This window comes from Rhinoderma darwinii, chromosome 3 (assembly GCF_050947455.1).
Source record: "Rhinoderma darwinii isolate aRhiDar2 chromosome 3, aRhiDar2.hap1, whole genome shotgun sequence".
Taxonomy (NCBI): Eukaryota; Metazoa; Chordata; class Amphibia; order Anura; family Rhinodermatidae; genus Rhinoderma; species Rhinoderma darwinii.
This window is the reverse complement of record NC_134689.1, coordinates 123,278,634-123,422,812: the sequence shown is the minus strand read 5'-3', so window position 1 is coordinate 123,422,812 and position 144,179 is coordinate 123,278,634. Positions and strand designations below refer to the sequence as shown.

Genomic DNA, 144,179 nt, shown 5'->3' with positions numbered 1-144,179 from the left:
AGAGCCAGCGGGTGGGTATAATTATGTCCCGGCTCCAGGAAGGGCCCCAAGAATGGGCCTTCTCCCTGGGCCCTGACGCCCCTGAACTTTCCTCCGTTGACCGTTTCTTTTCTACTCTCTGACTCATTTATGACGAGACTGACAGGATTGCCTTTGCCGAGAGTCAGCTGGTGACCTTACGTCAGGGTAAGAGACCTGTGGAGGAGTATTGCTCTGACTTTAGGAAGTGGTGCGTAGTTTCTCGGTGGAATGACCCTGCCTTAAGGTGCCAGTTTAGGTTGGGTCTGTCGAACGCCCTGAAAGACCTGCTAGTTAGCTATCCCTGTTCTGACTCCTTAGACCAGGTTATGGCTTTAGCGGTACTACTTGACCGACGTCTCAGGGAACGACAACTTGAACGGTTTTGTGTTTTCCCCTCTGACTCCCCCATGATGCCTCCCGAGGTCCCGTTGCTTCGCTCCGAGATACCTATGCAACTTGGGGCCTCCGTGTTCCCCCGTCAACGTAGAGAGTTCCGCAGGAAGAATGGTCTCTGCTTCTATTGTGGGGATGACAAACATCAAGTGAACACCTGTCCTAGGCGTAAGTATAAGCAGCCGGAAAACTTCCGCGCCTAAGTGATCATCGGGGAGGTCACTTGGGCACACAGGTATTTCCTGTAAATATGAAACGTAATAAAATCTTGCTTCCCTTTCAGGTCTCTTTTGGTGGTAGGTCTGCTACCGGCAGTGCCTTCGTGGATTCAGGGTCTTCTGCTAATATCATGTCTGTGGAATTTGCTATGTCTCTAGCTATGCCTTTGATTGATTTGCTTAAACCTGTCCCGGTAGTGGGCATCGACTCCACTCCCCTTGCTAATGGTTATTTTACTCAGCATACCCCTGTTTTTGAACTCCTTGTTGGCTCCATGCATTTGGAGCAGTGCTCTGTACTGTTAATGCAGGGATTATCGTCCGATTTGGTTTTAGGCCTTCCCTGATTGCAGTTGCATAATCCCACGTTTGACTGGAATACTGGGGAGCTTACCAAATGGGGTAATGAATGCTTGACGTCATGCTTTTCTGTTAATTCTATTTCTCCCCCTGAGGAGGTGAACACGCTACCTGAGTTTGTTCAGGACTTCGCCGATGTTTTCTCTAAGGAGGCCTCCGAAGTGTTACCTCCTCATAGAGAATACGATTGCGCTATCGATTTGGTACCAGGAGCTAAGCTCCCTAAGGTAGGATATTTAACCTTTCTTGTCCCGAACGTGAAGCCATGAGAGAGTATATCCAGGAATGCCTGGCCAAGGGTTACATTCGCCCCTCTACTTCTCCGGTAGGTGCTGGCTTCTTCTTCGTAGGGAAGAAGGATGGTGGTCTTAGGCCATGCATTGACTACCGTAACTTGAATAAGGTCACTGTAAGGAACCAGTATCCCCTTCCTTTGATTCCTGATCTCTTTAATCAAGTCCAGGGGGCCCAATGGTTCTCTAAGTTTGATCTACGGGGGGGGCGTATAACCTTATCCGCATCAAAGAGGGGGATGAGTGGAAGACTGCGTTTAACACGCCCGAAGGTCATTTCGAATACCTCGTCATGCCCTTTGGGTTGTGTAATGCCCCCGCGGTCTTCCAGAATTTCATAAATTAGATTTTAAGAGATTACCTGGGGGTATTTCTTGTAGTGTACCTTGATGACATACTTGTGTTTTCCAAGGATTGGTCCTCCCACATTGAGCATGTCAGGAAGGTGCTCCAGGTCCTTTGGGAAAACAAACTGTTTGCTAAGACCGAAAAATGTGTGTTTGGGGTGCAATGAATGCATGAATTCCGCATGGAACCCGCCAAGGTCCAGGCTGTGGCGGAATGGGTCCAACCTGCCTCCCTGAAGGCGTTACAGTGTTTCTTGGGGTCCGCTAATTATTACAGGAGATAAATTGCTAACTTCTCGGTCATCGCTAAGCCTCTTACGGACCTCACTCGCAAAGGTGCTGATCTCCTCCACTGGCCTCCTGAGGCTGTCCAGGCTTTTGAGGTCCTTAAGAAGTGCTTTATCTCGGCCCCGGTGCTGGTCCAGCCCAACCAAATGGAGCCATTTATCGTGGAGGTTGACGCATCCGAGGTGGGAGTGGGGTTGTCTTGTCCCAGGGTACCAGGTCCCTCACCCATCTCCGTCCCTGTGCCTACTTCTCCAGGAAGTTTTCGCCCACTGAGAGTAACTATGATATTGGCAACCGCGAACTCTTAGCCATTAATGGGCATTTGAAGAGTGGCGCCACTTCCTGGAGGGGGCTAGGCACCAGGTAACGGTCCTTACCGACCACAAGAATCTGGTTTTCCTAGAATCTGCCCGGAGGCTAAACCCGAGACAAGCTCGATGGGCGCTATTTTTTACCAGATTCAACATTTTGGTTACCTATAGGGCTGGGTCTAAAAATATTAAGGCTGATGCACTGTCGCGTAACTTCATGGCCAGCCCTCCTTCGGAGGAAGATCCTGCTTGTATTTTGCCTCCTGGTATAGTCGTTTCTTCTATTGATTCTGATTTAGTCTCTGATATTGCGGCTGATCAAGGGTCAGCTCCTGGGAACCTTCCTGAGAACAAGCTGTTTGTTCCCCTGCAACTCCAGCTAAGGGTACTTAGGGAAAATCATGACTCCGCACTATCTGGTCATCCAGGCATCCTGGGTACCAAACACCTGATTTCCAGAAAATATTGGTGGCCTGGGTTGCCTAAAGACGTTAAGGCCTACGTCGCCGCTTGTGAGGTTTGTGCCAGGTCCAAGACTCTCAGGTCCCGACCAGCGGGCTTACTATGTTCTTTGCCCATTCCCCAGAGACCTTGGACCCATATCTCCATGGATTTTATCACCGATTTGCCTCCATCTCAAGGCAAGTCGGTGGTGTGGGTGGTAGTAGACCGCTTCAGTAAGATGTGCCACTTTGTGCCCCTCAAGAAACTACCCAATTCTAAGACATTAGCTACCTTGTTTGTCAAACACATCCTGCATCTCCATGGGGTCCCTGTCAATATTGTTTCGGACAGAGGGGTACAATTTGTTTCATTGTTTTAGAGAGCCTTCTGTAAAAAGTTGGAGATTGATCTGTCCTTCTCCTCTGCCTTCCATCCTGAAACTAATGGCCAAAGTGAGAGGACTAATCAGTCTCTAGAACAATATTCAAGGTGTTTTATCTCTGACTGTCAATATGATTGGGTCTCATTCATTCCTCTCGCCGAATTTTCCCTTAATAACCAGGTCAGTAACTCGTCAGGGGTCTCCCCCTTTTTCTGTAATTTTGGGTTTAATCCACGGTTCTCCTCCGTTTCACCTGGTAGTTCCAACAATCACGAGGTAGAGGTCGTTCATCGGGAACTGTGCACAGTCTGGGCCCAGGTTCAGAAGAACCTAGAGGCGTCCCAGAGTATACAAAAAAGTCAGGCTGATAGAAGACGTTCTGCTAACCCCTTGTTTATGGTCGGGGATCTGGTGTGGTTATCATCTAAGAACTTGCGCCTTAAGGTCCCGTCCAAGAAGTTTGCTCCCCGGTTTATAGGGCCGTATAAGGTCATCGAAGTCCTCAATCCTGTCTCCTTCCGACTGGAGTTGCCCCCATCTTTTCGTATACACGACGTGTTTCATGCCTCCCTCCTTAAACGCTGCTCCCCGTCCTGGGCTCCCTCGAGGAAACCTCCTGTTCCCGTTCTCACCCCTGAGGGGGTGGAATTCGAGGTGGCCAAGATTGTGGACAGCAAGATGGTCCAAGGCTCCCTCCAGTACCTGGTCCATTGGAGAGGATACGGGCCTGAGGAGAGGACTTGGGTACCCGCCCGGGATGTTCACGCTGGGGTATTGGTCAGGAAGTTCCACCTTCGTTTCCCCAATAAACCAGGTCCACTTAGAAAGGGTCCGGTGGCCCCTCATAAAAGGGGGGGGGTACTGTAAAGGATCTGCCAGGCACTTCTGTGTATACGCCCATGGGTAATCAGTCTGCACCTGGTTCTATGTCTCTGAGACTGACTCCATCTTCCACCACTCAGGATGGCAGGCTTAGGAGTGGGAGAGCCTATCGCAGCCTGGCCGGACAGAGCTAGTTCCGCCCTCTGTCTATTTATACCTGCCTTTCCTGTTCCTCCTTTGCTTGTGATTCTTCTCGTGTTGTTTCCTGGCCTTGCTGCAACTCCTAGCTTTTGACCTTGCTTCATACTGACCCCGGCTTTCTGACTATTCTCCTGCTCTGCGTTTGGTACCTCGTACATTCCTGGTTTGACTTGGCTCGTTCACCTCTCTTGTTGCTCACGGTGTTGCCGTGGGCAACTTTCCCGATTCCCTTTGCTTGTGTCCCCTTGTCCGTTTGTCTGTCGTGCACCTACTGAGCGTAGGGACCGTCGCCCAGTTGTACCCCGTCGCCTAGGGCGGGTCGTTGCAAGTAGGCAGGGACTGAGTAGTGGGTAGATTAGGGCTCACTGTCTGTTTCCCTACCCCCCTGTCATTACACTTGAATCATTAATCATGAATCTTGAATCATTAATCATGAATCTTGAATCATTAATCAAGAATCTTGAATCCTGAATCTTTAATGATAAATCTTGAATCCTGAATCATTAGTCATGAATCTTGAATCATTAATCATGTATCAAGTATCATGAATCATTAATCATGAATCTTGAATCCTTAATCATGAATCTTGAATCATTAATCATGTATCAAGTATCATGAATCTTTAATCTTGTATCTTGAATCATTAATCATTAATCAAGAATCTTGAATCATTAATCAAGAATCTTGAATCATTAATTATAAATCTTGAATCAGTAATCATTAATCTTGAATCACTAATCAAGAATCTTGAATCATTAATCAACGATCTTGAATCATGAATCATGAATCATTAATCATGAATCTTGAATCATTAATCTTGAATCTTGAATCATTAATCTTGAATCATTAATCATGAATCTTGAATCATTAATCTAGAATCATTAATCATGAATCTTGAATGATTAATCATAAATCTTGAATCATTAATCATGTATCAAGTATCATGAATCATTTATCATGAATCTTGAATCATTAATCATGAATCTTAAATCTTGAATCATTAATCAAGAATCTTGAATCCTGAATCATTAATGATAAATCTTGAATCCTGAATCATTAGTCATGAATCTTGAATCATTAATCATGTATCAAGTATCATGAATCATTAATAATGAATCTTGAATCCTTAATCATGAATCTTGAATCATTAATCATGTATCAAGTATCATGAATCTTTAATCTTGTATCTTGAATCATTAATCATTAATCAAGAATCTTGAATCATTAATTATAAATCTTGAATCAGTAATCATTAATCTTGAATCACTAATCAAGAATCTTGAATCATTAATCAACGATCTTGAATCATGAATCATGAATCATTAATCATGAATCTTGAATCATGAATCATTAATCTTGAATCATTAATCTTGAATCTTGAATCATTAATCATGAATCTTGAATCATTAATCTTGAATCATTAATCATGAATCTTGAATGATTAATCATAAATCTTGAATCATTAATCATGTATCATGAATCATTTATCATGAATCTTGAATCATTAATCATGAATCTTAAATCTTGAATCATTAATCAAGAATCTTGAATCCTGCATCATTAATGATAAATCTTGAATCCTGAATCATTAGTCATGAATCTTGAATCATTAATCATGTATCAAGTATCATGAATCTTTAATCTTGTATCTTGAATCTTAAATCTTGAATCATTAATCAAGAATCATGAATCAAGAATCATTAATCATGTATCAAGTATCATGAATCTTTAATCTTGTATCTTGAATCTTAAATCTTGAATCATTAATCAAGAATCTTGAATCATTAATTATAAATCTTGAATCATTAATCATTAATCTTGAATCACTAATCAAGAATCAAGAATCTTGAATCATTAATCAACTATCTTGAATCATTAATCATGAATCATGAATCATGAATCATGAATCTTGAATCATGAATCATTAATCATGAATCTTTAATGATTCAAGATTCAAGATTAATGATTCAAGATTCAAGATTAATGATTCATCATGAATCTTGAATGATTAATCATAAATCTTGAATCATTAATCATGTATCAAGTATCATGAATCATTTATCATGAATCTTGAATCATTAATCATGTATCAAGTATCATGAATCATGTACCATTAATCATGAATCATGTACCATTAATCATGAATCATGAATCATTAATCATGTGTCATGAATCATGAATCATTATTCATGAATCATTATTCATAAATCATGAATAATTAATCATGAACCTTTAATCATGAATCTTAAATCATTAATCATGTATCGTGAATCTGTAATCATGTATCATGAATCACTAATCATGTATCATGAATCTTAAATCAATAATCATGTATCGTGAATCATTAATCATGAATCTTAAATCATTAATCATTTACCCCTTCCCAACATTTGTCCTATGGATACGTCATGGAAAGCTGGTGGTTCCTGCATTTTGCCGTATCCATACGGAAGCTGAGTCGGTGCCACCATCGCCGGATGTCAGCGGTATCTTACAGCTGAGATCCGGCTGTAATTACGGGGACCGAAATTAGCTTTGATCCCCGCCATTAACACCTCAAATACAGCGCTCAAACGTGATCGCTGCATTTAAGCTGTATGCAACTCATCGGAACCCCAGCAATGAAATTTCTGGGGCTCCGGTGACTGCAATGGCAACCGGAGGACTAAAACTGGCCTCCCGGTCTGCCTAGCATGGAAGCATTCCAGGACCCGCCCGGCAAGATGGCGCCGGCACAGGAGCTGAGCCGGCATCATCAGTGGATGATGTAAGCTGTATGTTACAGCTGACATCCACCTGTAATGGCAGGAACCGGAGCTAGCTCCGATCGATGGATCTTAGAGGTTTCTAGCAGATTGCCAGCCCTGCCATGCAATCAGGGCTGTCGATGCTGCTATGGCAAGAGGAGCCCTAACAATGGCCTCCTGCTCTGCCATTACGGAAGGGGATTAGGCCCTGCCGGGAGGCGAAGCCTAATCGGCTTGCTGTCAGTGAATGACTGACAGATCTAATACATTGCACTATATAGGTAGTGCAATGTATTAGAAAAATAAAATCTGACAGTTGGACCTTCAAGTCCCCTAGTGGGACTTGAAAAAAAGTATTAAAAGAGTGCAAAAAAAAAAAGTTTTAAAACATATAATAAAAGTTTCAAGTAATAAAATAAAACACAATCACCCTGTTCCCTTATCAAGTCCTTTATTATTAAAAAAAATAAAATAAACCATACATATTTGGTATCGCCGCATCCGTAACCGCCTGAACTATAAAAATATTATGTTATTTATTCCACGTGGTGAACGGCATAAAAAAACAACTTCAGAAACTCTATATTTTTCAAGAAAAAATGATCAAAAAGTCGGACGTATCCAAAAATGGTACCTATAAAAACTATAGCTCGTCTCGCAAAAAACAAGCCCTCATACAGCTCCGTCGACGAAAAATTAAAACGTTATGGTTCTCACAACTTGTCGACAGAAAAAATACATTATTTTTACAAAAGTAATTTTTATCGTGCCAAAAGTTGTAAAACATAAAAAAGTGCTATAAATTAGGTATCGCCAGAATCGTACTGACCCGCAGAATAAAGTTAACATGTAATTTATAATGCATGGTGAACGCTGTATAAAAAAAATATAAAAAACTATGCCAGAATTGCAGTTCTTTGGTCCCTTGTCCGTATTATTCCAGGACAACACTTCCCAGCAAAATTTCCCAAACTATAAAGGTGCGGAGTGTGGACCAAAAGGGGGATAAGGAAGGACATTTATCAGTGCGACACCGGCCTGTGCAGAAAGGATTGAGCACAGTATAACACACATCTATCAATTATTTTATTGTTTTTTTTTAACCCAATTATTATACCACCTGACTCTGCCCGGCTTACATGTGCCCCCACATTATAAACTGAAACACCAGCAATACTCAAACAAATCTACTACCAAGCAAATCCACGCTCCAAAAGCCAAATGGTGCTCCCTCCACTCTGAACCTTACAGCGTGCTCAAACAGCAGTTTACTTCCCCATATATGGCATCGCCATTCCTGGGAGAACCTTTTTGGGGTAGCACAAGCTGGGCACGACATATTTGCCACCGAAATAGCATATCTAGGGAAAAAATGTTACTTTGCACCAACCGCAGCGCAATCATTGATGGAAAAGACGTGTGAGGTGAAGATGCTCACTACACCTCTTAATAAATGCCTTGATGGGTGCAGTTTCTAAAATGGGGTCACTTCACAGGGGTTTCTTTTATTATTTCACATCAGAGCTCTGCAATTGTGAACCAATACTTTGTAAATCGCCAAATTATGGCACGCCTTCCCTTCTGAGCCCTACTGTGTGCCCAAAAAGCACTTTATTACCACATATGGGGTAGTGTTATACTTGGGAGAAATTGCTTTACAAATTTTGCAGTACTTTTTCTCCTTCAGTCCTTGTGAAAATCAAAAAAAATTAGCTAAACCTACATTTTCTTTGAAAATATGTTGATTTTTATTTTTACGGCCCAATTCCAATAATTTATGCAAAAAACCTGTGCGGCCAACATGCTCACTATTCCTCTAGATAGTTACCTCAATGAGTGTAGTTTTCAAAATGAGGTCACTTGTGGGGGGTTTCCACTGTTTTGTCCCCTCAGGGGCTTTGCAAATGAGACATGGCCTCCGCAAACCATTCCTGCTAAATTTGAGAACCAAAAGCCAAATAGCACTCTTTCCCTTCTGAGCCCTGCCGTATGTCCAAAAAGCCGTTTATGACCACATGTGAGGTATTATTTTATTTGGGAGAAATTGCTTTAAAAATTTTGTGCTGCTTTTTTTCCTTTAGTTCTTGTGGAAATGAAAACAAATTAGCTAAACCTACATTTTCTTTGAAAAAAAATCAGATTTTAATTGTTACGGCCTACTTCCAATAATTTCTGCAAAGAACCTGTGGGGTCAAAATGCTAATTTCCTTGAGGTGTGTAGTTTCCCAAATGAGGTTACTTTTGGGAGATTTCCACTTTTTCGCACCGCAAGAGCCCTTCAAACCTGACATGGTGCCTAAAATATATTCTAATAAAAAGAAGGCCACAAAATCCTCTAAGTGCTCTTTTGTTTCTGAGACCGGTGCTTCAGTCTATTACCACACTAGAGCCACATGTGGGATATTTCCTAAATCTGCAGAAACTGGGCAATAAATGTTGAGTTGCAGTTCTCTGGTAAAACCTTCTGTGTTACAAAAAAAAAAATGGATTAAATATGAATTTCTACAAAAAGAAATTAAATTTGTAAATGTCACCTCTACTTTGCTTTAATTCCTGTGAAACATCTAAAGGGTTAAGAAACTTTCTAAATGCTGTTTTTAATACTTTGAGGGGTGAAGTTTTTAAAATAGGGTGACTTATTGGGGGTTTATAATATATAAGGCCCTCAAAGTCACTTCACAACTGAACTGGCCCCTGTAAAAATAGCCTTTTGAAGTTTTCATAAAAATGTGAGAAATTGCTGCTAAAGTTCTAAGCCTTGTAACGTCCTAGAAAAATAATAGGTAGGTACATAAAGTAGACATATGGGGATGTTAATTAGCAGTGGTATAACTGCCTGTCTTACAAGCAGATACATTAAAAATAAGAAAAATGCAAATTTTTGCAATTTTTACTAAATTTTGGTGTTTTTCACAATTAAATACTGAATGTATCGAGCAAATTTTGCCAGTAACATAAAGTCCAATGTGTCACGAGAAAACAATCTCAGAATCGCTTGGATAGGTAAAAGTATTCCGAAGTTATTACCACATAAATTGAAACATGTCAGATTTGAAAAATGAGGCTCTGTCAGGAAGGTCAAAAGTGGCCAAAGAAGGAAGGGGTTAATCATGTATCATGAATCAATAATCATAAATCATGAATCATTAATCAGGAATCCCAGATTATCAGTTATCAGTTGTCCCAGATTATCTTTCAAATCTTCAGTGAGATAACAAGATGTATATTGGAAACCTGCCATCAGTTCGTCTATTTCGTTTCTAGAAAATTGTTTGAAAAAAAACTTGTTTTTTTGGTATTTGTGCCTTTCTGTCTCAATTCTATCTGAGTATAAGTATGTTTTCAGTTTCTTATTTTAATTTGGAAATAGGGAGAGAGGAAAAGAATTGTGGTTCCTATTAAAAATTGAAAATAATAAATTTTATTTTTGTATTTATATTAAAATATTTTAATGTTTCTATAATTCTCAATGTAGGTCAATAATTCAGTAGTGCAGAAGACCCCTTGTCCTGCATTTGAAGAAAAGAAATTGTCTTTTTATGCTACTATCATATATCTTTCCAAACACTCTTTGACAGGAGCACAAGCAAAGGTTTTGAAGAGAGGTCTAAATTTTTGCTTGACAACCAAACTCAATAAATTTTCTATTATTAAAGATCTACATCTTTTTGGACGCAAACTCACTTACAAAAAGATTTTTTCCAAACAGGATTATAATACCCAGCTAGCCAATCAAACAACGACAACTCCAGCAGATAGATTATTGGAGCAGGAAATGGAGACTATCAGGGATTTGGAAGAGCTCCTACTGGAAAATCTTAACCAAGAAGATACCCATAGTCAAACTCTTGCAACCAAAAAACATCTTAAACCTAAATCTACTGTGATGCCACCAATGGATACATGCTCAGCTGTAAAGGTCTTTGTAGATCTAGTTAGTAGGGACATATTATCACTTCCGGCCCATAAAAAGAATGACAACATTTCGCAGGAAGAACAAAAAGCAATTAAAGAACTTAAATTATGGGATGATGTAGTCTACAAACGATCCGATAAGGGCGGTAATATTGTTATTTGGCCCAAAGATAAATACATACATGAAGCTAAGCGTCAACTTTTAGATAGAGAATGTTATAAACCAATATGGGGTGACCCCACATCTCAATTTGTAGAAGAATATAAAACTATGATAGAAGAAGGCTATGGCCTAGGAGCCATATCCCTTAAAGGCATGGTGTTGCCCGAAAAACATGTTTGTTTTTTTTTTATTAAACATTTAGTGTGTGGGTGATTAAACATTGTTCAAATTTTTTTTATTTTTTTCACGAGTCAGGAAATATTATAAATTATTTCTAATTTATAATACTACCCATTTTTAGTCACTAGATGGAGCTATTTCCCAAAATTGCAGCATTGCAACATTGGGTTAAAAGCTCTCGCTCTAGTGAGCTCTCAGCATCCCCCCCTCCTTTATCCTGGCTAGTGCCGGGATAAACGAGGGGTTTGAACGGTGTAACCTCCTACACTGTGTGTCGCCATTTTTTGAGCTAACACACAGCGTAGTAGGTTTACATACAGTAGTAAACACACACAAACACGAACATACATTGAAATCTCTTACCTGCTCCTGCCGCCGCGGCTCCCTCCGGCCCGTCCGCTCCGTTTGCTGCCGCTGGTCCAAGTGCACAAATCCGGAAGCCGCGACCGGAAGTAGTAATATTACTGTCCGGCCGCGACTTCCGGTCCACAGGAAAATGGCGCCGGACGGCGCCAATTTCGAATTGGACTGTGTGCATGCGCAGTTCCCACACAGACGCCGTACACGGAAGTCAATGGGACGGGAGCCGTTCGCAGTCCCTATGGGACTGTGGCTGCCGTATTCCATGTCTGTATGTGTCGTTAATCGACACAGACAGAAATGGAACAAAAAATGGCAGCCCCCATAGGGAAGAAAAAGTGTAAAAATAAGAAAAAGTAAAACACAAACACACAAATGAATATAAACGTTTTTAATAAAGCACTAACATCTTTAACATATAAAAAAATAATTTGTGATGACACTGTTCCTTTAATGAGAAAAAATACTTATCTGTCAAAGATCCCAGGGTATCTACTCTATATTTGCTTCCTAAAATACACAAAAACAAGGAGAATCCTCCAGGAAGACCTATAGTCTCTGGTGTGGGAAATCTTACCGAAAAATGCAGCATTTGGTTGGATCATGAACTTAGAGATATAGTCTACCAGCTGCCATCCTACACTAGAGACACAATGCAAATTCTGAAAGAGATAGAAGGGATTAATTTAAACCCTGATGAGATACTAGTGACTTGTGATGTGGGTTATAACCCTATACGGAAAAATTTTGTTCTCCGGGCCCTTAAATTCATTCTTACTCGGAATTATTTTTTATTCGATGGTCGGTTCTACTTACAAACTCGCGGAACGGCGATGGGGGCAGCAGTTGCTCCTACTTTTGCCAACATATATTTGGGTTGGTAGGAGGAAATGATTGTCTTCGATGACAGAATGCGATACTTTACAAATCATGTCAGTCTATGGCGGCGTTTTATAGACAATATTTTGGTAGTCTGGAGCGACACTGTCTCCAACCTCCAAGAATTCATACAACACCTTAATGATAATGACTTAAATCTCAAATTGACCTTGGATTTTAGTTACAGCTCAATACCATTCCTGGACATTAAAATATACAAAGATGAAAATGGAGAGTTAAATACTGATCTATACAGGAAAGAAACGGCTACTAACAGTCTTCTAGATGCTGATAGTGCACACTCTCCTAGCACTATCAGGGGAATCCCCAAAGGAGAATTTTTGCGTCTAAGACGCAATTGCTCAACTTTTGAGATTTTCAAAAGAAGAGCGGCAGAATTAAAACTAAGATTACAAACTAGAAATTACTCCAATAGAAGCATAAAAGAAGGCTATAATGTAGCATTACGAACAAACAGAACTGACCTCCTAACTCCAAAGAAAAAAGATCTTGAATTTCCACGCCAACCAAGATTCATTACTGATTATCACCGCCTTAGTAATGGCCGCCGGCTGATTGACAACCTCCATTACTAAGGCGGGGCTTAATGTTAGCCGGAGCAGAGGCCAACACTAACCCCCATTATTACCCCGGTACCCACCGCCACCAGGAGTACTGGGAAGAGCCGGGTACGAACCAGTACCCGACCATCTGTAGTGACGGGTAGGCACCGGGGTGGCCGCAGGCTGGTAGTATTAGGCTGGGGAAGGCCAAAAACAGTGGCCCTTCCCACCCTTGTAATGCTGCCTGCTGCTGCTGTGTTGTATCTGGCTGGTTATGAAAATTGGGGGGGACCCGACATCGTTCTTTCCAATTATTTTTTTATTTTTTAAATGACGTGGGGTCCCCCCCATTTTTCATAACCAGCCAGATACAATAAAGCAGCAGCAGCCTAGCATCACCAGGGTAGTAGGGGCCACTGTATCTGGCCTTTCCCCTCCTGATACCAGCCTGCGGCCACCCCAGTGGCCGACCATCACTACAAATGGTCAAGTACTGGATCGTACCCGGCTCTTCCCAGCACCCCTGGTGGCGGTGGGTACCGGGGTAATAATGGGGGTTAGTGTTAGCCTCTGCATCGGCTAACACTAAGCCCCGCCTTAGCAATGGATGCTGTCAATCAGCCGGCGGCCATTACTAAGGCGGTGATAATAAAGTTTAAAAAAAAACACAAAGACATAGAAAAAATATTTTATTGAAATAAAAAAAAAACCCTCACAGCCCTCATTAACCATTTTATTGATAATAAAAAAAAGCTGTCATCGAAGTAGTCCTGGAATCCGCCGTAGTCCAACGACCGAACCTGTAAGAAAACACACAAAAAATGATTAGTAACACGTGTTAGGGTATGTGCACACACACTAATTACGTCCGTAATTGACGGACGTATTTCGGCCGCAAGTACCGGACCGAACACAGTGCAAGGAGCCGGGCTCCTAGCGTCGCACTTATGTACGATGCTAGCAGGACAACTGTCCCGTACTGAAAACATGATTACACTACGGGACAGTTGTCCTGCAGCGAGGCAGGGACTCCTAGCGTCGTACATAAGTATGATGCTAGGAGCCCGGCTCCCTGCACTGTGTTCGGTCCGGGACTTGCGGCCGAAATACGTCCGTCAATTACAGACGTAATTAGTGTCTGTGCACATACCCTAAGGCTTAGATACAGGGCCCATGTGTGATACTGTCTGTGGGACCCTGTATCTAAGCCTACCACAACGTAGGCTTAGATACAGGGTCCAGCAGACAGTAATCTTATACAGTATAAGATTACTGTGTGCTGGGGCCCTGTATCTAAACCTAGTGTGGTAGGCTTAGATACAGGGCCCAGCAGACAGGATCACACATGGGCCATGTATCTAAGCCTACCATGTGATTGGCTTAGATACAGGGCCCAGCAGACAGGATCACACAATCTGTGATCCTGTCTCATGGGCCCCCTAAGCCTGCTACATCGTAGGCTTAGGGGTTGTGCAGTCCCTAAACATTGATGGCCTATCCACAGGATAGGCCATCAATAGCTGATGTGTCGCCCGGGACCCGCAAATCAGCTGTTTTGAAGGGGACGCAGCACTCGTACGAGAGCTGCTTCCCCTTCATTTCACTACTTGCTCACACTGTGAATCGCCGACACCGATTCACAGTGTGACTGGAATGAAGGGGAGCAGCTCTCGTACGAGTGCTGCGGCCCCTTCAAAACAGCTGATTGGCGGGTCCCGGGAGTCGGACCCCGCCAGTCAGGGCTAAGCTTACCTTGCTCTTCGGCCGCGGCGGGAGTTCTGTCGTCTCGATGCTGTGCGCGGCGGCATAGCGCTGTGACGTCATGCGCTGCGCACAGCGCCTGACCTCAGGACCTCCGCTGCGATCCGGAACCAGGAAGGTAAGTAAAGTATGTTACTATAGTAACAGGGGCCCGCGGCCCGAGTTACTATAGTAACTTTTTATTGATGTGGTGCGGGGGGCCGTGGGCCCCCCTGGCTTCGGGGCCCGGTCGCAATTGCGACCGCTGCGACCCCTATAGCTACGCCAGTGACTATGATATATACAAGCGGCCTGGTCACAACACGTCAATACACACAAGCGGCCTGATTATAAAATTTCAATCGGCTGCTGCTCGCTGCCTTTGACAGAAGGCAGACAGCAAGTAACCTACAATTAAAGTTAATACCAGCAAATCATCTTGCTACTGATCCCAATGAGGATCGGAGATACTAGCAGTATTTGACACACAAACTACCCAGCTCAAAACCGCATAGCACCAATGTGAATAGCCTCCTACATAATTAAGGAGGGGACCAGTTCAGAGCACACTACAACGATAGTATACTCTACAGTGCTCACCTTTTACAAGTTACCGCACTGGCACTACATAAGGTAGCCAGCGTAACATAACAAAATTTGGACTGCAAAATATTATATAAGAGACATTAAATAAATAATATATAATAAATACAAACCATATCTCAGCTAAGACTGTTTAAATTATCCTGAGAATATGATCTAACAACAGCAGTACAAAGTACAAGAAAATAGATAAAGTGTCTGTCTGATTTCAGTCCAAAATGAATAGACACAATGTATAACCAATACTTGTCTATTTACAAACAGAAAACATTGAAATATCAGTGCATACAAAACTGATACAATGTTTAATGATTGACAGCTAACACTGAATCACACAGTACATATAATATATCTATGTCATTAGATCTATACTCACCTTAGCAAGTCCAACTTTAATGATATATGATAGTAGCATAAAAAGACAATTTCTTTTCTTCAAATGCAGGACAAGGGGTCTTCTGCACTACTGAATTATTGACCTACATTGAGAATTATAGAAACATTAAAATATTTTAATATAAATACAAAAATACAATTTATTATTTTCAATTTTTAATAGGAACCACAATTCTTTTCCTCTCTCCCTATTTCCAAATTAAAATAAATAACAATAATTGGTGGTGTACACCTTGTGGTTCCCCATAACTCACTTTGTATATATAAATAAGTGAGGGTATCAGCAAAATCTTTATTTTGTTTTCAGTTTCTGCACCAACTGTTCTAATTAAGGTGTTTCTGGTTCCAGGCAGTTCTGTAACATACATCTTTTGGCCACCATCAACACTATATGTATCAGTGGAGGCAAAGGTGTAGAGTTATCATCGCCCGCCTCCGTGGACCCTAGGGAGTGAAACAAAAGGAGCATGGGAGTAATTTGTATCTGCCCATCCCATAGACTTCCAGCGTAATCTAGAGCTAACTGCCAGAATCGTTGTGTATTGGGGCATGACCACATACCATGATATAGATCTGTGAGAGGTTGGGCGCATTTTGAGCATGCTTCAAGTCTATCCGGAAAACTAGCAGTCGATGGGATGTTAAATGCATAAATAGCAGCATGCATTAATTTGAGGTGAGACTCTCTCCATTTTTCATTTATGATCTGTTTTCGGACAGTGCTCCTACCCTCTAGAATATTAGTAGTAATATCAGGGATTTTTAGAAGACTCCTCCAATATGCAAATAGTTGTTTTGAATCAACTCTTACATACTGATCTTTTAGCAATTTATAAAGAGTAGAAAGTGACTGCATACCTGGGTTTTTTCCTACATTGATGTAAACAAAGATAATATACTTTGCAATAGATTTTATTGAAGAAAAATTACACTTTCTCCACTATACTGTTCAGAAACTCTGCACTAATAAAAAAATCATGAATCCTTTGAGTTTTTAATCTCACTAAGGGATAATGTTATACAGAGCACAGCTACAAAAAGACTAAGGCCTCATGCACAAGACTGTAGGCATGTGCACGGCCATGATTTTTGGGTCGGCCGTCCGTGGAGTGTCACCCGCGAGCCACCCACAAATCGCGGGGACGTGCACATGGCCACGTTCATTATTTTCTATGAGCCTGGACGGCAGAACGCGGCCGTAATAAGACATGTCCATTCTTTCTGCAGTCCAGGCTCCTGGGCCATGCACGGACCGTGGAAACCACGGTCGTGTGCATGGGCCCATAGAAATTAATGGGGCCGTAATTCTCCGGTGGATTTTCGGAGGAATTGCGGCCGCAAAAGCACGTTCGTGTGCATGGGGCCTAAAGCCTAATGCACACATCAGTATTCTGGTCAGTATTTTGCTTCAGTATTTGGAAGCCAAAACCAGTAGTGGAACATAAACAGAGAAAACCTATAATAGAAAGATTTGCACCTCTTTCTTGTTTTGGACCCACTCCTGGTTTTGGACCCACTCCTGGTTTAGGCTTCCAAATACTGAAGCAAAATACTGACCAGAATACGGACATGTGCATGAGGCTTAAGGAGAATATATGAAGACTAGTGTGTCCTGTGCCTGTTTTAAAGAGATTGTCCGGTCATAAGAAATTGATGGCCTATCCTCAGGAAAGGCCATAGATATCTAAACGGTGGGGATCCGACTCCCAGCACCCCCACCGATAGAGCTCCGGTTCCCCTTATTACTGTCAAAGCTCGCATTGGTTCACAGTATTACAGCCTTCTTACGTTAACTTAAATCGGAGAAGGCTGTATTACGGTGAACCGCCGCTACAAGTGTGGTCGGCAATTCACAGTACCAGCAGATAAGCAATGAAGGGGAAGCAGCGCTCGTATAAGAGATGTGGCCCCTTCAAAACAGCTGATTGGCGAAGATGCCGCTAGACGGACCCCCACCTGATATTGATGGCTTATCCTGAGGATAAGCCATCAATTTTTTAAGACTGGACAACCCCCTTAACTGGTTCCCGACCACCAGCTGTACATAAACGGCCGGCGGTCAAAGTCCTGAAAACCCACGCCATAGTGTACTTAGGGCGCAGGTTTTAGCTGGCTCTCCGAGCAAATCGGGAAGCTGAATGTCAGGTGCCCAGCAGTCAGTAACTGCCAGGGACCCTGAAGAGAAGACAAAAGCAGCTTACACTGCTTCTATCTTCTCAGATCGCTTCTACACTGCGCTCAATGAGAGCTGTGCATAGAATAAAGGCGGCGGCAGCTATTGGTCCCGGTGATCATGTGACTGGTCACATGATCACCGAGATGCCGTTCGTTTGAGACGGCTGCTGGGTCTAACCAGACCCAGCACAGCCCTAATAGTGACAATAGTCACTATATGAGGGCTGATTTCCCAGTTGAGGATATGTGCATACACACTAATTACGTCCGTAAATGACGGACGTATTTCGGCCGCAAGTAGTGGACCGAACACAGTGCAGGGAGCCGGGCTCCTAGCATCATACTTATGTACGACGCTAGAAGTCCCTGCCTTGCTGCAGGACAACTGTCCCGTAGTATAATCATGTTTACAGTACGGGACAGTTGTCCTGCAGCGAGGCAGGGACTCCTAGCATCGTACATAAGTATGATGCTAGGAGCCCGGCTCCTTGCACTGTGTTCGGTCCTGGACTTGCGGCCGAAATACGTCCGTCAATTACGGACGTAATTAGTGTGTGTGCACATACCCTAAAGGGCAGTCCCAGTTACAGTAGAAAAACATGGTGTAAAAGAAAAAATAAATAAAATCTAGTCCCCCCCCAAAGGTCTTTTTTGACCTTTTATGGTCTTGTCCCTCAATAATAAAAAAAAATAGTAAAATAAAATGCAAATAAACTAAATAATAAATACACATAAAATACCCCACCAAAAAAACCCAAAAAACAATTTGTCACTCCAATCATTTTCAAAATGCTAGCCTTGACACAATTAACCTAAAATAATATATCAAAATTTACAAAGACAATGACAATCACAAATAAAAGGTCTATTTTAGTGTAAAACTATAGTATTACCATAAAAAATTGTATGAAATTAAAAAAAGCATATTTTTTTTTACTATTATCTTCAAACGATAAGCCTGAAAATTCTAAAATAGCAAATAGGATGCCTTATAAAAATTAAAAAAATAAATCTGAAATAATTATCACTTGTAGATTTATGGAGACAGGATCATCCCCTAGACAGGGAGTACTCTTTTTACTCTACAGTACGCGATAGTTACTCTAGGATAGATTATATTTTAACATCCTCCAATTTATGCACTAGACCACCCTCTTACGTCCATTGTGCATGGTCGGATCATAATATTCACTCACTACACATATGTATCGGCAACTCCACACGGGTACCTTCATGGAGACTAAATGACTCTCTAGTATCTCACCCAGAAGTGGTCACGACCCTAACAAACTCCCTACAAGAATATTTCCCCATACTCAACCGGATTCATCTCCCGTTAGCGCATAAAGCTGTATTGCGAGGATTATTTGAACAATCAATTTTTATTGAAATTTCAAAGTATTTTTGAATACATTATTTAAAGAAAATATTGGGAGTTACTCCAGGGTTGCCAGGATTTCACAATTCTCCCATGTAAACCAACAGAATGTAGAAGCATAGTTTCATTATGGTAATTACTATTGACTCTTCTCAAAATTTCAGAAATGTGTGGAGAGCTGGGAGATTTCCAAAATTTGGCAATGGAAAATTCTAGTAGATAATAGAATATGATAAATAATTAATCTAAACGTCGTAGGAATATTCTCCAGGCCTATGTCTAGGACGGCCAGTTCTGGACTAGCGGGTATAGGAATACCAGAAATTTTGGATATAAACGGAAACACTTCTGAACTACTGTAGGACAAGACCCCCACATATGTAGGGCAGACCCAAAATGGCCACAACCCCTCCAACAAACATTAGATGCTCCATAAAAAAGGTGTGAGAATCTTGACGGAGTAAAATACTATCTAAGGTGGATTTTACGGGTAAGTTCCAAATGATTAATACATTTAGTATGCTGAAATACCCATTTAGACGCCTTAGACAACTGATCCAAAGAGAAGGAAACTCCCAGCTCCTGTTCCCACTTTACCATATGAGAGGTTTTATCAGTATTACCTTTAGATAACAGAAAAACATAAATACAAGAAAGACCTTTAAGAAAACCAGTCCAACAAAATAAAAATTTATGAAAAGCAGATAGTGAGTCCGGCTTTCTAGGGAAGGACAAAGATTGTAATAAATGCCTTATTTGAAAGTAGTGAAAAGGGAGAACATGAGAAAATCAAATTTTTCAGCTAACTTTCTAAAGGTTTGAATAACCCCTTTATCATAAAAAGCTGAGATAGATTCTATTCCTGCTCGTTGCCAGGGAGCTACAGGTATGTGAGGAGAGAGGAGAGATATAGTTTGTAAAGGGATATGTTCCAGGGGTATGTGTACCCAGTTAAGTTTGCATGCAGACTTTCCATGTTTTCAACGTGTCAACCACAGATTGCAAAGGTAATGTTGGCGTTTGAGCTCTCAGGTACATGGCAGCCAATAGTGACTTCATCTGGAGATTAGGCATCACTTCATTTAATTTTTTTCTAATTGGGACCATATATTAATAGGCTGAGAACTCCATAAAGAATATATTTGATCCATAATGGACGTTATATTGTAAGCCACTACCTCCAGAACTCCTAAGCCCCCCTTCCCTGACTTCCCTGACTTCGCTACTCAAGCTCGTTTGTGGTTCCATATAAAACTGAGAAACAACTTTTGTATCTGTGAGGTGATAGGTGTGGGAATGAGGTAAGGTATTGTTCTACATAGATAAAGGTATCTGAGCAGCAGCAACATTTTAACTAAATTGATCCTGGCAATCCAAGAAAAGTTAAATTTGTCCAATCTATCACATTCTGATTTTAAATAGTTTAAAAGCTCCATATAATTGTTGGATATTACCTGGGAGCGAGTATGAAAGAGTTTTATGCCTAAATAGGGGAGACCTGAGGTGGCCCAAGCCAATCGAGATGTTGCCAGATTAGATTTAAGCAATGGGTCAACATTAATTGATAACGTCAGGGATTTAGAGACATTAAAGAGGCTCTGTCACCAGATTTTGCAGCCCCTATCTGCTATTGCAGCAGATAGGCGCTGCAATGTAGATTACAGTAACGTTTTTATTTTTAAAAAACGAGCATTTTTGGCCAAGTTATGACCATTTTCGTATTTATGCAAATGAGGCTTGCAAAAGTACAACTGGGCGTGTTGAAAAGTAAAAGTACAACTGGGCGTGTATTATGTGCGTACATCGGGGCGTGTTTACTACTATTACTAGCTGGGCGTTGTGTATAGAAGTATCATCCACTTCTCTTCACAACACCCAGCTTCTGGCAGTGCAGCACTGTGACGTCACTCACAGGTCCTGCATCGTGTCGGCACCAGAGGCTACAGATGATTCTGCAGCAGCATCAGCATTTGCAGGTAAGTCGCTACATCGACTTACCTGCAAACGCCGATGCTGCTGCAGAATCATCTGTAGCCTCTGGTGCCGACACGATGCAGGACCTGTGAGTGACGTCACAGTGCTGCACTGCCAGAAGCTGGGCGTTGTGAAGAGAAGTGGATGACACTTCTATACACAACGCCCAGCTAGTAAAAGTAGTAAAAACGCCCCGATGTACGCACATAATACACGCCCAGTTGTACTTTTACTTTTCAACACGCCCAGTTGTACTTTTGCGAGCCTCATTTGCATAAATACGAAAATGGTCATAACTTGGCCAAAAATGCTCGTTTTAAAAAAATAAAAACGTTACTGTAATCTACATTGCAGCGCCTATCTGCTGCAATAGCAGATAGGGGCTGCAAAATCTGGTGACAGAGCCTCTTTAAGGTTGTAAAATGAAATACAATGTGCAGAATCTCATTTATTGATGTCAAAGGCGATGTACAAGACAAGATAACATCATCTGCATACAGGCCAATTTTATGTTCTGATTTTCCTACTTTAATACCTGTCACTCTTTTAGAATTTCAAATAATTTCTGCAAGGCGTTCCATACATAAAACAAATATTAGGGGGGATAAAGGGCAGCCCTGACGAGTACCATTAATAATCTGAAATGGTTTTGAAGTAAATCCAGAGGAAAGGACCTTAGCTGATAGCAATTTAATAGCGATATGGGACGAAAATTAGCAGGTATATCTGGGGTTTTGCCAGATTTAGGCAGAGTGACTATAGTAGCCTGTAGTAACTCCGGAAGAGGCTTTAAGTTAGATGCTATACTCATAAAAGTGTGTTGTAAATGAGGAAGTAAAGTGTCAGTAAAAGTCTTATAATATTCATTAGGCAAGCCTTCAGGTCCTGGGAATTTATTGTGTTTGGACTGAAGGATGATTTTACGAATTTCATCCAGGCAATTAGGGGCATTTAATTGAGACAGTTGGGAGTTTGAAAGAGTGGGAAGAATTATATTATCCAGAAAAGAATCAACCTTCTGTGGTATCCCAGAGGATGCAGATGTTATGAGAGGACCCGATGGGGGTAGTAGTTCCCCTAATGGCTGGTTTATTAGTGATGTCACAGTAGCTGAAGTGGTGATCCAACCCTGGGGCACCTCTCTTAGGACACGCACCAAGTCAATTGTCAAAAATGGAAAGCAAAATCAGACAGACACAGTCCTCTGCTAACCAAAAGTCTCTTTACTGAGGAGAACTTCCATAAAGTGAAGCAATAATTCACAGCAATGCAGTCTCTCATTACAAGTATAGTGGAGTGTGCATGTGAGGAGGACCCCTTGTTAGCTGACTTGCAGGGATATGCTTGTGAGGGGTGATGCTGACACAGTACTTTCCCCAGATTATACAGTTTATGGTTTTGGGGGAGACACAGTCATTATTATGGCTACAGAAGGGATCTGCATCGGTTGGCTCCCGACGGGTGACTAACTTGAGGGAAATGTAGTTACTCACAGTTACTGGGCCGCGGTATCCGACAGCCGGACGTGGACCTAAGACACGTGGCTTGGAAACCATGGAGCACTGGACTTGACCGGAGGCCTACTTTAAGGTCCAGGATTACGGAAAGGCTCCTCTTGAAACTGCTCCTTTCTGACAGATTCTCTCCTTCTCGGAGGCGGTTGAAATGGATATGTTATCCCCTCTGTATGGACTGGTGAAGGGTCCTAGGAATATCTGTGCTTTGCATGGGCCGTGAGATTCACCATGCAGCTCCTAGGCATGTCAGGTAGATAGCTGTAGATTCTCTGCCATCCGTTGAACCACATGGGTTGCTGGCACCTCACTCTAGACTCCCCAGAACTCGTCTGCTGTCCTCTTCCTGCCCTCTGCTAAGAGGTAGGCTGGGCTAAAGTCTCCACCCACAGAATGCTAGAAGCTTCTGGATGGAAACTTGTTATGTCTCAGGAGTGATTGGAATCCTACACTCACATGCACTTACAGTGGGTCAACCATAGATGGCAGCAAAGCAATTAAGCACATGGCAATATACACAGTGTATTCACACAGGAAATACATGATATACAGAGGCATACTGACACACAGTACTATTACATTGTGACAAACCTACTACCATATGACAACTACTCCTATTATGGAAGTAGGGAGTGTACTGGGACACTACACTTCACTTTGGTAATTACTGCAAGGGAGAGATCATTTTTAAGGTTGTATAATGAGCTGTAATACACAGCAAAAGCTTCCGTGATTTTTTGAGGATCATAGATCTTGGACCCATGTAGAGAACATAATAAGGAAATTTTGTTTTTTGCTATGTGTTGTTTGACACGATTTGCTAAAAATTTTCTCGGTCTATCCCCTTGGACATAAAAATTCCAATTCAATCTTTTTAGAGGTTTTTTTCGTATAGAAAGAGATTATGTAAACTTAGTTTATCTCATTGTTCTCTCAACTCTAGTCTGCAAGCATCAGTGGGATGAGATTTTAGTTGTGATTCTAAGGATTTAATCTTAGTGAGAAGGGAATCGAAAGTTTTAGTTCTCTTTTTTTTGCCCTAGAAGCAGCTTGAATAAGTAAACCTCTGACATAGGCCTTGTGAGCGCACCAGAGGATCTCAGGAGATTAACCCCTTAACGCACCATGACGTAACTGTACGTCAAGGTGAGCAGTAAGTTCGCGCACCTTGACGTACAGTTACGTCAGTGCTTTGACAGTTAACCGCCGCGCGGCGCTACACCGCAGCGGCGGTTAACTGTGCAGGGTGTCAGCCCTGCTCTCCCCGTTGCCGATCAGCGGCCTGTCGCCGCTGATATCGGCAGTTAACCCCTTAATTGCGGCGCTCGATTTTGAACGCCACAATTAAGGTCTTTAGCGCCGATCGGCAGCCCCCATGTGAAATCACGGGGACTGGCGATGGTACCCATGGCAACCGGACGCCAGACAATGGCTTCCGGGTTGCCATGTACAGAAGCCTATGAGGACCACCCCGAGGGTGGTCGTCGTAGGCTTCCTGTCAGTGTGACTGTCACGTCACAATGACAGTTGGAATGTATTACACTACGTGTGTAGTGTAATGTATTCCAGCAGCGATCAGAGCTGCAAGTCTAAGTGTCCTCTAATGGGACAAGTGAAAAAAGTAAAAAAAAGGATAAAAATGTTTTAAAAAAAGTGTAAAAATAAAAGTTATAAGTGACATAAACAAGAACTGCTTTTTTTCCTATAATAAGTCTTTTATTATAGGAAAAAAAATGAATACGTAAAAAAAAAGTACACATATTTGGTATCATCGCGTTCGTAACGACCCCAACTATAAAACTATAATATTCTTTTTCCCGCACGGTAAACACCGCAAAAAAAATAAACGAAAAACAATGCAAGAATCACTATTTTTTGGTCACCACCCCTCCCAAAATATACAATAAAAAGTGATCAAAAAGTCGCATGTATGCCAAAATAGTACCGATAAAAACTACAACCCGTCCCGCAAAAAACAAGCCCTTACACAGCTTTTTTGACTGAAAAATAAAAAAGTTATGGCTCTCAGAATATGGTGACACAAAAAATAAATTATTTTCTAAATAAGTTATTTTATTGCGCAAACGCTGCAAAACATAAAAAAACGTATATACATATGGTATCGCCGTAATCGTACCGACCCGCAGAATAAAGTATAATAGTCATTTATAGCCCAGGGTAAACGCCGTCAAAAATAAAAAAAAATCATTGTCAGAATTGATGGTTTTTGGTCACCTGGCTTGCCGAAAAATTGAATAAAAAGTGATCAACAAAATCTCATGTACCCCAAAATGGTACCAATAAAAACTACAGCTCGTCCCGCAAAAAATATGCCCTCACACCACTCTATTGACAGAAAAATAAAAAAGTAGTGGCTCTCGGAAAGCGGGGAGGAAAAACGAAAAAGCAAAACATGAATCAATTCGTAAAGGGTTAATTACTTTCGAATGAAAAAACTTTTATGACCACATGTGGGGTATAGCCGTACTTGGGAGAAATTGCTTTACAAATGTTGGGGTGCATTTTCTCCTTTATCCTTTGTGAAATTGAAAAAAATCAACATTTTAGTGGAAATAATGTTGATATTAATTTTCACGCCCTAATTCTAATAAATTCTGCAAAAGACGTGTGGGGCCTAAATGCTCACTATACCCCTAGATAGATTCCTTAAGTGGTGTAGTTTCCCAAATGGGGTTACTTTTAGTGGGCTTCCACTGTTTCGGTCTCTCAGGGGCTTTGCAAATTCGACATGACACCCAAAAACTATTCCAGCTAAATTTGAGCTCCAAAAGCCAAATAGCGCTCCTTCCCTTTTAAGCCCCGGTGTGGGTCCAAACAGCAGTTTATTACCACATATGGGGTATTTACGTAATCAGGAGAAATTGTTTTACAAATGTTGCGGTGCTTTTTCTCCTTTATTCCTTGTAAAAAATAAAAATGGCTACCTTTTTTCAGAAAAAAAGTAGATTTTTACCTTTACAGACTAATTCCAATGAATTCAGCAAAACAACTGTGGGGTCAAAATGCTAACTTTACCCCTAGAAAAATGCCCCGAGGGGTGTAGCTTCCAAAATGGGGTCACTATTGGGGGGTTTCCATGGTTTTCATCCCTCCAGTGCATTGCAAACGCGACACGGCACTGAAAACTATTCCAGCAAAATCAGAAATCCAAAATCCAAATGGTGCTCCTTCTCTTCTGAGGCCTGCTGTGGGTCCAAACAGCAGTTTATTACCACATGTGGGGTATTGCTATAATCGGAAGAAATTGCTTTACATATGTTGGGGTGTTTTTTCTACTTTATTCCTTGTAAAAATTTAAAATTTCTACGTTTTTTCACAAAAAAAGTAGATTTTCACCTTCACATACTAATTCAAATAAATTTAGCAAAAAAACTGTGGGTTCAAAATGCTAACTATACCCATAGATAAATTCATTGAGGGGTATAGTTTCCAAAATGGGGTCACTTTTAGGGGGTTTCCACTGTTTTGGCAGCACAAGACCTCCTCAAACCTGACATGGTACCTAAAATATATTCTAAAAAAAGGAGGCCCAAAATCCACTAGGTGCTCCTTTGCTTCTGAGGCCTGTGTTTCAGTCCATTATCACACTAAGGCCACATGTGGGATATTTATAAAAACTGCAGAATCTGGGCAATAAATATTGAGTTGCATTTCTTGGGTAAAACCTTCTGCGGTACATAAAAAATTTATTAGAAATGAATTTTTGAAGAAAAAAATGAAATTTGTAAATTTCACCTCTACTTTGCTTTAATTCCTGTGAAACGCCTAAAGGGCTAAAACACTTTGTGAATGCTGGTTTGAATACTTTGATGGGTGCAGTTTTCAAAATGGGGTGACTTCTGGGGACTTTCTAATATATAAGGCCCTCAAAGCCATTTCAGAACTGAACTGGTCCCTGAAAAAATAGCCTTTTGAAATTTTCTTAAAAATATGAGAAATTGCTGCTAAAGTTCTAAGCCTCGTAACGTCCTAGAAAAATAAAAGAATGTTCAAAAAACGACGCAAACATAAAGTAGACATATGGGAAATATAAACTAGTAAGTATTTTGTGTGGTATTACCATCTGTTTTACAAGTAAATACATTAAAATTTAGAAAAATGCTAATTTTTGCTAATTTTCTCTAAATCTTGGCGTTTCTTACAAATAAATATTGAATTTAACGACGACATTTTTTCAGTATCATAAAGTACAACATGTCACGAGAAAACAATCCCAGAATCGCTTGGATAGGTAAAAGCATTCTGGAGTTATTACCACATAAAGTGACACATGTCAGATTTGCAAAAATGGGGCTGGTCCTGAAGGCCAAAACAGGCTTAGACACTAAGGGGTTAAAGAGGCTCTGTCACCAGATTTTGCAACCCCTATCTGCTATTGCAGCAGATAGGCGCTGCAATGTAGATTACAGTAACGTTTTTATTTTTAAAAAACGAGCATTTTTGGCCAAGTTATGACCATTTTTGTATTTATGCAAATGAGGCTTGCAAAAGTCCAAGTGGGCGTGTTTAAAAGTAAAAGTCCAAGTGGGCGTGTATTATGTACGTACATCGGGGCGTTTTTACTACTTTTACTAGCTGGGCGTTCTGACGAGAAGTATCATCCACTTCTCTTCAGAACGCCCAGCTTCTGGCAGATCACGCTGTGACGTCACTTCCCCAGGTCCTGCATCGTGTCAGACGAGCGAGGACACATCGGCACCAGAGGCTACAGTTGATTCTGCAGCAGCATCAGCGTTTGCAGGTAAGTAGCTACATCGACTTACCTGCAAACGCTGATTCTGCTGCAGAATCAACTGTAGCCACTGGTGCCGATGTGTCCTCGCTCGTCCGACACGATGCAGGACCTGTGAGTGACGTCACAGCGTGATCTCTCGAGAACACGGCTGTGTCTGCACTGCCAGAAGCTGGGCGTTCTGAAGAGAAGTGGATGATACTTCTCCTCAGAAAGCCCAGCTAGTAAAAGTAGTAAAAACGCCCCGATGTACGCACATAATACACGCCCAGTTGTACTTTTACTTTTCAACACGCCCAGTTGTACTTTTGCAAGCCTCATTTGCATAAATACAAAAATGGTCATAACTTGGCCAAAAATGCTCGTTTTTTAAAAATAAAAACGTTACTGTAATCTACATTGCAGCGCCGATCTGCTGCAATAGGAGATAGGGGTTGCAAAATCTGGTGACAGAGCCTCTTTAAACTGTATCCATATTAATCTCAAAGAATTCCTTCAGGGCATTTCTTATGGAGGATTGAAGTGAAGAGGATTTTAAAAGAAAAGAGTTAAGTCTCCAGGGAGAACCCTGTGAAGCATTCAAATTCTCAGAAATTAAGAGTTCAATTGGAGCATGATCTGACCAGGTCAGAAGCCCAATTTTGGTCGATTGGACATTTAACAAAACTGTTCTATCCACAAGGAAGAGATCAATCCTAGAATACATTTTATGAGGGGATGAATAAAACGTGTGGTCTCCCTCGGAGGTATTTTGGTATCTCCAAACATCATGGAGTTCTTCCTCAGAGATTAAAGACTGTAAATCTGGGAGTAATCTATGGGATTTTACAGAACGATCCAATGTAGAATTACATACGACATTAAAATCTCCACGCAAGATCAAACCTCCCTTTCAAAACACTGAGCCTTTAGCCAATACTTTTTTAATAAATGGGATTTGTCTTTTATTCAGGGCATATAAAGAAACTAAGGTATAAACCACATTATTAATTTCACAAACTAGAATTATATACCGACCTTGCGGATCAGAGTAGGAAGTAAAGGATTTAAATGTAACTGTCTCTTTTACTACTATGATGACACCTGCCTTCTTAACCTATTTAGATGCAAAGAAAATATGTGGGAATTTCTTATTGTCAAACAAATGTAAGTTCTTTGAAGATATGTGAGATTCCTGTACACAAAAGACATCACACTGAGACTTAAATGCTTCTTTCCACAGAAGGGATCTCTTAAATGGAGAGTTTAAGCCGTGGGCATTAATTGACAAGATTTTAACACCCATTTAGGTAATACAATGAAAAAATAATAATAAACCTGTCTACACAGAGGTTGAGGCATCGTATGAGAAAAATAAAAAACATTGGCACAGTGATATAAAACCAAAACAAATTGTAAAACATGAGACCGTATAGCATGTCAAGCAATATCTGAATACAAACACAACTTTCCCTCTTTCAGGGAAAAGGAATGAGGAGACAAAAGTCTGTCCGGTTACCTATCCCAAAGGGTTAAGTAAAACAGAAAGGGGGAGTCACAGCCAAAAAGAAAGCAAGAAGCCTTCATATATAACCTGTAGAGGTATTCTTCTGCTTCTTCTGGTCCTGCTGACTTTCAGACCATAGAGGTGTTATAAACTCTGGACGAGCAGCATGGGAATGAGAGGGATTCTGCGGAGGAGAGTGGATTAGTCCCCATGAATGCAGAAGATCCTTCACCGCATCTGGAGACATACAAACATGTTGAGTGCCATTTCTGGAAATAATAAGCTTCACCGGGAAACCCCACTTGTACAGAATGCCTTTGTCTCGTAAAATGTTAGTCATCGGAGCATATTCTTTGCGCCTCAACATAATAGCAGCAGACAAATCAGGATACAGAGAAATATTTTTAAAACGTTCCGGTAATGTAAAGGATCTGCCAGACACAGCTTCTGTGTCGACGCCCGTGGGTAATCAGTCTGCACCTGCTCCTAAGTCTGAGAGAGTGACACGATCTTCTACCAGTCAGGCTGGGAGGCTGAGGAGTGGGAGAGCCTATCACAGCCTGGCCAAACGGAGCTAGCTCCCGCCCTCTGTCTATTTATACCTGCATTTCCTGCTCCTCCTTTGCCTGTGATTCTTTTCTGTTTCCTGGCTCTGCTGCTCCTTCTATGATTATTGACCTTTCTGCATTTTTGACCCTGGCTTTACTGACTACGCTCTTGCTCTGCGATTTGTACCTCATGCACTCCTGGTTTGACTCGGCTCGTTCACTTCTCTTGTTGCTCACGGTGTTGCCTTGGGCAACTGCCCCATTTCCCTTAGCTTCTGTGTACCCTTGTCTGTTTGTCTGTCGTGTACTTATTGAGCGTAGGGACCATCGCCAAGTTGTACGCTGTCGCCTAGGACGGGCCGTTGCAAGTAGGCAGGGACTGAGTGGTGGGAAGATTAGGGCTCACCTGTCTGTCTCCCTACCCCGTCATTACAGGTAAGTCAGGAGAGGATTTCAGCGCTTTAAGAAATTCATCCTTTACCGAAAAAAATGAATGCGAGCAATCGTGTCCCTAGGAAGGTGAGCTGCAATATGACGAGCTTTAGGAATTCGATGAATTCTATCAATCAGAAGGTCCATGGTGGATTTTTCAGGCAGTACCATAGACATCAAATCAACAAGAAATTAAGAAATTGAGAGAGGAGATGACCGACTCAGGGATTCCTCTAATACTAACGTTATTCCTGCGAAAACGATCTTCCAGGTCTAATACTTTGTTGGAAAGACGTACCACTTCTTCTTCTAAAGTAGCATTCACATCTATGAGTAAATTGTGAGATTTCGCAAATTGCTCCATTTTGTTCTCTATATGATCAGCTCTAATAGCAATAGATTGAATGTCAGAACTTAGCTCTCCCATGGCTTGTCTTAGATCAGCTTGAAGAGAATCTCTAAACGAAATTAAAAGTTTCTTAATCGTAGCTTCCGAAGTAGGTTGTGTGTCAATTTCATCCGCCATGTCGTTATCCATGGAGTCTGCCCTCGAGGAGGGAGGAAGAGAAATGCGTCTGTTCACTTCAGAACATTGAGATGAGGAGTTTGTAAAGAATTCCGTAAGCTTGGCCGGTTTAGCCTTAGTGTTCCTTTTTGCTGTACCACCCATTGTTGATAGTTTCAAATGACACTCGAAACAGCTAAAGTGGGGATCAAAGATCTATTGTAGATGAACTGGTGTAACAATAGTGGTGTAACATAGATCTGACCAGTATATAGAAATATAGCAATATTTAAACTTGTGTAGGCAGAGAAATGTACAAGCATTCACTTCTCCAAAACGGCTGACTGGCGGAAGGAAATGTCAAATGCAATATGTAGAAAATGCAGGTTAGAAGTTATTTGAGTAGAAATAGAATGACCTCCCTTCACACCTTCACAATGTCATGTAAGTCTGTCTTTCGCTACTTCATATAAGGACCTGGGCACCAGATCTGTTTATTCCTACGTGGAGACAGCTGCAGCAGGCTTCTTCCTCCTCAGAGGTAATTGTAACTGGGCTGCAGATAGTGCACTCAAGATGGCCGCCGGAGAGGAAGATGGGACTCAAATGGCAGCAGACATGGCAGGCTCACCTCTCAGACGCGTACAGTGGAGCCAGAGCAGGCCCTCAAGAGGAGCAGAGGTGCCGGTCACAGGACATCTACTCCCGTGGAGATCCAGTCCCACGTGACATACTAGATACGAGGCCTTCGACACAGCCCGACGCTGGATTGCGGCATGCAGGGTAAGTTGTTACGTAGCGGATACAGCCCAGCGGCACTCACCGAAGACCGAACAGCTGACTCTCTCTGTGAAGGGAGGTTAGCAGGACCCGACAAAAGCAGGTAAGTACAGGTATGAGGTTTAGTTTATGCCATTTTAGGCTTCAGTGCTCAGGACCTCAGCAGCTACACGTCCAACACCATATCCATTTAGACCACGCCCCGTCTTGCGAGGATTATTAATGGCACAGGGATCTAGACTAAAAAAAAGAATGGTTACAACCTCTTAATACACTGTTATTGAACCTCGCCCGGCTGGAACGTAAATATATTAATACTCCTACTACCTTATTAAAAACTCAGATAATGGACACTCGCTCTTCTCTCAGGGCATTGGAAGAGTGTAAAGCTGAAAAAGCACTCAGATGGGGCAAAGCAAAACTACATGCATACTCCAACAGAGCTACCTCTATGTTCGCACCAAAACTGAAACTCTCACATTAGAGGCAAACAGATTACAAACTGCATAAGAATCAGGGAACTCTTACTACTAATCCACTTGACATATTAGACACCATGAGTAAATTCTGTAATACTTTACAGGGGCGTAGCTAGGGGGGACAGGCGGGGCAAGTGCCCACGGGCGCAACTTAGAGAGGGGCGCCAGGGCCGCACCGTCCATGACGGCGGCCTGCTGCCTCTCTGAGGTGTCGGTGGCACTACTGAAACCAGCTGCCGCCACCCCCTCCTGCACTATAATTGTACCTGCGTCTATAGGACACAGGTACAATTAGAAGCAATGAATGGCCGGGTACGTTCTGTGCCCAGCCATTCAGCGCCTTTCTAAGAGTGAAGCGGCACGATACTTTGTGCCGCTTGCGTCGTTGAAAGGCGCGGATTGACAGGGAAAGTCATTCTGCCCTGCCAATCAGCACCTTTCATAGACGAAAGCAGTGCAATCACGTCATCGCGCTGCTTGCGTCGTTCATCCCCAGGAGACCTGCGCAGAAGAGAGCAGGTCTGCACTGCCACCGCATGGCGCGGGAATGGGATTAAGGCGAGTTTGTATAGTTTGTTTTTTCATCCTAATAAAAAAAGTGTGTGGCTTTATCTACGGGGGGTCTCTATCTACAGGGGGGGCTATATACTGGGGTGGGCTATATGTGGATCACTATATACAGGGGTGGGCTATATGTGGATCACTATATACAGGGGTGGGCTATATTTACAGGGGGCTCTATCCGTGGAGCACTATAGGGGGAGCTATATGTGGGACATTATATACAGGGGTGGGCTATATGGGGCACTATCTACAGGGGGCTCTATGGCAGGCACTATCTACAAGAGACACAGTGTATGGTGCTATTATAATTAGAGGTGCATTGTATGGCGCTATGATATTTAGGGGCGTAGTGTATGGTATATTGAGAACTTTATCTTTGTTTATACAGTGAAGGAAATAAGTATTTGATCCCTTGCTGATTTTGTAAGCTTGCCCACTGTCAAAGTCATGAACAGTCTAGAATTTTTAGGCTAGGTTAATTTTACCAGTGAGAGATAGATTATATAAAATAAAAAAAACTGAAAATCACATTGTCAAAATTATGTATATTTGCATTGTGCACAGAGAAATAAGTATTTGATCCCCTATCAACCATTAAGAGTTCAGCCTCCTCCAGACCAGTTACACGCTCCAAATCAACTTGGTGCCTGCATTAAAGACAGCTGTCTTAAATGGTCACCTGTATAAAAGACTCCTGTCCACAGACTCAATTAATCAGTCTGACTCTAACCTCTACAACATGGGCAAGACCAAAGAGCTTTCTAAGGATGTCAGGGACAAGATCATAGACCTGCACAAGGCTGGAATGGGCTACAAAACCATAAGTAAGATGCTGGGTGAGAAGGAGACAACTGTTGGTGCAATAGTAAGAAAATGGAAGACATACAAAATTACTGTCAATCGATATCGATCTGGGGCTCCATGCAAAATCCTGAGGAAGGTCAGAGCTCAGCCGAAAACTACATGGGGGGAACTTGTTAATGATCTCAAGGCAGCTGGGACCACAATCACCAAGAAAACCATTGGTAACACATTACGCCGTAATGGATTAAAATCCTGCAGTGCCCGCAAGGTCCCCCTGCTCAAGAAGGCACATGTACAGGCCCGTCTGAAGTTTGCAAATGAACATCTGGATGATTCTGAGAGTGATTGGGAGAAGGTGCTGTGGTCAGATGAGACTAAAATTGAGCTCTTTGGCATTAACTCAACTCGCCGTGTTTGGAGGAAGAGAAATGTTGCCTATGACCCAAAGAACACCATCCCCACTGTCAAGCATGGAGGTGGAAACATTATGTTTTGGGGGTGTTTCTCTGCTAAGGGCACAGGACTACTTCACTGCATCAATGGGAGAATGGATGGAGCCATGTACCGTCAAATCCTGAGTGACAACCTCCTTCCCTCCACCAGGACATTAAAAATGGCTCGTGGCTGGGTCTTCCAGCATGACAATGACCCGAAACATACAGCCAAGGCAACAAAGGAGTGGCTCAAAAAGAAGCACATTAAGGCCATGGAGTGGCCTAGCCGGTCTCCAGACCTTAATCTTATCGAAAACTTATGCAGGGAGCTGAAGATCCGAGTTGCCAAGCGACAGCCTCGAAATCTTAATGATTTACAGATGATCTGCAAAGAGGAGTGGGCCAAAATTCCATCTAACATGTGTGCAAACCTCATCATCAACTACAAAAAATGTCTGACTGCTGTGCTTGCCAACAAGGGTTTTGCCACCAAGTATTAAGTCTTGTTTGCCAAAGGGATCAAATACTTATTTCTCTGTGCACAATGCAAATAAATATATATAATTTTGACTATGTGATTTTCTGTTTTTAAAAAAAAATATAATCTATCTCTCACTGGTAAAATTAACCTAGCCTAAAAATTCTAGACTGTTCATGTCTTTGACAGTGGGCAAACTTACAAAATCAGCAAGGGATCAAATACTTATTTCCTTCACTGTAGATGTAGAAATGTTTGAAAAGTGAGAAGCTGAAGACATCTGAGCGGCAAACTGCAGAAATGGGCTGCGACTAAGAGAAGCCATCATAGAGGTCCAGACCGAATGGAGAAAAAGAACTAGAATCTTAGACATCACCAGTAAGTCACTTAATGTAAATGTTTATTCTGCTTTTAATCAGTACTGTAGTCACTGTATCATCTGAAGAGAGATGATGGGTGGTATGATTATGATATGATTTTCTTTTGTGAAACAGCAACTCCCAGCATATCCTTACCATTGTTCAGGCCATGCTGGGAGCTGGAAACAATAGAGTCCAAACCTATATGGCAGGGGTTGCACTAAATTGAGCTGTATTTGTGCTGGTGTTGTATATATGCACTGAGCTTTGTTCTGGTGCTGTATATATGTAATGATCTTGGTTCTGGAGCTGTATTTATGTACTGAGCTTTGTTCTGGTACTGTATATATGTAATGAGCAGGGTTCTGGTGCTGTATATATGTAATGAGCTGGGTTCTGGTGCTGTATATATGTAATGATCTTGGTTCTGGAGCTGTATTTATGTACTGAGCTTTGTTCTGGTACTGTATATATGTAATGAGCAGGGTTCTGGTGCTGTATATATGTAATGAGCTGGGTTCTGGTGCTGTATATATGTTCATGAGCTTGGTTCTGGTTGGGTGTATAGAACTATATTGCTTGTAAAATGTACAAATGTTTTTATGCTTGAGTTACATAAAAAAAAATGTGGAAAAGAAAAGACACGTCATCGATTGTAGAGAAAACAAACATGGCGAGGGGGAAGGAGATGTCGGGAAAGAGGTTGGGGGGGCGCCAAACGTAATCTTTCCCCCGGGTGCTGGAGACCCTAGCTACGCCTCTGTACTTTATATGGTGGGCCCTACTGTTTAAACACTCACAACCTGCATGGATGGCTTTCAACGCAATCACTTCCGTCTCTGACGGATGAGGCGAGATTAAAGCTTAATTCTCCGATTACAGCAGATGAGATCAGTGAATGCATAAAAACCCCCGCCTCATTCAAGAGCCCTGGCCCTGATGGCTACTCTGCCCTATATAACAAAACATTTTCACTTATATTAACTCCTCACTTAACTGCGTATTCCAATACACTTATGGAAGGTGAAATGCCACCCTCAGAATTCTCTCATGCCAAATATCTCCCTAATCACAAAAACCTAGTAAGGATGAAACCCACTGTACTAACCTACGTCCTATTTTGGTTCCCAATGTAGATTACAAGCTATTTTTGAAAATAATTTCAACTAGACTAGCACCTTATATGACCATTAATTTCCCTTGATCAAACAGGTTTCACACCGACACGACAATCGACAGACAACATTAGACTGGCCCACAATATTATTCTTCATGCTTCTGCTCACAAACACCAATTACTTATATCGAGCCTCGATATTAAGAAGGCATTTGACTGTCGACTGGAATTATTTATATAGCGCACTTCTCCAATTTGGCATCAAGGGTCCATATCTGAACGGCTATTAGAGCGTTATATCATTCTCCTCAAGCCAGAGTAAAATTCTTACGTCAATACTCTCCCTATTTTCCAATACAAAAGTGGACGTGGCAGGGATGCCCGCTATCTCCTCTCTTATTTGCTCTTGCCATGGAGCCTCTTGCACAGAACATTAGTCTAAGGGCAGATTCACACGAACGTTGCGTTTTTGCGCGCGCAAACAACGCAGCGTTTTGCGAGCGCAAAAACCATTTGACAGCTGCGTGTGTCATGCGTGTCTGATGCGCGGCTGCGTGATTTTCGCGCAGCCGGCATCATAGAGATGAGGCTTGTCAACGCCCGTCACTGTCCAAGGTGCTGAAAGAGCTAAATCTTTCAGCACCCTCGACAGTGAATGCCGAACACAACAGCGAAAAACCTGTAAAAAAAAAAGATAAAGTTCCGACTTACCGAGAACTTCCCGGCCGTTGCCTTGGTGACGCGTCCTTGGTGACGCGTCCTTGGTGACGCGCCTCTCTTGACATCTGGCCCCACCTCCCTGGATGACGCAGCAGTCCAAGTGACCGCTGCAGCCTGTGATTGGCTGCAGCCTGTGCTTGGCCTGTGATTGGCTGGAGCTGTCACTTGAACTGAAGTGTCATCCCGGGAGGTCGGACTGCAGGAAGGAGACAGGAGTAATCGGTAAGTTAGAACTTCGGTTTTTTTTACAGGTTAATGTATTTTGGGATCGCAAGTCACTGTCCATGGTGCTGAAACAGTTTAACTCTTTCAGCACCATGGACAGTGACTATCTCCTGACGTCGCGTACCGATAATTTTTTTGCCGGGATCGGCCAAAACGAGTTTGGCCGAACCTGGTGAAGTTCGGTACGCTTGTCCGGCTTCGCTCATCGCAAAGACACTCCGTTTGGATGTTCGGAAACAGAAAAGCACGTGGTGCTTTTCGGTTTTCATTCATCCTTTTCACTGCTGTTGCGCGAATCACGCTCGTCCCACGGAAGTGCTTCCGTGTGGTGCGCGTGATTTTCACGCACCCATTGACTTCAATGGGTGCGTGATGCGCGAAATACGCAGAGTTATTGAACCTGTCGCGCTTTTTGCGCAGCAGACAAACGCTGCGCAAAAAGCACGGACTGTCTGTACTGCCCCATAGACTTGTATTGGTCCATGCGTGCCGCGTGAAAACCACGCGGCCCGCACGGACCGAATACACGCTCGTGTGAATCCCCCCTAAATCAGGACATTAAGGGATACTGTTTAGATACCCATGAGTTAAAATTTAGCACATATGCGGATGATATGCTTTTATTCATTACAACACCACTCATCTCTTTACCAAACCTTATGGATGCTCACACTCGCTTTGGATCATATTCAGGATTGGTAGTAAATCCGCTTAAATCAACTGCTATGCATGTTAATATGTCGCCGGGTCAAGTTGAATTGGTAAAACGTCATTTTGGCTTTCAATGGAAACATTTCAACATGACCTACTTGGGAATTACTCTTACTAGAGACCCACATAATCTATACCTTAGTAACTACCCCAAAAAATTTGCATCTATCAAGAAGCTTCTAGAGGAATGGTATACCACATATCATGGATGGGCAGGCTCATCGCAGTTAGAATGACTATTCTACCCAAGCTACTGTACTTATTTAGGGCTCTCCCCGTAAAAGTTCCTTTACATGCTATCTCGCATATACAACGGATAATAAATAAATTTATATGGGCAAACCATGGACCGAGAGTGGGTAAATCTACTTTGCATCGCTCAACCACTAAAGGCGGACTTAGCCATTCATACCTGAAATTATATTACTATACCTCTCAAATATCACAAATCACTACCTGGAACTGTAATTCCAACGCTGTTAAATGGGTTCTGTTTGAATCTCTTACTACATCTCCTTCCCCACTTTGGAGACTGATGTGGTCCCCAGAATTGAAATCTTACATATCTGGGATTGACAATAAAATTGTTAAACATTCTCTAACACTCTGGCTTATATGCCGTAATAAGTTTCAACTTATATCACATCCATCCTCTATACAACCTCTTTTACTTAACCCTGATATCCCACCTGGATTACATCCAGAGGACTTAGGGTGGTGGACTACATCGGGTCTCAATTCTTTACTTAAAATATGCAAAGACAGTAAACCCCTCCCCTTTGAGACTCTACGATAGGACCTTCAAATCCCACTCAGGGAACATTATAGGTACCTCCAAATACACCACTTTCTTTCTATATCTTCCTTTATACCACATGACTCCAGTATAACTTTTTATGAAGCTACCTGTCGCGGCTCACCTAGGGAAAAGGTGAGTTCAGCCCTGTAATCACAATTTAGAAGGAAAACATACAATAGTCCTACTACATATATGCTAGCTTGGGAAAGAGAACAAGGGACTTTGCCTGATTCGACCTCGTGGCAACAGATATTTGATAGACGGCTACAGTCTCCCTATCAAACAACATTAAGGAAACATCAAATAAAATCTTAATGAGGTGGTACCTCACTCCTGACAGAATAGCCAAATTATTCCCGGGTAGCCCCAATAACCGTTTTAGAAATTGTGGAGAAAGGGGAACTATGGCCCACATATGGTGGTCCTGTCCAGTGGCACAGGCTCACTGGAAAAGAGTGGAACGCCTAATTAACTCTAAATTACATTTACAAATCAAGCTATCTCCTTGGTCGGCATTACTGAATGCGGACATCCCGGATATACCTAGACATAGAATTTGTGAGAATATCTTTCTACGATCTGCAGCAAAATGGACATTATCAATACGCTTAATATCCCTATTTATCCCATTTTTGAGGACACTTAATAAAATTAAAGAGATACATCAGTTTGAGAGAATAGTCAGTATCCTCGAAAATAGACTCCCAAAATGTGATGCCCAATGTACAGGTTGGTCCTCGTAAAGACTGCTTTGAGACACCTGTTTGATTATGTGAAACACCTATTCGTGAAAGAACCTAAATACTTTGATAAAGTTAGCTGCACCAGATTTATGTTGTTTTACTTTCAAGTTTAACTCTTCTTTACTAACTTCTTCCAAATCAGACATGATATTCGACCACTACCTAGAGATAACCCTTAACTAAGTTTTGAAACACAATGGTCTTGGAATAGTGTATGTGTATTGCATTAATGCCATACTTATGTATGTTTTTTACTGTACTGTAAATTATTGAATTTAGGGTACATTTGTTTAAATATCATTCTACCTCAAAATGTTTACTACTGCTATTGTTATCATAGCTCTGTGAGGCTATAAATGCTCCCGACGTGTGGGAATATTCACTGACTTATGTCTTTTATTGACAAATAATGCATTGTCTATGAAAAAAAACGTCACAAATCATGTTGCTAGCCCAACAAATAAAAAAAGTTATAGCTGTTTAACTCATGCGAAAAATGGATAAATAGTGTCTGGTCCTGAAGGCTCAAAATAGCCCGGTCTTGAACCTGTTAGGCTGGGTTCACACGACCTATTTTCAGACGTAAACGAGGCGTATTATGCCTCGTTTTACGTCTGAAAATAGGGCTACAATACGTCGGCAAACATCTGCGCATTCATTTGAATGGGTTTGCCGATGTACTGTGCAGACAACCTGTCATTTACGCGTCGTCGTTTGACAGCTGTGGAGGAGCTGCCCCTTCAACTAAGCCCTTACACCTTTTCTTGCCACTTTCGGAAAGTGGTGAGAACAGTAAAAAGTCGCAAATTTTAGTGAAACTATGGTGGGCGTCAATCTGTGATTGTTTTATGAAAGAAAATTGGAGCAAACCTTTTAATACACCCCCCCATATGTGTGGTAGGGAGTTTACACACTCAATTTACCTGCTGAACATTTAATCTAGCATACCTCCCGACCATACTGGATCCACTGGCACAGTCCGAGATTTTAGGCTCTGGGACGGTAGGTCTGCCGCTTGCCCCGCTAAACCCCCTATCACTGTGCGGTCAGTTATTCCCGGCTGCCTGCTCCACTTGATGAATGTTTAGCAGGTTATACCCAGTCCATGGTTACCTGTGCCACGTCATTAGGGAGACTGCAGTAGAAGGTGTCGGGAAGCTCCGGGATCTGCCAAAGATGTCATAATGGTTGACGTCTCTTCTTCTATGTGCCATGTATGAGGTGTACTGTCCTGCACTGTACACATCAGAGTATGCATGAAGGGTTTCCTGCTTTAAAAAGGGTATTCCAGCCCAAAACATGTATTACCTACCCAATGGATAGGTGATAAATTAAAGACCGATGGGGGTCTGACTGCTGGGACCCTCACCAATCACGACATCCTCCCTTCCCAGCTGCATGACTGCGGCAAGTAAAAGTTTAAATAAAGCTGCCTCCCCATTCAAACTCTATGGAAGTTATAGAAACAGTGGAATGCTGCATTAGCAATTGGTGTTGATCCCAGCAGTTGGACCCCACCAATCGAACATTTATCACCTATCCAGTGCATAGGTGATAAAATGTTTTTTGCTGGAATACCCCTTTAAGAGGAGGGCTCTATGGCGAAATATGGTATATGATAATCGTACGTGTGTTTGTGCAGATTAGGACACAATGTGATTTCACCTCTCCTAGGAGCCTAGGGGGTGCATGATATTATGTATGCTATGTCGTGTTCGCAACAGATTTGAATTTTGGCGACTATTGCAAAATCAGAATTTTATTCCATACCCCAACCTGCTTCAATAGCAAGTAATATTGTAGTTTGCACTGCGATTTTGCACAAGTTCACTCTGAATCATTGAAGGCAATATGTCAACTTGAAGCCTAAGCCTAAGCCAATTTGGACCAGAAGAGCCAGACATGGCAAGTCTTGATCTCAGTTCTAGCTGACCACTTCCAGAATGCTCTGTTAGTAGAGGGGCATTAATAGTAGGAGTGGTAGCTCTGGCATAGCAAACATAATATATTTGTTATTACCTCATGTTATTTAAAGAAACAATGTGTATGATTGGGTGGGCTTTGGCATGGTTAGTGGCTTAACACACACGCCATCAGATGTATACTTCTTTGCATTATTTGACCCCTTCCCGACATTTGGTTACGTCATAGCCGGGTAGGGGGAAGAATGGAACGGGCTCAATCCATGAGCCGGCTCCATACGATGCAGGTGTCGGCTGTGTGTTACAGCAGACACTTCACAGTAACGAGCGCACTCACACTTGAGCACGATCCTGCTAGTTTAACCCGTTAAAAGCCGGGGTCAATAGCGACTGCGACATTTAAATAGTTAGAAACAGGGGGGCGACCCCCTCTAGCAGCTTATCACACCCCTCCGCAGTGCAATCGCGGGGTGGCGATTGTAGCTATGGCAGCCTGGGGGCCTAATGAAGGCAAACATTTAAACACCAGAATCGCTATTTTTTGTCACCTCATCTCACACAAAAAATGGAATAAAAAGTGATCAAAACTTCACATGTACTCCAAAATAATAGCATTAAAAATTACAGCATATCCCACAAAAAATAAGCCCTCATACCAGTTAATCGACAGAAAAATAAAAAAAGCTATAGCTCTCAGAATTTGGCGACACAAAATAAATGTTATTTTTTACACTTCGTTTTTTCCTTGTAAAACATAGAAAAAAAACCCCTATATATATTTGGTATCGCCGTAATCGTATTTACCGACAGAATAAAAAGTTAACATGTTGTTTTTATTGCACAGTGAATTCTGTAAAAACGAAGCGCAAAAAACGGAGGAATCGCTGTTTTTTTAGTTTTCTACTCCACAAATAATTTGTTGCCCGTTTCTTAGTACATTATATGGCACAATAAATGGTGCTACTAAAAACTACAACTCGTCCCGCAAAAATCAAGCCCTCATAGGACTATATAGACGGAAAAATGAAAAAGTTATGGCTTTTGGAAGGGGAGGATGAAAAAACGAAAATTAAAATCTGAATGTTGTTTACGACAGGAAGGGGTTAAGGGCACGGCCAATTTGAGTTTTTTCATTTGTTTTTTCCTCCCCGCCTTCCAAAAGCCATAACTTTTTTATTTCTTCGTCGACATAGCCAAATGGGGGCTTGTTTTTTTGCGGGATAAGTTGTAGTTTTACATAGCACCATTTATTGTACTGCATGTGCTGGGAAGCTGAAAAAAAAAATATTTTTGGGTTGAAGTGGGCAAAAACCAGTAATTACGCCATTTTTTGGCGGGTTTTGTTTTTACGGCGCCCATCAGGTGGTAAAAACGACATAATCACCTTATTCTGCATGTTGATACGATTACGGCGATACCAAATTTATATGTTTTGTCTTATGTCTTACCACTTTTAAAAAAATAAAACAATTTGCTAAAAAAAAATTTTTTGTGTCGCCATATTCTGAGAGCCACAACATCTTTATTTGTCCATCAATTTAGCGGTGTGAGGGCTTACATTTTGCAGGGCGAGCTGTAGTTTTCACCGATACCATTTTGGGGTACATGTGACTTTTTGATCACTTTTTATTTTATTTTTTTTGGAGAGCTAAGGTGACCAAAAAACAGCAATTTGAACGTTTTATATATTTATTTTACGGGCATTCACCGAGCGAGTTAAACAACGCTATATTGTGATAGTTTGGACTTTCACGCACGCGGCTATACAAGTTATGTTAACTTTTATTTTTTTAACATTGCTTTTAATATATATTGTTTTGGAACATTAAAAAATGTAACTGTTTATAACTTTTTATTTTTATTATAAGTCCCCCTTGGGGACTTGAAACAGCGATCGTTGAAACGCTTGCATGCTATACTGCAATACTAATGTATTGCAGTACATCGCTATATTGACAGTCTCTTTTGAAGCCCTGCCTCTGGCAGATGACATAATTAGGGATAAACAAAAATTCTCCATTCAACGTCACCGGCTTAACCCAGCAAGAAGTGCACTAAAAACACTAAAATAGACAAATCATCGAGTCTGGATGGTATACACCCCTGCGTTCTGCAGAAATCAAGTACCGTGATAGACAGACCCTATAGACCTGTATGTTTAACCTCTATTGTGGGTAAAATATTTGAGGGTTTTCTAAGAGATGCTATTTTCAAGTATCTCAATTAAAATAGACTTAACGCAGCATCAGCATGGGTTTATAAGGGATCTGTCCTGTCAAACCAATCTGATTGGCTTCTATGAGGAGGGAAGTTCTATGCTGGACCTGGGTAAGGATGTGGTGTATCTAGACTTTTCAAAGGTGCTTGATAGTGTGCCGCATGAGAGATTGGTATATAATATGAAAATGCTGGGACTAGGGGAAAATATGTGTAATTAGGTTATCAACTGTCTCATTGATAGAAAACAGAGGGTGGTTATTAATGGTACATCCTCAGAGTGGATCACAGATACCAGCAATGTACCACAGGGGTCAGTATTGGGCATTTTCTTTTTAGGTTTATTAAGGACATTGTAGTAGGTTTATAGAGGATAATTTCAGTATTTGCAGAGGATACAAAGCTCTATAAATGAATTAACACAGAGGAGGATAATGCAATTCTACAGAAGGGCTTGGGAAAGCTGGAGGTTTAGACAGAGAAATGGCAAATTAAGTTTAATGTGAATAAATGTAAGGTTATGCACTTGGGCCGAGGAATCTAATTTTACAATTATGCATTAAATGTAAAACAGTGGGTAAAACTAGTACTGTAAAAGATTTGGGGATATAGTTGGATAGTACATTTAGCTTTAGCGACCAGTGCCAGGCAGCTGTTGCCAAGGCAAATAAAAGCATGGGCTGAATCAGGACCCACCTGTAATTGATCACATCTAAGTTATAAACTTAGACGCGATGGCTAACTGGTGGATGATCTGCTGACACTGAACCCGTCAGTCAGTTCCGCAGACCTGACAGATACAGGATTTAGAATAAGATATAGCTGTTTTGTATACAGAGAAGCTGTATCTAAAAAAGTAAAAATAATTTTTACTAAAAACAAATTAGAATGTTACACAAAACACAGATTTTTTATAAAAAGGTCAAAGAAATAACTTTCAAACGGGTACATAGCCTTTAAAGGTGTTTTCCAGTTTCTGACAACTGATGACCTATCCAACGGATAGGTCATCAGTACATAATCTGCGGGGGTCCAACACCCGGGCCCTGCACAGATCAGCTGGTCCGGTGCCTCCATGCACCAGACGTGCAAGCCAGAAGCAGCTGGCTCCGGCCATGTGATGTCCATTCACAATCCCGACACTAACATTTGTGTGTGATTTACAGCACAGCAAGCGTAGTCTCGCGAGATTACGCTGTAAACTGGTCATTACAGCGAGATTACGCTTGCTGTGCTGTAAAATCATACACAAACGTTACCGAAGTGTCAGCATTCTGAATAAACATCGCCTCCTGGCTGGTAGTGATGTCTATTCACTGTCAGGACACTTCAGTAACGTTAACGTGTGAGTAAGTGACTGCACATAGCGATCTAGTAAGATCACTATGTGCGGAGTATGAATGGAGAGAAGTGAATGACGCTGATTGGTCAGCGTCACACACTTCTCTCCACAACACCCACTTGGTCAAAAAGTAAAACACGCCCAGTTGGTCATTAAGAAGGTCATTAGCATGAAGCTAAAATAGGTCATAACTCTGTAAAAAATGATCGTTTATCTAAATAAAAAACACTGCTGTGATCTACATTACAGCGCCGATCACATTATGTAGAAGATAGGCCACTTATGTGGTGACAGAGCCTCTTTAAACAGTTTCACTCCCTCTATACCAGGGTTCTCAAGCACGCGGGCCACGGGCCGCATGCGGCCCCTGGGGTTGTCATCTGCGGCCCGCGGGACACAGAGCTGCTAGTATCGCCTCTGCTCCGAGACTCTGGAATTCCCTGACATCGCTGTCCACATATGAACAGCGATGTCTGGGGCTTCCCCAGAGCCGTGGTCCCAGGCAGAGCGCTAGTACAGGCTCTGCTCCGGGACTCTGTGGAATTCCCTGACATCGCTGTCAACATATGGACAGTGTGTCAGGGTCTTCCCCAGAGCGGAGTCCCGGGCAGAGCGCTAGTATCGGCTCTGCTCCGGGACGCTGCGGAATTCCCTGACATCGCTGCCCATATATGGACAGTGTGTCAGGGTCTTCCCCAGAGCGGAGTCCCAGGCAGAGCGCTAGTACAGGCTCTGCTCCGGTACTCCGTGGAATTCCCTGACATCGCTGCCCATATATGGACAGTGTGTCAGGGTCTTCCCCAGAGCGGAGTACAGGGCAAAGCGCTAGTACAGGCTCAGCTCCGGGACGCTGCGGAATTCCCTGACATCGCTGCCCATATATGGACAGTGTGTCGGGGTCTTTCCCAGAGCGGAGTCCCGGGCAGAGCGCTAGTATCGGCTCTGCTCCGGGACGCTGCGAAATTCCCTGACATCGCTGCCCATATATGGACAGTGTGTCAGGGTCTTCCCCAGAGCGGAGTCCCGGGCAGAGCGCTAGTATCGGCTCTGCTCCGGGACACTGTGGAATTCCTTGACATCGCTGCCCATATATGGACAGTGTGTCAGGGTCTTCCCCAGAGCGGAGTTCCGGGCAGAGCGCTATTATCGGCTCTACTCCGGGACTCTGGGGAAGCCTCTGACATCGCTGTCCATACATCGACAATGATGTCAGGGGCTTCCCCAGAGCAGGAGTCCCAGTCTACAGGGGGCACTGCTGTGGCGGCATCTACAGGGGGCACTTCTGTGGTGGCATCTACAGGGAACACTGCTGTGGCGGCATCTACAAGGGGCACTGCTGTGGCGGCATCTACAGGGGGCACTGCTGTGGCGGCATCTACAGGGGGCACTGCTGTGGCGGCATCTACAGGGGGGCACTGCTGTGGCGGCATCTACAGGGGGCACTGCTGTGGCGGCATCTACAGGGGGGCACTGCTGTGGCGGCATCTACAGGGGGCACTGCTGTGGCGGCATTTACAGGGGGCACCGCTGTGGCGGCATCTACACGGGGCACCGCTGTGGCGGCATCTACACGGGGCACCGCTGTGGCGGCATCTACACGGGGCACCGCTGTGGCGGCATCTACACGGGGCACCGTTGTGGCGGCATCTACACGGGGCACTGCTGTGGCAGCATCTGCACAGGGCACTGCTGTGGCAGCATCTACACAGGGCACTGCTGTGGCAGAATCAGCACAGGGCACTGCTGTGGCAGAATCAGCACAGGGCACTGCTGTGGCAGAATCAGCACAGGGCTCTGCGGCAGCATCCACCGAGGGCACTGTGGCACTATCTAAAAAGGGGCTGCCCAATCTTGACATGGGTGCTCAGCCGCCGGACTGCATTTAACGACACTTAAACTGGAAAGCTGGATTGTTGAAATAAGCACGTGGAGAAAGCGCTCAAATTTTAAACCTAGCGGTATTATTATAGGAATGTAGTCTTGTTATTATTATAGTAATATAGTGTTATAGTAGTTCAAATAACTAATTGATTAACAATTATTTTGTATTGTATCAAATTTGAAAGTAATGCGGCCCGACCACTTCACATTTTTTTCTCTATGCGGCCCACTTACCCGGCCGAGTTTGAGACCCCTGCTCTATACTGTGCAGTGAAAGTCCTGTGGAGCACATCACAAAGCAGCATTCCTCATGTGACTTCCAAAACACATTTTGTTAAGACACTAGGGATCTAATTTGTGTGGGGGCGACCCAACAGCAGATGGCAGGTAGGGAATTGGGAAAGTTGGATTTCAACATGCCCATTCCCTTATTGCCCCGGGAGCCAAGTCCCTGTCAGAGGTATCCGGCAGCTGCTTATTCCCATTGTAAGCAGCATGAACATTCAGTTGAGTCAAACATGCATGTTTATTGGGTAACCGGGAGTAATAACTGTTGGCCAAATTAGTATTTGGCCGACAGTTATTTAATGTGTATGGCTGCCTTAAGAACTGCATGATACAGCAAGATGACCACCAGATGTTAAAGCTATCATGTACTGCATAAACAATGAAAATCTGCATGGAACACATCCTCTTCATTGCTGTATGCCAGCCACCACTAGGGGGGGACTTACACACTTACCAAAGGCCAATTTATTATGGAGTTTAATGGGAGCTGTACAATTTTGTATGCAGTTAGCATCCTCCTAAGGGTTGCTGCCAACAGCCAGCATTTTATTATCAGACTGTAGCTATGTGAATGAAAGCAGGCGATTGTAGCTCAGAAACTCTTCCAACCTCTATATCGATGCATAATGAAATGAATCAGCACTGAATTGTGGACTTGTTTTAAAAACAGACTACGGCTAGATTCACACGAGCGTACGAAACGTCGGACTGCCGTTTTTCACGTCCAAGGTCCAGCCGTGCTGCACTCCTGCGGGATCACGCATCCCTAATAGGACATGTCCCATTTTTTTAATGGACCCTTCACACGGTCCGTTGAAACAACGGCCATGTGAACGGCCCCCATTGAATTACATAGGTCCGTGTGACGGCCGTTGTTTTAACGGCTGTAATTAACGTTCGTGTGAATTAGGCCTTAACCCCTTGGCAACATGCCACATACTATTACCTTGTGGTCGCCAAGTGGAAGTGTGGAGCTCGCTCACTGGCTGAGCGCGCTCCACTCGGCAGGTGACGGCTGTGTTACACAGCTAACACCTCAGTGCAGCGGGCAGAATCAAAGTTCCCTTTGATTCCACCTGTTTAACACCTTAAATGATGCTGTCAATCGTGGCATTTAATTGTTAGAATCAGTGGGGCGCCCCCTGAAACACGCGATCGCGCACCCCCCCCCCCCCCCCCCGCAATCGGACGTTTACAATGGCTGTTATGGCAGCCTGGGGGCCTAATAAAAGCCCTCAGGGTTGCAATCTTTGTACTACTTTAAAGCTCTGTCTCTGGCAGGGCTTGAGAGGACACTGTCCCATTCACTATATACTGCAATACATTAGTATTGCAGTATATCATGCAAGCGATCCAACGATCGCTGATTCAAGTTTTCTAGGTGTACTAATAAAAAAAGTAAAAGGCAGGTAAATAAAGTTTTTTTTTATGATTCAATTAAAAAAAATAAAAAAAGGTAGTAAAAGTTAGTTAAAAACAAAACAAAATAACCTTTTCCCATTTAGTAAAGTTCAAAAAAAGTTAAAACATAACTGACATCGCCGCATCCGTAAAAATCCAAACTATTACAATATACCGTTGTTTAATCCGCTCGGTGATCGCCGTAAAATTTTTTATAAATTATAAAACATGGAAATTGCTGTTTTTTGGTCACCTTAGCGCTCCAAAAAAATGAAATAAAAAGTGATCAAAAAAGTCGCATATACCCCAAAATGGTATCGGTGAAAACGACAGCGCGCCTCGCAAAAGTAAAGCCCTCAAATAAATTGAAAAAAAAATTAAATTTTTTTTATGGCTCTCAGAACATGGCGACACAAAACATCGTATCAACCTATAATCGTATCAACCTGTAGAATAAGGTGAACATGTCGTTTTTACCGCCTGATGGACGACGTAAAAACCAAAACCCCCAAAAAATTGCATAAATCGCTGGTTTTTTTCCCCATTTCACCCCAAAAATATTTATTTTTTTCAGCTTCCCAGTACGTTGTGCAGTACAAACTAAACCTTGACCCGCAAAAAACAAGCCCTCATACAGCTATGTTGACAGAAAAACAAAGAAGTTATGGCTTTTGGAAGGCGGGGAGGATAAAACGAAAAAAAACCAAAAACTAAAATTAGCAGTGTCTCCAAGGGGTTAATGTAGTAAGTAATGATCCTACAAGTTAGTGCTACCTACCTTTAATCTTTATTGTTAATGTGAGCTCTGTAATTTTTTAACAACCTAACTGGAAATTCAATATACTTATTTAGTACAATTATTTTGTAATGTATAACTAATGTCTTGAAATAAAAAAATTTAAATTAAAAATTAAGACAGTTCTCGAAGCGAAGTTAAAGGAGTTATCTGAAGAGATACAATTTATGGTCTATCCTCCGGATAAGCCATTAATATCTGATTGGTGTGCGTTCCAGCTGTTTAAAAGGGGCAGCGGCGCTCATGCTACTTTCACTTTATTAATTTCACTGTTCCATACTGTAAAACTATGACAGTTGTAGCGGAAGTTCATAGTATTACAGCCTTCTGTTATACTGTGAACCACCGCTACAAGTACTTCAGCGTTTTACAGTATGGAGCAGTGAAATGAATGAAGGGGAAGAATCGCTTGCACAAGCACCGTGGTCCCATTCAAACAGCTTATTGACAGTGTTACAGAGTCAGACCGCCACTGATCCGGAGGGTAGGCCATCAATTTTATCTCTCCGGATAAGCCCTTTAGTCCTCAGGCAACTGCCTCTCCTGCCTAGCATTTGAAGAGGCACTTAGTTTAAGCCTGCACAATAATACAACAGAATAGATTTATGTGAACAACTTCTGGTTTATATAATATCTTCCTTTTTAATGTCATAAAATAGACCATCACCTTAACATGACATGTCTAGAATAAAGAGAACGCTCTGCATTCAGGCATATTTTAATTGTAGACTTCTATGTACAGATCAAAGCCAGGATCAGCCTCTGATCTTGTATCAAGTGTTTAAATATTATGTAGGACTGTGCAAGATTAAACTTCTGACATCACCTGGAAAAGGAAAACTGTAGTTAAGCACCGACAATCAATACTAATTTTGGGTATGTGATGAAACAGTTCCGGTGTTTGTTTTTTTTCTAGGATTCAGATATATCTAGGTTTGGTTTCTGCTCGGCCTGCCAAGTTTTGTAGACACCCACTGCAATTTATAGTCTCAGATCTTCATCTCTGTGCAGCTGCTTTTGACAAGTGGGCACTTGCTCTGGAACTCCATGTAACGCACAGTGAAAAAATGAAACATGACAGCTCGTTGTTTTAAAGAGAGCATTACAAATGGATAAATTCTGCAACATGGAAAAAAGTTCAGTGAATCAGGAGAAACGCGTTACATTATGCATTGTGATTCTTGCCCATTCTCGCCTGCTTTTAACTTCCCTGAAACAGATTAAAGATATTTTAAATATGTTCCCTCTTCTAGAATTTTTAAAACAATGCAAAATATCTTCATCCGTGTGACTGTCCTGATAAGGCTCACTTTCCATACATGCGGGTGTCTGGAGGATACTGACCTCAGACACAAACACCAAAATACTACTTAGACTATTACACATAAACTTGGTCTAAGGCCCAGTTCATATGACGTTTGTTATTATACGTTTAGCTTGTATGCCAAGAAGCTTCTGGTGTACACGCTACACATGTCCACAGTGATCCATTAGCCCGATGGAGGCCAATACTGTCCTATATGTTAGTATAACTTTTTTTCTTGTAGAGGTATGGAATAGGCGCAGCCTACACGATATTCCATCAACTTGGATCCTGCAACAATACACGTATAATGCGCAGTATGCGGGTTTTTTTTTTTTTTAAAACTTGGGAGTCTATGGGTGAAGTATGCTACTCTATGGCATACGTCACAGGCCTCTGTTAAACGTAAAAAAAATGAGCTTTTCATGACATACATTAAATGGATTACATAATACCCTATCGGTGACTGATTTCTAACAGTGGCATCCATCACTCACACTATTCACAATTAGGGCATACCGCTCATTCTGAGTAATTGAATCATTAAAAGGGGCTTGCTCAAAATTAGAAAAGTGTGAAGTCATTCATTCGGTGTCAATTTTGACCCTTATTTAAGGTAGGAGGGTAGCAAATGTTGCACATGTTGGTTATAGCGCCTTTCCTTCCGAAATACTGAAGTGGGTCGTTCCAGACATTCTGATGAAAAACTTACTTTGATTAAAAAGTTGATTGGAGAGGGAAAAACATAGAGAAGTGCAAATTATATGTGGCTCAGCTAAAATTATCTCAAATGCCTTGAAGTGGAAATTAAAACCTGAAAGACGTGGAAGGAAGCGGGGAACTACTGTTCAAATGGATTGAAGAATAGCTAAAATGGGAAAGGGTCAGCCAATGATCACCTCCAGAAAGATCAGAGAAAATCTGAAGTTACCAGTGAGTACTGCTACAATCAGAAGGCTATTAAAGGGTTATTCCCCAGTTGTCATTCTTTTTTTTAATACATCCTAAACATAAATAAAAATATAAATATATTGCTCCAAAAAAAACTCCCTTTTTCCTCAACTAGATAATGCAGCTAGTGCTGGTTATATTTTCTAAAAGGGGGCGTGAGCGGCTTGATGTCAATCAAGCCGCTCTGCTCTGTTAGTGCGCGCTTCCGACGTTGTTAGATGCTACCCCCCCCCCCTCCCCTGTGGCTAACTCCATTGGGACTCCTATGAGTGTAGTTTCCAACACAACACTCTAACCAGGAATTCCTGTCCTGGAGGATCCCCCGACTGTAGGGTCCGTGGTGTAAGCTGCACATAAATCAACTGTACGAGACAGCGTCCTGCTCGGTCTCCTGTCGGCAGTACAGCAGCCCGCACTGACACACTGTTACAGGGCTGGCTTCCTTACAGCAGATGAGAGAACAGAAGACCGAGCAGGACGCTGTCTCATACAGCTGATTTATGTGCAGCTTACACCACGGACTGCGGCTAGTCCATGCTGCATAAGTATGTAATACACAATGTTACATACCAGTCCTGATAAGGGCTCAGCTCGGCTGGCCTTTAGTGATGTGCCAAGTACAGGACGGCTCCAGGGCTACTGCGCATGCCTGGGGCCGTCCTATAGACTTGAATAGAACCCCAGAGGTGGTCGGGCAGGGAGCTACTGCGCATGCTCTAGCATGCTCGTTCCCGGCCACCCTCACTGCAATATAAAGATGTAGACCATCGCAGGCGCGGCCCCCGCTAGAGGAAAGCAGTGGTGGCCGGATCCCTAGGCAACGAGCAATAAACAAAGAGGGGCTCTCAGTAAGATGGAGCCAGGATATCTCGCAAAGTACAGCATTAAAAAAGAAAAAATGTATTTACAAAAATTTCTAATTTTAGGTGGTTAATCTTTATAGCTATATTTGTCAAGATGGGAACACCCCTTTAAGCGAAGCCAAGTTACCAGCAAGAACTCTCCGCAAAGTCCCGTTGTTGAAATAAAAGACATGTACTGAAAAAGGTTAAAATTTGCCAGGGAACACATTTACTGGCCGAAAGAGAAATGGCGCAATATTTTGTGGACTAATGAAAGCAAAATTGTTCTTTTTGGGCCCAGTGGCCACAGACAATATGTCAGACGACCCCCGAGCATTGAATTCAAGCCACAGTACCTGTGAAGACAGTAAAACATGGTGGTGCAAAAATCATGATATGGGGATGTTTCTCATACCATGGTGTTGGGCCTATTTATCACATACAAGGGATCATGGATTAGTTTGAATATATCAAAATACTTGGGGAGATCATGTTGCCCTGTGCCGAACAACAAATGCCCTTGAAATGGGTTTCAACACGACAATGAACCAAAACACACCAGTAAGCGAACAACATCTTGGTTACAGACAAACAGGATTGAGGTAATGGAGTGGCCAGCCCAATCCCCTCACCTCAATCCCATAGAGAACTTGTGGGGTGACACAAAAAATGCGGTTTATGAGGAAAAACCCCAAAATGCAGAACTGTGGAATGTCGTCCAATCTTCCTGGACTGGAATACCTGTTCAGAGGTGCCAGAAGTTGGTCGACTCCATGCAACACAGATGTCAATCAGTTCTCAGAAACAATGGTTATGCCACTAAGTATTAGTTCAGTAAAGCGAAATCAAACTTTTTCAGTATATACATTACATTTTTTAATTTAAAGAAGAATGCTGGCACTGGTATTTTATTTTTTTTTAACAGCCTAATATTCCATTTTTCTTTACTTTCTGTAAAGGATTAACACAAACTGGATACATTTTGTTATGGTTTTGATTTGGAATAGAATGTATAGTATTTCCAGTGCATTTTCATTTAGGCAAAGTTATAATTATTTTGCACTTTATTTGCTTTTTTAAACTCACGGCTATTCTTTTGTACACCACTGTACTTTGGGAGCTTTTCCCGGCATATACGCTAAACTTAGGCCCCATTCACATCACGTTTTTGGCCTAACATGGCAGACTCATGCAAAGCTTGATCTAGTTGGGAGGACGTATTTTAATATAGGTGAATGGTCTGGTGAAATGAACATGAAGTGATGAAAAAGGAAAAATAGTAACAGAGAAGCAAGGTAGTTGTGGGGGAAAACAAGTTTCTCTGAAGGTTTTCAAGTTTTGTACAACAGTCTGTATCTAGAGTTTTGTAGTAGGCCATAAATAGTTTGCCATAGGGCAGCCAAGGGGTATTCAACTATCACGCTCTCTATTCAGATTACTCCTTGCATAAAATGCCGTTCCCTCAGACTCATTCACTTCGATAAAGCTGAACTGTAATACTAGGCACAGCTTATGGGCAAGTGTGGTGATGTTTCTTGAAGGAAAAGAAAGAAATTCTAACTCTGGACAACTCCTTTAAAAGTTTTCGTGCAGACAGTGTAGATATAGGGTACTTAAAAGGAGTTGGATTTCTTAGTCTATGAAAACCACATCTGTTAAAACATTACAAATAAAAAAAAATCTATTTAATTTCAGCAGAATTTTTCACATTTTAAATTTGAAAATTATTTTAAAAAAATTATATAATATATAATCTTGTAATCTAAAATTATATATATATATATATATATATATATATATATATATATATATATATTAGATTAGAAGCATAAAATGCCTGACATTTTATCTCCTACAGGTCAAGCTTGTTGTGGTAATGGTCACCAAAACGCACAGTAACAGACATTAATAAAAAAAAGCACCTTGTTCCACTGTTCAGAGAATACATTTAGTTTTAATAGGTTGGTGAGAGGTTTATATATTTTTCAATGATGGGCTAAAATTACACAATAAGAAAGTTATCAGACATGGTCCATTCTGTGTCACTGTCCACGGTGTCAGCCTGTGTAGGGACACACCTTAAAAGAAAATAGTAAAAACCTGTTGTCAAATTATTCATACATTTCCAGTAGGAGTAGCAGAGGAACCGTACAAAGCAGAGTTCTAAGAAAAAGTGCTCCAGAATTGTATTCCCATTAAATAATAAGTATTTATGAACACAGACATGTCAGGAGAGCAGACAGATCCTCTTTAATGTCAAACATAGCCTAATGCCATGCTCTATTATGTTGATAGCCATGAAGAAATTAAATTAGTCACTCAAAATACAAGTCATAGTCATTCCTGACCACTAAAGCCATGTTTCGGGAATCATTCACCACATTAATATTTAGCCAGACCAAGAAGTTTGTTGTTACGGTTTAAAAGCTCCTACAAGTATAGGTTTGTCTTCACAGCTCTAAAATAAAAAAAATAAAAAAATGAACATTTTCATAAACGTGAACAAACAGGTGACCTGAGGCAATACATAAAGTGCTGCAAGAACTCTACACACAGGAAGGTTCCAGAACACAGCCATGGAGTAATATCCTCTAACCTGAATTGTGTCAGATATTTTTTTCAGTCCACAATTTGCACCATGCATGTCTGACTTGTTCAATCTAATTTTTCTCACCAATATTGAATGAGATATTTCATTTAGATATACATCAAAAAGTACATGAGTGGTTTTCGCTTATGTTATATCAAAAACAGAAGATCTGATGGGTGATGCCAACATCTATAGTGACAGACGTTGTAATCATCAAATAAAAGTGGCCCAGAGGATAATCGGATTTCACCAGACCATTTCCACAGAAAGCAATAGACTCGTTCACATGTTGAAGTCACAAATAAACATATGTTCTGTTTCTTTGAACAGCGCTTCCTTAGCTCATAGAGAGTACTGCATACTGTATTTCATGTGGTCTCAAATGATTCCATATCGTCCATCCAAAGCGAGGGGGTACTCGGAGATTGTATAGGAATTGGTCGGAATTCTTGAATCTGTCTCTCCAGAGCCTGATTACGATGATACATTTCTAGGTAGCTTGCCTGGATCTCCTTCTGGTACCGTAGTACTTTATCTTTTTCCTCTTTCCAAATTTTCCTTTCATTCTCAAAATTCAACATCTGTGCTTCATTTTGACGTCGCTCCAGCATTAACTCAGCCTTTAGCCTCTCTAAATCTGAAGCTTCGGAACTGTCCTTTTGCACCCAAACCTTTAAGTCATCCCCACTAGAGATGATATTTCCTTGGCTACTTGTTGGGGGTATTTCTTTCGCAACCTCCATAGTTTGAAGACGAGATTTTAAGATTGTAGACTCCCTCTCTTTCTCTCTAGCTAAAGCTTTTGCTCCCCGAAGTTGCGTCTTCATCAGGGTGACCTCCCCCATCTTTTGTGTAATTTCAGTTTGACAGTCTCTAAGCTGTTGTTTCAGGAGAGAAATCTCACCAGCCTTCTGAGAAATCTACAAAATGAAATGGAACAAATTAATGAGTAACCCAATGTTGTTATAGTATATTTTCCAGAATATCTGTGTATAGTAGAGAGGGCAGAATTATATGTGGGCTTATAAACATTTAGTAAAAGTGCAAGCTTTGTGCAGCAGGCCAAGTGAGATAACATGATCTAAACCAGTGTCCAACCAACCTGTGGCTTTCAATCTCCTGGAATGTTGGCAACTGCACATACCATTAAGCTTTAGTGGCACCGGAGATATCACAATATTAGTGGCAGTTGACTTAGGCTATGAACAGACCATTGTTTCTTGGCTCCTAGATCAGAACGATATAACAGGCTTGGCACCATTGAAGTGGACTTTGCATGAGCAGAATGTCACTGCCGCTTGTAATTTTTTAAACTGAAATGTTCTATTTGGTTGGCTCTTTTGCTATGGTTAGCAATTGGTTGTAAAGAGTTAAAGTGTAACTAAACTATGAAACTTCTGACATGTCATAGTGACATGTCAGAAGTTTTGATCAGTGGGGGTCCGAGCACGGAGACCCCCACCGACCGCTAAAATGAAGCGGGTGAGCGCTGAGCAGCTTGTCTTCTGATCGGCTTTTCTCGGAAAGCCGATGGAACGGTGTACTGATTTAATAGAAAGTACGGGCCCGTACACGGTTACATCGGCTTTCCGAAAAAAGCAGAAATTAAGCGGCTCAGCGCTCACCAGATCGCTTCTGCCGCTTAGTTTTAGCAATCGGTGGTCCCAGTGCTCGGACCCCACCGATCAAAACTTCTAAGATGTCACTATGAAATGTCAGAAGTTTGTTGAAAGTTCAGATACACTTTAACTTTGATTGATTTGATTATACATTTGACAGTCTTACCTTTATTATATTAGAACAGGGCTACACCAAGTCTTTTGGTAGCGCGACTTTCAAATTCTACAGTCTACAAGAGTTAATTCAGTTGCCTCCTCTAGACTGCAGCTGTGGTACCACTGTTAAAGTGTACCAGTATTGTTTTTCTACTTTCCATTCTGGTTTCCAATAGAAAATATATACTCGTATCTCCCCATGTTTTGGCCATTGCACACTTGTGGTCAAGTGGAATTCGTATCGAGCTCTAACAGATGCTGAACACGGATTCTAGGGAGAACAGATGCATTTTGGGAGGCATGCAGTAAGAGTAGACAAATCACAAAAATGTTGAAAAAAACAACACATACATATATATATATATATATACATACATACACACACACACACACACACACACACACACACACACACACACACACACACATCTCAATGAATTAGAATATCATCAAAAAGTTCATTTATTTCAGTAATTCAATTCAAAAAGTGAAGCTCATATTATATAGATTCATTACATAGAGTGATCTATTTCCGGCATTTTTCTATTTTAATGTTGATGATTATGGCTAACAGTTAATGAAAACCCAAAATTTTGTGTTTCAAAAAAATCAGATTATTAAATAAGCCCAATTTAAAAAAATAGTTTTAATACCGAAATGTTGGCCTACTGAAAAGTATGTACAGTATATGCACTCAATACTTGGTCGGGGCTCCTTTTGCATGAATTACTGCATCTATGCAGCGTGGCATGGCGGCGATCAGCCTGTGGCACTGCTGAGATGTTATCAATGCAGCGTGGCATGGAGGCGATCAGCCTGTTGCACTGCTGAGGTGTTATGGAAGCCCAGGTTGCTTTGATAGCGGCCTTCAGCTCATCCATTGTTGGGTCTGGTGTCTCTCATCTTCCTCTTGATCAAGGTCCCAGAGTCTGGAGCGGCATCAATCCAAGTGTCTTGCGGTCCAGTGTGAAGTTTCCACAGTCAGTGATGGTTTGGGGAGCCATGTCATCTGCTGGTGTTGGTCCACTGTGTTATATCAAGTCCAGAGTCAGCGCAGCCGTCTAGCAGGAAAGTTTCCAGCACTACATGATTCCCTCTGCTGGCAAGCTTTATGGAGATGCAGATTTCATTTTCCAGCAGGACTTGGCACCTGCCCACACTGCCAAAAGTACCAATACCTGGTTTAATAACCACAGTATCACTGTGCTTGATCGGCCAGCAAACTCCCTGACCTAAACCCCATAGAGAATCTATAGAGTATTGTCAATAGGAAGATGAGACACCAGACCCAACAATGCAGACGAGCTGAAGGCCGCTATCAAAGCAACCTGGGCTTCCATAACACCTCAGCAGTGCCACAGGCTGATCACCTCCATGCCACGCCGCATTGATGCAGTAATTCATGCAAAAGGAACCCTGACCAAGTATTGAGGGCATATACTGTACATACTTTTCAGTAGGCCAACATTTCGATATTAAAAATGCTGTTTGAAATTGGGCTTATATAATATTGTAATTTTCTGAGAGACTACATTTTGGGTTTTCATGAACTGTTACCATAATCAACATTAAAAGAAAATAATGCTGGAAATAGATCACTCAGTGTGTAATGAATCTATATAATATAGGAGTTTCACTTTTTGAATTGCATTACTGAAATAAATAAACTTTTTGATGATATTCTAATTCATTGAGATGGACTAGTATATATATTCCGTAGGAATTCTTTTTTTACCATGTTCCATCGAATGCTTTATTTTTTAGATACTCTCCCCTAGGAGCAATTATTCTAGGAGAGAATACCGCTGTGATCCAGTGCCGTACGTAGGTACCACACAATGGCACACTGAGAAATCAGCTTGGTTGAATTACCCTATTAATTTTGTTAAAAACTAAAATATCAACTATTGGTCCAGGACAGGGGCAAAAAAAATAAAAATAAAAAAAAATGTATCCGTACACTGTAGAAAAGTTTTTCCATAACATACTTCTACGGGAAAGATTCTAGAGCTGGTTAATTGCAAAATATTGATTATTATATAATCTTGGGGAAGATATTATTGGCCAAGTCAACATCTTGATCCTTAATTAAGAGCGGTAGCCAGGAAACCATTTCCCCCAGCTCAATTTATCATCCACAACAGATCATGTATTACTGGTTCAGTAAGCTACTGTTCTCATTTTATGTGACACCGCTAAGAAAAGAACTACTCATCCACCAATTGAGAAAGCATCTGAGGAGACCAGAGAAATTGCTATGGTAGGATTGTTTACAGCTCTCCCTAAAATGAAAATGTCACTATCTGTTCCCGTTAAAAGTGGTAACATTAAAATGGTTATAATTCTCCTACCTCCCATTTTGAATCTTCCAGCTTAGGACTATGATTTTCAGTCTGAATTGGCTGTTTTTGCCTCAACTGCTCACACTCCGCTCTCATGGAGTTAAGTTCCTCATGAAGACGTTTTTTCTCCTGCTGGGCCTTATAAAGCTGCAGCTGTAAGGCTCGTTGGCTGCGCAGGGCCTGCTGAGAGATCTGCTGCAGCTTAATGATGTACATCTGTTTTAATTCATCAAGTTCTTCCATCCAAAGACGACGCTTGTCTTCAAATACCTGCAGAGACAATAGTTCAATAACATGACAACCTTCAAAAAAAATTGGTTGCAATTGCATTGAACTAAACATAGACATAGAGAAATGAACTAACAAATGAACTATGTCATAACACATTACGCCTCAATAGAAATATGGACAGAACAGGCAGATCAACCGTTACTGATAGAAGCAGCGGTCAACTAGTCCAGTTTCCCTCCAGACGCCAAAATATCCAAGACGAAGAAGAAAGTTTGCCAGCATCCACTTTACTGAAAATCTCTCTTTTCACCTATACTTAGTTAACACCATGTTTCGACCCATACACGAGTCATTCTCAAGTGCATGGATGGTGATATGATCCTGTGGTTAGGGGATCACTTTTAATCTTGAGACAACCTATTAAAGGTCGGACAGTGAATAATAAAAAAAAATATCATTGACAAATGACCATGAAGAATACGGGCTACACAATTCAGAAGATCAACCATTCTGAAACACTCTTCCTCGTGCTGCGAACAGACTCACCTGTGTAAAAGGATCATCTTTGTCACTTGGACTCCTAAGCTGTCTTAATTCCATACCCTTTTCATTTAGCCTTTCTTCCAGCTGACGGGCCACATCTTCTACAGAATGAGAGTATTCATATGGAGGAGGAGGTTCTCCAGAACACTGTAGGCGACTCAAAGTTGCCATACTCTTGCAGGACAGTGGTTTCTTTTCTCCAGATACCATGTCTCTTACTCCCCGGGATGCTCTGTCTAATGATCCCCCAATTTGATTAATATGTCCAGTGGAAGCACTAATTTGACCACGGGCTACACTAAAGCCAGTAAAGCTGTTAACAGAATTTTGTCTTGAATCGGACAAACTCTCATTCTCGTCATTTTCACTCTCATGTTCATTAGTATGATGGCTGTAGTTGGACTTTAGCTGCCCTCGGCGAGGAGGACTGTTCAGACTGCCTAATGTGTTCAGGCTGCCATTGCTTTTGGATAACTTCTGTCCACCCGAGGAACATAAGCTCTGCACTGACATGAAGTTCTTTGCATTCGATGGCTTCAAAGCCGATTGGCCAAAGCGAGACTGTAAAAAAAATAAATGGACTTCAGGTTATTTGTGAATGGTGTATGGATATGTTCAAAGTGAATTTCTCAAGTTCCAAATTTAAGATTTCCTCTCCTCACTCTAGTTTGAAACTATGAATCGAATGCAACATTTGCTTGTCACAAACACCAATCTCATTTAAGAATTTTATATATATATATATATATATATATATATATATATATATATATATATATATATGACGTATCTGTTAAATAGATAACATTAGTCTATGGATGCCACTATTAGGCATCAGTTTAATACACACGTCACCCATAGGATAGAATGGCATCCTAGGATAGAGGCTCTGTCACCAGATTTTGCAACCCCTATCTCCTATTGCAGCAGATAGGCACTGCAATGTAGATAAGAGTAACATTTTTATTTTTAAAAAACGAGCATTTTTGGCCAAGTTCTGACCATTTTTGTATTTATGCAAATGAGGCTTTCTAAAGTCCAACTGGGCATGTATTATGTGTGTTACATCTGGGCGTGTATTATGTGCGTACATCTAGGCGTGTTTACTTCTTTTACTAGCTGGGCGTTCTGACGAGAAGTATCATCCACTTCTCTTCACAACGCCCAGCTTCTGGCAGTACAGACACAGCGTGTTCTCGAGAGATCACGCTGTGACGTCACTCCCTGCCCCAGGTCCTGCATCGTGTCGGACGAGCGAGGACACATCGGCACCAGAGGCTACAGTTGATTCTGCAGCAGCATCGGCGTTTGCAGGTAAGTCAATGTAGCTACTTACCTGCAAACGCTGATGCTGCTGCAGAATCAACTGTAGCCTCTGGTGCGGATGTGGCCGACACGATGCAGGACCTGGGGCAGGAAGTGAGTGACGTCACAGCGTGATCTCTCGAGAATACGCTGTGTCTGTGCACTGCCAGAAGCTGGGTGTTAACGAAGAGAAGTGGATGATGCTGATTCGTCAGCATCATACACTCCCATTCCTAACGCCCAGCTAGTAAAAGTAGTAAACACGCCCCGATGTACGCACATAATACACGCCCAGTTGTACTTTTACTTTTCAACACGCCCAGTTGTACTTTTGCAAGCCTCATTTGCATAAATACAAAAATGGTCATAACTTGGCCAAAAATGCTCGTTTTTAAAAAATAAAAACGTTACTGTTATCTACATTGCAGCGCCGATCTGCTGTAATAGGAGATAGGGGTTGCAAAATCTGGTGACAGAGCCTCTTTAACAAAAACTTCATAAAAATAAGATTGAAAAGCTCATGAGGTATCCGTTTAACGGATGCTTGTGACAGATGTCATACAGTGGAAGAAATCTCCCATAGACTACGATGTTAAAGAAAAAAAAACTGTAAACATACAACATACTTTTTTTTAACTTGATGCCTCTGGATAGAATAGCATAGTCTACTACGCTATTCGTTCACAAAAAGACAGTATATGTGACGTATACCACCCGATGGAGGCTAAAGAGAACACTCTTTTGGCCTCAGTCGGTATAATGGGAATCTATGGGTATGTTTGACGTATGCGCCGGGAGCTTTCCCCGACTCATGCCTCAAACGTACAGGAAAAACGAAGCGTGAACTTACTAAAAAAGTAAAAATTGTCCTGTTGGTATCGAACTTTAAAACAGAGTATGCAGATTATGATTAACTTTTCATCCCATCGAAAGACACAAGCATCTCGCAAAGCTTCAACGGCAGATAACTATAGAATGCACATTATTATTATTATTATTCATTTAAAATTAAAAACCAAAATTATTCTCCATGAAATAAGAGGTATTGACCTTTTCAAAACGTCCCCTTTCTGGAAGAGAGCTTTTGCTAAAATCTGTTCCTCGGCGCTCCTTGTGGTACAAAACTGGATAATCATTCTCTCCACCATCCATGCTGCGTTCTTTGCGGAATAGCAGCCCTGAGGAGAACTTCTTGGCACTTTTACCATCTTTCTTTGTGATGCTCAGATAGCTAAGCAGTTCTCGCTGATTCAGTCCCCTCTTGAAGATATTTCCAGGACTGTGTGAATCTGGGAGGGGCTTTAAGTCCAAGTTAATGTCCTCTGGTAAGAAGTCATGCTTCTCTATCAGGCTGCTCACACTACCCATATTGCACCTGTACGAGACGTCCGAGTTGAAAGATGGGAGATGATGATTCCTAGCGTCACAGGACAAGCTGAACATTTGTGCAGCCGCCATGGAGAATTAACAAACGTCTTGGCAATTCTGTAAAGAAAAATTCACTTGGTTAGCCAAAACTTTACAGCAATGGGGTAATTTCTATATATAGAAGCAATTCTAGCGCTACTGGTTACTTAATATGAATCCTTCATCACTGAGAAGCAAGTTGTGGAATTTGCATTTAAATACTACTTCTATATAAATACTATTCATTTCAAAACTAGAATAGAATTTATAACCCCCTGGTCTATAGACATAGCCCAAAGCTTAGAACACAGTGGAAGGGTGGTATTGCTCCGAATGGGGAACTCTGATTAGTAAAACCCTAATGAGTATTCAGCAGCTTCCCAGTAAGTAGTCAAGCATCCAGGGGGACAATGGAGGATCTGCAAGCTCTGGTGAAGATCCTCCAGGTCCCCTTCTATGTTACTGAAGTGTTGGCAAACATTGTTTCCCTGTGAGAAGTTTTCTTTACATGTAATGCAATGGGTTAATCAGCACATTCATAAGCTACTTGTATTTATGCTCTTGCAATAGATAACCTGTTACACAGGTCATTAAAAACAGGCAGCGGTCATATCTGTTAAGCTGCCGATACACTTAGTTGTAGATAGCAGTCGAACGAACCCTCGTTCGGCCAACAGCTATTTCCCACCTACACTCAGCTTGGCCAAGCTTCAATGTGTATTCAATGGGGAGAAATAAATAAGGTGTCTGGCAGCGGCTTAGCTGGGGCAAAGGATTAGGCATTTGGAAATCCAACATGACCGATCCTTCATTCCCCGGATATCTGCCATCGGAGGAAAGTTGGGACACCCCCATACACATCAGATAGTTGCCTGCTTCCACTGAAATCAACGGGTTTGGCCGAATGTCATTTGATGTGTATGGGCACCTTTAGTTGTGGAATGAAAAATTGATGAAATGGATGCACTACTCTTTGACATAACTTCACAACTTGCCAATAAAACAAATTGAAATAACTCAAAAATATTATGTTTATCTTCGAGTATGAAAACACGTGTATAAGGGATATTGTCCAGTATTGCCTTAACACTGCCAAATAGAGATTACACGTTTACTCTTCCTGGAGAACTCTTATGAGATTCACATGTGTTAAACCAGTGATCAGTTGACCTTGTGTCATGTCATATTGGAGTGAAATTAGGTTGTCGTCCTGTCTTCAGTAAATAAACCTTAAAATCATTGTACAATGAAAAGTCATGCAACGTTCTAATATGCTTCGTGTTTCACTTCCTCACCAGTTTCAAGATCTCTGTTCACTGTCAATGAATGAAAAAAATCTTCTTTACATTCACAAGCTGTACAGATCTGTACAAACTTAATACTTCTCACAGCTGAAAGTTTGCTACCATTGCATCAAGTCTAGGTAACCCTCAGAGTAATCCCCAGAATGAATAACTGGCCAGTGATTGGTTGCGGCAGTCACGTGGATGTACGGCATGTCATCGATTTAGGAAAAGTAAACGAAAAATCGGAGCTGGAGCGGAAAAGTATTTAATAGGTGAGTAATGTTTGCGTAGTTACTTTAGAACGAATGAGAAGCAGGATGTGTTATAGTGATCGGCGTAGGTCACAATATTAAGCCCCCTGACAATCGGACCTTGGTGGCGTATCCTAACCCTATGCCCCATATATCTACATTTTTTATCTATTGATTAAACTCTTATTGACCGCCCATAAGCCTTTACATGGAGAGGTTTCATAACATAAGCCCCGTTAGGGTGTCCCACAACCGGCTAAAGCAGATGTCCGCTGTCTAAAGAGAGCTGGGCTCCTGCTTTAACACGCGGGATAGGAGTCACCTTTGATACCGCCCATTTAACCCCTTAGATGCCATAGTCAATTGCGTTCCCGACATCTAAGTAGTTTCAGAAGGAGGGAGCTCCCCGTCACCCCTGCAACGCAATCGCAGGGTGCTGATAGTTTCCAGAGGCAGGGCGTATTAGAAAGCCTGTTAATTTCATAATGTATTATAATACAGTAATACACTATTATAAAAGTGATCTAACAATCGCATAGTTAAGTCCCATAGAGGGATTAAAACAATAATAATTAAAAAGAAAGTATTTAAAAAGTTCTATGTACCCAAACATGGTACCAACAAAAACTACAGATTGTCCCAAGAAAACAAGCCCTCAAACACTGCTCAATCGACGGAAAAATAGAAAAAATTATGGCTCTCATAATATGGAGACACAAAACACATTTTATTTTTAACAATTAGTTTTCACCATGTAAGAGTAAAAAAATTACATAAATTTGGTATTGCCGAAATCGTGTTGACCCACGGAAGATAACATGTAGTTTGTACCGCACAGTGAATGGCGTAAAAACAAAAAACAATGGAGAAATCAGTTTTTTCCCCACTTCACCCCACAAAGAAATTTCCCAGTACAATATTATACGGTACAATAAATGGTGCCGTGAAAAACTACAGCAGATCCTGCAAAAAACAAACCCTCATATGGGAATATCAACAGAATTATATATATATAGATATATAGATATATATATAAATAATTGATGGCTTACAGAGTGCAACAAACAAAAATTAGAAAAAATCTCTACGTCATTAAAAAAGGACCCGTCACTAGGCCAGATAAGATGAACTGGTTAACAGCGCTGGCTCCCTGATTCCAGCACGTTTTTTTTGTCATCGTCCCCCCCCCCCCCCGTTCCAGAGATATGTTCCACTGTTGTGTTGTCTCCCTAAATGCTAATTTGATGTAGTCAGCCAACGGGGTGGAGCTAGCTTTCCTGACTCCAAGGCCTCATTTACACGAACGTGATATACGTCCGTGCGACGCGCCTGCTTTTCACGCGGGTCGCACGGACCTATACAAGTCTATTGGGGCATGCAGACAGTCCGTGAGTTTTGCTCAGCGTGAGTGCACTGAAAAAAACACTCACGACATGTTCTAAATTTCTGCGTTTTTCGCGCATCACGCACCCATTGAAGTCAATGGGTGCGTGAAAACCACAAAGGTCGCACGGAAGCACTTCCGTGCGAACTGCGTGATTCGCGCAAGAGCTGTCAAACTCTGAATGTAAACAGAAAAGCACCACGTGCTTTTCTGTTTACAAACATCCAAACGGAGTGTCTTAGAGATGAGCGAACCGAACTTCACCGGGTTCGGCCGAACTCGTTTTGACCGAACCCGGCAAAAAAATTTCTGGTACGCGACGTCAGGAGACAGTCACTGTCCAGGGTGCTGAAAGAGTTAAACTGGTTCAGCACCCTGGACAGTGACTTCCGATCACAATATACATGAACGTGTAAAAAAAAAAAAGAAGTTCTGACTTACCGATAACTCCCGGCTTCTTCCTCCAGTCTGACCTCCCGGGATGACAATTCAGTCCAAGTGACAGCTGCAGCCAATCACAGGCCAAGCACAGGCTGCAGCGGTCACATGGACTGCCGCGTCTTCCAGGGAGGTGGGGCAGGATGTCAAGAGAGGGACGCGTCACCAAGGCAACGGCCGGGAGACCGGACTGGAGGAAGCAGGAAGTTCTTGGTAAGTATGAACGTCTTTTTTTTATTCACAGGTTGCTGTATATTGTGATCGGAATTCACTGTCGAGGGTGCTGAAAGAGTTACTGCCGATCAGTTAACTCTTTCAGCACCCTGGACAGTGACGGACGTCGACTAGCCTCATCTCTATGATGGCGGCTGCGCGAAAATCACGCAGCCGCGCATCATACACTGATGACACACTGAGCTGTCAGGTGCCTTTAGCGCACGCAAAACGCTGCGTTTTTTTGCGTGCGCAAAACGCACACGCTCGTGTAAATGAGGCCTAATGCGGATCAATCAGTGCAAGGCAGCATGAGGGCAGTTCACGCCCTGTTGGCTAATTACAGCAAGATACCATAGAGGGAGCCAACACAACAGGAGGGTCCAGGGGAAAAAAAAAAAGAGAGAGAAAAACAGCGCTGGAATGAGGGAGACAGCAATATTCAGGTCAGTAAACCTGTTCAACAAAATAGGCTGGCCCTAGGCAGTTTAAGCAGTTGGCTAACCCCTGAATATCTGGATCAGATTGTGTGTCTCTTAATTTTTAATTTGATGTAACTAAAATTTATTTTGGTCATGGCAAAATTTTAAAGGAGCAGTGAATGTTCCTGTGTATTTTCTCAATTTCTTAATCTATATGATGAAACATACCTTGTTATAAATGGTTAATCCCACATTGCCAGTTTTTGGTTTCACATGGAGTTAATGTGTACCTGACAATGTTTTAAATCCTTCCACAGTTCAAAGATGGTGAGGTTAATCTGCTTCTCACAAAAGTTCTGGTGTAAAGTGCTTGGAAGTATAGTACTGTTAAAGGCTATGGAAACCCTTGAAAGGCAAATTATTATTTATTTATTTTTTTTATAAAAAGGTGTATCAGTGTGTTTGGTGAAACTTTACAAATACTTTTTTAGATACAGCTGCTCTGTATTCTCTATACAGAGCAGCTGTACCTAGCGCTATTCACTGAATCTGTCAGTCCGGGGACCTGACTGGTTCCACGCAGGATCCACCTGTAATCTATCACATCTAAGTTATGGAATTTTCCTTTCAAAAGGTTTCCATAGCTTTTAAACCCCTGTCCCATAAGGTCTCTTTCATATGGCAGTATTTTGCGCAGCACTTTACATCAGTATAAGCCAAAACTAGGAGCGAAAAAAAAGTAAAAAGTAGATACCTTTACAATATACTTGTTCTGTGTAGGTTCCACTCATGGCTTTTGATTTCACAAAATGATGCAAAGTACTGCCCAAAAATACTCATGCGTGAAAGTGGTTTAAATGGACACTACCTTTTCAAACAATTTATGCTAATCTTAGGGTAAATACACACAGATTTTCAGCGCTAATTTTGACGCAGAAACCACGTCATAATCTGCGCCAAACAGCCGAAATAGCCCCCTTCCCCCATTAATTTAAATGGGAGGGAGATGTGTGTTTTTTTCCCCCAGGCGACTTTTGGCAGCAGCAGAAAAAAAAAAAGCTGCATGTCCTTTCTTTTTGTGGTTTTCGCATCTGACCTCCCATTGAATTAAAGGGGTGGCAGAAATAACCGGCACTAGTTTGAGCTTTTTCGGTTGCATTTTTCTGCAGCAGTCCTTAGAATTAGCTTTAACCGCCGTGGGCGGAAAAAAGGCGTAGGCAGTTCAAAAATCGGACTCAAAATTCCTGAATGAATTCTGAGGCACATTTTTTTCTGCCAGCAAAAAAAATCATAGAAAAAAAAACATTTGTGAACAGGGATAGATGGGGCAGATAAGCTAGGGCAGATAAGCTAGGGCAGATAAGCTAGGGCAGATAAGCTAGGGCAGATAAGCTAGGGCAGATAAGCTAGGGCAGATAGATTGATAGATATGTACAATAGTTTTAGGCAGTTGTGGAAAAATGCTGCAAAGTAAGAATACTTTCAAAAATAGAAGTGTTACTAGTTTATTTGCAAAGTGAATGAGGAGGAGAGAAATCTAAATCAAATCAATATTTGGTGTGACTACCCTTTGCCTTCAAAACAGCATCAATTCTTCTCGGTAAACTTTCACACTTGTTGTTCCAAACATCTTTGAGAACTAACCACAGATCTTCTGTGGATGTAGACTTTCTCAAATCCTTCTGTCTCTTCATGCAATCCAAAGACAGACTCGATGTTGAGATCAGGGCTCTATGGGGGGCTGGACTGAAGATCGTTCTTAAAGATATTGGTGGTATGTTTGGGGCATTGTCCTGATAGAGAATACATTTGGAGCCAATCAGACAGCTCCCTGATGGTATTGCATGATGGATAAGTATTTGCCTGTATTTCTCAGAATTGTCACCCTTCCTGTAATCTCCTGTCCACACCACGTTGTCAAGCATAATCTGTCCCTAGTTACAGATGGATGGCAAAAAGTGTCTGTGCGGGGGGGGGGGGTTCTTCACTGTCTGCCAATAGAAGTCTATAAAAAGAGGGGAGGGGGAGAGTAAGAGAAACATACTTCCCATATAAGTATATGGAGAGGAAAGTGGAGGAGCAGGAGGGAGAGCATAGAGAGGAATAGACACATGCTGCCTATAGAATATGGAGAGGGGAGGGGGCAGGAGAGGGAGCAGAGAGAGGAGACAGACATGCTGCCTCTACAAGTCTACGGAGAGGGGAAGGGGGGGGCAGAATAAGAAAGATACACAGACTTGCTGCAGCTTCCTGGTAAGTGTTACTGTCTCACCCCAGTGCTGGATTCTCAGCTACACTGCTCATTACTGCTTTATAATCTCCTCCATGCTGCTGCAGCCTCTATATAGTATATATGAGATAAATAGATAGATATAGGAGAGCACAATTATTCTCTTCCATATGTACTGTGTATAGAAGACATAGCAGTTAGGCTCCACCCGGTAACTCAGAGACAACTGAGAATTAGAGATAGAACCCACAGAGGGAAAAACCTGTTAAAAAAAACCAAAAAAAACGAATACAAGTCACACAATGACCAGAAATAGTGTTACTCCTTATGTACACACATACGACAGCTTGAAAGTCTCCTGAAAAGTTAGGTACGCTTTAAAAAACACAGGTGCATAAAGGAAATAAAATAATGAACCATCATAGTTTTGTCATCCTTTTCATGGCACACCGTATTCGGACAATATATAGGGAATCATAGATATTTAAAATATATGTGAAATAGAGGAAAGTTGGTATAAGATTATTAAAGACTGAATGAGACATTCAGGTCAGTAACAGCTGAAGGCCGCCCACAGAATTTCATACAGAAAAGCGAGCACATGTTCTTACAGAGACACCTGTTACATACAAATTGTTCAAATCCTAACAGAGAAAGAAGAGGACAGGCTAGTAAAACAATATACGAACACAAATCAACCAAAATCAGTTGTACGATCCAAGTTAAGAAAAAAATATGCAGAAGCTGCTCTCTGGAGACTATAAAGCAAGATAATGTCAAAAATCTGTAGTATCTTTTTACAGCATGACTATGTTAGAAGGTATTTATTTTGAAGAATTCTTCATCCTTTAAAATAGGAAACAATATCTATATACTTAAAGGGAATGTATAATCAGAAAATTACCTTTTGTTTAAAGGGAACTTGTCACCAGCATTTCACCTATTAAACCAGCAATACCTGGTGGTAGTGGGTGAAAAATCATTTCTCTATAACCTACAATTGTCGGCTCTGTAGCTTTAGTATTCCGTTTTCTAGTAATCCCACACCGTATGCTAATGAGCAGAAGAGAGTCAAATCTTCATTCCTCAAGTCTTTTTGAGTTTACTTCGTCCCCTTACTTTTGATTGACAGCTCCTTGCCTTCCTTGCGCATCGATGTTGTCTTCTGGGGTGTGCGCACAAAGGGACACCGGATTATTACGATAAAAGGCGCAAAATGTTTGCAGACCGTTATTTACAGTCGGAAGAGGAGTTTAGGACAGAGGATAACGGCAATGAACTTTTTATAGACGCAGCCAGTGAGGGATAAGTAAAGTTCAATAGGTGAAATGATGGTAACAGGTTCCCTTTAAATCAAATTTTTATGTTAAACATTTTTTTTACGACTTGGTGTTTTTTTTATTTTATATTCTATGTTTAACGTTCTATTATCTATATTAAAAAAATAATCCTAAAATCTTGCAGGTTTTCACTTTGGCCACTGAGCCCCACAATAGACTGCCACTTCCTGTTCTGTAGAGATCACTTCTCAGTAGTCATCTCATTATCATAAATAATTTTAAATAAAAATGTATTTATAAAGATGCACAAAGCACACTGATATTTTTTTTTTAACAAATGTTTTTATTGTGATTTTCACCATAAACAATTCTTTTACAATGAAACAGAAACATCAAAGCGACAAGGGCATTGTGATAATAACAACGATTGATATTATAGCAGAAGATGCAGCTAATCCTGTGCATAAAAATCTGAAATATATGGGTGTCCGCCATGTCAGTAGCTAGGTAAGGAACAATGCCCCTATCAGTACAGTAAATCATAAGAAATAAAATAACAGCAAATCAAAAAGAAATCAGCACTTTGCTCAAGTGCAAACAAAAGTTCCTATGTGGAACTTAGAACCAGCCATGCTCCCCACATTCCCCAAAACACTGCCACCCAGCAGATATTGTATACCCTATTCCCTTGTGGTAGGCACAGGCATAAATGCCCCAGAGTGTATTAATGGGAAACCTGCGGTCCCGCCTAACAGGTTCCAAAACGTAGGTCCGGGTTTCACATATATTGTTATTATGACATCGGTGGTGATCCCATCAATACCCTTTCCTGGTACCACACAGTGCTCTGGAAATTGGTCTTGATAGCCTCCCTAACTCGTTGTGGAAGAACAGAGATAAAACTTCCCCAAGTGTCAAAAAAAGGATTCTATGAGCGCCGTCTTGCGTATTGAGGTTTCCGTCCAGTCCATCCTGAACAAAAATGTGAATTTATCCAAAAACAATTGGAACGGCGGCGCTCGTTTTGGCAACCAAGTGTGCAAAATAGATTTTACACCCGCTGCCGCTATCATATGCAATAATTTACCTGCTCCCCTTGTATAGTTATAACATCTTTTGTCCAGATATCCAAAAATAGCCCACAAGGCATCATTAGGAACGAAGTTAGTCAGGTGTGTTAAAGTAAAAGTTCTTATTCTATCCCAAAATTGTTTTATCACCGGGCATGTCCACAGGCAGTGATATAGATTTGCGTCAGCCTTGCCACATTTAAAGCAATTAGAGTTAGTATATATACCCATCAGATAACCCCTTGAGGGAGTAAGGTATGCTCTGTGACATACCGTATATGTCGGCGTATAAGAAGACTGGGCGTATAAGACGACCCCCAAATTTTACCCTTAAAATATAGAATTTAAGATATACTCACCATTTCGTGCAGGAGCGCTTCACTATGGCCATCGGCGGCAGGACCCAGGACTCTCTGTCTCTTTGAACTCGCGCATGCGCAGATAGGCTGCTTCATCGCGCGAGATCTGAGAGGCAGGGAATGAGAGGAAAGGGCGGGCCAGAGGATCTTACAGAGATGTTCCCTGGCGGCTAATACCGGCTTCCCTCAGATCCGTGGCGGATTCCGTGAATCCCGGGAGCCTGTGTACCGGACTGCAGGCTCACAAGGTAACACACAACCTGTGTGTAGACAATATGTAGACTAGGGATGTCACGATACCAGAATTTGGACTTCGATACCGATACTTCGTTTAGTATTGCGATTTCGATACCAATTTCGATACTTTTGCCAACAGTAATAAAAAAAAAAATCTTCCGTTTTCTGATGTGAGGCGCGACGTGTGATGAATTTTGAATGCGCCTCACATTTATAGTAATTAATCCCATCATGTTTCTCAGTCATATTGGGTTAATGTGCGAGGTACATGATGGGGTTAATTACTATTAATGTGAGGAACATGGAGGGTAAATTCATCGCACCTCGCGCCTCACATTAATAAGTGAATGAAAGCCGTGTTTATTTCATTTTTTTACAGCGTACACATCATAAATGATGCAAAAACATTGTTGTCCGCGCCATTACTGAATGTGTGTATTTTATGTATTGAGACTTATTTTAATGTTTATTGTAAAAAAGGTGAAGGTGTATTTTTTTTTAAATTTAACAATACTTTGTTTTTACTTTATTTTTAAACTTTATTGTACTGACATATATCAGATATATGCCAGTACATTAGCCTGTGGACGGATAATACACAGGCAGTTGTTAGGACATACTTGGGTATGTCCTAACAACATGAAATATGGTAAGACAGCCCTGGGGTCCGTCAATAGACCCTGGGCTGTCTGCCCATATATGGTATGGCCCTCGATCGCGTCACAGGAATTCCCTGTGACGCGATCCAGGGGCATCCCCCCTTCTCACTTTCCCCTGAATGCTGCAGTCAGCTGTGATCGCAGCATTCAGGGGAATAACGGCGGAGATGAGAGGTTTCTCTGATCTCCGCCGTTATAGAGCGGGGCTGCGGCTGTGTAATACAACCATTGCCCCGCTCCTGACAGGAAGTGCGCGCGCGGTCAGCATGAGGTGATGCGGCCGGCGCTGCACTAATGAGCGGCAGTTCAGGCACTGAAGACAGAACATGGGGGTGTTTTGTAGCGCGCCCGCCATGTTCTGTCTCCAGTGCCGCCGCTCATTAATGCAGCGCTGGCCGCATTGCATCATCCTGACCCCGCGAACTTATCATGACTCAGGAGCGGGGCTGTGGCTGAATTACACAGCCGCAGCCGCGCTCCCATACATTCATGTGTTACTATACTGAGCTGTGCGGCTGCAACGTGCATCCCTAATGTAGACAATATCCGGCATATAAGACGACCCCACACTTTTGACATTTTTTTAAGGGTGTAAAAAGTAGTCTTGTACGCCGATATATACGGTATCTTTATTCTCATCTCCAAATACCTGGCAGATGGTAAATATTTATAGGCTTGCTCTAACGCTAACAGTATATTCCCATAAGTTAGAGTGGAGTCATCTAATACCCATTTGGAGAGGGAAACTTCAGTTTCCGCATAATCTATAAGTGTGTGTAGAGCTTGATAGTTTCGAGATATCGCTCCCCTAATACTCAGGAGTTTGTTGAATTTTGCATGTACAGCGGGGTTCCAATCCCTATCAGTCAGTTTATGTAGCAGAGTGTTAATATAACTTCTCGCCTGAAAATACATGAAGTGAGGGAACGGTACATCCGGATATTTTTGCAGAAGTTCTGTTCTCGTGTACATCCTTTTTTCCGCAGCATGCAACAGACAATCTACGTTCTTGATACCTGCCCTGAACCAGTTACCAACTATAGCATGGGACCCACCATCCTGAAAGCCAAGATTCTTGACTAAGGTCAAATAAGGGGAGATCAGCAGAGAAACTCCCAATATGTGTCTGATTTTATTCCACCCCTTCCATGTAGATAGCAAGAGAGGGTTATCCTTCATTTCTTCCGACAGCATATGATGCTGTAAATGAAGCATGGCGGGTAGTGCACAGTCCAGGAGAAGCTTTTGCTCCAATCCTGTATCTGAAAAGTGTGATGTATTATTTATCCAATCCCTTATTACCCGAAGTAAGGATGCCAAGTTATATACTCGGACGTTAGGGAAAGCTATCCCTCCATTGAGTTTGGGTTGTTGTAACAATTTGTACGCTATCCTCGGTCTCCCCCCCCCCCCAGATAAAAGTACGATATAAGAAATTGATGCGTTTTTCATCCCCAGGAGTGAGATAAATTGGGAGTGTATGAAATAAATATTAAAGTCTGGGCAATTCTGTCATTTTTAGTAAGTATGCTCTCCCCAGGTATGAAAGGGCCAAGGATCCCCAAATCTTCAGTGTAACCTCCAACTTTTGTATATATGGGTGGATATTAAGTCTATATAGATCCGATGGATTTTTTGTTATCTGTACCCCCAAGTATTTCAGCGAGTTAGGTTGCCATCGAAAATGCAGAAGACCACAAAGGCTTTGACGGTCCCTTAAGCAAAAGTGTCTGTTTTATCGATGTTGAGCGTGTAACCCGAAAGGCATCCAAAAGTAGTCAGGTCCCCCATTATCTGAGGTAGGGCTTGTTTTGGGTCGGAGATCAACAGTAGGTCATCCGCAAATGCTACAATTTTGATTTCAGCCCCGTCTGTTTTTATGCCCTGAAATACTGGGGAGTTTTGTAAATGTCTCAACAAAGGATCTATTGACAAATTGAAAAGTAGGGGTGAGAGTGGACATCCCTGACGTGCCCCCCGGAATATATCTAAATGAGGTGTATTATGTCCGTTAAGCGTAATTGTGGTCCTGGTGTCAGTTTGTAGTAGCGCTATGTAGTTCAGAAAAGTAGCACCGAATTTGCGCTGCATTAGGGCTTCGGTCAGGAAAGGCAAACTGATATTTTTATTAAAAAAACAAACCAAAAAACGATTTCAAAAGGTGTACATAGCCTTTAAAAGGGAATCTTTTTTTTTTTTTCCTGATTAAAACCAAATGTTTTTTTATTTTTTGATTGTAGAATTTATTTTTCATTATATTTTCTGTACATGATTATGGGGCAGCCATCTCTCCTGAGCTGCTGTTAACCGCATTTAGAGAAGCTTTACAGCAGCAACAGGGCTATAGGATCCTGTAAACGGGAAGCAACCTATTTACTTCTTTGGGAGAGTTTTTGTATTAACTTTCTGTTGTACGAATGATAGACCGCGTGGTGGCCAATGGCAATCTATTGCATATGGCAAGCCTCTGTTTTGGCCAAGTCCACATGTAATCCAACAAGATAGGTCCTACTTTTTTCCATATCAGTCTAAACCCTTTTAAAGAGCGAATACCTGGGTGCCAGGCTTACGCAGGAGTGTAATTTTGTAATGTATTGAAGTCATGGCTCGCCCCCCCTTTGTTGGTCTACCATGTGGCTGAGAATTCAATGTGAGACGGCGGGTCATGGGGTGGAATGTAAACTATAAAAATACTGTACACCGTAAGAAAAGCAATTCTGTATCTTCGCCATTGTTAATTTGGTCTGGATAAATGTAACTGGTAAATATTTGGGAAAAGCTGGAGCAATGCACCATGGTTAGAATGTGCACTTATTCCTTACTACTATGGTTTTCCCCATTACTTAATGATTAATTATACTGTTCAAAGCTGTAATGATCCTGTATAGAGTATCCCAGCACCCAGACTACTTCCCACAGCAGATTCTGCTTATCACACATTCCTTTACTGATATGGTTCTGCTAAATTAATAAACCAGGAGTCCAAACATTAATGTGTAAACTGCAGGGTCAGTCCTGCTTGTGGCTGGAATGTGTTGGTTTTACCTCAATTGTCAGAGACAATGGCTAGTCTGAAAGAGTCACAGAGCGAATTCCTTGCGTTCCTAGCAGAATAATGAATTCACACTACAGGAGGCTTTACAGACTTTCGTATGTGCATGTTGGCTTTCCAATAAGAAAACCACCACTAAACAAGCCTAGAAAGCCAGTTTACCATCTGCCACCAAGGATCTAGATCTACATTGTGCTCTATTGGCAGGTCTAACGTACCCATGATCCAAGAAACAGAAAATATATGCATTTTGTACACTTCTCTCTATTCTGAAACTCTTTACATACTGTCACACAGACAGCCAACTTGGATCAGACCATAAAGACACGTACAACACAATCTGCACTAGATACCTGGTAGTGACACGATCTGATTTTATTTATTCCCGTTGCTTAAAGAGACTCTGTCACCACATTATAAGTGCCCTATCTCCTATATAAGGAGATCGGCGCTGTAATGTAGGGGACAGCAGTGCTTTTTATTTGAAATAAACTATCTATTTTAAACCACTTTATGAGCGATTTTTAGCTTTATGCTAACGAGTTTCTTAATGCCCAACAGGGCGTGTTTTACTTTAGACCAAGTGGGCGTTGTACAGAGGAGTGTATGGCGCTGACCAATCAGCGTCATGCACTTCTCTCTATTCATTTACACTGCACTAGCGATATAGCTATATCGTTATGTGCAGCTACATACACAAACCCTAACATTACTACAGTGTCCTGATAATGAATATACATCACTACCAGCCTGGACGTGATGTTTATTCAGAAACCTGACACTTCTGAATCTTTTCTGTGAGATTCCAGCAAGGCAAATGTAATCTCGTTTGAAATGACAGGTTACATCGTAATCTCGCGAGATTACGCTTGCCTTGCTGTAAATCTCACAGAGACGCCACAGACGTGTCAGGATTCTGAATAAACATCACGTCCAGGCTGGTAGTGATGTATATTCATTATCAGGACACTGTAGTAACGTTAGTGTTTGTGTATGTAGCTGCAAATAACGATATAGCTATATCGCTAGTGCAGTGTAAATGAATGGAGAGAAGTGTATGACGCTGATTGGTCAGCGTCATACACGCCTCTATACAACGCCCACTTGGTCTAAAGTAAAACACGCCCACTTGGGCATTAAGAAACTCATTAGCATAAATCGCTCATAAAGTGGTTTAAAATAGATCGTTTTTTCGAAATAAAAAGCATTACAGTCACCTACATTACAGCTCCGATCTTCTTACATAGGAGATATGGCACTTATAATGTGGCGACAATCTCTTTAAAGCAATAACATATTCCACAGTGATGTACAGAGAATGGGCATAGACTGATGTGAATGATGACAATGAAGCTCACAATTAATCCATCAGTATGTTGTTGAGGAAACCCAAACAAACACGGGGAGAACATACAAACTCCATGCAGATGATGCCCTTGGTCTGATTCGCATCCAGGATTCCAGCGCTGCAAGGCAAAAGTAAAAGCCACTGAGCCACCATGCAGTCCTTAATATGCCTGCCTCTTTATGTACACACATAAACCTTTAAGGCCGGGATTACACATAGCGTAAATACTGCGGATTTTCCTCAACTTATTTCATTGCGGAAAAGTTACAGCAAATTTCAGTAGCGGCAGAGTGGATGAGAATTGAACAAATCTCACCCACACGGTGCGTAAAAAAACTGACGAGAAACCATTCATAACCTTTTAATCCGCAGCATAAATCAAAATCATTGTTCTTTCGTTGTGGGTTTTCCCCAATTGTATTTTCTGGGGATGTAAAACCCGCAACAAAAAGGAGATGTTACGATTTTTGCAACAGAAAAGCTGCAATTCCGTTGCAAAAATTATATTTACGCAGAACACACTGCTTCTGCATCCAGCACGGCCTTCAGAGATGACGTTTCATCCCATGTGACTACTGCAGCCAATCACAAGCTGCAGCAGTCACACGGGATGAAACGTCATCCCAGGAGGCAGGGCTGCAGGACCTCAGAGGGACGCGTGGCCAAGACTACGGGTAAATACATATTTATTTATTTTATTTTTTTCAGCTGCAGTTTTCCGCAGTGGACATTCCAGATGGAAAACTGCACTACAATTTAGTGCATTTTTTAGTCCGGAATTCTCTGCAGCTACCAGGGTGGATACGCTGTGTACTTTTACTCAGCGTATCCACCCTGCGTGAACATACCCTAACTGGTAATGCAATGTTTAACCCTCTAGCTACATGTGACGTAACTACGTCACAGCCGACAAGGGGGAGTTAAGAGTGTTCCATACTTGGCAGGTGTCTGCTGTATGTTACAGGTGATAACTGATCCCCGTGTTCATACTTGGCAGGTGTCTGCTGTATGTTACAGGTGATAACTGATCCCCGTGTTCATACTTGGCAGGTGTCTGCTGTATGTTACAGGTGATAACTGATCCCACAAATTTAACCGCTGAGATACCACAGCCAATAGCAACCACAGCATCTAAGAGGGGGAAAACCCTTCGTTAGTCCACCACCCATTCTGATTTTTCCACATGTAAAAAAAACCTTAATAATAATCTAACGTACCAGAAATTAGTATTACCGTGTCTGTAAAAGTACAAACTATTTTAAGACAAAGTTATATAACCTGCCTGGTGAACGTGGGTTGAAAAAAACAAACAAAAAACAGTATTGCTAGCTTATAGTTACCTAAACTCCCCCCCCCCAAAAAAATAAACAAAAGTGATAAGAAAAAAACGCAGGTACCCCTTAAAATGGTACTAATTAAAACTACAACTCGCCCTGCAAAAAATCAAGACCTCGCATTGCTCGACTGAAAAATAAAATTACGGCTCTCAGAAGATGGAGACGCAGAACACATTTTTTAACAAATTGTTTTTTCTTTGTAAAATTGTTAAAACATAAAAAAAACAAAAAACAAAAAAAACACATTTGGTATCTCCTAAGGGCTTGTCCACACGCAGTGGTATTGCTGTGCATTTTCATTCCGGAATCGGACGGAAAATACGCAGCAGAATACAGTAGCAGCAAAGTGGGTGAGATTTACCAAATCTCATCCACACGCTGCGTAAAATTTTTTGTACCACAGCATGTCCATTCTTGCTGCAGAAAGTGGACTGAATTGCTGCATTTTTCAGGGGAGGTATCACCATCTCCCAGCATTGAAAAAAACACAGCAAATTCCGCACCATTTTCTACAGTAAAGAACGCAGGAAATGGTGCGGTTTTTCCACAGCGGAATCACTGCTAGATTCTGCAGAAATTTTCGGCAACAATTCCGTTACATGTGGACAAACGTTAACATGTCATTTTCCTGCATGGTGAACGTGATAAAGACAGAATTTTTTTTTGTAGTTTCCCAACACATTATATCATACATAAAATAGTGCCAGTAAAAACTTCAACTTGTCCCACAAAAAACAAGCCCTAAGGCCCCATGTACACGACCGTAGTTTTCATCCGTAATTACGGATGAATTTGTACACCCGGTCATGTGAATGAGGCCTAATACAGCTATGTCGACCGTAAAAACAAAATAAAGTTACGGCTTTAAGGCCCAATGCACATGACCGTAAAAAATCTCCGTAACTACGGACCGCAATTACGGACCCGTCCGGTTATATTGGGCGCGGACACCTTTCCGTATCGCTACGGATAGGTGTCCGTGCCGGGAAACATGGAGCATGTGCTGCTTTTCGTATTTTATGGGCTGTGCTCCCATACTTTGGATTGGAGCACGGCCCGAAAACGCGGCCCGCAGGCTTCGGCAGCCGGCTGTGCCCGCAATCGTGGGCCGTGATTACGGGCACGGCCGTGTGCATGAGTCCTTAAAATGCAGGGATTTGTAAAAGATGACTGCGTCTCCAAGGGGGTTAAAAAAAAAGCCATTCTAGAAGCCTCTCCTCCCCATTGCAATCATAATGACTGTATTACGTGACTTTATTTGGTGCCCCCCACAATTCCATGCTGTAAACAGACAGTGCTATCCTACAATTGAAGAACATCTAGGTTCATTAAAGGGGTTTGCCCATCAGGGCATATCCACAGGATATGCCATAAATGTAAGATAAATGCGGGTCCCACCTCTGGAACATGCACCTCTCTAGAACGGGCCCCCTAAACGTTCTACCTTTTTTTTTTCCCGTTGCCACTTTTGATTTCTGAGCTGTAGTCAGAAAACAGCGTAGCTCGCTGAGCGGTGGGACCCGCATATGACATTTATGTGGATAAGTAAAAAAAAAGTCCCCGATGGGCAAACCCCTTTAACAGAAATGCAGCACATCTTAATAATATGTTCACTGAATGCACTCTGATATATGGCAGAGCTTTCAGGGCTCAGGCTGTGGCATAAGAGGGGAGAAAAGAGGACTGGACTGCTTACACTTTTTAAACAAACGGGTGGAATAAAGAGGAAGCAGAGGAGGTTGGTCACAAATCAAGAAGTGCAGAATTATATTGGCAAGCATTATATTTAATAGGCTGTTTGAATAGGACACTCCTCATATCTTGTTAATAATACAATATACTAGTGTTCAAACAAAGACTGACAGGCAGATTGTAAATATGTTCATCATTCACAACACTATGTACATACAGATGATGGCTTGTTGATACAAGGGGTTAATTTAGAGCCAGTATTTCCCATCACCTTTTAGGCCCCATGCACACGAACGTGCTTTTGCGGCCGCAATTTCCCCAAAAATCCACGGGAGAATTGCGGCCCTATTCATTTCAATGGACCCATGCACACGACCGTGGTTTCCACGGTCTGTGCATGGCCCAGAAGCCTCATAGAAAATAATGGACACGGCCATGTGCGCGGCCCGCAATTTGGGCGACACTCCGCGCCCGGCCGACCCGAAAATCACGGCCGTGCACATGGCTACGGTCGTGTGCTTGATGCCTAAAGCCCACTTCAGTTTTTTCCTTCAGGGTGATATCCGTTTTTTTCACTGATAGCACCCTGACCCATTCATTTCAATGGCCCATTGCACACTTCCGTTATTTTCACGGATCCGTTGTTCAGTTCCGTCAAAAGTAGAGCATGTCTACTTGTCAGTGATTCCGTGATCGTGGGGCCCATAGAAGGCAATGGGTCCGTGAAAAAAACCAGACGACACACGGAAGGCTTCCGTGTGCCATCCGTTTTGACGGATCCGTTGCCCTAACAACGGCAGGGCGTGCCAAAGTTCACAGACTGGGACATGTGACAAGTTCAAATGAACTTCAATACCTTCCTTTTTTTAACGGAAACACGGAACGGACACCGAGTACACACGGACACCATAATGGACACGGTTTACGCAAATATAGTGGACATGCTGCAGAATAAAATTCTGCACAGCACATCAATTTGAGCATTTTTTCCGCTCAGCATTTACGCAGCGTGTGGATGGGATTTGTTTCATGTCATCCACTTTGCGGCTACTTTATTTGCTGGGGATTATCAAAAAATAATTCCGTTGCAGAATAACCGCAGTATTTATACAACGTGTCAACTGAAACTTAAAGAGGCTCTGTCACCACATGATAAGTGCCCTATCTACTACATAATGTGATCGGCGCTGTAATGTAGATAACAGCAGTTTTTTTATTTAGAAAGACGATCATTTTTGACGGAGTTAGGACCTATTTTAGATTTATGCTAATGACTTTCTTAATGCCCAAGTGGGCGTGTTTTTACTTTTTGACCAAGTGGGCGTGGTGGAGAGAAGTGTATGACTCTCACCAATCAGTGTCATACACTTCTCCCCATTCATTTACTCAGATTGATCCTGCGTTGTTCACTATGTGCTGTCACTCACATTAACGTTACTGAAGTGTCTTGACAGTGAATAGACATCACCTCCAGCCAGGACGCGATGTCTATTCACAATCCCAACACTTTATTTTTTACTTCTTGTATTCCGCAGCAGACATTCCGTCCGAAAAACTGCACCACAATTTTGTGTGTTTTTTCATCCAGAATTCCCTGCTGGCTCCAGGGTGGATAAGCAGTGTAATTTTACGCAGTGTATCCGCCCTGTGTGAACAAACCCTAATAATTGGTCTTCAACACTGCCTCACTGAAGACTGATTTTACCAGTGAATCGAGTGTGAGTGAAACGTAGTGAATATGACCAAACAGGGAGGGTTTACACTGACTGTAGGGGACATATACTGAACCCAAGTCACAGCTGGCTATCAATACTTTGTTTAGTATTGTGATTCCTGATACCAAAACGATACTTTGGCAACAATAAGTAAAAAAAAAAAACGAAAAATAAAAGTTAAATTTTCTGACGTGAGGCACACAATGTTAAGAACAGTAGTTAACTCCATCATGCATCTCACAGTCCTAATGGGCAACATTGGGTTAATGCGTGAGGTACATGATCGTGTTAATGACTATAAGGCTGAGTTCACACAGGGCAGATACACTGTGTAATTGCACGCAGCGTATCCACCTTGTGCGCCGCAGAGAATTCCGGGCGAAAAAGTGCAAACTGTGGTGCAGTTTTCCGCCCGGAATGTCCGCTGTGAAAAACTGCAGCACTTAGCCGGCATGCTAGCAAGCCGGCCCCCTGGCATGACGTCTCATCCCAGGAGACCGCTGCAGCCTGTGATTGGCTGCAGTGGTGGTCACATGGGATGAAGCGTCATCCCAGGAGGCCGGCCCTCTGACGTCATCCAGACAGGCCTCCTGGGATGATGTTTCATTCATGTGACAACCGCTACAGCCTGTAATTGGCTGCAGCGGCGGTCACATGGGATGAAGCGTCATCCCAGAAAGATGAAACAGACTCCTAGTTAAGTTTAATATGTAGTTTTCTGAGTTGCGTTTTTTGCGGTGGGATAGCCTCGAACCTGCCGCAAAAAAACGGAGCAACTGCTATTTGATGCGGGATTTACATCCCCATTGAATTCGATGGGGAAATCCTGCAACATATATGTAGCGTTTATGTAAAGACAATTGACATGCAGGGGAATATAATTCCGCACCGCTGGTCAATTTCTGAGCAGTTTTTCCGCTCAGTATTTATGCAGCTTGTGAATGAGATTTGTTTTACCTCATCCACTTTGCTGTTACTGTATTTGATGTGGATTTTCCGCAACAAATTCTGCGCAAAAAATCCGCAGTATTTACGTAACGTGTTAACTGGCCCTTAATGTGAGGCACATGGAGGTTCAAAATTCATAACACCATGTGCCTCACATTAATAAGTGACCCCTATCATTTCCCTTCCATAATGGCAACATGGTGGTTAACCACTTAGGATTTTTTTTTCCTCTTTGAAGCCTGCGCTCATAACTTTTTAATTTTTTGCTCGACGTAGCTGTAGGAGACTTTTTTGTGGGACGAGTTGTGCTTTACGAAGATACCTTTTTTTTGGTACATTTACGGTATAGTTTAATTTATATACATTTTTATTTTGGCCAAAATGCAGAAACAAAAATTTAAAATAATTTTTTTTTCCAGCATATACCGATCATAAATGATGCTATAAATTTGTTGTGCAGGTTTTTTACAGTTGCGACAATACCAAATATGTGTACATTATTATGTATTGGGACTTATATTTTATATAATGTTTATTGTAAAAAAATGTGGCAGGTTTTTTTTTGTTAACATTACTTTATTTTTTTATTAAATGTTACAATACTAACAGTATTGAACCGTTTGAGGGCGCACAGCTTCGAAATAGTATCAATATTTAGATGCATCGTGAAATTATAGTAAGGAGGAGCTATGTGGGCAGAGTTGCCTGTCGGGAGTTCAGCGCCTGGCATAACGCTTCTTAGCGTTGATGGTTAAATACATCATGTGCCTTTAAATTTGGTTTAGGTTACGTTAATAGAAGCGGTTTGCGACCACCGTCCAGCAAAAAAAGTATACTAGTATTATTTCAAGGTCTGTACTTGGCAAGAGGCAGCACGGTGGATCAGTGGTTAGCACTACTCCTTACTCCAGAATTTAGATTGTGAGCCCCAATGGGGACATTAAAGTAAAAGAGGACCTCTGTACAGCGGTGCGTAATATGTTGGCGCTATATAAGTAACTGAAATAAAATAATAAATAAGAGGTTGCCCAATTCAACCAGGGGGGTGGTTCTGCCTGCCGGCAGTCAGTGCCTGAGGGGAAGAGGTGGCTGATAAGTAAAGAAAAAGGCATTTTTCTGCAATAATGTATATTACAAAAGTTCCTTATCTAGGACTGTACTATAGTTTTATGGAAAAATAAATTGACACGACGGTTACTCTTGAAGTGATAGGAGACAAAAGGGAACAGTTCCCAACATATTCTTACCTTTGGTTTCTGCTATTAATATAACGCTCTATTTTTGCCATTCTGGAGTGCTATTATACAGATAACATTATCCACACTAGTTTCTGCCAACGCCCCGCCATTACAAATAGATGTTTATGTGCGGACATTTAGATCAATCACATTTCCTTTTCCTCCCATAAAACAGCCAAAGACTTTGGGGCTACTGGATATTTCCCTATTCCAGCAACGCTGCAAAACGGTGTCATCTTAGAGCAGCAAAACCTGCTCCCAAGGTTGAAAAGAATACCCTCTTTCAGGCCCTGTGTAGTGCCCACATTCGCCCGTGCAATAGAAGTCACTAGACCGGCATAAAAACCAGAGATGGGAGCGATTACAGGATCAGCTAGACTAATCTTCTGAGAACGGTCTGGTCGATACTGAGCCAGGAGATGCTGGCAGGAACAATGAGCTTTTTTCTGCTTGTGCAGCCAGGCATAGGTGTATGTCTGAAGAGCGGCAGCGCCATGTCACATGGGAGATGCAGTTTTGCAGACCACTGTAGAGTCATGAACTTTCCCCAAACATAGGAGAACAAAAGTAGCCGAAGGAAAAAAGGTGGTCACCGGTAAAGTTCATTCCCTGCAAGATCGCAAAAAGAGTGACTACATTGTTCCCTCTATGTCAGTTCTGCAGCAGCTCTCCAATGTGAGGAACAAACAGAACCCAAGACCTCAGCTTCCCTGAACCTATAGTTGGTGGGTAAGGAGGGGATATTGTGCTTAAAGCAGATCTGTCACCATAATATGCGGTTTTATTTAAGGGCAGTATATTATAGTTACAGGTCTGCTCTACTAGACCAAATGTCACAAAAAAAAAATATTGCTTTGTTGGTCAAAAGCAGTTGACCAAGTTTCAATCCGCTATAGTCGGTCTTCACTTCTATTGACCAAATGGCACAATATTCGTAGTGTAGTTTTATCGAATAGCTCAGCAGACCTTAAATAGGGCAGCTCATTATTCCGACAGCTTCGCTTTAACCCTTTAATGACTGGCCTATTTTGGCCCTTAACGACGAGATGTAGTTTTCATTGGTACCATTTTGGGGTACATGGGACTTTTTGATTTATTTTTAATTTATGTTTTGGAGGAAGGGGGATGGAAAAACAGCAATGCTGTAATTTTCCAGGCTTTTTTTTTTTTCGGCATCTACTTTGCTGTTTAAATAACATTTTAACTTTGTTTGGGTTGTTACGATCGCAGTAATACTATAAGCGAGTACTTTTCTTTTTCTTACCACTTTTCACAAAATAATACCACTTTTCAAAGTGGTATTAAAATGGAAAAAATGGTTTTATTATTTTTTTCTTTTGATCGCTTATTTAATGCTTTCGTATACTTCGTATACCTAAGCATTATTTCCTGTAAGGCTGGGTTCACACGACCATGTTACGTCCGTAATGGACGGAACGTATTTCGGCCGCTAATCCCGGACCGAACACAGTGCAGGGAGCCGGGCTCCTAGCATCATAGTTATGTATGATGCTAGGAGTCCCTGCTTCGCTGCAGGACAACTGTCCCGTACTGTAATCATGTTTTCAGTACAGGACAGTTGTCCTGCAGCGAGGCAGGGACTCCTAGCATCATACATAACTATGATGCTAGGAGCCCGGCTCCCTGCACTGTGTTCGGTCCGGGATTAGCGGCCGAAATACGTTCCGTCCATTACGGACGTAACATGCTCGTGTGAATCCAGCCTAAAACTGACAGGCAGTCTATTAGGCCGTGCCTCAGGCATGGTCTAATAGGCATATAGTCATGGCAGGCCTGGGACCTTTACTAGATCCCCAGCTGCCAAGGCAACCCATCAGCGGCCCACAAATCACATTCATGTGCCACCGATGGGTGACAGAGGGTGCCCCCTCCCTCTGTAAACCACATCGATGCTGCGGTCGTTATTGACCATGGCATCTAAGGGGTTAAACGTCTGCGATCAGAGTTAACTCCAATAGCAGCGGTTAGGGCAGGAGTCCGGATTTCATTAGACTGCACCCACTCCTCTGGCGGGCTTATTCTAATGCACCATAAAAAGGATTGGAATAAGGCCCCTTCGTGACCGCTGTATTGATGGTCACTAAGGTGTTAAAGGGATTGTTCCCAAATTTATTTTGACAATATGATAATTATATAGGTCATCTAATGCATCCAGAGACGTTCGCCATATATAGTAATCAGATCTTACATGATCAAAAGCATTTATATGAGCTGGGATGACTGGATGACACATGTTAAACGGTGTCAGTATTCAGCTTTTGGTGCACTACCTATATGGCCATAGTGATAGCATTATCTCGGACTACAGAAACAATGCCTAAATGACTATTTCAAATGCATGTAAAGTTTTACGTCCATAGTAATTGCGTCAGGCTTCATTAAGCAGAACTCCTTAATTTTGTCCTTAACAAAAGATCCTCTGTACAGCTCAAAGTAAGTGGGTGGTTTAGATCTACAATTCGTTCTAGGTGTGTCAGATTATAGGAATAATAAAAACAAAGTCCTGCCTGCAGATAGTATAATGCACATAAACTAGGATAATAATCCTAAAAGGAGAAGCCGTTGTATTAGTCAGGACCAAGGAGTGCACACAGCAGAAAAATCTATAAAACACAAAAATAAACCTTTATCTAGTAGACGGCAGTCCTTCCAGTGTGATGGCCCAATGTATTCAAAACAGAACTGGTCCATAACTGTTCATATCAGATCATGGTCAACAATATTCAGAATTTCCTGATAGATCATATTTGCTATATAATAATGTGGTCTAAGCTATGCATATGTGTGATCAAGCTTCCAGATTTAGAAGCAATCAGTAGTCTGACTAAATAACATTTAGCAGTGTAATCCACATATAAAGTTGAGACCTGAAAAGCTGTGACCTTAGCAAAGCTCTAAATGTGTCACTTTCATTTGATTTCCCACTGAAAACCTGAATAATTTTGTATTTGAACAGACAAGAAAGGGCCTGTTCACATCAGCGTTTGGTTTCCGTTGATGGGTTCAGGCAGACCTTTCCGTTGGAGGAACCCATCAACGGAAAGTTTAACGGAAACTATAGCTTCCCTTTGCATTACTATTAATATCAATGGTCAAGCTTCCGTTGCAAATGGTTTCAGTTTGTCTCCGTTCTGTAAGGCTTCCAGTTTTTTGACGGAATCAATAAACTATGGACTATGGTTTTGGCTTCTAATACAGCCTCTTCTTAAAGAGGCTCTGTCACCAGATTATCAAATCCCTATCTCCTATTGAATGTGATGGGTGCTGTAATGTAGATAACAGCAAAGTTGTTTTTTTTGAAAAACGATCATTTTTGCCCAAGTTATGAGCAATTTTATATTTATGCCAATGAGCTTTTCAATGGACAACTGGGCATGTTTTTTCGTATTTCCAACTGAGCGTGTATTGTGTTTTTACCAACTGGGCGTTGTGAATAGAATTGTATGACGCTGACAAATCAGCATCACACACTTCTCATCGTTCCCACCCAGCTTCTTTCACTGCAGAAATACAGCGTGACGTCACCCACAGGTCCTTCAACCTTGTCGTCGGACAAAGAAGATACATCGGCTCCAGGCATCAAAAAGGTTAATATGCTCATCTCTAGGGAGTTTGCTATGCTTACCTGCACATACCCTGCTCTGTACTCTTACAGTTGGAAATACGAAAAAACACGCCCAGTTGTCCATTGAAAAGCTCATTTGCATAAATAGAAAATTGCTCATAACTTGGGCAAACATGATCGTTTTTCCAAAAAAAAACAACAACTTTGCTGTTATCTACATTGCAGCGCCGATCACATGCAATAGGAGATAGGGCACTTATAATCTGGTGACAGAGCCTCTTTAACTATGCACACATCCTGAATAAGGATTCTCTACATAGATGGTTGCCATATTTTGTTCTGCTTTATACAGAACGTCACAGAAGCATTTGCCCACTGCGGTTATGTGACATCATTATGTACTACAGGTCATTGCACCACCATGTAAACCCTAGAACAGTGTGGGCCCATGGAGGCCAGCAGAAGGGGAACGCGGCTTATTATTTTTCAATGGGGAACATCGTTAGGGATTGTATCCATTAAAAGAAAGCCCCTTTGTGTTAGTGAAATGAGGCAACAGAGTGGCTAAGTGGTTAACACACTAAACAAACATACGAATATGTGAATTGGTTATGAAAGTCGCCCTTGCGTAGGGAATTTAATTCAGATTCCCTGACTAGATACAAGAACTGATGTGATTATAGTCAGTGTAAACATAAAGTGGTAGGAATAGCAGAAACATTTAGTTAAAAGTCTAGGATCTGTCCTCAAAATCAGCGCAACCAACGAAGCAAAAGACATCTACATATCCAGGATTTCATTTTATTGTGAACAAATAATGGAAATTTTGACTCAATACATCTGTTCTTGAGAAAGACTCAAGTACTGAGTGAAAAGGTTGTGGTTATGTGTTCACAATAAAGTGGAACCCTGGTCAAGCCTGTGTAAATCACAGAAGCGGGACTGTGTGGCTCCGCAATGTCCAAAAGGCGATATGCCACAATAACGTATTATTCATAGAAGGCCATAATCTCTATAAAATCTCAATCTGTTTAAACAGTAAAATGTGGAACTCTGTGTTTGAATGAGGAGTCTTACATTTTACTGCATAAATGAGTTTCCCTTGAGTAGATTTTGTTGACATTTTAATAGGACTAATAAAGGTTACGTTTTACAGAGAATTTTTTTCTCTGTTACTTAAGTCTGTCTACAGGAATTAAATATTAAAGTAAACCTCGCAGCAAATATTGCAAGAGTAGTCAATCATTGGCTGCACAGGAAGAAGTTTAGGAAATATCATTAGAAGACCCCTTTATTGTGGTTCAACTCCACCTGTCATATTCAAAACTTCTGCTCTAGGGTTAGGACTAATTTTGACTGTCAAAAACGCATATACAAGGATATATTGAACATTTTACAGTACGGTAAATGTATTACGTGTACAACTATATATTGTATTTATGGCTTCTCTCTATTTTGTGTGTTTTATGCATGTTCACACATGAATATCAGTGTACGGTAAGTAGTACATTTCCTCAGACTCCATAAAATCCTCGTCTCTTACATACGACAGTCACTAATACCCACCCCTGAGCTACAAGTACCACAGTAAAGGCAGGCTAGATATGTAGACTTCTCATCAACACAAATGACTAGTGAGACTTTTGCTCGTGCAGCACATATATCACCTATTCTATGGGGAGATGTTAAGGAGTGTTGAGGAATAACCCCTTGAACTTTTCTGGAAAAAAAAAGGGAAATTATATGCTGAAGGAGTTTTCTCAGAATTTATTTTAGGACATGTCAATGAGACATGGGATGGTTTAACGTGTAGATTTCTGTAAACCCCAATGATTTCAGTGGAGGATGACAATCTCTCAACTAAATTGGGGACCTGCTTGATTTCTTTTGCCATTTCATTTTATTTAGTTACAAAATGCATAAAAACAAGATATGAACCAATGCAGCATGGAGAAGATAAATTCAGAAAGAGTAATACAGAAAAAAAATATTAATGGTGACCATTTTGTTTTGAACAATCCTTGTAGAGACACTGAATAATCGAGCATAATAGAGATTTTACATGTGATATGTGGACTACTTTCAGTCATCGAAAGTGCTTTTTGAATCCCTCTGAGCTATTTTACTTCAAGACTAAGATCAATTTGTAACACTGTGGCGTTTAGGCCTTGTTTACCTCACGTACGAGTCCTACATTTGGTGTATACACCTGGAATAGATACCAACGTATACGCCAAACGTATTCATAAGGTCCTGTTCACCTGACGGAGGCCAAAAGCGTACTGGCTGGTTTACCTTTTTTTTTTGCTATATAGAAAAGCATAGTCTACTTTGCTTTTCTGTGCAGAGGAATCCTGCAATAAAACATATACAGCGCAGTATATGTTTGTTTTAACATTGGAGTCTATGGGTGACAATTGCCTACACAGTGCATACATCAGAGCCTTCGGTCAGAGGTATACGTCGGGCAATAGTCTCCACGTATATGTCTGACCGAGGGCTCAAATGTGTTTCATTCCAATTCTAGAGTGAGATAGAAACAAAGTTAGTCACATAGCAGGCTGTTCTTTATTAGGAAAAAGGGAAAGAAGTATCTCTTAAATAAATCATCAGCTGAGTCACTCATATGGGAGCTTTCATCTCCAGCATTTCCCCTTCATTCCCAGGTGATACATGCTTTATCAAAGTCAATTATCTGGCAGTGAAGCCCGCAGCCACTTAACAGTAAACAGAAACTATTCCTTATTCGCTCTTGGCAAAATAAAATCCTGGCGGGTCAAGTTTCACCTATTGTGAATACAACCATGGTGTCATATGCTGGATCTGCAGACACAACACTCCGGGCTAAGATGGTGACGGGCCAGGGGAGAAAGGCTTCAGAAGGCACCACCTTCCCTCATGTACGTAACCATAGCTACAATCATTTGCCCATAACTAGACGAGCATTGCTGAACCTCAAAGCAGCAATATTTAGAAATGGTTGGATCGAGTTTCCCAAGGGAATATTGTACTGATTAGGATAAAAATCGGAGTTAACTTTTGCGCTGTACCAGTACCTCTCGGTCACAAGTTATTACTGCTACATTCTTACAGTTTTGTTTTTTTAATAATAGAACTTTGTTTCTGATCATTTTGCTGGGGAGCAGATACATTTTCTAATTAAATGGATTTCCATCTGGCAAAACCAAACATTTTGTCACAATAAAACACATAGTTTATCAAATGTCCCAAATTTTCTATGGCCACATTAAAAACAGTCAACCAACCCAGATAGCTACGAAAAAGACACAAAGCAGTGACAATTATTTTTTAATCTGGTGGCTCAGTGGTTAGCCTTGCAGCACCGGGGTCCTGGTGTTCTAATCTGAACAAGGGCAATATCTGCAAGAAGTGTTTGTGTGAATTATTCCTGCTGTCGGCAGAAAGGTTCCTCCTCCTATTGACTTCAATGGGGGGTTCGGGCAGAATTCGCCCGAAGATCAGTCAGGACGCTTTTTCCCGCTAGCGGGAAAAAGAGAAGAGTCTGACTCCCATTGAAATTAATGGGAGGTGGAATTTTGCAACAGAATCCGCAGCGGGTTCCACTACAAAAATACCGCGGTGTAAACAGGGCCTAATAGGTAAATTTACTTTGTATAAATGTGGGCCTGGTGAGTGTGTTTGAGATATGGACTTTAGATTGTGAGCCCCATTGGGGACAGAAACAGATGTGAATGACAACTTCTGTTCGTGCTAGATCAGCAACGTGAAGTAAAGATATATCAAAGTGCAGTAAAGCGAACCATAAACACATTAAATAAAGATTGAGCACAATGCAGCTAATGGATCGTACGCCAGATTGTTTCAATGAACAATGCATCTCCCCATCAATATGGCAGACTGAATTGCCAAATCAGATGACACCTCCCAATTGTTCACAATACTGAGTACTCCTGGTCATCATTTCTAAATAACTAAAAAGGGTTTTTCTGAGGATTATAGTGGTCTATCCTGATCTATTGATCAGGTGAATGAAAAGCCACATCCCCTACATCGTTTACGTGCATAGCACCATACAGGATGTTGTGGTTGTGCCTGGTACTGCAGCCCAGTCCCGTTCACTGATTTTTTTCAGTCTTTATTTAACGGAGTGGTGGTGGTGCTGGGAGTCGGACTCCTATTGATAAAATATTGATGGCATATAGATATTGATGGCCTAAGTATAGACCATTAATATTAAAGTCCCCCAATAATCCTATAATTTCTCTGGACCCATCTTTTATTTGAAGCAAACACTACTTAACTCAACGCAAAATAATTCCTCAGTACAACAAATATTGCAGGATATTGCACATTATAAAATATCAGAAAAAAACATTCATACTTTATATGAACTGAAAAAAACTGCTCCACCATGAAGAAGTGTTCAGTGAGTGGATGTTGTTAGTTGTGGCATGACATGAGGCCCTCTTAGTTACTTGCAACTTCCTGGAATGTCTATCTGACAGTATACAAGTAATATCAACGCTTTATCTCCAAGTTCATTTGCTTCCTGGAATTTCCAAACCTCATGAAAAAGATGACAAAGGGGAGGTGAAAAACACACTGTTAGCATCAGTCTGCACTAGAGAGAGAAAATAACGGAAAAATAGTTTTCTAATCTTCAGAGCACAGTTTACAGTTTCGACTTTCATTTATTGTAGATATTTTGAACCTCAAAATGAACATTCTCTATAAAGGTGCAGAATATACTAGTCCTTCTCAATGATTTTCTTTTAATGTTGATGATTATGGTAACCGTTAATGAAAACACTAAATTTAGTGTCTCAGAAAATGAGATTATTATATAAACCCAATTTCAAAAATGATTTTTAATACTGAAATGTTGGCCTACTGAAAAGTATGTACAATATATGCCCTCAATACTTGGTCGCGGCTCATTTCGCATGAATTACTGCATCAATGCAGCGTGGCATGGAGGCGATCAGCCTGTGGCACTGCTGAGGTGTCATCAATGCGGCGTGGCATGGAGGCGATCAGCCTGTGGCACTGCTGAGGTGTTATGGAAGCCCAGGTTGTATGATAGTGGTCTTCAGCTCGTCTGCATTGTTGGGTCTGGTGTCTCATCTTCCTCTTGACAATACCCTATAGATTCTCTATGGGGTTTAGGTCAGGCGAGTTTGCTGGCCAATCAAGGACAGTGATACTGTGGTTATTAAACCAGGTATTGGTACTTTTGGCAGTGTGGGCAGGTGCCAAGTCCTGTGGAAAATGAAATCCGCATCTCCATAAAGCTTGTCAGCAGAGGGAAGCATGAAGTGCTCGAAAATTTCCTGCTAGACGGCTGCGCTGACTCTGGACTTGATATAACACAGTGGACCAACACCAGCAGATGACATGGCTCCCCAACCCATCACTGACTGTGGAAACTTCACACCGGACCGCAAGCATCTTGGATTGATGCCTCCACTCTCGGATCTTGATTTCCAAATGAAATGCGAAATTTACCTTCATCTGAAAACAAGACTTTGGACCACTGAGCAACAGTGTTGGTCCTCTGCGTTATATCAAGTCCAGAGTCAGCACAGCGTCTACCTGGAAATTTTCGAGGACTTCATGCTTCCCTCTGCTGACAAGCTTTATGGAGATGCAGATTTCATTTTCCAGCAGGACTTGGCACCTGCCCACACTGCCAAAAGTACCAATACCTGGTTTAATAACCACAGTATCACTGCGCTTGATTGGCCAGCAAACTCGCCTGACCTAAACCCCATAGAGAATCTATGGGGTATTGTTAAGACGAAGATGAGACACCGGACCCAACAATGCAGACGAGCTGAAGACCACTATCATAGCAACCTGGGCTTCCATAACACCTCAGCAGTGCCACAGGCTGATCCGCCTCCATGCCACGCCGCATTAACACCTCAGCAGTACCACAGGGTGATCGCCTCCATGCCACGCCACATTGATGCAGTAATTCATGCAGAGTCGGAGCCCCGACCAAGTACTGAGTGCATATACTGGACATACGTTTCAGTAGGCCAAGATTTGGGTATTAAAAATCATTTTGAAATTGGGCTTATATAATATTCTAATTTTCTGAGATACAAAATTTTGGGTTTTCATTAACTGTTACCATAATCATCAACATTAAAAGAAGAAAATGCTGGAAATAGATCACTCTGTGTGTAATGAACCTATGTAATATATGAGTTTTACTTTTTGACTTGAATTACTGAAATAAATTAACTTTTTAATGATATTCTAATTCACTGAGAAGGACTAGTATATGTTGGGGCTAAGTTACGAAATTTTAGCAAAAGAAAAAAAAAAAAAGTAGCTCAACCTTCAGAGCAGTCTTCCAACACGGCGCAGGGTTCATAGTTTCCCGCAGAATTCCATTTGATACCTCAGGTATACTCTTAAGAGTTATGGTTCCTGCAGAGCCCAGAGCCTTATGGCAGCCTAGTAAGGAACGGATATGCAGGACTTCCATGTACTGGTATACAGGGGGATTGTGTGTAATGAGGGGGAACCCTCTGTACATATGGAATCTGATGGAGAATGACATTTTTTTTTGTCAGATTTGTACATAATAATTCAACAGAAAAACCATTCATAGAACTCTGCATAAAATCAGAGGCATACAGAGTACAGTACTCATGCCCCTTTAAAGGTACCCATATTACAGGGCAGTACAAAACTCAGGCGTAATACAGTCACGTGCATAAGTGTTTAAGCACTTCAATAGATAATCATAGTTTATCCAGCAAGTTGAACTTTTTAAAGTCTTATCAGTGGTAAGGGGGTCGCAATTGCAACCGGGTCCCTAAACTCGGGGGGCCCACAGGGCCCATATAGCCACACAGCGCTGACCACACTGGTCCCGCTTCCTGAATGCTGGAGCAAGGAGCGGGCTCTGCTGTGAGCAGCTCGGCGCAGGCAGGCGCGATGTAGTGACGTCATCGCGCCTGTCTGTGCCGAGTCACTCACAGCACAGACCGGAGGAGAAGGATCCTCCACCCATCGTGGGAACAGGGATAGGTAAGTAATTATGTTATTTTTTTATTAGGCACTATGGGGCATTATACGGTGTAGGGAAGGGGGACCGATACGGTGGCAGCTATAGGAGCATTTTACTATAGGAGGGGCATTATACCGTATGGGCAGCATTATACTGTGGGGATAGCTATGGGGGGCATTATACTGTATAGGGGCATTATACTGTATGGGCAGCTATGGATGGCATATTGTGGTGCTGCTATCTGGGGCATTATACAGTGTGGGGCAGCTATGGGGAGCATTATGTTGCATGGGGCAGCTATGGGGCATTATGTTGCATGGGGCATTATACTGCATGGGGCATCTGTGTGGGCATTATACTGCATGGGGGCATTATACTGTATGGGGGCAGCTATGGGGGCATTATACTGTGTGGGGGGCACTATGGGAGCATGATACGGTGTGGGCTGAACCGGGTGTGTATGGGTGGGATTAGAGGCGTGGGTTTTTGTGGCAATTCCGCAGCATTTACATTAGCAGCCAAGTGAATGAGATTTATAAAATCTCCTGCCCACGCTACAGAAAAAGATCTGAACGAAAACATTTATTAATTGACTTGCGGTGCAGAATTTAAATCCGCAGCACGGCAATTTATGCAGCATATTTGTTACTTTTCTGTTGTGGGTTTTCCTTATTGAATTCAACGGTGATGTAAAACCCAACACAAATAGCGAAGTGTGCTTTACGCAGCAGAGATTCTACAATTTGGCGCGGTTTTTCAGATGGAATTCCCTGCAGGTTCTTGGTTGGATACGCGTCATAGTTTTACTCAGCGTTTTCGTCCCATGGGAACCTGGTTTTAAATTCATTGGGTCACATTTACTAAGTCCGGATTTACACGAGCGTGTGCGTTTTGCGCGCGCAAAAGGTACTTAACAGCTCCGTGTGTCACCATCGTATGATGCGTGGCTGCATGATTTTCGCGCAGCCGCCATCATTATGACTCTGTTTGTATGTTTGTAAACAGAAAAGCACGTGGTGCTTTTCTGTTTTCATTCATACTTTTTACTGCTGTTGCGCGCATCACGCGCGTCACACGGAAGTGCTTCCGTGTGCTGCGCGTGATTTTCACGCACCCATTGACTTCAATGGGTGCGTGACGCACGAATAACGCACACATAACGGACATGTCGTGAGTTTTACGCAGCGAACGCACGCTGCGTAAAAATCACTAACTGTCTGCACGGGCCCATAGACTAACATAGGTCCGTGTGAGGCGCGAGAAAGTCACACGCGTTGCACGGACGTATATCACGTTCGTCTGAATAGGCCCTAAGACTGACGTTTCATATGCCAGTGTTAGCTTTCCGCTCCGCTGGAGTAAGATGCCACAGGGCTTTAAGATGTGCACGCCTTTTATTAAATCTGTTGCATCTTTCCATTGGCCATGCACCACAATTGAGGCCCCATCCGTTTAACCCCCCCCCCCTTATCAGACAAAATATTTACTCACCACACCGCTCCCCCCCCCCCCCAAATCTCATCAGGCTGCAGTGCATACAAGGTTCTGATGCAGAGCAGCATCAGGACGTTATATGCAGCGCAGGCAAGCAGCACAAAATGTTTAGCGTCAATATGTTGAGTGCTGCGTATAAGGCCTCAAGGACCTTGAGAAAATCCAGTTTGGAGGGGTAGAAGCAGAGCGGTGTGTACATTTTTTTATTTTAATATTCAATCATTAAGGGGAGGGGTGGTACGCGGCCAGCCGGTTTAATGCTACGCCCCTGGCCACAGAGTGAATCTACGTCAGGAGCTGGAGTCAATTTTCACCAGTTTCTAGTGTAAATTATAATAAATTTGATGGACTGCAAACGCCCACGTCCCCTTTGACTAAGGCCCCATGAACACGACCATAGATTTAGTCCGTAATTACAGATCTATTCATTTCTATGGCCGACGGACACCTTCCTGTATGTTTACCGGAAGGTTTCCGTGCCGTAGAAAGGCTCCGCAAAACACAGGACATGTCCTATTTTTTGCTTTTTACAGACCGTGCTCTAATAATTTATATGGGAGTTCAGCCCGGAAATGCGGATGGCTGTCCGTGGCTGGCCGTGCCGTAGTGCAACTTTTCTACACGAGAACAGTTGATCAATTCCCCCCAGTGTATGTTAGGGTATTACTTTATCATTAATTTGCATAATTAAAAATGTTTAATTGAATTACCTGGCCCTGCACTCCAACACTGTCAGCAGAGTACAGTAAACATTTGTTTTTTAACCTTTTCATACTGGTGTTATGGCTCCCTTTTACAGTATCCATAACAGATATGATGGATCCTTTATGATCTTTTCCTTCTCATTGGATTATGCAATCAGGTTCTGAAGAAGAATGGAACCGGATGGAAAAGTGTGATCAGAGGCTTAGGCTTAGTTCATATCTGTGCTGGAAGCCTCTGTTGCAGATTCCGCCACATTTTGCCACAAATTGTACAGCATGCATCGCTATTTTTCCCGGAAAATGATGAACACAACGACCGTACCCAATGGACCTCATTATAAAACATCTCATCCCTTGGTTGAACTTGATGGATGTGTGTCTTATTTCAACCGTACTAACTACGTAACAAAAGTGAATGAGGTCTGTCGTGCGACGGATCTGTCACTCCGTCAATTTTGTTGTTCTGCTCCTATGATGAAGCAGGACAACGGAATTGACAAACGCAGATGTGTACAGAACCTTATTCCAACGAGAGAGAAAACACACAGGTGTCACAAGTGCTTGTCTAGTCTAATGAAAAAGTTTGTACTATGAAAAGTTATACTTTTTCTAATATACTTTGTTTTTCAATCCCTGACCAAAAATTCTTCTTGCTGTCAGTGAATGGAAAGGTACTTGTTTCCATTCAGAGGCTGAAAACCCCTTCTGACAGTTCTTTTTGGAGTTTGTTACAACTCATCATTGTAGGCAATCAATGAAATCAACACAGTAGCAGCGCAAACCTCTCTCCGGAACTAAACCTCAGCCTTAGGCCACATTCACACGCATGAGTTTTTCACACGGATTTTGGTGCGGATTTTCATGAATGTGGTATCCACGTTGCGAAAAAAAAAAAAAAGAATGTAGCTTCTTCACAGGGAAACCCGCGGTGGGTAGCTACAGGCACATTAGCCTTATTGAATGGGACTAACCGGCGTGAGCATCCGCGCCAGAACAAACTGGAAATCCGAGGGGCAGCCTCAGATTTCTGCAGCGGATTCGCTTGCAAATCCATGTTGGATTTTTCTGAGGAAAAAAACTGCCGTTTGAACATGGTCTAAAAGTCATTATGTACACCAATACAATTGAACAAATTTTGAGCAGGACTATGCCAGGAAGTTTTATCCCATCAATGTAAACAAGAACATTTCTGTGATACACAAATGTTGCATAACTTTTCATTAAGGATTCATAATACATAATGATTAAGCTTTACGCAATACAGTCTGGGAGTGGTCCATTCACATAATCCAGACTGTCCAGTGTCACATCTAAACGTTCCCTGAATTGTGCAGAAATTAGATATCCATTAGTTGGAACCCAATTATTAAACGGTATTTTTCTCTTGAAATGAATGAAAATATATTTGCGGTGTGTCTGTTCAGCTGTGACGGGGTTTTTATCATCACACATTTGTTTTCAGGCATTGGCATCTGAACGTTGCCAGCTGTCCCACATGCAGGAAGTTCCACTTATGTCCTTTGCAATATTTTTCTAAATAGGAGTGGCAGAAGTTGGTTCAGGTCAAACAAAAGGAACTGCCCCAAAATATGGCAGCATCAGGTAGCTTTTGTGTTTATAGTAACATGTTATTATAGAAAGGAACGCAGACATAGCTGGTAATAAATCATGTGTAAAATAAAGGTATCATTTTTTCGTGGCTCCACACTGATGATTTGCTACTAAGCATTTTATAGAATCTATTCAGATGCGTATTCGTTGCAGTAAAACATGCCTTAAAAAAAAAATATATTAATTGCAGTAAAAACACATGCGTTTTTTGGACGCGGTTTTAACCAGAACGCAACGTCTGAGTACACCAAAAGGGTATGTTCACACGCTTACTAAAAAAGTCTGAGGACACGGAGCCGTTTTCAAGGGGAAACAGCTCCCGATTTTCAGACTTTTTTTTTTTTGCAACTCGCGTTTTTCACAACGTCTTTTTACGCCCGTTTTTTGGAGCGGTTTTTCTATAGTCAATGAAAAACGGCTCAAGAAGTGACATGCACTTCTTATTCCGGGCATTGTGGAGGGGTCGTTCTCACGATTTTTTGGCCGTTTGCGGCCAGAAAAACGGCCGTGTAAACATAACCTAAGTGTTACGTAGCATCCGTACAAACAAGAGCTTTCTGCATTATGTGCAGGAACTGCGCAGCAATATGTTGCCAACCCCTTGCCATACATATATCTAGCACATGTTTGGCTAAAAGTGGTGGCACTTGGCAGTGCGAAACCACAGGTGCCCATATAAATAGAGACCACTCATTAATTTCCTGTCATGCCTTCAACATTAAAGGGGTTGTCCAGTCTTAAGAAATTCATAGTCTATCCTCAGGATAGGCCTTCAATATCTGATTGGTGGGAGTCAGAGTCCTGGCACCCCCGCCAATCAGATGTTTTTAAGGGGTGGCGGTGATCATACGGAGGATAGGCCATCAATTTCTTTTAAATGGACAACCTCATGCACACAGCAATATCTGTATGGCAGCACACAGAGTTCCAGGGGGTCTGTATGATGAGAGGAAGAGGAGAAAATACCTCTGTAATATGGCATGCAATGCTGAACCCAACCATTTTCAACAACTTTCTGAGGTGTATAAAATCGGTGGCATATGGAAGTCCAGTATGGGCCCATAGATGTCTATGGGGCGCCGTGTTTGGGATCTGTATGACACAGATACCAAATACTCCTGCATAAGTAAATAAGTCAAAGTCAGCACCATTCTTGTATATGCCATTGTTTCTATTAATGTAGTTGGAACAACTCTTTACTTTGCATTCATCTAAAATCAGGACATCATACATATATAACGAACCATATCCACCCATATAGCAGTAGTCCTCGAGATCAGTGCATATAAGGCCTTATTCAGACGAACGTGTCAGTTTTGAGTCCACAAAAACGGACAGGTTTGGCATGCGTAGCAGTTCCGTGTGGCATCAGTTGTTGTCTGTTTATGTACACATTTCTTTATTTTTTTTTCTCTTCATTTCTTATGAACTTGTGCGTGAATCACGGACAGCACACGGATTTGTGACTATGTGCGGTGCGTGATTTTCACGCACCCATTGACTTAAATGGGTGCGTGATGCATTAAAAAAAAAACGCACAAGAATAGGACAGTGAGTTTTATGGATGGACTGCTGCTATTATATTACAATGTGTTTTTTGTGTGGTTAACTGCATCTTCATAATGTCCAACTGCATGCAGTCCAACTATGGACTTACCCTAAGGCCTTATTCACACAAACGTGTTAGTGAATGGGGCCGTTCAGACTGTCAGTGATTTTCACTCAGCGTACATGCGCTGCGTAAAACTCACGACATGTCCTATACTTGCCCGTGTTTCGCACAGCACGCACCCACTGAAGTCAATGGGTGCGTGCAAATCGCGCACGGCACACGGAAGCACTTCAGGGTGATGCGCGTGATTCGCGCTACATCTGGTAAAGGAGAAGGGAAACATAAAATCCCCTCCTTCTTTACTGTGTTCTCACATAAAAAGGGAGTGTCATAATGATGCCGGCTGCGCGAAAAACACGCAGCCACGCACCATATACAGATGCCCCATGGACCTTTTGCGAGCGCAAAACGGACACGTTCGTGTGAATAAGGCCCAACAATGTATAAGGGTAAGCCAACAAGGTGCGTCGTTGACGCGGTTTTGTTGCGTTTGAAAACCGCATGCGGTCAACTGCATGCGTTTTTTGGCTCTGCATTGCAGAACGGTTAGCAAAAACACAAGAAGTTCAGCAACAACTTTGGCAGCGCGGTCATTAACCGCATGCGGTCGGACATTACGAAGAAGCAGTTAACTGCACAAAAAACACATTGTTATGGACAGACTGCTGCTATTCTATTACAAACATTTCACCATTGACTTCTATTGAAAAATTACTTGCTGCAGTTTAAAAACGCAATATCAACGCACTGTGACTGCACCGTGTGGCCTTACCCTAAGGCTGGGTTCACACTGAGTTTTTTTACGAGTTTCTTGGCGCTGAAACCACCCCGCAAAACTCGCCAAAAAACGGCCGAAAATGCCTCCCATTGATTTCAATGGGAGATTAGGGCGGTTTTCTCCCGAGAGCGTTAAAACCACCTCGCGGGAGAAAGAAGGGCCATGCCCTATCTTTGTGCGTTTACGTCTCTGACCTCCCATTGACATCAATGGGAGGCAGAGAAAGCGTATTTTGCTGTTTTTTGCCCGCAGCGCTCAATGGCCGCGGGCGAAAAACGCAGTGAAAACCGGCATGCAGGCAGAGGAAAATCTGCCTCAAACTTCCAAACTGAATTTTGAGGCAGATTTTCCGCCTGCAAAAAACTCAGTGTGAACCCAGCTTTTAGAATGTGATTAGCCACAATCCCCCTAATCAGATGTGGTCCCTGAGATCAGTGCTCCGGGACAGCTGACAGTCCGGCATCCGATCTGCCACTACATGATTGTTTATGCAGCCGCATTTATGGGGGATTATAAAGAAATGGACACTAAATTATAGACCACAGTGTATAAGCACATCAGAAGGACAGGTACGACTCAGAACATATTCTGTTCCAAATGTAATCTTCATACAAAACGTGGTATGAGAAAATAAAGGAAGTATATAACTAGTAAAACTTTCCAGTAGAAAGGATTACATGTAAACGATAAGTCAGGTGACCTCGGCTGCCCCCACACGTGGACTATCACTGGTCAAAGGAATCCGTAATCTGTGTATCCGACTGCAGGCCTCAAATATGGCCAGAAAGGTAGAGTAAACAAATTAGAATTGACTAAATTCCCCGGTAGGTTATATCAGAGAGATGCTTTCATCTCAAAGAGAAAACCCTGGCGATTGATTTCATTATCCAAGATAATAATATGGCGCAGTCTATGACTTCTCGGAATTAGTCGCTGCGGACAAAAGCTAAACAACAATGCAGCAATGTGTTCCTGGAGCAATATAAACAAGGAAAACCCAGAAACGTAGAAGACAAATCCACCTGCAGGCAAAGCTGGTTGATCTCCAACAGAAACCATTCATGCGGTGACCTGGACATGAGCAGCTGTGCGGAGTGGAATCATAGGGCTGGGGCTTCAGTAATCCAGCCGGCTCTATAAATAACCAAGCAGAAGGAACAAGGATTACTACATTTCCAGACAAGTCAGGCTGGACTAGTAATGAGCTACACCTAAGGGTGACACCCTTACTAGGACTGAAAACGATGGGAAAGTGAACTAGTCTCATTGCAGGCTCCTGAGCCCAATATCATCTGATAGCTGCTCTACACTTAAGGCCTTCGTCGGGCTTGCATACGTCAGAATACTTAATTTGAATTTTTTTTTACTGTATAGAAAAGCGTAGTCTGCTTTTTCTACGCAGAGGCATCGTTTTTTTTTTTTTTTTTTTTTTTTAAAAGTGCATTTTGCAGTATACTACATTAACATGGGAGTCTATGGGCAACGTATGCTTCTGTATCCCTATACAGTTGCATACGCGAGAGCCTTCTGTCAGAAGTATTCGTTGAACAATACTCCCTAAGTCTACGTCTGACGCAAGGTTTAGACTTGATGTAATCAGTGCCTTAAAGGAGACTTTTTGGGCCTCCACCGGGTGAATGGAGCTCAATGGATACTTTTGGCTTGTTCGCCGGTAGCGTTTCCCGGCATATAGAGCTTAAATCTGACATGAATTGGGAGCTAGAAGTTTTACTAGAATGTTGACATATACATCCTTTGGATCTTGGTATAGTACTTTTTCTACATTTTCCAATGGACCACACAGTGTGGCCACATATTTAATGCCTATGAATAATGCAGAACTAATAACTGCAATGGCATCTACTAAATTGGCTTGAAAGGCACAGATCAATGATCTAAGGGGCTATATACTGGTAATAAAGCTACAGAACTGTACAGTGACTTGTTGGGCTCTTCACTGGAGTGAGCGTATGAGAGCCTAACAACATAGCTCGTCGGTACGGAAGCCTTTGAGGAATGAGCCACAGGACTATGGGTGCAAAAGGAAAAGCGGTGCAGTTGCTCATATTAACCAAAACAGGTTGCTGCTTCCAATTTACAGAGGGCATCTGTCTATGATGTCAAAATTAAAAAAAAACGCAAAGTTTATTACAATTCATTTTACCGACTGAATTGAAAAAAATTAAAGCTAAACTCCAATTGGTTATAATATTTTTGTTTTATCATATTTTTTCGACACTTAATATACAATTGAAGGTTTCATTTTGGTTTAAGTACTGCATATATGGCACTTCCTGAATAGATGACATCATAATCACATTCTTTATGAGCAGGTGCATTCCAGTTATATTCTTTCCACTTCCCAGTCATCAGACAGAAGTCACATGAAAGACTTGCGCCAGTTTAAATCCTGCGATGAAGTTGGCAACGTGTATGACAGATTTAAAAAAAAAAAAAGATGCATCAGAAGGGGAGAAGTAACAACTGGCAATGTTTTTTGTTGCCCATATTAACTATTTAGATATGCAGACTACTGAAGTACAATTGGCGACATTGGTCTTGTGCTTATTTGTAGCATTGTATAAAAGACTATAGGAATTTCTGACCTGCTAAAGTCATAACCTTACAATGAAAACATGGCAGGGAACATCAGAAAATCTGCATGCACGCTGGTAGTTCAGACATGCCTATAGGGTGTAGTGAACTTCTCACATGTAGGTAGGCGGAAATTACTGGCGTATATTCAGAGCACAATCGGAATGCACCCATTGGCTGCTGCTAAACAATAATGAATGGGTTGTAGGTGAAAATTGTACAAGCAACAATTACAGTCTTAAAGCTTTGCTCATTCTGGGCTTAGGAGTCTAGTGGGCGGTCCTACTTAGTGATTGACAGCCTTCCCTGTATAAGAGTGGATACAGAGAATCTTTTCCCACAAAACTATATATCAAACTGCTCGTCTTCTTCTGATCTATAACATGCTGCCCGCAGATTGGACTGCATTTTCAATGTGACAGGTTTGCTTTATTATTTCTATGCTGCCATGTGTGTGTTCTCCACAACTAAAGGCCACCAATACAGTTCTAACACATCAACTAGCTTTCTCATACCCCTGAATGGCAAATCATCCAGATTATGCAATGCTGGGCAGATTTACCACTCATGGGCCTGGGAAAGTTGGCTGGGAACCCCTGTGAAAGTGGTTATGGCTTCCGGATCAATTGTCACCCAACATTACTCAGCCACAGATATAACCACTAGGGAATGGCCAAATATAATTTCTATCATCAAGGAAAACTGGGTGACAATCAATATGTCCACCATTACAGCTTTCACATGGGTTGTCCCCACGCTTTCCCAGACTATAATAGTAGCTATATAGTTTATGGTATGAGCGTGGCTTCCCCTTCATTTCCCTTACTCGCTCACACTTTGAATCGCCAACACAGCAGCAGCGGCGGTTCACAGTATTGAAGTCAATGGAAGAACAGGCCGCAATACCCGTGAATCGGCTCTACTTCCATGTTGACAATTCAAAGTGAGCAACTAGAAATGAAGGGGAAGCAGCGCTCGTAGAAGAGCTGCGGCCCCTTCAAAACAGCTGATCAGCGGAGGTCCCGACAGTCGGACCCTGACCCATCAGCTATTGATGACCTATCCGGAGGATAGGCCATCAACTTTTAGGGGCTGGAAAACTCCTTTAATATTATTTAATAAGAAACAGTACATTTATATAATAAAAAGACCGTTCTTTATACAAAACGACATTTCATATTACGATCGGTTTGAAGTGTTTGCGGTCTATGGCAGTGAACGGGTTAAAAGGGATTCCTGTGACAAACGTCAATTTGTGATACTCCTGTCACATTGCATAGGTGTGCCTGTTGTGGATTGCAGCTCATCCCAGTTTACCGCACCAGCTGGAATTACACCTTGTTCACACTACGCTCATATGCACTATACTAATGTACATAGCCCATTATGGTCTAAGAGAGAGGACTTCCAATTACACTTCTATGGGTCCTCAATGCCAGAACTGCACAACCGGCCATCTTCACCACGCTAGATAGCAAAACCGCATGGGACATGGCACAGTAGGTACATTTTAATGTATGCAGAATGGCATTTAGTTACAAAGCAGAGAACATTAGAAAGGATGGCCAAAATTGCATAATAGTGACATTTTAAAAAGGACTGTCAATGCATTAGTATCAAACCCTTAGGCCTCATTCACACGAGCGTGTCGGATTTGCGTGCGCAAAAAATAAAAATATGAAAACAGAACATTTAAAGGGCTATTCCAAAAAATCATAAATCATCATCTATCTACAGGATAGGCGATTATGTTATGATCACTGGGGGTCCCACCAATCGTACGAACGGGAGTCCCGAACCCATAGATCCTCCTCACATTAATCCCTGAAATACCACGGCACTGTTGAGGAAGGTGCATAAAAACAGAAAAACCCAATTACCTTCTACTAAATGACTGGGAGTTATGAGAGGAGACGTAACAAAGCTCCTGGCCCCAATGCAAAATCTGTAACTGGGCCCCTCTCCTTCCATAAGCCATTTAATATACTGGTGCCTTCTCATGTTGCGGAGTGGCCTTTGCCCCCCTCAGGCACGCTACCTCTGCACCTATAGCTACACCCCTGGTTAGAAGCAGTCCCATAACTAAAGTTTACGAGGAGTTAGGAGCCACGTATGATGAATTCAAATTACCGGAGGATGAAATAATGAATTGTAGTCATGTAAACCTGCGGACGCCTGATAAAGATTCACAACCAGCAAGTTTAACTTCGCACAGTGAAATACCAGTCAAGACGCCACATTACCACATAAACCATATTGATCAGCCATCAATAAATCGATAATAAACCACAATCAATAAAAATAAATTGAAAAAATGTCCATTCAATTTTCCTTAAGAAACACGTGATCCCACCCGACCAGTTTCGATGCAACAATGATCATCAGAATGCCCAGTATGGGTCAGATGAACTTGAAAAAAAAAAAAAAAAAACTTTATAAATTAGTGGTGATCATGTCCGATCAGAAAAGACCCTGGTGACCCCATTCTTCTGTATAGAAAGAGTAGTCCTGAAGAAAAATAAATCACAGATGCCCAAACCCCAGATCCTACATGAAGATTCCATCGCAATCCTTCATATTCCACCCAGAAATGTGACCAGTGCATTGCCAGAACAGAGTTATCATCAGTGCGCCCCAACCCCTCCCCTGTTCTGCAGAATTCCCAATAACCGGAGAGACCCCACATAAATCCAGCGCATACAGGTCCAACTCCACATAGAGAACATTATAACTCAGACCCCATAAAGTGGAGCTTTTCCTCAGATGTGGAACTTTCAATGCAAATCGATCCTACTACAATCCCCCGCGATGGGATGCGATCAATCTCCACCTGCTTTGTAATAAAGGAATGAACACGGATTATATAATCCGCGCACATCATAATCCCATCGCATTTACCATATTCCAGTCGTCAGCACCGTCCCGGGAAGACGCGGCTCCGGCTGCTGCGGTGTCGCACTGACTCGCACACTTCCCTCTCTCAGGTTTGAACACTCCTCTCTCCCAGCTCAGAAAGATGCCAGTGAAACCCGGGATACCAGTCCTGTTCTCCAGAGACAGACAAACCGCGGCCTGGACTTCCAGTACTCACTACACTAATCCCTGCCGAGGCTCTAGAGAAAACCTGGCCTGGATCACACAGTCATTCCAGTCACAGACATGCCGCGCTCCCAGAAGGGAATGTGCTGAAGGATCTCTCAATGCTCAAGAAACAGCTGACAGAAAGTTCATTGACGTCTCTTCTATTTCTTACCTATTATTATTTTTATATTGCATCTTTATTTCTTGTCTTTTAATCTACATAAAAATGGTGGACTATGCAATCGTAGTTAATCCGACCGGAGAGACAAGCATATATCTATGGTGACAAATGTCTCCTGAGATCTGTTTTATAACTCAGAAAACGTATTAGACTAGCGACATTGTTTTCTTGGTTACTCCTTGTACACGAGCCAATATTCGGGCGAATGAGCGAACTTTCAAATGTTTGTTTCCAGTTATTGGCCCATGCAAACTTGGCAGCGATCAGATGACGAGCGAGCAAACGCTCGTTCATCGGCTGATTGTATCTTTGATGCAGTCTAAAAATTCACCGTTTCTCGGCAGCACATCTGCTGCCACCAAGATGCAAACTGTTTGGACGTGAAAAATACCCCCGTAGAACCCCCCCACACAGTATAATGCCCCATAGCTGCCCCCATACAGAATAATGCCCACACAGATGTCCCCATAGCTGCCCCATACAGTATAATGTCCCCATAGCTGCCCCCATACAGTATAATGCCCCATAGCTGCCCCCATGAAGTATAATTCCCCATAGCTGCCCAATAATGCCCCTATAGTTGCCCCATACAGTATAATGCCCCTATAGCTGCCCCATACAGTATAATGCTCCCCTAGCTGCCACCACACCGTATGTTTCCTTAGCTGCCACCATACAATATAATGCCTCCTTAGCTGGCCCCATGCAGTAGAATTCCCCATACTGCCCTCTAAAAGTATAATGCCGCCTTAGCTGGCCCCATACAGTGCCCATGTAGATTGGGCCACAGTGTCCCATGTAGATAGTGCCCATGTAGTGCCACAGTGCCCATGTAGTGTGCCACCCCCTACCACCGGAAACGCTCTGGCCGGGGATTCCACTCCTGGAGGGAGTCCCTGACATCACTATCCATATATGGACAGTGACGTCAGGGGTTCCTCTAGGAGCAGAATCCCTGGTCAGAGCGTCGGCAACGGGGATTCCGTTCCTGGAGAAGCCCCTGTCGTCACTGTCCATTTATGGACAGTGACATCAGGGGCTCCCTCTAGGAGCGTAATCTCCGGCCAGAACGTCAGCAATGCCCAGAATCCGGGGTTGTTCTGCTGAATCCAGGATGGGAGCATGTGATCATTGCTTCAAGTATATGGAGCAAACGAGTGCCGATCGACAAGCTATTATCATGGATTGGCGCACGTTACCAGCCAGGAAATCTGCATGTGTAAAAGGGCCCTTTAACTGGCCATAGAAAAAACAATAATCTTTAACAATTTGACCGTTTTTCGGATCACTAGTAATAATCGTTGTGTCTATTGAAACACAAGAGATTGGTCATTGCACTGCTTAAAAAATTTTCTTGCTCAGTAATATTAAAGTAGCATTTAGTTTACTATCGCCTGAGAAAATGTATAGGTGCAATAGACGGGAACAATATCTCCAACGATCCGAACAATAGGTTTGTAGGAAAAATCTTTTCATTTGTGGTCCCTTCCTGATGAACTTTCTAAATAATAAGGGCCCAAAATCACGACCGTGTTTTTCTTCAGTGTGCTATCCACATTTTTTGCAGGTAGCACACTGACTCACACTGACTTTTTGCTGATCCATTGTTCCATTTCGCAAATTGTAGAACTATGTTTGATCCCTGTTTTTGCGAATGCGTAGTGCGATTCAAGTCTATGGGTTCACAAAAATAATAGACAGCACACGGAACCCATCCCTCTGCTGTCGCCTTTTACGGATATGTTGCTTGGAAACACCTCGGAAATCTGATTACGTGACCTTCCTATGAATACGGACCGCGAAATACGCATGACATTTGAAAACAACACAGCCATAATGTATGGACATTTGGAACGGTTGCAGAAGCAACTCGGTGGCTTCACGGACCCAAATACGTACACTAGGATCAGTAGTTTGTGCCCCGATCGTCGGCAAGGGGTATGTGCATGAGGTCTAAAAAGGAGGATCATTTGTTGGATCCTGGCCATATCTTTAAGTTTAAGGCCAGCTCTACTTGTAGTGTATAACGTCAGTCATATGAGAATTTCCCTGTATTGAGCGATGAAAAAGGTAAATCGTGGAATATCTGAACTTTCATGTAATCGTGGACAAGGCTTTGTGCCTATGATCACGTTACATGTGTCACTTTGCTTCCAATACGTTCAGCATTCAAATATTTTAGGTAAGGTAATAAAACATTGATCGGTGGGGATCTGACCGCTGAGATCCCCACCAATTCCAAAAGTTCTTTTTGGGGGGCTGGGGGAGAACAGGTTGTGTTTTACTCAACTGTGTCTGTAGCTGCTATTGATTTCTAAAGAGAAATACTGTGTGTGTGTGCTTCCCCCCAGCTGACAGGACTAAAACAAACATTTCTTAGGATCAGTGAGGGTCCCAGAGGTCAGACCCCCAATGATCTGTATTCTAAGACCTATTAAATGTATGTCATAAAGCTGAATGGTGGGAACCCCTTTAAAGGGGCATACATTGCCGTGTCATGCTGCACAGATGATTGCAGCGCTTGTTCACTAACAGGACCCTTTGTTTTTAGAATATGCACATAGCAATAATCATTAATAACTATCTATTCAAGTAAAAAAAAACTGGCCATAGGCAGATCTATGAGGATAGCCCACCTGTCCCCTCATGCCCTTCTTTTGGGGGAGACAATGATCGGACTTCTGACATATTTGTAGCCTGCCATTGCCATGGTTTTATGGCTGATGTTTCTAAATGACTCTGTGAGTTGTTTTTTTTTTTTACATAAAAAGAATGGATTGACATCACTGTAGGACTGGGGTTCCTTCGTCCCACCCTCTATCTGTACACAATATGTACACATCTACTTTTAATCGCAACTCTGTTATTTTTATTGCACAAACTGGACATATCAATAAGCTCTAATAGGTTATTCGTGAATCCAGCCTTTAAAAATAGACCATGGTGGCAAGTGATTGGCCCCAAAGACAGCTCCAAATGGGGTTGTCTTCTGCTGGACCATTGGGGCTCATTATTGTAACAGAGCCTGGACCTACGAAAGGTTCCCTTAGTACTCAGGTGGGCCAGTCTGGCTCTTACTGACATTTCTGTCACTTAGACTTAGCTCAGTATTACCGGGGGTCACCCTCCAGTTTGGCTATCCTGCTGAATCCAGGATGGGAGCATGTGATCATTGCTTCAAGTATATGGAGCAAACAAGTGCCGATCGACAAGCTATTATCATGGATTGGCGCACGTTACCAGCCAGGAAATCTGCATGTGTAAAGGGGCCCTTTAACTGGCCATAGAAAAAACAATAATCTTTAACAATTTGACCGTTTTTCGGATCACTAGTAATAATCGTTGTGTCTATTGAAACACAAGAGATTGGTCATTGCACTGCTTAAAAAATGTTCTAGCTCAGTAATATTAAAGTAGCATCTTGGTTGCAAGCCAAAACCAAGAGTGGAACCTACACAGAGAAAAAATATAATGGAAAAATTAGCAGATTTGTTTTGTAACCCCCTTCTGGTTTTGGCTTACAAATACTAATAGAAAATTGTCACCTAAATACACCTGTGTTAAAGTGGCTTAAAGCTGTCCACACACTTAGGGTATGTTCACACGGCTTATTTTCGGCCGTTTTTCGAAACAACGGCCGAAAAATCGGAAGCAGAACGCCTCCAAACATCTGCCCATTGATTTCAATGGGAAAAACTGCATTCTGTTCCGGCGGGCCGTTTTATTGCGCGGCCGTGCATGTCACTTCTTGGGACGTATTTGGAGCCGTTTTTCATAGACTCTATACAAAAACAGCTCCAAAAACGGCCGTTGAAAACGCAGCGAAAAATGCGACTTTGAATAAAAAACGTCTAAAATCAGGAGCTGTTTTCCCTTGAAAACAGCTCCGTATTTTTGGACGGTTTTTGTTTTGTGTGTGCACATACCCTTACAATAGCTGTCAGACGAACAGTGAAACTCAACATGTTGTCAGGGGGAGAATGGGGACATCCCCATACACGTTAGATATTCTGACGGTTCTGACGAAATTAGGACATTTGGTCAGCTTTCCTCTAATATGTATGGGTACCTTAAGATACATTTTTGGATAAGCAGGTCAGGGCTGTTTGGGAATTATTGGGACTGTTCCATCATTAGCTGTAGTGGAATATGCAACAATGTAACTAATCAACCCAAGGGGCTAAGCAACTAAACTTGGAATAGTAAAATTAAGACAAACATATATCATGTCCCTTAACTATCAGATTGAGCAGCATAAAAGTCATTTAGGTAAGTGCCTAATATCATAGCAATTAGCCGGATCATATAGGGTAAGGTTACAAAATCGGAGAAACATGACCTTTGCAGCACCCAAGGAAGCCTCTATAGCAGGGGTGTACAACCTTTTCTGGTTCGAGGGCCACAATAAAACTTGAAGTAGTACTCCAATCTTAGACATTTATGAATCTATCAAAATAATGTTGGTTTTCTGCTCACCATTTGGCTCTCTACCACTCCAGAGAGGAGGCAATTAGGTGGCCAAGCATTCCAGCTACACTGTGCCCCTCAGGAGTGTCAGCCACACAGTGTCCCCATAACAGTGCTAGCCACACAGTGCCCCCTTAGTGATGCCAACCACACAGTGTCCCCATAACAGTGAGTGCCACATAGTGTCCCCTCACTAGTGTCAGCCATACTTCACTATTAGTACTTAACAAGTGGGCATTCACATGTATCTTCCAAGACCTGCATGAATATCTATGATCAGTGGAGGGAAGAGAACAAAGATGCTGTTTATTGATGGGACGGTTCTCTGCATTGGACAGCCCTGTTTTTCTAAGCCATTCGGACACGGCTGATAATTGGATTCTGATATTCAGAAGTGCTTGATAATGTGTAAAGGGTTTTTCTAGCCTTCTGCAAATTCTTCTTGTGATTATGCAATCCTTGACTTTTCTCATAAAAAAAGATAAAGATCGGACCCTTGCTTTGATGGAAATGTCACCTGCAACTTGGGGCCTGTGAACAGGAGAGATTTCACCAAGAATAATAAAGATGGTCATAGACATGAGAATTTTGTATGTGGCTTCCAGTCTTGGTGGGATTCGCCAATAAGGTGTGATCGTCTTAATAAATTGACAACTCCAGCAGACTTCTGTTTAAGACTGGCGTATAAATAAAACGACAGTCTTAGTAAATTCCACGCATTGTATGCACGTGACTGTGATGTGACAGTCTTTAATCTTTTGTCAATTGTCTTAGGATGCAGCTACAGAGAACCTCATAGGAAATATTAAAGCTTGATGCGATGGGTTATCATGCAACTGTTGCATGCCAGTTTATTAATCATGTAAATCTTGCATGTTACAAATGCACATGGGTAGTAACACACACAGCGTGTTCAGGGCGGATACGCTGCATCAAGCTACACAGCGCGTTTCCGCCCTGAACACCGCAGTGAATGCCGTTCGGAAAATTTCCACGCCGGAAAGCAGCGCCGGAAAAAAAAAACAACATTTCATACTTACCCCCTCCCTCTCTTCTGTGCATAGTCTGGCCTCCTTGGATGAGGTTGCTGGCCATGAGACCGCTGCAGCCTGTGATTGGCTGCAGCGGTCACATGGGATGAAATGTCATCCCATGAGGCCGGACTGAAGAAGAAGCAGGGAACTCTGGGTAAGTATAACTTTTCTTTTTTGCGGCGGAATAGCTGAAAATCCACTGCAAATGTCGCAACGCACACCACATTGTTGCGGTCTTAAGCACCCTATTGAATTCGATTGGGAAAACCCGCAACACAAGAGCAGCGATTCTGAAGCATTAATTGACAAGCTGCGGCTGAAAAAAACGCACCGCAGGTCAATTTATGAGCGACTTTTTTCCACTGTGTGGGGGGAAGATGAGTTGAAATCTCACACTGCTGCTACTATAATACGCTGCGGATTAAATCCGTTGTGGAGAATTCGCAGTGTTTACGCCTAGTGTGTTCCTATTGTGATGGATGGTCAATTTGCTTATATACTCTGTATTAAATTACATTGTGAATTATCAAGCAGGATGCCGAATTCTATTCCACCTGCAAAGACCTTCTCCCCATGTTTCAAGAAATATATATATTTCTTTTGTCCTAAAGAATCCATTTAGTGAAAAAAAGCCATCTGTTGCTTTGAGACAAGTTTATTAATGCTCATTTTGTATGTTTCTTAGTTAGTTATGTGTGTCCTTGCTGCTTATAAGATCTTTGTTGTAAGAAGATGCATGGTGACCTCAAAATTGAAACAGCTCTTTCATAGGGGGGGGGGGGTGAAGGGAGTGAGAGAATAGTGTGTTCAAGTCTGGAGTTAGTGAGAGAGACACATTCCTTATGTGTGTGAATATAACTCCCTCAGACTGCCCCCATCTTAGAAGAACAAACTATCATATTCCATTTAGAGGCCAAATAAACCAGCTGCAAACCTGACGTAAGCATATAATGAAGAATTCTAGTTTTACATTTGAAATGTATTGTACGTCTGTGTTTGGCTCAATATGAAATATTTTCATTGTATACTATGGGCTGAATCAGAGTTATTGTCTCATTGCCTCTGATTGGTTAACCTCAAGCCTACACCCCTTTGGAATGATATTATTGTAATTGATTTTTGCAATAAACTTCAGAGGAGTATATTTGAGCATACAAGCAATGTCTGTGTCTCTACTTCTCTCCATTATATCGATATAATCTATGATTTGAAGCTAGATAAATTTACTGGAATGAGTGTCGGTTGAAACACTAGTCTAAAATTTTAGTCTAATATATTTTGAGCCATGACTTCCTCAACACTACCCTTATAGAGCAACTTCATACTATAGCAGTACAGTATAGCATGACTGTCACCAAGTAGCCCCAGTCTGATGTCCCTGGAGAGACAAAGGATCAGAGTTTTGATATTTCTCATGACCATACAAGTGTATGGGTAATTATTTTATATAATTTTTATATATACTACATTATTTAATATTTTATTCATAATATTGACAGAAATGGAAACTATTTTCGGAGGACATGAACTTTAAATAAATAACATGTGTACATATGCAAACACCATGGCGAAAATTCCATTTCTGTGAGTGGTTGTGGACTGGGTTAGGTTACTATAGAGCACTGACAGGAGCAATGCAAATAAATCCAGAGAGGCGTGCTCAACCAAGCACAATAAACTTTTCTAAACTCTTATAAGTCTCCTGAGATGTAATATAGATAGCGAGTCTTATGCTATGTGATCAAGGCTTCTCGTAGTCTTAAAATATTTATGGATGACTATTTATTTGTTTACACTATGAACAAGGTGCAGTGTGTCACTAACCCCTTTAGGGTCAGTTCACAGAGAGTTCTTTGGCGCTGATTTTGACACGGAAACCACATCAAAATCGCCCCCCATTAATTTCAATGGGAGGCAGGGGCAGCTTTTGGCCGCTCGCAGGATAAAAAAAAGCGTAATTTTCTTTCTTGCTGCAGTTTGCGCCCCTGACCTGCCATTGAAATCAATAGGATGTGGAACAAACCTGCGGCGCTGTTTCTGAGCTTTTTTTGCTATGTTTTTTTGCATATGGTCATTGCATTAGCTTTAATGGCGTGGTCCAAAAACTTGGAAAAAAAGTGCAGGCAGTTCAAAATCTGCCTCAAAATTCCTGAAGGACCGAACACAGTGCAGGGAGCCGGGCTCCTGGCATCCCGTACTGTAATCATGTTTTCAGTACGGGACAGTAGTTCCACGGAGAGGCAGGGACTCTTAGCAGCGTACATAACTATGATGCTAGGAGCCCGGCTCCCTGCACTGTGTTCGGTCCAGGACTTCCGGCCGAAATACGTTCCGTCCATTACGGACGTAACATGGTGGTGTGAACCCAGCCTTACATTGTAGCCTAGGAGCATGCATCTCTGCGCTACATCAGCGTCATACACTTCTCTTCATTCCAGCCCAGCTTGAGTCACAGCACAGCATGATCTCGTGAGTCTATGGAGGGATGCGTAAAGCGCAAAAAAAAGGACATGTCCTATTTTTTCACGGACCCTTCATACGCTCCGTTGAAACAACGGTCAAGTGAATGGGCCCATTGAAATACATGAGTCCGTATGACGGCCGTTGTTTTAACGGCCGTCACCTGGACGTGGTACACGCTCGTCTGAATGAGCCCTAAGGGAATCACTGGCTCTGCTATCTCCTAACTCCCACAGCATTCAGTGGAGAGGGCCAGGCGCATGTGTGGCCAATTCTCCTACATGTAGCTGCTATAAGGGCAGAGATGTCAACCTGGGAGAGCCCACCACAGGGTGATACTCAAGTAGCAGTTTGCGGTAGAAATGAGAGTGGCCTTTTTGAGGGTGTGACTTATGTAAAATGGTGTGGCCAAATATATTCTGACCACCATTAATATAAGACCCTAGACCAGACCCCTATGCTAATATCAGATCTCAGACCCCCTAAATATTATCAGACCCCAGACCACCTAAATATATTAAGACCCAGGGACTTGCTAACTATATTCAGGCAGCTTGGTGAAAACTATATATCACCCGGCGACTGGGTGATAGAGGCTAAAAATAGGGCGATTCCCACTAAAACTGGGAGAGTTGACATGTCTGTAAGAGATACTAGCCATGAGTAAGGACACTGATAGTGTTTGAAACGCGTAGGCTTTGGCACATACTATTTGAAACCACCTTGTTACTGCGTCTCTTCATATTTTATCCATTTTTCTATGACAATAAAGGTGGGAACATCGATTCCTTTTTAAACTACCAAACAGCGCTGGATCAAATCTTCTTTTTCTTCATTTTACTCACCGTGGGCCATCGCGGAGATCCGAGCGAAGTTTGAGTGCAGGAAGCAGGACTGGTGCTGGAGGTTTCCTCCCCCTTTTCTTTTCTCCATGTCTGTAAGAGGTCAGGTGACTTGGATTCCAAAGGTAGGATGGGGGACCCCACCAAATTTTTTGCACAGGGGCCTTCCCAAAACTAACTCCGCCCTCCTGGCAAATGCCTCTGTCTTCAAATAAACAATCCAATAATCTTTTGTCTTCGGGAATTGCCTGACTTCATCGCGATCCAAACTTTTAGGATAGGCCATCAATGTGTGATCGGTGGGCATCATCCACGACCAGCAGAATAAATGGGCGTGCATGCGGGTATACCTGGTAGTGAAGCTTTGCCCCATTCAACTGAATATGACCGAGATGCAGTACCAGGCACATCTGCACGTTTAAATGAGCCAATGTGCCTGTATAAACATTGTACTTCGTACAGCCGATTACTGGGGGGTCCCGGGACTTTAAAGGGTATGTTGCTACTGGACAATCCTTTTTCAAAGGCAAGCTACATCGGCCTGGTGGTCAGCTAAATGCTGTTGGTTTGACTGCAGAAACTTCTGGCATAAGCTAACCTCTATAATGTTCATATGCCTTAATAGGACATTTTTAAATGATAGTATGGTAGGAAATGTTTCTAACTTATGGTAAATCTTATCAACTAATTCCGTTTTCATCACTTTTTGTGTGGGATTACCCATAATGCACAAATACATAGTTTGTTAAAAGCAGTGCTCAGATGCTTAGAATGTGTGCCAACATATTGACCGCAGAACATGAGAATATGCCAGAATTAACTCTACGTGGGACAATAGCTTGCATTACTTATTATAACCAAGGCATTTAAACCCCCATCTGCCCTTATTCTGGTGGCATACTGTACATACTTCCAAGTGTTTTGCAGTGAAAAATGTGTGAACAAATGATGTCCAATAAACATTGGCGAGTTAATTAATTGTATTTAGTATCTGGTGTGGAATGCATGGTAAAACGTACGCAGCTTTCAGAAACACCGGAGGACTGCTGACACTTCATACTCTTATGACAGTGGATACATGAGGAAACTGATTTGATAAGGTATCTATCCAGCTTGTCTGTCAACACTGCAAGACAGATGTGTTATATAACATAAAAGATTATACACACACATAACAAAACCAGTGTATAGTATAAAGAAACATTCTATAGTAACATAGTAATATATTGAAAAATAAACGTTTACTATAGGCCAACATAACCAGAAGCCTAGAATATAAGCTTATAAAGAAATCTCTGAAACATTTTAAAAACTACTTCTTTTATTGAATTTCCTATTATAATTATAGTGGATCTTCCAGAACCCCCTTATTGACTTGCCCCAGCATATAACTAACTACCAGTTACCTGATAAGCTTTTTTTCACTAATATTTTAGCTGCTTGTAGTTTATAATAATTATATCATTACTGTAATGGAAATCATTTATTGCTCTATGGATTTCATTGCGGAAAATCTGCAGCGTAGTACAGTAGCAGCAGACTGAATGAGATTTTAACACATCTCATCCACATGCTGCAGAAAAAATCTGCTGAAAAAACGTGCATAAATTGACCTGCGCTGCAGTTTTTTAATCAACATGTTAATTCAGGCTTCGGAATTGCTGCTCTTCTGTTGCGGGTTTTCCCCATGGAATTCAATGGGATGTAAAACCCACAGCAAAAAGCAAGTGTTGCGATTTTTGCATCTGAAAAGCGTCGATTCCGCCGCAAAAATGGCAAATAAGAAAGAAAACTTATCCTTCTTTGGTATAAAATTAATAAAAAGGTTAATACTTACCCCCTGGCATTGTCATAGCGATGCCTTTTTCTATTCTCTGTCCAGGCCCGCCTCCTGGGGTGACAAATCATCTTATGTGACTGTGCAGCCAATCACAGGCTGCAGCGGTCACATGGGCTGCAGCATCATCCCAGGAGGATGGGCTGCATGGAGACCAGAGGGAAGCCTCGCTATGACAACGGAGAACGGTTAAGTATTAGCCTTTTTTTTTTTTCCAACCACTGCTTTCCACAGATGAGATTTTTCCCCAAAAAATTGCACAATTTGGTGTGGTTTTTCGGGCGGAATTCCCTGCAGGTTTCAGGGTGGATACGCTGTATACTTTTTCGCAGCTTATCCGTAGATACTTAGTCTAATTTTTTGCGGATTCAGTACCGAAAATCTGCAACGTGTGAAAATACCTTTATGAAGCAGAACTAATACACGGAAGTAAAGAAAATAAATAACAGGTAAACATTTATCAAAGGTTCTGTCTTTCATACAATTTTTAAGTCCATAACTGGGCATCCATTTTAGCCCATTAACCCACAATGACGTACATGTACATTATGGGGTGAGGGGAGAATTATGGAGCTACGCTTCTTCCGTAACTGTCATTCACTTCTATGGGAGTTATGGAAACAGCTTAGCTCAGTGAGCTACGCTGTTTTTTGATTACATGGTTGGAAATTACATGTGGCAGTGGAAACCGTGAAAGGTAGAACGGGGTTTAGGGGGCCCCATTCTAGAGATAGATGCGGGTCCCAGAGGGGGGACCTGCATCTATCTGACATTTCTGGCATACCCTGTGGATATGTCTTAAATGTCTCTGATGGGCAAACCCCTTTAAGGATTTAATAGATGTGAGTGCACATTAATTTGTTTTTCAGGATTTGATTTTCCGCAGTGTAATTATTTAACAGAGAGTGATTCAGCAATTGATAAATAAGGACTCTTCAGTGGATGATTTCCCCTTTTAATTATTGGCCTGTATATAATTGGTGGAGAAAAATGAATTTGGGTTTGTTATACTATATAAGCAAAACAAAAACATGAATATATTGTATAAATGATGAACCCTTGGCTTGCAACTTTTTTAAAAAAAAACATGCCTGAAACAAATTACAGGTACACTTTATGGAGGATACATTGTTTAATGTTTATATATGGCACACTGCTACTGGCAAACATAGGCAAAATGTCAAACAAATAAGAATTGTGTGTTTGTTAGGGAGAAGATAGACAAATATTACACTGTCACAACCCAGCTGGCACTTGTAGTCTCATCCTATTTAACTTTAACCTGCAAAGAACTGCTGCCTGCATTCTGCAAATGTGAATTATTATAGAACACACCAAAACAACTTACTATTTAACAATATCTAAAAAAAACTTTACCATCAGATTATTATAATCCATTCTAAGTAAAACGTAAGTCTTTTTTGTGCGGAGCCATAATTTGGCACCCATAGAAATCTATGGGCCCATACTACATCTCCGTATGCCTCCAATTTCATAAAGAGTTTTTCTCTCTCTTAATTATGCCATTAGGTGTCGTATTATTAATATTTATTGTATGGCACAATACTACTGTAATACAGAGTTTTATGGGGCACCATATGGGTAGCACACAGAGTGGGTACTCTGTGTGACTCTGCTCAGGCATGCTCTGCCATGTGCATCAGGCCTAAAGGTGGTTATACACATTATATAGCAGTCAGCTGAACCCCAGCTAGCTGAGCCGACCTCTCGTGACTCCCCCATAAACATGTATACTCGGTCTAGCGTGCATGTTTATCTTAATGGGGAGAGGGGAATAAGATGCTGGCAGACACTTCTGGCACCGACTTATCTCTCGTAGCAATGGTCATTCAAATTGTTTAGCTTGTGAGATCTTTAAACCCAGTGAATTTTGCTTGGTGAACAAAAGGGACAACCACTTTTAGACCCCTACCAGTGGAATAACGATCGCAGTCGCAGGGAGTGCGACCAGGCTCAGGGGGTAAGCGAGGATGGCCCACCCCAGATCTTCTGAAGCTCAGTGGCCTAACTACTGCGGTAGCAGCCGTAGCAGCCGCTACGGGGCCCGCAGCTTGAGGGGGCCGTGCCGCCAGCCGACACGCCACCCCCTTATATGCCCGGTGGCACCGCTAGCAGCCGTTATGGATGCTACAGCAGTAGCGCCGCTACTATGGGGCCCGCGCCGCCGAGCTTCCAACATATATGGGCCGGGCATCACAGGCCCTCTCATGCCCATAGGCGTCGCTAGCACCGGAGGGAGCCCTGGTGCTAGCGATAGCTAAATACATGCATTAGTGCTGAATGGCCGCTTCCATGCTTGAAAAGCGCTGATTGATGGGGCAAGTCATTCTGCCCCACCAATCAGCTTCATTGAACGATGCGTCGGTCAGCTCCAGCAGACCTGCTCAGAAGAGTGCAGGTCTGCATTGCCATCGGACTGCGCGGTAATGGGATCATGTGAGTATGTAACGTTTTTTGTTTTTTTCCTTATAAAACTGTGAGTGGCATTATCTAGAGTGGGGACTCTATCTACAGGGGGTTCGTCTATATGTGGGCCACTATATACAGGGGAGGGGTCTATATGTGGGGATGTGGGGCACTAGCTACAGGGGTGATCTTTATGTGGGGATGTGAGCCACTATATACAGGGGGGTCTATATGTGAGGATGTGGGCCACTATATACAGGGGGGTCTATATTTGGCCCACTATATACAGGGGTGGTCTATATGTGGGCCACTATATACAGGGGGGTATATATGTGGGGATGTGGGCCACTATCTACAGGGGGTTCTATATGTGGGGCACTATATACAGGGGGAGCTATATGTAAGACACTATACAGGGGTGGGCTATATGTAGAGCACTATCTATAGGGGAGCTATTTTTAGGGCACTTTCTATAGGGGTGGGCTATATGTGGGACACTATATACAGGGGTGTGTTACCTGTGGGGCACTAGCTACAGGGTGGCTATATGTAGGGCACTGTCTACAGGGGTGGGCTATATGTGGGACACTATATACAGGGGGAGCTATATGTGAGACTATCTACAGAGGTGGGCTATACATGGAGCACTGTCTATAGGGGAAGCTATATGTACGGCAGCACAGTGGCTCAGTGTTTAGCACTATTGCCTTGCAGCTCTGGTGTCCATATGTACAGAGGGCTGTATGTGGGACACTATCTACAGGGGCTTCTATGTAGGGCACTATGTACAGAAGCTCCATGAGGTCACTATCTACAGGGGGCTATGGGGGCACTATCTACAGGGGGCATGGAGTGTGTGAGAGAGTGTATGGTACTATTAGAAATCAGAGACACAGTGTATGGCGCTATTATAGTTAGAGGTGCAGTGTATGGCGCTTTATTATATTTAGAGGTGTTGAGAATTTTAACTTTGTTTATTGGTGCAGAAATGTATTAAAAGTGAGAAGCTGAAGACATCTGAGCGGAAAACTGCAGAAATGGGTCATGGCCAGTAGAAATCCATCATAGATGTCTTGACCGGAGGGAGAAGAAAAGAACTAGAATCTGAGACGTCACCGGTGAGTCATTTAATGTAAATGTTTATTCTCCCTCTAATCAGCACTGTATAATCTGCAGCGAGATGATGGTGGTATGATTTTTTTTTTTTGTGAAACAGCATCTCCCAGCATATCCTCACCATTGTTCGTGCCATGCTGGGAGCTGTAATTTTATGCTGTACAAACCTGTACGGCAGGGGTTGCACTAAATTGAGCTGTATTTGTTCTGGTGTTGTATATATGTACTGATCTTGGTTCTGATGCTGTATGTAAGTACTGAGGTTGGTTTTGGTGCTGTATATATGTAATGAGTTTGCTTCTGGGGATGTATATATGTACTGAGCTTAGTTCTGGGGATATATTTATGTACTGAGCTTGGTTCTGGGGATGTATTTATGTACTGAGCTTGGTTCTGGGGATGTATATATGTACTGAGCTTGGCTCTGGTACTGTATTTATGTACTGAGGTTTGTTCTGGTGCTGTATATATGTATGGGCTTGGTTCTAGTGCTGTATTTATGTACTCAGCTTGGTTGTGGTGCTGTATATATGTCAGAGCTTGGTTCTGGATCTGTAATTATATAGGATATATTTATAATAACAAAATTGCAGGGCAGATGGAATTGTTCTCAATTCATTGTATATTTAATGGGAATCTGTCAGGTAGTTTTAACCCCTTGAACCGCCACCATGTGGTTATACATGACCTGAAAATATTTCCAAACATTCCCTTGTATGTTTTTTTCAGATGCAGCAAAATCCTTAAAATCCACTTTTAAAACGGTGCACACTATATGTTAATTACTCATTAGAGGGTCATGGGGTGGTGCCGCTATCCTGAAGACTCACATAGTTCGGCCTCCAAACCCAACTTTCCATGTTTGAGTGACATCTCCCTGACTGATACAACTTTCTCTGATGCGCCATTGCCTTGTGGCACTATACACAAGGGGGGGGGGCTGTGTGGCACTATACACAAGGGGGAGCTGTGTGGCACTATACACAAGGGGGAGCTGTGTGGCACTATACACATGGTGGAACTGTATGGCACTATTTACAAGGGGAAGGCTGTGGCTCTAGCTACAGGGGGCTGAGTGTGGCGCAATCTACAGGGCTCTGTGTGGCACTATCTACTAAAGGGGGGGTTGTGCTGCACTATCTACTAAGGGGGTCTGTGTGGCACTATATACAAGAGAGGGGGCTGTGTGGCACTATATACAGTGGGAGCTGTATAGCACTATATACAGTGGGGGCTTTATGGCGATATCTACAGGGGGGCTGTATGGCACTATCAACAAGGGGGAGGTGGGGGCGCTATCTATAAATGGGGTGTGACACTGGACTATATAGCACTGTCTACAGGGGGGCTGTATGGCACATTCTACAGGGGGCACTATTTATAAGGGGGGCTGCTTGTGGCACCCGAGGGGAGGGAACGCCTGGTCAAGAGTTTGCTATGGGACCCAGTCTTTCCTAGTTACGCCCCTGCTGAAGCTGCCACATCAGACAGTCTGTGCCTCGATGCATTCAAGGTCCTGATGCCGGCATTCTCAGGACGTTATATACAACACAGAGTCCTGACGCCGCCCCGGTGTCAGGACTTTGTATGCGCCGCGGTACAGACTGGTCCTGATGTGGTAACCTCAGGTGATCAGGAATGGGCCCCCTTGAGCACAAGAGAACACAACGGAGGGGTGAGTAAAAGTTTTCTCTTTAATATGTCTGATCAAGGAGTCTAATCTGGGGGGGGGGGGGGTCCGGTAATGGGGCCCAGCACTCCCAGGTTACGCCCCTGACCCCTACCCTGTGCTCTTACCTAATTGTACAGATTAAATTCTGATTTAGTGTGGATTTGCTGATTAATTATACACACTTGAATAACATAATTTGTCTATTGTATTATACAGTATCACTGCACATGTTTGCATGTATTATGTATTATAAAATGTTTAAACTCATTAAGAGACTACTGTTAAGTGCCTTTATATGGTTTCATAATGCGCATGATTCCACTCATTTAGTTTGTCGCTTACGATCACCTCAACATGTAAATACTTATAGGCAACCACTTTTAATAGCCAAAATCACAATCCCAGATGTTCTGGTATGTCAAGAATTTTTATGGTAAGATCTGCAAATCCCTGTGTGTAAATGCAATCAAAACACCCATCTGTGGCTACTATTACTATTTCATCGCAATATCGAGGAACCGCCATAAATAAAAACGCGTTGTTTGATTCTTTTAAGACCTGAGCGAACAGTCACACGAGCGAGATATATTGATGAATGATGTGCATTATCGAAGTGTGTAAAGGCACCCTTAGGCACACGATGCATATTACGTATGGATTTGCCACGTGTATTTTCCTGTGGCAAATCTGCAACATAATACATTACCAGCAAAGTAAATAAGACTTCAAGTAATCTCATCTACACGTTGCAGACTTTTTACGCACATAAATTGACCTGCGCTGCGCATTTTTAAATCTGCATCATGTCAATTTATCTTGCATTTCCACCTGCGAATTTCCACATCAAAATGTAAAAAAAGCTCATAAAATCACATAAAAAAAACCTGCGTTTACCTGCGGTTTTGATGCGGATCTTCTGCACTAAATTACGTAACGTGTGCATGTAGCCTCAGAGTGTCTGTACTTATATTACTGCAAGGAAGATCTTGGGGGGAAACAGCATAATGTGGTTTTAAATTACTACAACATACCCCAAAAAGTACTAAATGTTTAAGTAACATCAGTATTTAAAACAATGGTGATTAACTATGTTGAAATATTATAGATCATTGCAAACAAGTTCGGAGAATATTAGCCACAAACCAGCTTAACTGGATGATCATATTGCAAAGCATAACATTATGCTACATTAAATGATGGCTGGGATTCAGTTGTGTTCTCTGGTACAGCCAGCTAGAAACATGATCCGTATGGGCTTCACAATGTGTTTACAACAAATTTCACAACCAGAAAGAGCGCACAATGACACTGCTATACAAAGTTATTTTGCTAATGACTATATGGTATCGATCCAAAAATTGGTATGGTAGGTGCAGAATGGTATTCTTGTACATACTGTCCAACCATATACCTACTAAAGTGTCCATACATAGTCTGATATTGTGGCCTTGTGTTTCACTTGGGACAGGAATCAGGCTGTGTATGGAGAGGAAATCTCGTTTACCTCGTAATCTCGCGAGATTACGCGCGGCTTGCTGGAATCTCACAGAAAAGATTCAGAAGTGTCAGGATTCTGAATACACATGACGTCCAGGCTGGAGGTCATGTGTATTCATTATCAGGACACTTGTGTATGTGGCTGCACATCGTTCTAGTAAGAACACTATGTGCTGTGTAAATGAATGGAGAGGAGTGCATGATGCTGACTGGTCACTGATTGGTCAGCATCATACACTTCTCTCCACAACGCCCAGTTAGTAAAACAAGTAAACACGCCCAGTTAAAAACACAATACACGCCCAGTTGGACATACGAAAAAAAAACACGCCCAGTTGTCCATTTCAAAGCTCCTTTGCATATATATATATATAAAATAGCTCAGAACTTGGCCAAAAATGAAAGTTTTTAAAAAAAAAACACGTTACTGTTCTCTACATTGCAGCGCCGATCACATGCAATAGGAGATAGGGATTTGAGAATCTGGTGACAGAGCCTCTTTAAGAATTAGTCAAGGAATCATTTAATATGGCAAGAATCAGTATCTATCTATCTATCTATCTATCTATCTATCTATCTATCTATCTATCTATCTATCTATCTATCTATCTATCTATCTATCTATCTATCTATCTATCTATCTATCTATCTATCTGTCAATTGTCTGTCTGTCTGTCTGTCTGTCTGTCTGTCTATCTATCATCTTCAGCTGGAAGATAAAATATTGGTTTAAATGGGTTATATACTATGAAAAAAAGTGCTAATGTACAATTTTTTACATTCTGTCTTATTGCACCGATTGTGGTTATTCCTGGGAATAAATTGTAAAATGAGGTAGCCGTCCATTATCAGTTTAGAGAGATGGAATTGGAACAGAGTACATTTTCAAAAAGCAATACCCTATGCTGATTCCCAAAGCTGGAGCACCATTTTGAAAAAGGGAATGCGCCCTGTGAACATTTTATATTTCTTTATTATCTGCTGTGGTGGTGTCACCTGGGTTTTGAAGGTCCTAATTTAGGACCTTGTGTATTCAATTTGTGTTTTGTGTCTGACTCAAAAATCATAGCCAGCAGGAGGTAGACCACATCCCATATAGCCAATATGATGGAGTTTCATTGGCATACCGTAGATGTATCTGCAAATTCCCCACAACAATGCATGTCTATTATAAGGATTCTTCGGAGAATGATTCTGATCATAACAATAAAATGTATACAGTTACCATAATTCAATAATTAATTGAGTCGCTTCAGACGCTTTAAACCAGTGATTTCAGATGACATATTTATAATTTTGCATTAAGTACCAATGTGATAATATTGGTGTAAGCAAAGCTATATTCATTCTTAGGTGGACTTTAATGGATTGCAACTTATCTCAGCCGTTTCTTTTTCACATACATTTGGAATGGTCACACCATATTTCAAGTTTGTCCATTATGATGAATAATTCATACCAGAAATCCAGCCAGATATTGAGATATACACTTGTCCTGACACAATGGTTGGCAATCACTATTCCCTACCATCCCCCATCTAAGGTTAAAGGACAAAAGCTGAATAAACCAGATGAAACTAGGCTTCCATCAGTCCAGCACAAAGCCTCAGTCTTGTTATTGTTCAACTGACTGGTAGATTATTAATATGGAATATGTCATTGGTATCTGACTGCTGAAAACATGACATCACAGAAGAAAATTCTGATTTAATGGCAAGAAATAACGCTTTTTGCTTGACAACGCTTCTATTTTCTTGCGCAGATCAGACATTATTTAAATGGAAAACAATCAGTTTTGTCCTTCCTAGTATATTTAATGTCTTTTTTTTTTTTTCTTTACCAGTTAACGGACAATACTTATAATATATATAGAGCTCTGGATGTGCAGATTTTATTGTTATCTTAAATGTTACCACTGTGTTATAAATAAATATATGTATTTTGCACTGTTCTCCACTCTCTCTGTATGTACCCGTGCACTTGCTATGAGTAACAAATGTTAGTTTGCTAAAGATGGGAATCACTGAATAAGAACCTCCATTTCCTGCCTTTCATTCAGTCCTTTATCATGTAACACATTCTTGCTATTGTGTGATAGTCTACACATGCTGATTTGCTTCCACCACCACTATAACGCGAATGTGCATACTTAATTAACTTCGAAAAGGGACAATATTATTAACATTTTGTAGTAAAATATTGTATGCATGAAAACAACTTTATATAAGTTGTATTATTTGCAGAGATAATCTTGTATGAAATAATATTTATGGTTGTAGAATTGTTGATGCTCCTTTAAATTGTGGTAATTTAGATTTGTGTAGCTTGTGTTTCTTAGTATCAATAGCTTCTAGTTGATATTGTGTTAAATACATTAGTTGTGTTGTGAACATTTAAAATTAAGTAGTGTGCAAGCAATATACATAGCCTAGAGTTACTGTAACTGACTGACATAAAACCAATATACAGTTATGGTTACGTTAACACCAAGTTTGGGCATTATGTTCAGACAGGATTGATGTAGGCTGGCCAAACGTATGCCAAAAGAACCCACTTTTGGCCTACATTTGGCTAATGAATACGTTGGGAGACTTATTGTATGGGTAAAAGTGTAGTATCAGTGGCATAACTACCGCTGTAGCAGCTGTAGTGGCTGCTACGGGGCCCGTGGCTTGAGGGGGTCTGTGCTGCCAGCTGACACGCCCCCTCCATATGCCCGGTGGCGCTGCTAGCAGCTGTTATGGGCCGGGTGACACAGGCCCTCTCATGCGTCGCAGGCCCCGGTGCTAGCGACAACCACTCCATCTTGTAGTAATTGTACCTGCGTCTATAGCACGCAGGTACAAATACATGCATTAGCGCTGAATGGCCGGGTACATACCGTGCCCGACCATTCAGCACATTACAATGACGCTGATTGGCAGGGCAAAATGACTTGCCAATCAGCGTCATTGTAATGTGCTGAATGGTCGGGCACGGTATGTACCCGGCCATTCAGCGCTAATGCATGTATTTGTACCTGCGTGCTATAGACGCAGGTACAATTACTACAAGATGGAGTGGTTGTCGCTAGCACCGGGGCCTGCGACGCATGAGAGGGCCTGTGTCACCCGGCCCATAACAGCTGCTAGCAGCGCCACCGGGCATATGGAGGGGGCGTGTCAGCTGGCAGCACAGACCCCCTCAAGCCACGGGCCCCGTAGCAGCCACTACAGCTGCTACAGCGGTAGTTATGCCACTGATACTACACTTTTACCCATACAATAAGTCTCCCAACGTATTCATTAGCCAAATGTAGGCCAAAAGTGGGTTCTTTTGGCATACGTTTGGCCAGCCTACATCAATCCTGTCTGAACATAATGCCCAAACTTGGTGTTAACGTAACCATAACTGTATATTGGTTTTATGTCAGTCAGTTACAGTAACTCTAGGCTATGTATATTGCTTGCACACTACTTAATTTTAAATGTTCACAACACAACTAATGTATTTAACACAATATCAACTAGAAGCTATTGATACTAAGAAACACAAGCTACACAAATCTAAATTACCATAATTGAGTTATCTACAGTGGGGGCACTATATACAGGGAGGGTCTATATGTGGGGATGTGGGCCACTATATACAGGGGGGTTTATGTGTGGGGATGTTGGCCACTATATACAAGGGGGTCTATATGTGGGGATGTGGGCCACTATATACAGGGTATGTGGGGCACTATCTACAGGGGTGTCTATATGTGGGTATGTGGGGCACTATCTACAGTGTGGGTCTATATGTGGGGATGTTGGGCACTATATACAGGGGGAGCTATATGTGGCACACTATATACAGGGGTGGGCTATATGTAGTGCACTATCTATAGGGGACCTATTTGTAGGGCACTATCTATAGGGGTGGGCTATATGTGGGACACTATATACAGGGGTGGGTTACCTGTGGGGAACTAGCTACAGGGGGCTATATGTAGGGCACTGTCTACAGGGGTGGGCTAAATGTGGGACACTATATACAGGGGGAGCTATATGTGAAGTAAAATCTACAGAGGTGGGCTATACGTGGAGCACTATCTATAGGGGAAGCTATATGTAGGGCAGCATGGTAGCTCAGTGGTTAGCACTATTGCCTTGCAGCTCTGGAGTCCATATGTGGGCACTATCTACAGAGGGCTGTATGTGGGGCACTATGTACAGCGGCTTCTATGTAGGGCACTATCTACAGAGGTTTCATGTACTGATCTTTCTTCTGGTATTGTATATATTTACTCAGCTTGGTTCTAGTGCTGTATTTATGTACTGAGCTTGGTTCTAGTGCTGTATTTATGTACTGATCTTTGTTCGGGTGCTGTATGTATGTCAGAGCTTTATTCTAGTGCTGCATATATGTACTGAGCTTGGTTGTGGTACTGTATATATAATATGTATTGAGCTTGGTTCTGGAGCCGTATATGTCAGAGCTTGGTTCTGGAGCTGTAATTATATAGGATATATTTATAATAACAAAATTGCAGGGTAGATGAAATTGTTCTCAATTCATTGTATATTTCATGGTAACCTGTCTGGTAGTTTTTACCCCTTAAACCGCCACCATGCGGTAATACATGACCTGACAATATTTCCAAATGTATGTTTTTTTCAGATGCAGCAAAATCTTTAAAATCCATTTTAAAAACGGTGCACACTATATTCTAATTACTCATTAAAGGGTCATGGGTCGGTGCCACTATCCTGAAGACTCACATAGTCCTGCCTCCAAACCCACCTTTCCATGTTGGATTGACCTCCCACTGACTGATACAACTTTCTCGGATGCACCATTGCCTTGTGGCACTATACACAAGGAGGGCTGTGTGGCACTATACACAAGGGGGGGGGCTGTGTGGCACTATACACAAGGGGGAGGTAGGGGGCGCTATATACAAGTGGGGTGTGACACTGTCTATAGGCGGGGCTGTATAGCAGTGTCTACAGGGGGGCTGTATGGCACATTCTACAGGGGGCACTATGTATAAGAGGGGCTGCTTGTGTCACCTGGAGGGGGCCCCAGTCAAGAGTTTGTTATGGGGCCCAGTCTTTCCTAGTTATGCTCCTGTGTAGTATCCTTATGATTGGGACCGGGTCTCATTCTTCAAGTAAAAATGTCATGCATTGAAGTGTCGTTAAGACCCATTTGATCTTCATTACATGATGTTGTGCCAATATAAACAGATGAAATCAATACAAACTAATGAACTTATACTTATACTAGATCCTGTTGGTGAAAAATTCCGTTACAGCAGAAAGAGAATTATGAACATACTATGAACATAATAAAGGTTTTCCTTATTCTAAAGGTAATTAGACTCAAATTTCCATATAAAGAGAAAGGGTGTTAACAGATTTAATGATTGATTTGATACTCTCTGTTTCGAATGTTAAGTTGACCATACACATTCTATCAGTTGACAATGATCACTCCTGGCTAACCCAAAAAGCAAGTCTCGCTTGGCTTGTAAGGAGGGTGAACCAAGTGCCCCCCATCTACAGCCTATGGAGTGTCTACATATCCTCTATGTAAATAGGTTACTTGGCACTTTAAGAAAATTTCCCTTCACCTGTTGATCATGTCCTGTGGATGTTTTGTTTAACCCTTTGCTTTGTCTTTCAGACCCTGGTGGAGACAGGCTGCGATGCTCTGTGGTGCTGCTGATTGTGCTGTGTTGACATCAGTAGAAAGGAACAGTGATAGAGGAGAAGAGAGGAACTGACAGGCCCTGGAAGAGTCTTTCTAGTACTGGCAAGTAGGCAAGCATGGTGACACTGATGCGCTGCGCCAGCACTCTGAAAGGAAGAGAGACAAGGCGGAACCTACATAAGGGGGTGGTTTGGGGCTAAAATACAGAGTGTGCGGGTAAACCATGTGAGGTATTGATAAGGCTGCATGAGTTGTGCAATGGCAGAGACAGAGAGAGAGAGAGATCCAGAGATAAGCGCAGGCTTGCCTTATTGCAGGAGGGCAGGGGAAGTCTGGATTCTGAAGCTTCTAGTTGTGGAGGCCGGAGAGTGGCACAGGCCTAAGAGGAACTGAAACAGAGAAGGATGTTGTAGAGTGAAGCAAGAGGCAGTATTTACAAAGCAGATGCATCTTATATAGTCTGGAATGGACAGAGGCAGGCCATGGAGGAAGGTGGCCTGGCAGGGTATACGTTGAAGTGGTGCCAGTTGCAGAGTATATTGTCTTCCACAGTACTAGCTCTGGAGAGTCTGCTGGTGCTGCAGAGATAGTCAGCACAGGGTGTACCAGAAAGAAGATGAGCCGTACTGTGCTCATACCCTGGGGCCTGATGGGATCAGATTCCTGGATTTTTGGGCCTTTAATTGTAGTCCTGGGAAAGACTGGATAAAAATAATAGTAGAATGGTACAAGTGCTTGTTGCGCGTGTTTGAGTGGAACATTGGACAGTGGTGTCCTGTAACAAATAAACCCTAGAAGTGTGGGGTCGGAGCTACTGTATGACATGTGGCCTTGACGATTAAGGCTGGGATGTATAGATAGCCGTGTTGAGGGCGTATTTTTGAGGGTAGTGATATCTGACAGAAAGGCGGAAAAGCAATGGAGGAAACAGAAGATTGCGTGAAGTAAGGCTTCGTTCACATCTGTGCTAGGGTTCCGTTCCAACGTTCCGTTGGAGCTTTCCGTCGGAACGGGTCCCTGACTGACGCAAACGGTAACCAAAGGTTTGATTTCAATGGTGACGGATCCGGTGCCAATGGTTTCCATTTGTCTTCGTTGTGGAAGGGTTCCGTAGTTTTGAAGGAATCAATAGCGTAGTCAACTATGATATTGATTCCGTCAAAACGACGGAACCCTTGCACAACTGAGACAAATGGAAACCCTTGGCACCGGATCCGTCACCGTCGGTTTCCGTTTGTGTCAGTCAGGGTCCCGTTCCGATGGAAAGCTCAGACGGAACGTCGGAACGTCGGAACAGGACCCTGTCGCAGATGTGAGCGAAGCCTAACACAGTCTAGGTGTGGGCTCTGAAGACAATTAGAGACCTGCATCAAGGGAAAGATCTGTTTGATAAAGTATTTATCTGGTTAAACATTTGTGTCATATTTAGGAGACTGTGCGACTTTCAGAGTTGTAATCTTTAAGCTTGTCGTGCCTCATAAAGAGCTAACCGTATGCTTGTATCATACTGTAATAACAGTTATGTCCCTGATCCTTCTTTCCCCCAATGTCTGCCACTCGGGAGCAGCCTGGAGGCTGCCATACACAATAGATATTTGTCGGGTTCGGTAAACCATAGAGAAAGAGCGGGCACCACTACCATAGCATAATAATTTGGGCGCAATACAAGCTTTAAAAAGACAGCATAATATACAAAAATCGACCACTCAGAAAGAAGGTATGCACACCCACAATGATGCAAAATAGAAAAAGCACAAATATTTTATTATATTACAAAAGAAATATATATACATACACGTTCACCCAAAAAACACACAAATAATAAACCACAAGTAAAATACACATTACTCAAATGAGGGTCACAGACAATAATGTGACTCACCTGTGATGATGCCCCTAATAATAGGGTAAAACCAGGCAACTAGATATATATCTACAATCTTCAATACATAGCTCCCTAAACACAATGGATAACACCGTTATATAACATGGACTGTGCTAAGTACAAGCAAGACTGATATATGTTATAAATCAATATATATGATTATGTAGAGAAAAAGTGCAAAATCAATTAAATCATACGTTCTTTAGCAAGCCTTATGGTGAGGAGGTCCATTATATAATTGTTTGGACATATTTGCATTTTGTTATATAAATAACCCTACTCCCATTAACCTATCAACCCTGAGGAAGCTGATCTGTGTATCAGCGATACATGTTGGGCTCCTACTGTGATGTTGGTCTGATCAGACTCATATTGTCTCTTTTCTCCCGTCCATGTATTCATGTATTGCTATCCTTGTCTCCTTTTTTTTGTTATGTATCATTTGATTTTGCACTTATGCACTTTTTCTCTACATGATCATGATATTGATTTTATATCAGTCCCGCTTGCACTAAGCACTTTTTTCTCTTAACTTGACAGTCCCTGTTCTATAACGGTATCATCCATTGTGTTTAGGGAGCTTTGTATTGGAGACTGTATATATATATATATATATATATATATATATATAGCACACAAGAAGACAGCAGCACTCACTAATGAATAATCGACCAGGTGCCCAGCAAAACGTCCCGATCCTAGGACGTATAATAATATATAGCAGAAGAAAATTTGCAGCACTCCAACATGAAAAAAATGGTGGTTTATTCAATCCAAACTAACAGCAACGTTTCAATCCTACAATAGGATCTTTATCAAGCCTAGTGACACATCTACTCAGCAAGTTTATATATGTTTGAGACTCTTTTACATAATTAGTCTCATTATAAAACAATCAAATACAAAGTGTATGAAAACAAACATCATATATTGTGTACGGTATCATCATAAACATAGACATGATACAAAAAATACAGAAGTGTGTATGTGACATCGTGAATAACAATACATAATAACAAAAACATTAAAAACAACTGATTACATTATAATCATTTATGCAGCAGTGGTGTAAAATCCATTGGCATATCCTCACTCACCAATCAGAACTTCAGACTCAACTACTCCATTCAAGTGTGTTGCAGCACTCTGCTGCATCCCTCGTGGTAATTGAAATTTGACACATCAGTGTAATCCCCCGAGGCGGAAGTAAATCATCACTCCGCAGCAGAGAGCATAGATCGCATCCATATGATGTAATGCGTGTCAATGCGTTCCACTGAGTCGCCCCATGTATCATGGCATCGTAAGTTGCTAAGCAACTGCTGTAACATTACTATAAACATCCATTGACACGGCTATGTCAGTCAAAAAGTCATGAATGTAAAAAATACAGATATATTAATAAATGCTCCCTAAAGTAAGTGATGGAGATATTAGGAATATCTAAAAGTAGCTTTATATCGGCTTTTAAAGATGATCCACACGTGGGTTCAAAGACCTCTGTATACAACCAAGTACTCAGAACGATCTTGTTCCCAGAGTTATGGGACCACATAGACACGTCTTCACGTGTCCAGGATGTCACATTATCCTCATACGTGTAACGGACCCATATTATCACACTAGTGATATGATATATCATAAGACAAAAGAATGCATGAGAATCCCTCTCGCTTTTAATATCTCTCTATCACTTAGAAACCTAATAGGAGACTAGAAAATGATTAAAGAAGATCCGAAGTTCTGTTGGGAGTGGTATTCCAATCTAAAAAAATGTTTTGTATTTTTTTAGATTGGAATACCACTCCCAACAGAACTTCGGATCTTCTTTAATCATTTTTCGATGTTATTGTACTATGATATTTGACGGGGCTATGTTCAATGCATCAAGTCTTATTGCATCAATAAAATATGTTTATTATTTGTTGAATTGTTTCTAGTCTCCTATTAGGTTTCTAAGTGATAGAGAGATATTAAAAGCGAGAGGGATTCTCATGCATTCTTTTGTCTTATGATATATCATATCACTAGTGTGATAATATGGGTCCGTTACACGTATGAGGATAATGTGACATCCTGGACACGTGAAGACGTGTCTATGTGGTCCCATAACTCTGGGAACAAGATCGTTCTGAGTACTTGGTTGTATACAGAGGTCTTTGAACCCACGTGTGGATCATCTTTAAAAGCCGATATAAAGCTACTTTTAGATATTCCTAATATCTCCATCACTTACTTTAGGGAGCATTTATTAATATATCTGTATTTTTTACATTCATGACTTTTTGACTGACATAGCCGTGTCAATGGATGTTTATAGTAATGTTACAGCAGTTGCTTAGCAACTTACGACTTACGACTTACAACTTACTATGCTCTCTGCTGCGGAGTGATGATTTACTTCCGCCTCGGGGGATTACACTGATGTGTCAAATTTCAATTACCACGAGGGATGCAGCAGAGTGCTGCAACACACTTGAATGGAGTAGTTGAGTCTGAAGTTCTGATTGGTGAGTGAGGATATGCCAATGGATTTTACACCACTGCTGCATAAATGATTATAATGTAATCAGTTGTTTTTAATGTTTTTGTTATTATGTATTGTTATTCACGATGTCACATACACACTTCTGTATTTTTTGTATCATGTCTATGTTTATGATGATACCGTACACAATATATGATGTTTGTTTTCATACACTTTGTATTTGATTGTTTTATAATGAGACTAATTATGTAAAAGAGTCTCAAACATATATAAACTTGCTGAGTAGATGTGTCACTAGGCTTGATAAAGATCCTATTGTAGGATTGAAACGTTGCTGTTAGTTTGGATTGAATAAACCACCATTTTTTTCATGTTGGAGTGCTGCAAATTTTCTTCTGCTATATATATATATATATATATATATACATATATATATATATATATATATAGATATATATATATATATATATATATATATATCTTCTAGCCTGATCTTACCCTATTGTCAGGGACATCATCACATTATTGCCTGTGACTCTCATTTGAATATTTTACTTGTGTTTTAATATTTGTGTGTTTTTTGGGTGTATGTACGTGTACATACTGTATATATATTTCTTGTGTATTATAATAAAGTATTCGTGCTTTTTTTATTTTGCATCATTGTTGGTCTGCACACCTTTCGTAGAGGTCGCTCTTTGCATATTAATTTGTTAGGTTTAGTTGACTTTTATCTAATGTGTACGGCCAGATTTAGCATTTGTATAAATTATTTCAGTCCCAACTGATGGAAACTTATTCTAGTAAGTGGAACCAGTATAGAACATGTTTCAAATTTCTGAATATCAGATGAGGAAAATTTATGTGCAGCATTGTATGCATAAATTATATTTACACATTAGGAATGATTTTCAACCTAAATAGTCATTTTCATTGCTGCAAATTTCCATTACTCCCCCCCCCCCATTCCCCCAACCAGCAGAACAATGATCAGACCAAATCTTTTTGTCTATGACTTTTGCTTATTTTTAGTTGGATTGGTCCAGTAAATCATCTGCCTACTCTGAATGGTCCCCGGTAATAAGTAGTGTACCCCAGGGTTCAGTGCTGGGACCACTATTATTCAACTTATTTATTAATGATATAGAAGATGGGATTAATAGCACTATTTCTATTTTTGCAGATGACACCAAGCTATGTTATATAGTTCAGTCTATGGAAGATGTTCATGAATTGCAGGCAGATTTAAACAAACTAAGGGGGGATTCACACGAGCGTGTATTCGGTCTGTGCGGGCCGCGTGGTTTTCACGCGGCACGCATGGACCAATACAAGTCTATGGGGCAGTACAGACAGTCCGTGCTTTTTGCGCAGCGTTTGTCTGCTGCGCAAAAAGCGCGACAGGTTCAATAACTCTGCGTATTTCGCGCATCACGCACCCATTGAAGTCAATGGGTGCGTGAAAATCACGCGCACCACACGGAAGCACTTCCGTGGGACGAGCGTGATTCGCGCAACAGCAGTGAAAAGGATGAATGAAAACCGAAAAGCACCACGTGCTTTTCTGTTTCCGAACATCCAAACGGAGTGTCTTTGCGATGAGCGAAGCCGGACAAGCGTACCGAACTTCACCGGGTTCGGCCAAACTCGTTTTGGCCGATCCCGGCAAAAAAATTATCGGTACGCGACGTCAGGAGATAGTCACTGTCCATGGTGCTGAAAGAGTTAAACTGTTTCAGCACCATGGACAGTGACTTGCGATCCCAAAATACATTAACCTGTAAAAAAAACCGAAGTTCTAACTTACCGATTACTCCTGTCTCCTTCCTGCAGTCCGACCTCCCGGGATGACACTTCAGTTCAAGTGACAGCTCCAGCCAATCACAGGCCAAGCACAGGCTGCAGCCAATCACAGGCTGCAGCGGTCACTTGGACTGCTGTGTCATCCAGGGAGGTGGGGCCCGATGTCAAGAGAGGCGCGTCACCAAGGACGCGTCACCAAGGACGCGTCACCAAGGCAACGGCCGGGAAGTTCTCGGTAAGTAGGAACTTTATCTTTTTTTTTTACAGGTTTTTCGCTGTTGTGTTCGGCATTCACTGTCGAGGGTGCTGAAAGATTTAGCTCTTTCAGCACCTTGGACAGTGACGGGCGTTGACAAGCCTCATCTCTATGATGCCAGCTGCGCGAAAATCACGCAGCCGCGCATCAGACACGCATGACACACGCAGCTGTCAAATGGTTTTTGCGCTCGCAAAACGCTGCGTTGTTTGCGCGCGCAAAAACGCAACGTTCGTGTGAATCTGCCCTAAGTGTTTGGGCGTCCACTTGGCAGATGAAGTTTAATGTAGATAAATGTAAAGTTATGCATCTGGGTACCAACAACCTGCATGCATCATATGTCCTAGGGGGAGCTACACTGGCGGATTCACTTGTTGAGAAGGATCTGGGTGTTCTTGTAAATCATAAACTCAATAACAGCATGCAGTGTCAATCAGCTGCTTCAAAGGCCAGCAGGATATTGTCGTGTATTAAAAGAGGCATGGACTCACGGGACAGGGATGTAATATTGCCACTTTACAAAGCATTAGTGAGGCCTCATCTAGAATATGCAGTTCAGTTCTGGGCTCCAGTTCATAGAAAGGATGCCCTGGAGTTGGAAAAAATACAAAGAAGAGCAACGAAACTAATTAGGGGCTTGGAGAATTTAAGTTATGAGGAAAGATTGAAAGAATTAAACCTATTTAGCCTTGAAAAAAGACGACTAAGGGGGGATATGATTAACTTATATAAATATATTAATTGCACATACAAAAAAATATGGTGAAATCCTGTTCCTTGTAAAACCCCCTCAAAAAACAAGGGGGCACTCCCTCCGTCTGGAGAAAAAAAGGTTCAAGCTGCAGAGGCGACAAGGCTTCTTTACAGTGAGAACTGTGAATTTATGGAATAGCCTACCGCAGGAGCTGGTCACAGCAGGGACAGGAGATGGCTTTAAAAAAGGGTTAGATAATTTCCTAGAACAAAAAAATATTAGCTCCTATGTGTAGAAATTTTTCCTTCCCTTTTCCCGTCCCTTGGTTGAACTTGATGGACATGTGTCTTTTTTCAGCCGTACTAACTATGTAACTATGTAACTATATTTGAGCGCTGAATTTTTTCTGCAACTAGTACAAGATAAAACGTGTAAATTATTTCACAGACATTAACAAATCTTTACCCCATGCAGAGGCATATAATCCTAGTCCTTCTTCACCTGCTCAAAACGCCTATTAGTTAGTCTTTATTAAAGGCTTTCAAGAACCTGGAGGACTTCCAGATTTGGAATAAGAGACTGGTTGGTAAATGGAAGAGAGTAAACATACATTTTGGAAGTAGATTATATGTGTTATTTTGCTGATTTCAGTCCACCTATGATGACTGTTCTTTTGCATTGGAATGGATGTTAAAAAAATAGGAGTAAATAAATAACTGTGTAATAAAACCAAAGCGTGGTTTGGTGCATTTAATTCTATGGTGTCTGGTTAAGACTTCAAGTATGAAAGCAGATTACTTCACACATGCAGAAGTGATTGATATAATCTAATATAGTATGACCAGCTTTAGACTGGGTAATGATGTAGCTGTAAATGGTGCAGCAGTCACAACTAGGCCTATACTTCATAAGGTTCCACAGACCTACAATGCTACACCTTAGATGTTTAATGTGGACAATGTCGCGGCACAATTATGTATCATGCCAATTGCAAACCAAAGGAATAATAATATATAGAGCCACAGTTTACATTTACTACATATCGATACTGTGAATAATTATTCTGTATGGTTGGGCCTCTGGTTTATTCTGACACTGGGCTTTTTGGATACCTGTCTTCATCTGTGTTGTAAATATTATATAAAGTGGAATAACAGCTACTCACTATAATTGCTACTTATGGTCGGGAAGCGATTTTACACCAATGAACCGAGAATTTTCTTTTAAATTGTTTCAGGAGAAACTAAGATTCCCACTTCAGATGGGGTTAATTACGATGAAACTCAATAAGGACACCCAAACTAAATACACCGACCAGCCATAAAATTAAATACACCTGTCTAATACTTTGAAGGTCCCCCTTGTGCTGCCAAAACAGCTCTGACCCATTGAGGAATGGACTTCACAAAACCTCTGAAGGTGTCCTGCTGGGAACTGGTGTTTGTACCTGCCCTTGTATCAGTAAGCATGGTCTTTTCAGCGATTTTAAGTAAATATAATTCCTTTTCAGTGATTTTTTTTTTGTAATATAAGTAGGGCTCGGAAAGCGACGAGGACCCTTGACAAGGGTTGCAAGCTTGCGTATTTTGGAAAAAATATCAACTAATACCTCTTGTTTATCATGGATATTTTTTTAGGATGCAGCCAGGCTGTCACATAGGGTCCGTGAACCCACTGGGCCGCACCGCCTTAACGGTATGGCAGCTGGCCAACAGGACACAGGTCAAAGTCTATAGTTCGTATAGGTGTACCTGTGGTAGCTTCAGACAGTAGATGGGCAGGCTCGGATGGGACTTTGGCAGCACGCGGACACCAGGCATGATGTAACAGGACAGGCGTGGTACACAGCACAGCATGACTCTAACTCAATATTGCACTTGCCGCCCAGGAAAGCACAGGTTACAGGTAGCAGGAACGGGAAACACTGGGAACTGGAAGACACTTAGGAGGCCATTTGCAGAGAAAAACTAGGGTAACGACAACAATGCTCAGGAAATGCAGGAAGGGCTGGGCCCTTCTTATAGTCCAGGGTGCTCATGGGCAAATTTGGCACTTTAACTCAGGTGCACACGCTGGCCCTTTAAAAATGGGCACGAGCGTGCACGCGCACCCTACGGGACCCGACCGAGTGAAGCAAAAGTGAGCGCTGGCGTCTCCGGAGGAGGAGATGCGGACCAGCACTCACTGATCCATGGCTGCGGCCGTCAGGAGGTGGGTAAACCTGACGGCCTGCGGCCATGGGCCATTACACAGGCCTTGTAATGTCGGGGGGTGAATAGTGTGTCAGTACTTAGTATGGTACTCTTAGAAGGTGCTGGACAATCTGCCTGACCTAATAGTATGGGCGTAACCTACTAGGCTGTATACCAGCATGGTGCACTACATGTAAATGTGCGACTAGCAACATTTATAGAAGCCTTATCTGTGTGCAGTGATAATATTAAGCAGCAACCCCCCTCATAAATAATTAACACCTATAATACCTTTCGGGCATGCGTATAAACGTAAGACATAATCCAAACAATATAAACCCTATATATGTCTCAAACACACAAGAATAATTATAGACATGTATTGTCCAAAAATATGGATATCCCCAGAACCCACACAAATATACATACAGATAAAACATACTTAAAATTAATCACACTAAGACCACTAGCGAGATACCAGCATAACCAAGGAGGTATGTTACATGCATAATGTGAAACAGGCAAACAATGAAAGCATGTGGTGTGCCTCTTTCCCAAATCCCCCCAACACAATCCACAGTCTATAAGTAAATACACTGCTCACAATATATAACATACATAGATGAGGGACGTGAGATATGTTCAATTACCTGTAGCTGGCATGATGGCTGTCAGTGGTCTCAGGAATACACATTCGACACGCGTTTTGCACCCTTCGTCAGAAGGTGACATAGTGTAATGGAACTGCATTTAAATATAGTACCCTGTGCATCGGTGACCAATGGCGCATAGCGGCTGATGAATCCGATTCACGTGTGCATTCCACGTCATGAGCGTCAGTGCTGTGGGAGAATAATGTCCATCATATGCACTTCTGCCCACACTCTGACAGCTTCCGGCACAGCATGTTAAAGGAATCCATCAGGCACATGCGCACCTCACCTGTAGATGTCTAAATTTTATGAATTATTTTGACCACAGGTACGTAGACTACCAAGTAGTATAATAATTTCTAATATTCATTTCTATTGTTTGAATGTGATCTCAAGGGTTCCCAACAGCCATCAGTCCATATGCAGCGAACACATAACAAAACAATTTAACAGCATGCTTACACTAAAGTAATATATCTCATACATTTGAATGAATTTATTTATTATTGTTTGCCGAGCACAGGGAGGCATGATATATCCGTATTGAGACCACGTTAACAGTCCAAATATTTCAAACATATAATAATGAACATGCATCCCTATACGTATGTATGTGCATCCCCGGGGAGAATCATATGGAGATGACCACCACCACTGCACCACACCAGTGGTGAAAATTCTCCACCTGGACCCCCACACATCACACACCGCACAATACATTAATCCATAGTATGAAACCACTACATAAGTGTGGGCACACACATTTATCCTGATACATATATATGCAGGCATGCGAGGAAAGGACCATATGGAGAAGACCACCACCGGCGGTAGGTGTCCTCCACACAGACCCCCCATGCATCACATATTATCCGCTGCATAAAAATTTAAGCATTTGCATACAAACCAATATAAATGAGGTCGAGGAGCGTACGGGGCAGACCACTACGTGCACCCCGCACGTATAGTGGAAATCACCCGCACACACCCCACCCAAAAGAACCAATTAATTATATTATATTTAAATATATTGTATTCAAATATGAAGCGAGAATAGGGACTAGCATCAAAAATACCCCATTACTATTGGTATTAGGTAGTGATAAGTGTAAAGTGACCTATATCTAAGGTGCAAAACACATACCATTTACTAGAGATATGGAAAATCATTTTATATTTAAGATATGCAGATTGTGGGTACACCCACAATCAACATAAAGATAATACTGATATTGCCATTAGTGATATATACCCATCAAATGGGCCTTACAATAGCACAGACATATTCATCTGAGCCTACGCACACAAAATATTATATCAAAAAGTGTCAAAACATTAAAAGAAGAAATATATACAAAGTAAAAATAAGAGATCAAAAAAGAAAAAAAAAGTAAAACAAGACCGAGGTGAACTACCGGAGTACATCAATACCTTGTCCTACTACCACCACATTTGTAACCGCTACAATTAATTCTAACATCCTTCAAAATAGTTTTTAGCATATATATAAAGACGTGAAATTATAGCTGAATGGGATCTCTTGTTGTCACATAATTTCATCCAATTTCACGAGACCAGAGTAGATCATAGATGTGCATTCAGTTCCATACACTGTCAATATAGAGAGTTTACAATTAAAAATTAAAACCATACATATATTTACAGAAAAGATGCAAAGCTAAGGGACTCATTCAGACCCTTTGGTGACATGTCTAATGTTACAATCCACTTAAGTTCTCTACGTAATAGCTGTCTAAATACGTCTCCTCCTCTTTTCCCCTCATATAGTCTATCGATACCTTTAACTTTCAAGAGTCTTGATAGAGGCTTACTCCTATCTCCAAAATCATCCAAAAGATCCTTAGGTGATAGTCCCTTGATGTTACGAATGTGTTCCATCACCCGAGTCTTCAACTCCCTGGTAGTCATACCAATGTAGATCTTATTACACGGGCAACTAGCGTGATAGACCACATTCCTGACATTACAATTAATATAGTGGACTATCATATATTTATTTGTGTCATGTAAACCAAAAAAACAATCAGTTCTTTCCATAACTGAGCATGCCCCACAATTACCACATGCTACATTGCCCCATTTCGGTCCCTTTGATCCAAAGATGTATTGACTTCAGGGAGGTGGAGTATAATGACTCCAAACCAACATATCACGCAGATTCGGACTTCGTCTAGGTGACATGGCTGGATGGGGGGTAAGAATTTTGGCCAGCACTTTGTCTGTTTTCAACAAAGCCCAGTGTTTCTGAAATATACCTCTCATAACATTCCACTGTTTATTATATCCTGAGATAAATCTTACCACCTTATCCGATCCCCTCTTCACTTTAGGTTTCAGAAGGTCACTTCGTTTCTTCAATTTAGCATTGATAAACTCCTGTCTCACATGTGTTTCCTCATATCCTCTATTCTAAAACCTAAACATGAGATCTTTTGATCGGGTCTCAAAACATTCGTCTGAGGAACAAATTTGCCTTGCATGGAGGAATTTTCCTCTCGGGATTGCCTTTATAACATATTTAGGGTGGGAGGAATCTGCCAACAAATATGAATTGACCGAAGTCGCCTTCCTGAAAATATCAGTCTTAATTCTGCCATCACTATCAACCAGAATTTGGATGTCCAAAAATTCTATTGCAGTTCTACTATATTTACTCACTAGTTTAATATTTACTTCATTGTTGTTCAGGTAGGTCAGGAAGCTTCCAAGTTCACCTTCCGTACCCTGCCAGATAAATAGAACGTCGTCAATGAATCTTCGCCATGACAAAACAGATGTTACATATGGATTATTTTCACTCTGTATCACATTCCTCTCCTAAAACCCCATAAACAGATTTGCGTATGATGGAGCGCATGTAGCCCCCATGGCCGTGCCGCATCTCTGCAAATAGTATTTATCTTTACATATAAAGAAATTATGGCACAGGGAAAATTCAAGTAACTCCATAATTAAATCTATCATTCCAATTTCCATGTTGCCTGTTTGCAGAAAAAAAACTACATGCTCTAAGGCCATGAGAATTTGAGAATGATCGATTGATGTATAGGGTGATTCCACATCACTAGTCACAATATACATGTCCTTTTCGAGTCTCAAGCCCTCCAAAGATATCAGCATGTCTGTTGAATCCCTAATGTAAGAGGGAAGGGCTTCCACATAGGGTCTCAGATAATAGTCGATAAATCGACAAATAGGTTCACATAAACCTCCAATCCCCAAAATAATCGGTCGGCCTGGAGGACAGATGACATTTTTGTGAACTTTGGGTAGGAAATATATTGTAGGGATCCTTGGTTCTTTTACTTTTAGGCCTTCATATATCTCCCTGGTGATAAACCTATTATCCACTGCCCGTGTAAAAATTGAATCAAGTTGCGAACTAGAGGTTATTACTGGATTTTGTTGTAATATCCTATATGTCCCAGAGTCACCCAACTGCCGCCCAGCCTCCTGTTCGTACATGATACTAGGCCATGCCACAATGTTGCCCCCTTTGTCCGCAGGTTTAAACACGATATCCTTCATATTTCTCAGTTCTTTGAGGGACATGCATTCTGCATGAGTAAGGTTGTCACCATAATTAGCTTTAATTGCCCTAATTTCATCCGTAACTAGTCTTACAAACATCACAACCTCCGGACAAAGGGAGAAAGAGGGGAACGTGGTAGTCTTCTTACATAAATCCTTGGAAAACCTATCCCTAATGTCTCCCTCAAATCTACTTTCCTCAAAAAGTTCCTCCAGGACCTTACGTGCATCCCTTTCCTCATCCGTATTAGGTATGAACTGTCCTGAATTAAAAAAATGCCTTTTAAGTATCAGCTTCCGGGCAAATAGGTATAAATCTTTGACTGCTTCAAAGAAGTCAAAATTAGCAGAGTGGGAAAAAGTAAGACCCCTCTTAAGAACAGAAATCTGTTCTCCAGAGAAGACCCTACTAGAGAAGTTGATTACCTCTAGTGTTTCCTTCTCCCTCTCCTGGTCACTCTGGCCCGACATATTCTCCCTTTTTCTGATAATCTCTGGTGTATTTCTGTAATTGATCCATATCTTCTTCCCGAAATTCCTCGGGGCGTTTGTCTAAAAAACGGTCCCCCTGATGACTCCTGATGAATAATACAGATGAAGATCGTGATAAGGGCTGTGTTCGTTCTGGCCGTTGCCATTTATATGCTACTTTGTTCATATAGTCCACATGATCCCTTTTAAATTTTTTGACCTTTAATTCCTGTACCTCAGATTCCCACTTTTTAAATTCAATTTGCAAATCACCTTCAAATTTTTTGAGGTCTTCCCCTGTTAAGTACTTTTTTAATATGTCTTTCAAGACCTCCATTTCAGATTCCAATGTCTCCAGCGATTTTTTTTATCTAAACCAATCAAAAGCTCCAAAAATATATTGGAGAGTGGTGCACTACACGTAAGGGCGGATTTACACGAACGTGATTTGCGTCCGTGCAACCCGCGTGAATTTCAATATGCAAGTCTATGGGGCAGTGCAGACTGTCCGTGATTTTTGCGCAGCGTGAGTCCGCTGCGTAAAACTCACGACAGGTTCTATATTTCAGCGTTTTTCGCGCATCACGCACCCATTGAAGTCAATGGGTGCGTGAAAATCACGTGCACCACACGGAAGCACTTCCGTGGGACGCGCGTTATTCGCGCAACACCAGTAAAAAAATGAATGTAAACAGAAAAGCAACACGTGCTTTTCTGTTTACAAACATCCAAACGGAGTGTCATTAATGATGGCGGCTGAGTGAAAAGCACGCAGCCGTGCACCACATGAACATGACACATGGAGCTGTTAAGTGCCTTTTTTGGCAAAATGCCGCGTTTTTTGCGTGCGCAAAATGCACACGCTCGTGTAAATCCGCCCTAAATGTGCGACTAGCAACATTTAGGCTGGGTTCACACGACCTATTTTCAGACGTAAACGAGGCGTATTATGCCTCGTTTTACGTCTGAAAATAGGGCTACAATACGTCGGCAAACATCTGCCCATTCATTTGAATGGGTTTGCCGACGTATTGTGCAGACGACCTGTAATTTACGCGTCGTCGTTTGACAGCTGTCAAACGACGACGCGTAAATGGACTGCCTCGGCAAAGAAGTGCAGGACACTTCTTTGCCACGTAATTTGAGCTGTTCTTCATTGAACTCAATGAAGCACAGCTCAAGATTTACGAGCATCTCAGATGGCTCGCAAAATGCGAGGAGAAGCATCTACGTGTGAAACGAGGCAGCTGTTAACAGTCTGTCTTTTCACACGTAAATGCCTCTCATCGTGTGAACATACCCTTATAGAAGCCTTATCTGTGTGCAGTGATAATATTAAGCAGCAACCCCCCTCATAAATAGTAGGTGTAAGGCTTCATTCACACGAGCGTATCCGATTCACGCGTGTGAAAAACGCGTGAATCCGATAGCTGCGAACCCACCGCAAAAAACGCAACAACTGCCATTTGTTGCGGAATTTACCTCCCCATTGAATACAATGGGGAAAAGCCACAACAAATAAAGTGCGTTTACCCAAATACAATTGACATGCTGCAGAATAAAACTCTGCACCGCAGGTCAGTTTTTTCCGCTCAGTGTTTACGCAGCTT

At 41.9% G+C, this 144,179-nt stretch overlaps 1 protein-coding gene and 2 long non-coding RNA genes across 5 annotated transcripts; all 3 read right to left on the bottom strand.

The window, feature by feature from the left end:
• Positions 1–13,601: 13,601 nt before the first annotated feature.
• Positions 13,602–23,013, bottom strand: LOC142751088 (uncharacterized). Its single transcript, XR_012882703.1, has 3 exons — positions 22,647–23,013; positions 15,607–15,709; positions 13,602–13,687 (listed from the first exon to the last, which is right to left on the bottom strand). It is a non-coding gene; the product is annotated as an uncharacterized LOC142751088 (long non-coding RNA).
• A 30,468-nt stretch (positions 23,014–53,481) lies between these two features.
• N4BP3 (NEDD4 binding protein 3) lies at positions 53,482–131,824 on the bottom strand. Of its 3 annotated transcripts, XM_075860062.1 has the most exons (6): positions 105,184–105,345; positions 100,713–100,824; positions 61,384–61,818; positions 59,032–59,589; positions 58,264–58,524; positions 53,482–55,057 (listed from the first exon to the last, which is right to left on the bottom strand). In XM_075860062.1, exons 3-6 carry the CDS (start codon positions 61,789–61,791, stop codon positions 54,506–54,508), a joined length of 1,779 nt encoding a protein of 592 aa, XP_075716177.1. In that variant the 5' UTR covers positions 61,792–61,818; positions 100,713–100,824; positions 105,184–105,345; the 3' UTR covers positions 53,482–54,505. The 3 variants fall into 3 exon arrangements, with proteins under 3 accessions (XP_075716177.1, XP_075716175.1, XP_075716178.1); XM_075860060.1 differs by lacking the exons at positions 100,713–100,824; positions 105,184–105,345 and adding an exon at positions 131,558–131,824; XM_075860063.1 differs by lacking the exon at positions 100,713–100,824.
• A 7,965-nt stretch (positions 131,825–139,789) lies between these two features.
• On the bottom strand, positions 139,790–142,654 carry LOC142751086 (uncharacterized). Its single transcript, XR_012882702.1, has 3 exons — positions 142,525–142,654; positions 141,226–141,291; positions 139,790–140,157 (listed from the first exon to the last, which is right to left on the bottom strand). It is a non-coding gene; the product is annotated as an uncharacterized LOC142751086 (long non-coding RNA).
• Positions 142,655–144,179: the final 1,525 nt, after the last annotated feature.

Excerpts from the sequence above, each read along its gene's own strand:
- N4BP3 (XM_075860060.1), bottom strand. The coding sequence starts at position 61,791 with ATGGCGGCTGCACAAATGTTCAGCTTGTCCTGTGACGCTAGGAATCAT. Across the intron at positions 59,590-61,383 it reads AAAGGGGACGTTTTGAAAAG|TCTCGCTTTGGCCAATCGGC; the intron begins GTCAATACCTCT and ends TTTTTTTTACAG. Across the intron at positions 58,525-59,031 it reads AAGATGATCCTTTTACACAG|GTATTTGAAGACAAGCGTCG; the intron begins GTGAGTCTGTTC and ends TTGTCTCTGCAG.